At 46.1% G+C, this 141,818-nt stretch overlaps 4 protein-coding genes across 6 annotated transcripts; 2 read left to right on the forward strand and 2 right to left on the reverse strand.

Annotated features, from left to right (window-relative positions):
• Positions 1-50,927: 50,927 nt before the first annotated feature.
• On the forward strand, positions 50,928-60,922 carry med17 (mediator complex subunit 17). Its single transcript, XM_084064261.1, has 13 exons — positions 50,928-51,020; positions 52,140-52,402; positions 53,148-53,311; positions 53,898-54,117; positions 54,284-54,420; positions 54,595-54,676; positions 54,946-55,098; positions 55,609-55,739; positions 56,598-56,782; positions 57,076-57,213; positions 58,356-58,473; positions 59,628-59,787; positions 60,460-60,922. Exons 2-13 carry the CDS (start codon positions 52,159-52,161, stop codon positions 60,666-60,668), a joined length of 1,941 nt encoding a protein of 646 aa, XP_083920387.1. The 5' UTR covers positions 50,928-51,020; positions 52,140-52,158; the 3' UTR covers positions 60,669-60,922.
• On the reverse strand, positions 60,893-68,306 carry vstm5 (V-set and transmembrane domain containing 5). Its single transcript, XM_084064262.1, has 4 exons — positions 67,977-68,306; positions 64,543-64,869; positions 61,891-62,034; positions 60,893-61,224 (listed from the first exon to the last, which is right to left on the reverse strand). The coding sequence occupies exons 1-4, from the start codon at positions 68,059-68,061 to the stop codon at positions 61,193-61,195; spliced, it is 588 nt and encodes a 195-aa protein (XP_083920388.1). The 5' UTR covers positions 68,062-68,306; the 3' UTR covers positions 60,893-61,192.
• Positions 68,307-69,005: 699 nt separating this feature from the next.
• cep295 (centrosomal protein 295) lies at positions 69,006-105,748 on the forward strand. Of its 2 annotated transcripts, none has more exons than XM_084063819.1 (32): positions 69,006-69,385; positions 71,548-71,748; positions 72,548-72,672; positions 73,263-73,356; positions 74,464-74,577; positions 75,614-75,754; positions 76,688-76,871; positions 77,672-77,848; positions 78,600-78,860; positions 82,971-83,071; positions 83,254-83,451; positions 85,931-86,007; positions 86,220-86,434; positions 86,995-87,285; positions 88,153-88,485; positions 88,945-89,189; positions 89,790-89,949; positions 90,877-91,065; positions 91,555-91,794; positions 92,410-92,510; positions 94,411-94,534; positions 95,485-95,703; positions 97,456-97,619; positions 98,356-98,989; positions 99,862-100,029; positions 100,684-101,177; positions 101,668-101,829; positions 102,120-102,195; positions 102,556-102,879; positions 103,397-103,493; positions 103,591-103,690; positions 104,803-105,748. In XM_084063819.1, exons 1-32 carry the CDS (start codon positions 69,287-69,289, stop codon positions 104,842-104,844), a joined length of 6,150 nt encoding a protein of 2,049 aa, XP_083919945.1. In that variant the 5' UTR covers positions 69,006-69,286; the 3' UTR covers positions 104,845-105,748. The 2 variants fall into 2 exon arrangements, with proteins under 2 accessions (XP_083919945.1, XP_083919946.1); XM_084063820.1 differs by having other exon boundaries at positions 102,123-102,195.
• LOC311049904 (uncharacterized protein) lies at positions 105,137-108,926 on the reverse strand. 2 transcript variants are annotated; one of them, XM_084063825.1, is made up of 4 exons: positions 108,759-108,926; positions 107,403-107,699; positions 106,581-106,676; positions 105,137-105,864 (listed from the first exon to the last, which is right to left on the reverse strand). In XM_084063825.1, exons 1-4 carry the CDS (start codon positions 108,772-108,774, stop codon positions 105,851-105,853), a joined length of 423 nt encoding a protein of 140 aa, XP_083919951.1. In that variant the 5' UTR covers positions 108,775-108,926; the 3' UTR covers positions 105,137-105,850. The 2 variants fall into 2 exon arrangements, with proteins under 2 accessions (XP_083919951.1, XP_083919950.1); XM_084063824.1 differs by having other exon boundaries at positions 107,403-107,702.
• Between the last annotated feature and the right edge of the window lie 32,892 nt (positions 108,927-141,818).

Here is a 141,818-nt window from a genome sequence, read left to right on the forward strand (position 1 = left end):
ATATATATATATATATATATATATATATATATATATATAGTCTTTTTTATATATATATATATATATAATTGTCTTTTTTTCCTTTTGTTTTTACATGGGTTTATTCCCCTGCACTGCATTATCAAGGAAAAGAAAATATTGGCGTATGGGTCTTACCTAGCTCTGGTTCAGAGCGTTAGTGAGTTCCCTCTAATGCTCTGGAAGACCCCTCGCTCTGCGCATGTACAAGGAATTCCACTGCCCTGCCAGCGTTCAAGTGTAGTGAAAATAAACTATGTCAGCGAGACGGACATTATTTGTATTTACTCCACAGTGCCCTCTACAGATCTGGGGGATTTGAACTTACCATTAACCAAAATGTAGAGGGCACCGTGGAGTAAATACAAATAATGTCCGTCTCGCTGACATATTTTATTTTCTGCCCAAAAAGTGTATTTTACAGAGTAGGTGGGGTGCGTTTAGCACAAAACAGCCTTTGCTTCGGTGAGTAGCAAAATGGTTTAGTTTATTTTCACTACTCTTGAACGCTGGCAGGGCAGTGGAATTCCTTGTACATGCGCAGAGCGAGGGGTCTTCCAGAGCGTTAGAGAGAACTCACTAACGCTCTGAACCAGAGCTAGGGTCTTACCCATAGAGAAAAATAATAGAGAGGGCACCGGATATCCCCTCCCATCCACTTGCATTGAGTTGCTCACCCAGCACATGGGCTGAAATCACCCTTCAACACAAATTAAAGGAGTTGTTCACCAAATAAATTACTTATATTCTATCAATTACACACCCATGAAGCCTTGAATTCATGGAACATGTTTAGTTTTTGTCGTATTCCTACGGCAATAATTTGATGACCGGCTCAAATGCAGGTCAATTGAGTCTCCTACCAGAGACTCCGCCGGTCATCAAATTATTGGCTATGGAATGCGACAAAAACAAAAAAAAACTCCATGAATTTAAGTCTTCATTGGGTGTGTAATTGATAGAAAATATGTCATGTTTTGGGTGAACTACTCCTTTAAGAATTACAGTTAGGCAACAGCAGACTATAAAATGTAAGCTACACCACTATACGCTCATTCGGGGAACTATCCTAAACGATGAGGGCATTTCTAATCCCTGATAAGGGATTAATTGTCTATTAATGGCCTCTGCAATATTGGTCATTATTTTCTTAATGAAAGGTTGACTTTAGGCATTGCAGTACTGAGCTCTTACATACATACTGATTTCATTGGCCCGCCAGTGGAAAACAAACCTGTGGTCTGTGTTCAAAGGGTTGAATTATTATTATTTATTCAAATATTGTATCCAATAAGTACCATGTGTGAGTTAAATTGTATTCACATGAGAATGCACAAATGGAAAAGTCCTCATGTTTAATACAATGTTCTATTAGTTATTAAATTCATCAAGATTTTAGGGATGATTCAAACCGTTCCTTACAAATAAATCACTTGGTCCTATTGATTTAATTTAATCAAAGACGAAGGTTTGTTTTGGGAACATTTCAGATTTCACTATATTTCCAGCTTTAATGTTTAAGAATAACTATGCAAATAGGATCTTCTTCCCTTGTATTAACATAACAATTATTGACGTAACATTATAAACTGCATGCTAGATCAGGCAACATTTGCAGCAATGACCCAGAAATAATGTTCCCTGCTAGTCTTGACTGTACCCAATACAGTATTTATGATTATTAATTAGAGTTGTTTGAATACTGACAACAGCCATGAAAAGGAGCACTTAGGCAATCAAAAAAACAGTAACACAGGTTTTGTTTCAGTGCACTCAGAACTAATAAGCTAAATGTGTTGTCCAAAAATGAGGTTTTCCCGAGGCAAACAAAAAAGTGGGCTATAAGGTGAGGCAAGGACATTTCAACTAGCCTGTTAAACCTGAATGAAAATGAAATGTGAATTCCTCGACCGGGATGGTTTACCAGGCTACATTTCAACAACAAGGCAATTCAATGTGTTAAAACAACCATTAAGCCTTGAGATTAAAAAAGGACATTTTAATAAAGAAAGTTGAAATAAAATAGAAAAATATGAATACAACTACAATAAATTGTTAAGTAAAAGGCCATGGTAAACAGAAATGTAAAAGAACTGAGAGTTGTACCCCCAGCAGTATCTGGAGGTTTGTTCCAGATATCCACAGTGGATCCACAGTGGATAGTAACTAAGTAACTAAGTACATTTACTCAATTACTGTACTTTACAGTTTGAGGTATTTTTACTTAATTGGAGTATTTCCAGTTTTCAGTACTTTTACTTCTACTCCAGTACTCCACTAGCCTGACACTCAGCCTGAATTTTCATTTCGTTTCACTCCATTATTCAGTCTGAAAGCCCTCTCAATGCAGCCGATTGCTGAGATGGGGGCGTGGCCAACGTTTTTTTTTTCAAAGACTCTTTGGCGATTGGTTCATACTGGATTATCCCGATCCCGATTCGTCGTACAGATTTTCAACCGAGGCTGAGACCTCCTATGAGAGCGTCACCAGACCAGAATCGCCTGAACATATTTTTTTAATGGGCATGGCTAGCGATTCACGGGCTGGAGCCAGGCTAGTACTCCACTACAATTATTTGAAAACTTGAGTTACTAGTTACTTTGCAGATATAAATGATTATATTATAAAACATACATTAACCCCTTTAGCCCTATTTTATACATTGGCTATTTGAAAATAGCAGATCTACGAGCTCACAACGCGTCACGATGCGACGCATCGGGAACATTTTTTTTTCTGTTTTCGTCACTCGTCACTTTTCGTCACTACCGAAACGAAAAAAAAAATTCACAAAAAAATCACTACCAATCAGCTTTAAATTGCCTGAAACGTGCTCCTAACAGGTTTTTGGGGGAACAATTTTTTTTCTGTTTTCGTCACTCGTCACTTTTTGTCACTACCGAAACGGAAAAAGAAATTCACAAAAAAATCACTACCAATCAGCTTTAAATTGCCTGAAACGTGCTCCTAACAGGTTTTTGGGGGAACAATTTTTTTTCTGTTTTCGTCACTCGTCACTTTTCGTCACTACCGAAACGGAAAAAAAGAATTCACAAAAAAGTCAACACCAATCAGCTTTAAATAGCCTGAAACGTGCTCCTAACAGGTTTTTGGGGGAACAATTTTTTTTCTGTTTTCGTCACTCGTCACTTTTCGTCACTACCGAAACGGAAAAAAAAATTCACAAAAAAATCACTACCAATCAGCTTTAAATTGCCTGAAACGTGCTCCTAACAGGTTTTTGGGGGAACATTTTTTTTTCTGTTTTCGTCGCTCGTCACTTTTCGTCACTACCGAAACGGAAAAAGAAATTCACAAAAAAATCACTACCAATCAGCTTTAAATTGCCTGAAACGTGCTCCTAACAGGTTTTTGGGGGAACAATTTTTTTTCTGTTTTCGTCACTCGTCACTAGTCGTCACTACCGAAACGGAAAAAAAAAATCACAAAAAAATCACTACCAATCAGCTTTAAATTGCCTGAAACGTGCTCCTAACAGGTTTTTGGGGGAACAATTTTTTTTCTGTTTTCGTCACTCGTCACTTTTCGTCACTACCGAAACGGAAAAAGAAATTCACAAAAAAATCACTACCAATCAGCTTTAAATTGCCTGAAACGTGCTCCTAACAGGTTTTTGGGGGAACAATTTTTTTTCTGTTTTCGTCACTCGTCACTAGTCGTCACTACCGAAACGGAAAAAATAAATCACAAAAAAATCACTACCAATCAGCTTTAAATTGCCTGAAACGTGCTCCTAACAGGTTTTTGGGGGAACAATTTTTTTTCTGTTTTCGTCACTCGTCACTTTTCGTCACTACCGAAACGGAAAAAAAAAATCACAAAAAAATCACTACCAACCAGCTTTAAATTGCCTGAAACGTACCCCTAAAAGGTTTTTGGGGGAACAATTTTTTTTCTGTTTTCGTCACTCGTCACTTTTCGTCACTACCGAAACGGAAAAAAAAAATCACAAAAAAATCACTACCAATCACCTTTAAATTGCCTGAAACGTGCCCCTAAAAGGTTTTTGGGGGAACATTTTTTTTTCTGTTTTCGTCACTCGTCACTTTTCGTCACTACAGAAACGGAAAAAGAAATTCACAAAAAAATCACTACCAATCAGCTTTAAATTGCCTGAAACGTGCTCCTAACAGGTTTTTGGGGGAACAATTATTTTTCTGTTTTCGTCACTCGTCACTAGTCGTCACTACCGAAACGGAAAAAAAAAATCACAAAAAAATCACTACCAATCAGCTTTAAATTGCCTGAAACGTGCTCCTAACAGGTTTTTGGGGGAACAATTTTTTTTCTGTTTTCGTCACTCGTCACTTTTCGTCACTACCGAAACGGAAAAAGAAATTCACAAAAAAATCACTACCAATCAGCTTTAAATTGCCTGAAACGTGCTCCTAACAGGTTTTTGGGGGAACAATTTTTTTTCTGTTTTCGTCACTCGTCACTAGTCGTCACTACCGAAACGGAAAAAAAAAATCACAAAAAAATCACTACCAATCAGCTTTAAATTGCCTGAAACGTGCTCCTAACAGGTTTTTGGGGGAACAATTTTTTTTCTGTTTTCGTCACTCGTCACTTTTCGTCACTACCGAAACGGAAAAAAAAAATCACAAAAAAATCACTACCAACCAGCTTTAAATTGCCTGAAACGTGCCCCTAAAAGGTTTTTGGGGGAACAATTTTTTTTCTGTTTTCGTCACTCGTCACTTTTCGTCACTACCGAAACGGAAAAAAAAAATCACAAAAAAATCACTACCAATCAGCTTTAAATTGCCTGAAACGTGCCCCTAAAAGGTTTTTGGGGGAACAATTTTTTTTCTGTTTTCGTCACTCGTCACTTTTCGTCACTACCGAAACGGAAAAAAAGAATTCACAAAAAAGTCAACACCAATCAGCTTTAAATAGCCTGAAACGTGCTCCTAACAGGTTTTTGGGGGAACAATTTTTTTTCTGTTTTCGTCACTCGTCACTTTTCGTCACTACCGAAACGGAAAAAAAAATTCACAAAAAAATCACTACCAATCAGCTTTAAATTGCCTGAAACGTGCTCCTAACAGGTTTTTGGGGGAACAATTTTTTTTCTGTTTTCGTCGCTCGTTTCGTCACTACCGAAACGGAAAAAGAAATTCACAAAAAAATCACTACCAATCAGCTTTAAATTGCCTGAAACGTGCTCCTAACAGGTTTTTGGGGGAACATTTTTTTTTCTGTTTTCGTCACTCGTCACTAGTCGTCACTACCGAAACGGAAAAAGAAATTCACAAAAAAATCACTACCAATCAGCTTTAAATTGCCTGAAACGTGCTCCTAACAGGTTTTTGGGGGAACAATTTTTTTTCTGTTTTCGTCACTCGTCACTTTTCGTCACTACCGAAACGGGAAAAAAAATTCACAAAAAAATCACTACCAATCAGCTTTAAATTGCCTGAAACGTGCTCCTAACAGGTTTTTGGGGGAACATTTTTTTTTCTGTTTTCGTCACTCGTCACTTTTCGTCACTACCGAAACGGGAAAAAAAATTCACAAAAAAATCACTACCAATCAGCTTTAAATTGCCTGAAACGTGCTCCTAACAGGTTTTTGGGGGAACAATTATTTTTCTGTTTTCGTCACTCGTCACTAGTCGTCACTACCGAAACGGAAAAAAAAAATCACAAAAAAATCACTACCAATCAGCTTTAAATTGCCTGAAACGTGCTCCTAACAGGTTTTTGGGGGAACATTTTTTTTTCTGTTTTCGTCACTCGTCACTAGTCGTCACTACCGAAACGGAAAAAAAAAATCACAAAAGAATCACTACCAATCAGCTTTAAATTGCCTGAAACGTGCTCCTAACAGGTTTTTTGGGGAACATTTTTTTTTCTGTTTTCGTCACTCGTCACTTTTCGTCACTACCGAAACGGAAAAAAAAATCACAAAAAAATCACTACCAATCAGCTTTAAATTGCCTGAAACGTGCCCCTAAAAGGTTTTTGGGGGAACAATTTTTTTTCTGTTTTCGTCACTCGTCACTTTTCGTCACTACCGAAACGGAAAAAAAAAATCACAAAAAAATCACTACCAATCAGCTTTAAATTGCCTGAAACGTGCCCCTAAAAGGTTTTTGGGGGAACAATTTTTTTTCTGTTTTCGTCACTCGTCACTTTTCGTCACTACCGAAACGGAAAAAAAGAATTCACAAAAAAGTCAACACCAATCAGCTTTAAATAGCCTGAAACGTGCTCCTAACAGGTTTTTGGGGGAACAATTTTTTTTCTGTTTTCGTCACTCGTCACTTTTCGTCACTACCGAAACGGAAAAAAAAATTCACAAAAAAATCACTACCAATCAGCTTTAAATTGCCTGAAACGTGCTCCTAACAGGTTTTTGGGGGAACAATTTTTTTTCTGTTTTCGTCACTCGTCACTTTTCGTCACTACCGAAACGGGAAAAAAAATTCACAAAAAAATCACTACCAATCAGCTTTAAATTGCCTGAAACGTGCTCCTAACAGGTTTTTGGGGGAACATTTTTTTTTCTGTTTTCGTCACTCGTCACTTTTCGTCACTACCGAAACGGGAAAAAAAATTCACAAAAAAATCACTACCAATCAGCTTTAAATTGCCTGAAACGTGCTCCTAACAGGTTTTTGGGGGAACAATTATTTTTCTGTTTTCGTCACTCGTCACTAGTCGTCACTACCGAAACGGAAAAAAAAAATCACAAAAAAATCACTACCAATCAGCTTTAAATTGCCTGAAACGTGCTCCTAACAGGTTTTTGGGGGAACATTTTTTTTTCTGTTTTCGTCACTCGTCACTTTTCGTCACTACCGAAACGGGAAAAAAAATTCACAAAAAAATCACTACCAATCAGCTTTAAATTGCCTGAAACCTGCTCCTAACAGGTTTTTGGGGGAACAATTTTTTTTCTGTTTTCGTCACTCGTCACTAGTCGTCACTACCGAAACGGGAAAAAAAAATCACTACCAATCAGCTTTAAATTGCCTGAAACGTGCTCCTAACAGGTTTTTGGGGGAACAATTATTTTTCTGTTTTCGTCACTCGTCACTAGTCGTCACTACCGAAACGGAAAAAAAAAATCACAAAAAAATCACTACCAATCAGCTTTAAATTGCCTGAAACGTGCTCCTAACAGGTTTTTGGGGGAACAATTTTTTTTCTGTTTTCGTCACTCGTCACTTTTCGTCACTACCGAAACGGGAAAAAAAATTCACAAAAAAATCACTACCAATCAGCTTTAAATTGCCTGAAACGTGCTCCTAACAGGTTTTTGGGGGAACAATTTTTTTTCTGTTTTCGTCACTCGTCACTAGTCGTCACTAGTCGTCACTACCGAAACGGGGGAAAAAAATCACAAAAAAATCACTACCAATCAGCTTTAAATTGCCTGAAACGTGCTCCTAAAAGGTTTTTGGGGGAACAATTATTTTTCTGTTTTCGTCACTCGTCACTAGTCGTCACTACCGAAACGGAAAAAAAAAATCACAAAAAAATCACTACCAATCAGCTTTAAATTGCCTGAAACGTGCTCCTAACAGGTTTTTGGGGGAACATTTTTTTTTCTGTTTTCGTCACTCGTCACTAGTCGTCACTACCGAAACGGGAAAAAAAAATCACAAAAAAATCACTACCAATCAGCTTTAAATTGCCTGAAACGTGCTCCTAACAGGTTTTTGGGGGAACATTTTTTTTTCTGTTTTCGTCACTCGTCACTTTTCGTCACTACCGAAACGGAAAAAAAAAATCACAAAAAAGTCAACACCAATCAGCTTTAAATAGCCTGAAACGTGCTCCTAAAAGGTTTTTGGGGGAACAATTTTTTTTCTGTTTTCGTCACTCGTCACTTTTCGTCACTACCGAAACGGAAAAAGAAATTCACAAAAAAATCACTACCAATCAGCTTTAAATTGCCTGAAACGTGCTCCTAACAGGTTTTTGGGGGAACAATTTTTTTTCTGTTTTCGTCACTCGTCACTAGTCGTCACTACCGAAACGGAAAAAAAAAATCACAAAAAAATCACTACCAATCAGCTTTAAATTGCCTGAAACGTGCTCCTAACAGGTTTTTGGGGGAACAATTTTTTTTCTGTTTTCGTCACTCGTCACTTTTCGTCACTACCGAAACGGGAAAAAAAATTCACAAAAAAATCACTACCAATCAGCTTTAAATTGCCTGAAACGTGCTCCTAACAGGTTTTTGGGGGAACATTTTTTTTTCTGTTTTCGTCACTCGTCACTTTTCGTCACTACCGAAACGGGAAAAAAAATTCACAAAAAAATCACTACCAATCAGCTTTAAATTGCCTGAAACGTGCTCCTAACAGGTTTTTGGGGGAACAATTATTTTTCTGTTTTCGTCACTCGTCACTAGTCGTCACTACCGAAACGGAAAAAAAAAATCACAAAAAAATCACTACCAATCAGCTTTAAATTGCCTGAAACGTGCTCCTAACAGGTTTTTGGGGGAACAATTTTTTTTCTGTTTTCGTCACTCGTCACTTTTCGTCACTACCGAAACGGGAAAAAAAATTCACAAAAAAATCACTACCAATCAGCTTTAAATTGCCTGAAACCTGCTCCTAACAGGTTTTTGGGGGAACAATTTTTTTTCTGTTTTCGTCACTCGTCACTAGTCGTCACTAGTCGTCACTACCGAAACGGGGAAAAAAAATCACAAAAAAATCACTACCAATCAGCTTTAAATTGCCTGAAGCGTGCTCCTAAAAGGTTTTTGGGGGAACAATTATTTTTCTGTTTTCGTCACTCGTCACTAGTCGTCACTACCGAAACGGAAAAAAAAAATCACAAAAAAATCACTACCAATCAGCTTTAAATTGCCTGAAACGTGCTCCTAACAGGTTTTTGGGGGAACAATTTTTTTTCTGTTTTCGTCACTCGTCACTAGTCGTCACTACCGAAACGGGAAAAAAAAATCACAAAAAAATCACTACCAATCAGCTTTAAATTGCCTGAAACGTGCTCCTAACAGGTTTTTGGGGGAACATTTTTTTTTCTGTTTTCGTCACTCGTCACTTTTCGTCACTACCGAAACGGAAAAAAAGAATTCACAAAAAAGTCAACACCAATCAGCTTTAAATAGCCTGAAACGTGCTCCTAACAGGTTTTTGGGGGAACAATTTTTTTTCTGTTTTCGTCACTCATCACTTTTCGTCACTACCGAAACGGAAAAAAAAATTCACAAAAAAATCACTACCAATCAGCTTTAAATTGCCTGAAACGTGCTCCTAACAGGTTTTTGGGGGAACAATTATTTTTCTGTTTTCGTCACTCGTCACTAGTCGTCACTACCGAAACGGAAAAAAAAAATCACAAAAAAATCACTACCAATCAGCTTTAAATTGCCTGAAACGTGCTCCTAACAGGTTTTTGGGGGAACAATTTTGTTTCTGTTTTCGTCACTCGTCACTTTTCGTCACTACCGAAACGGGAAAAAAAAATCACAAAAAAATCACTACCAATCAGCTTTAAATTGCCTGAAACGTGCTCCTAACAGGTTTTTGGGGGAACAATTTTTTTTCTGTTTTCGTCACTCGTCACTAGTCGTCACTACCGAAACGGGGGAAAAAAATCACAAAAAAATCACTACCAATCAGCTTTAAATTGCCTGAAACGTGCTCCTAAAAGGTTTTTGGGGGAACAATTATTTTTCTGTTTTCGTCACTCGTCACTAGTCGTCACTACCGAAACGGAAAAAAAAAATCACAAAAAAATCACTACCAATCAGCTTTAAATTGCCTGAAACGTGCTCCTAACAGGTTTTTGGGGGAACAATTTTTTTTCTGTTTTCGTCACTCGTCACTTTTCGTCACTACCGAAACGGGAAAAAAAATTCACAAAAAAATCACTACCAATCAGCTTTAAATTGCCTGAAACGTGCTCCTAACAGGTTTTTTGGGGAACAATTTTTTTTCTGTTTTCGTCACTCGTCACTAGTCGTCACTAGTCGTCACTACCGAAACGGGAAAGAAAAATCACAAAAACATCACTACCAATCAGCTTTAAATTGCCTGAAACGTGCTCCTAAAAGGTTTTTGGGGGAACAATTTTTTATCTGTTTTCGTCACTCGTCACTACCGAAACGGAAAAAAAGAATTCACAAAAAAGTCACCACCAATCAGCTTTAAATAGCCTGAAACGTGCTCCTAACAGGTTTTTGGGGGAACATTTTTTTTTCTGTTTTCGTCACTCGTCACTTTTCGTCACTACCGAAACGGAAAAAAAAATGTTCCCCCAAAAACCTGTTAGGAGCACGTTTCAGGCAATTTAAAGCTGATTGGTAGTGATTTTTTTGTGATTTTTTTCCCCCGTTTCTGTAGTGACGAAAAGTGACGAGTGACGAAAATAGTCTGGAGCTCGTCAAAATGAACTGCTGATTGGCTGAAGGGGAAAAACGATCATTGGTTGAAGGGGTTGTCAGTCAACGGTATTACTCCCGCCCAACTCCAGCCCACAGCGATTATTGCAGAAAGGCGTTTCAGACCAGACTCCTTCCTGAAATCAAATGGAAATGAGATTTCCGGAGGGAGGGTTTACCAGGCTAAGTCGTCACTACCGAAACGGAAAAAAAAAATCACAAAAAAAATCACTACCAATCAGCTTTAAATTGCCTGAAACGTGCTCCTAACAGGTTTTTGGGGGAACATTTTTTTTTCTGTTTTCGTCACTCGTCACTAGTCGTCACTACCGAAACGGGGAAAAAAAGAATTCACAAAAAAATCACTACCAATCAGCTTTAAATTGCCTGAAACGTGCTCCTAAAAGGTTTTTGGGGGAACAATTATTTTTCTGTTTTCGTCACTCGTCACTGGTCGTCACTACCAAAACGGAAAAAAAAAATCACAAAAAAATCACTACCAATCAGCTTTAAATTGCCTGAAACGTGCTCCTAACAGGTTTTTGGGGGAACAATTTTTTTTCTGTTTTCGTCACTCGTCACTTTTCGTCACTACCGAAACGGGAAAAAAAATTCACAAAAAAATCACTACCAATCAGCTTTAAATTGCCTGAAACGTGCTCCTAACAGGTTTTTTGGGGAACAATTTTTTTTCTGTTTTCGTCACTCGTCACTAGTCGTCACTAGTCGTCACTACCGAAACGGGAAAGAAAAATCACAAAAAAATCACTACCAATCAGCTTTAAATTGCCTGAAACGTGCTCCTAAAAGGTTTTTGGGGGAACAATTTTTTATCTGTTTTCGTCACTCGTCACTTTTCGTCACTACCGAAACGGAAAAAAAAAATTCACAAAAAAGTCACCACCAATCAGCTTTAAATAGCCTGAAACGTGCTCCTAACAGGTTTTTGGGGGAACAATTTTTTTTCTGTTTTCGTCACTCGTCACTTTTCGTCACTACCGAAACGGAAAAAAAAATGTTCCCCCAAAAACCTGTTAGGAGCACGTTTCAGGCAATTTAAAGCTGATTGGTAGTGATTTTTTTGTGTTTTTTTTTCCCCGTTTCTGTAGTGACGAAAAGTGACGAGTGACGAAAATAGTCTGGAGCTCGTCAAAATGAACTGCTGATTGGCTGAAGGGGAAAAACGATCATTGGTTGAAGGGGTTGTCAGTCAACGGTATTACTCCCGCCCAACTCCAGCCCACAGCGATTATTGCAGAAAGGCGTTTCAGACCAGACTCCTTCCTGAAATCAAATGGAAATGAGATTTCCGGAGGGAGGGTTTACCAGGCTAAGTCGTCACTACCGAAACGGAAAAAAAAAATCACAAAAAAAATCACTACCAATCAGCTTTAAATTGCCTGAAACGTGCTCCTAACAGTTTTTTGGGGCAACATTTTTTTTTCTGTTTTGGTCACTCGTCACTTTTCGTCACTACCGAAACGGGGGAAAAAAAATCACAAGAAAATCACTACCAATCAGCTTTAAATTGCCTGAAACGTGCTCCTAACAGTTTTTTGGGGCAACATTTTTTTTTCTGTTTTGGTCACTCGTCACTTTTCGTCACTACCGAAACGGAAAAAAGAATTCACAAAAAAATCACTACCAATCAGCTTTAAATTGCCTGAAACGTGCTCCTAACAGGTTTTTGGGGGAACAATTTTTTTCTCTGTTTTCGTCACTCGTCACTTTTCGTCACTACCGAAACGGAAAAAAAAATTCACAAAAAAATCACTACCAATCAGCTTTAAATTGCCTGAAACGTGCTCCTAAAAGGTTTTTGGGGGAACAATTTGTTTTCTGTTATCGTCACTCGTCACTCGTCACACAGCGGAGCAGAGCGTCTCAGAGCGGAGCGGAGCAGAGCGGAGCATCTCAGAGCGGAGCGGAGCAGAGCGTCTCAGAGCGGAGCGGAGCAGAGCGTCTCAGAGCGGAGCGGAGCAGAGCGTCTCAGAGCGGAGCAGAGCGTCTCAGAGCGGAGCGGAGCAGAGCGTCTCAGAGCGGAGCGGAGCAGAGCGTCTCAGAGCGGAGCGTCTCAGAGCAGAGCGGAGCATCTCGGAGCGGAGCAGAGCGTCTCAGAGCGGAGCGGAACAGAGCGTCTCAGAGCAGAGCGTCTCAGAGCGGAGCGGAGCAGAGCGTCTCAGAGCAGAGCGGAGCATCTCAGAGCGGAGCAGAGCGTCTCGGAGCGGAGCGTCTCAGAGCAGAGCGTCTCAGAGCAGAGCGGAGCGGAGCGGAGCGGAGCAGAGCGGAGCGGAGCAGAGCGGAGCATCTCAGAGCGGAGCATCTCAGAGCGTCTCAGAGCGTCTCAGAGCGTCTCAGAGCAGAGCGTCTCAGAGCGGAGCATCTCAGAGCGGAGCGGAGCAGAGCGTCTCGGAGCGGAGCATCTCAGAGCGGAGCGTAGCTTCTCAGAGCAGAGCGTCTCAGAGCGGAGCATCTCAGAGCGGAGCATCTCGGAGCGGAGCGGAGCAGAGCGTCTCAGAGCGGATCGGAGCATCTCAGAGCGGAGCGTCTCAGAGCGGAGCGTCTCAGAGCAGAGCGGAGCGTCTCAGAGCAGAGCGTTTCAGAGCAGAGCGTCTCAGAGCGGAGCGTCTCAGAGCGGAGCGGACCAGAGCGTCTCAGAGCGGAGCGGAGCAGAGCGTCTCAGAGCAGAGCGTCTCAGAGCGGAGCGGACCAGAGCGTCTCGGAGCGGAGCAGAGCGGAGCGTCTCAGAGCGGAGCGGAGCAGAGCGTCTCAGAGCAGAGCGGAGCATCTCAGAGCGGAGCATCTCAGAGCGGAGCGGAGCAGAGCGTCTCAGAGCGGAGCATCTCAGAGCGTCTCAGAGCAGAGCGGAGCAGAGCGGAGCATCTCAGAGCGGAGCGGAGCAGAGCGTCTCAGAGCAGAGCGGAGCATCTCAGAGCGGAGTGGAGCAGAGCGTCTCAGAGCGGAGCGGAGCAGAGCGTCTCAGAGCAGAGCGTCTCAGAGCGGAGCGTCTCAGAGCGGAGCAGAGCGTCTCAGAGCGGAGCGTCTCGGAGCGGAGCGGAGCAGAGCGTCTCAGAGCAGAGCGGAGCATCTCGGAGCGGAGCAGAGCGTCTCAGAGCGGAGCGGAGCAGAGCGTCTCAGAGCAGAGCGGAGCGTCTGAGATCGGAGCGGAGCAGAGCGTCTCAGAGCAGAGCGGAGCATCTCAGAGCGGAGCGGAGCAGAGCGTCTCAGAGCGGAGCGGAGCAGAGCGTCTCAGAGCGGAGCGTCTCAGAGCAGAGCGTCTCAGAGCAGAGCGTCTCAGAGCGGAGCGGAGCAGAGCGTCTCAGAGCGGAGCGTCTCAGAGCGTCTCGGAGCGGAGCAGAGCGTCTCAGAGCAGAGCGGAGCATCTCAGAGCGGAGCATCTCAGAGCGGAGCGGAGCAGAGCGTCTCAGAGCGGAGCGTCTCAGAGTGGAGCGTCTCAGAGCGGAGCGTCTCAGAGCGGAGCGGAGCAGAGCGTCTCAGAGCGGAGCGGACCAGAGCGTCTCAGAGCGGAGCGGAGTAGAGCGTCTCAGAGCGGAGCGTCTCAGATTAGAGCGTCTCAGAGCAGAGCGGAGCAGAGCGTCTCAGAGCGGAGCGTCTCAGAGCGGAGCGGAGCAGAGCGTCTCAGAGCAGAGCGGAGCATCTCAGAGCGGAGCGGAGCAGAGCGTCTCAGAGCGGAGCGGAGCAGAGCGTCTCAGAGCAGAGCGGAGCATCTCAGAGCGGAGCGGAGCGTCTCGGAGCGGAGTGGAGCGTCTCAGAGCACAGCGGAGCGGAGCGTCTCAGAGCAGAGCGTCTCAGATCACAGCGGAGCGGAGCGTCTCAGAGCAGAGCGGAGCGTCTCAGAGCAGAGCGGAGCGGAGCGTCTCAGAGCGGAGCGTCTCAGAGCGGAGCGGAGCAGAGCGGAGCAGAGCGGAGCAGAGCGTCTCAGAGCAGAGCGTCTCAGAGCGGAGCGGACCAGAGCGGAGCGGACCAGAGCGTCTCAGAGCGGAGCGGAGCAGAGCGGAGCGTCTCAGAGCGGAGCGGAGCAGAGCGTCTCAGAGCAGAGCGGAGCATCTCGGAGCGGAGCAGAGCGGAGCGGAGCGGAGCGTCTCAGAGCAGAGCGGAGCGGAGGGTCTCAGAGCGGAGCGGAGCAGAGCGTCTCAGAGCGGAGCGGACCAGAGCGTCTCAGAGCGGAGCGGAGTAGAGCGTCTCAGAGCAGAGCGGAGCAGAGCGTCTCAGAGCAGAGCGTCTCAGAGCGGAGCATCTCAGAGCGGAGCGGAGCAGAGCAGAGCGTCTCAGAGCGGAGCGGAGGAGAGCGTCTCAGCGTCTCAGAGCGGAGCGTCTCAGAGCGTCTCAGAGCGGAGCGGAGCAGAGCGTCTCAGAGCGGAGCGTCTGAGATCGGAGCGGAGCAGAGCGTCTCAGAGCAGAGCGGAGCATCTCAGAGCGGAGCGGAGCAGAGCGTCTCAGAGCGTCTCAGAGCGGAGCAGAGCGTCTCAGAGCGGAGCGGAGCAGAGCGTCTCAGAGCGGAGCGTCTCAGAGCAGAGCGTCTCAGAGCGGAGCGTCTCAGAGCGGAGCGGAGCAGAGCGTCTCAGAGCGGAGCGTCTCAGAGCGGAGCGGAGCAGAGCGTCTCAGAGCGGAGCGTCTCAGAGCAGAGCGTCTCAGAGCGGAGCGTCTCAGAGCGGAGCGGAGCAGAGCGTCTCAGAGCGGAGCGTCTCAGAGCGGAGCGGAGCAGAGCGGAGCGGAGCAGAGCGTCTCAGAGCGGAGCATCTCAGAGCGGAGCGGAGCAGAGCGTCTCAGAGCAGAGCGTCTCAGAGCGGAGCGGAGCAGAGCGGAGCGGAGCAGAGCGGAGCGGAGCAGAGCGTCTCAGAGCGGAGCATCTCAGAGCGGAGCGGAGCAGAGCGTCTCAGAGCAGAGCGTCTCAGAGCGGAGCGTCTCAGAGCGGAGCGGAGCAGAGCGGAGCGGAGCAGAGCGTCTCAGAGCGGAGCATCTCAGAGCGGAGCGGAGCAGAGCGTCTCAGAGCGGAGCGTCTCAGAGCGGAGCGGAGCAGAGCGTCTCAGAGCGGAGCGGACCAGAGCGTCTCAGAGCGGAGCGGAGCAGAGCGGAGCGTCTCAGAGCGGAGCGGAGCAGAGCGTCTCAGAGCAGAGCGGAGCATCTCAGAGCGGAGCATCTCAGAGCGGAGCGGAGCAGAGCGTCTCAGAGCGGAGCGTCTCAGAGCGGAGCGGAGCAGAGCGTCTCAGAGCGGAGCGGACCAGAGCGTCTCAGAGCGGAGCGGAGTAGAGCGTCTCAGAGCGGAGCGTCTCAGAGCAGAGCGGAGCAGAGCGTCTCAGAGCAGAGCGTCTCAGAGCGGAGCATCTCAGAGCGGAGCGTCTCAGAGCGGAGCGGAGCAGAGCGTCTCAGAGCGTCTCAGAGCGTCTCAGAGCAGAGCGTCTCAGAGCGGAGCGGAGCAGAGCGTCTCAGGGCAGAGCGGAGCATCTCGGAGCGGAGCGTCTCGGAGCGGAGCGGAGCGTCTCAGAGCACAGCGGAGCGGAGCGTCTCAGAGCAGAGTGTCTCAGAGCGTCTCAGAGCGGAGCGGAGCATCTCAGAGCGGAGCGGAGCAGAGCGTCTCAGAGCAGAGCGGAGCAGAGCGTCTCAGAGCGGAGCAGAGCAGAGCGTCTCAGTGCGGAGCAGAGCGTTTCAGAGCGGAGCGGAGCAGAGCGTCTCAGAGCGGAGCGTCTCAGAGCGGAGCGGAGCAGAACGTCTCAGAGCAGAGCGGAGCAGAGCGTCTCAGAGCGGAGCGGAGCAGAGCGTCTCAGAGCGGAGCGGAATAGAGCGTCTCAGAGCGGAGCGGAGCAGAGCGTCTCAGAGCAGAGCGGAGCAGAGCGTCTCAGAGCAGAGCGGAGCAGAGCTTCTCGGAGCAGAGCGTCTCAGAGCGGAGCGGAGCAGAGCGTCTCAGAGCGGAGCGGAGCAGAGCGTCTCAGAGCAGAGCGGAGCAGAGCGTCTCAGAGCGGAGCGGAGCAGAGCGTCTCAGAGCGGAGCAGAGCGTCTCAGAGCAGAGCGGAGCATCTCGGAGCGGAGCGTCTCGGAGCGGAGTGGAGCGTCTCAGAGCACAGCGGAGCGGAGCGTCTCAGAGCAGAGCGTCTCAGAGCGTCTCAGAGCGGAGTGGAGCAGAGCGTCTCAGAGCGGAGCGGAGCAGAGCGTCTCAGAGCAGAGCGTCTCAGAGCGGAGCGTCTCAGAGCGGAGCAGAGCGTCTCAGAGCGGAGCATCTCAAAGCGGAGCGTCTCAGAGCGGAGCGGAGCAGAGCGTCTCAGAGCGGAGCGGAGCAGAGCGTCTCAGAGCAGAGCGGAGCGTCTCGGAGCGGAGCGGAGCAGAGCGTCTCAGAGCAGAGCGGAGCATCTCGGAGCGGAGCAGAGCGTCTCGGAGCGGAGCAGAGCGTCTCAGAGCAGAGCGGAGCAGAGCGTCTCAGAGCAGAGCGGAGCAGAGCGTCTCAGAGCGGAGCGGAGCAGAGCGTCTCAGAGCGGAGCGGAGCAGAGCGTCTCAGAGCAGAGCGGAGCAGAGCGTCTCAGAGCAGAGCGGAGCAGAGCGTCTCAGAGCAGAGCGGAGCATCTCAGAGCGGAGCGGAGCAGAGCGTCTCAGAGCGGAGCAGAGCGTCTCAGAGCGGAGCGGAGCAGAGCGTCTCAGAGCAGAGCGGAGCATTTCAGAGCGGAGTGGAGCAGAGCGTCTCAGAGCGGAGCGGAGCAGAGCGTCTCAGAGCAGAGCGTCTCAGAGCGGAGCGTCTCAGAGCGGAGCAGAGCGTCTCAGAGCGGAGCATCTCAGAGCGGAGCGGAGCAGAGCGTCTCAGAGCGGAGCGGAGCAGAGCGTCTCAGAGCGGAGCGGAGCAGAGCGTCTCAGAGCAGAGCGGAGCGTCTCGGAGCGGAGCGGAGCAGAGCGTCTCAGAGCAGAGCGGAGCATCTCGGAGCGGAGCAGAGCGTCTCAGAGCGGAGCAGAGCGTCTCAGAGCAGAGCGGAGCAGAGCGTCTCAGAGCAGAGCGGAGCAGAGCGTCTCAGAGCGGAGCGGAGCAGAGCGTCTCAGAGCGGAGCGGAGCAGAGCGTCTCAGAGCAGAGCGGAGCAGAGCGTCTCAGAGCAGAGCGGAGCAGAGCTTCTCAGAGCGGAGCGGAGCAGAGCGTCTCAGAGCGGAGCGGAGCAGAGCGTCTCAGAGCGGAGCGGAGCAGAGCGTCTCAGAGCAGAGCGGAGCAGAGCGTCTCAGAGCAGAGCGGAGCAGAGCGTCTCAGAGCAGAGCGGAGCATCTCAGAGCGGAGCGAAGCAGAGCGTCTCAGAGCGGAGCAGAGCGTCTCAGAGCGGAGCGGAGCAGAGCGTCTCAGAGCAGAGCGGAGCATCTCAGAGCGGAGTGGAGCAGAGCGTCTCAGAGCGGAGCGGAGCAGAGCGTCTCAGAGCGGAGCGGAGCAGAGCGTCTCAGAGCAGAGCGGAGCATCTCGGAGCGGAGCGTTTCGGAGCGGAGTGGAGCGTCTCAGAGCACAGCGGAGCGGAGCGTCTCAGAGCAGAGCGTCTCAGAGCGTCTCAGAGCGGAGTGGAGCAGAGCGTCTCAGAGCGGAGCGGAGCAGAGCGTCTCAGAGCGGAGCGGAGCAGAGCGTCTCAGAGCAGAGCGGAGCGTCTCGGAGCGGAGCAGAGCGGAGCATCTCGGAGCGGAGCGTCTCGGAGCGGAGTGGAGCGTCTCAGAGCACAGCGGAGCGGAGCGTCTCAGAGCAGAGCGTCTCAGAGCGTCTCAGAGCGGAGTGGAACAGAGCGTCTCAGAGCGGAGCGGAGCAGAGCGTCTCAGAGCAGAGCGTCTCAGAGCGGAGCGTCTCAGAGCGGAGCAGAGCGTCTCAGAGCGGAGCATCTCAGAGCGGAGCGTCTCAGAGCGGAGCGGAGCAGAGCGTCTCAGAGCGGAGCGGAGCAGAGCGTCTCAGAGCAGAGCGGAGCGTCTCGGAGCGGAGCGGAGCAGAGCGTCTCAGAGCAGAGCGGAGCATCTCGGAGCGGAGCAGAGCGTCTCAGAGCGGAGCGGAGCAGAGCGTCTCAGAGCAGAGCGGAGCAGAGCGTCTCAGAGCAGAGCGGAGCAGAGCGTCTCAGAGCGGAGCGGAGAAGAGCGTCTCAGAGCGGAGCGGAGCAGAGCGTCTCAGAGCAGAGCGTCTCAGAGCAGAGCGGAGCAGAGCGTCTCAGAGCAGAGCGGAGCATCTCAGAGCGGAGCGGAGCAGAGCGTCTCAGAGCGGAGCAGAGCGTCTCAGAGCGGAGCAGAGCGGAGCAGAGCGTCTCAGAGCGGAGCGGAGCAGAGCGTCTCAGAGCAGAGCGGAGCATCTCAGAGCGGAGTGGAGCAGAGCGTCTCAGAGCCGAGCGGAGCAGAGCGTCTCAGAGCAGAGCGTCTCAGAGCGGAGCGTCTCAGAGCGGAGCAGAGCGTCTCAGAGCGGAGCGGAGCAGAGCGTCTCAGAGCAGAGCGTCTCAGAGCGGAGCGGAGCAGAGCGTCTCAGAGCAGAGCGGAGCATCTCGGAGCGGAGCGTCTCAGAGCGGAGCGGAGCAGAGCGTCTCAGAGCAGAGCGTCTCAGAGCGGAGCGGAGCAGAGCGTCTCAGAGCAGAGCGGAGCATCTCGGAGCGGAGCGTCTCGGAGCGGAGCGTCTCAGAGCGGAGCGGAGCAGAGCGTCTCAGAGCAGAGCGGAGCGTCTCGGAGCGGAGCAGAGCGTCTCAGAGCAGAGCGGAGCATCTCAGAGCGGAGCGGAGCAGAGCGGAGCATCTCGGAGCGGAGCGGAGCGGAGCGTCTGAGATCGGAGCGGAGCAGAGCGTCTCAGAGCAGAGCGGAGCATCTCAGAGCGGAGCGGAGCAGAGCGTCTCAGAGCGTCTCAGAGCGGAGCGGAGCAGAGCGTCTCAGAGCGGAGCGTCTCAGAGCAGAGCGTCTCAGAGCGGAGCGTCTCAGAGCGGAGCGGAGCAGAGCGTCTCAGAGCGGAGCGTCTCAGAGCAGAGCGTCTCAGAGCAGAGCGGAGCAGAGCGTCTCAGAGCGGAGCAGAGCAGAGCGTCTCAGAGCGGAGCAGAGCGTTTCAGAGCGGAGCGGAGCAGAGCGTCTCAGAGCGGAGCGTCTCAGAGCGGAGCGGAGCAGAGCGTCTCAGAGCAGAGCGGAGCAGAGCGTCTCAGAGCAGAGCGTCTCAGAGCGGAGTGGAGCAGAGCGTCTCAGAGCGGAGCGGAGCAGAGCGTCTCAGAGCAGAGCGTCTCAGAGCGGAGCGTCTCAGAGCGGAGCAGAGCGTCTCAGAGCGGAGCATCTCAGAGCGGAGCGGAGCAGAGCGTCTCAGAGCGGAGCGGAGCAGAGCGTCTCAGAGCGGAGCGGAGCAGAGCGTCTCAGAGCAGAGCGGAGCGTCTCGGAGCGGAGCGGAGCAGAGCGTCTCAGAGCAGAGCGGAGCATCTCGGAGCGGAGCAGAGCGTCTCAGAGCGGAGCGGAGCAGAGCGTCTCAGAGCAGAGCGGAGCAGAGCAGAGCGTCTCAGAGCAGAGCGTCTCAGAGCGGAGCGGAGCAGAGCGTCTCAGAGCGGAGCGGAGCAGAGCGTCTCAGAGCAGAGCGGAGCAGAGCGTCTCAGAGCAGAGCGGAGCAGAGCTTCTCAGAGCGGAGCGGAGCAGAGCGTCTCGGAGCGGAGCAGAGCGTCTCAGAGCGGAGCGGAGCAGAGCGTCTCAGAGCAGAGCGGAGCAGAGCGTCTCAGAGCAGAGCGGAGCATCTCAGAGCGGAGCGGAGCAGAGCGTCTCAGAGCGGAGCAGAGCGTCTCAGAGCGGAGCAGAGCGTCTCAGAGCGGAGCGGAGCAGAGCGTCTCAGAGCAGAGCGGAGCATCTCAGAGCGGAGTGGAGCAGAGCGTCTCAGAGCGGAGCGGAGCAGAGCGTCTCAGAGCAGAGCGTCTCAGAGCGGAGCGTCTCAGAGCGGAGCAGAGCGTCTCAGAGCGGAGCGGAGCAGAGCGTCTCAGAGCGGAGCGGAGCAGAGCGTCTCAGAGCGGAGCGGAGCAGAGCGTCTCAGAGCAGAGCGGAGCGTCTCGGAGCGGAGCGGAGCAGAGCGTCTCAGAGCAGAGCGGAGCATCTCGGAGCGGAGCAGATCGTCTCAGAGCGGAGCGGAGCAGAGCGTCTCAGAGCAGAGCGGAGCGTCTGAGATCGGAGCGGAGCAGAGCGTCTCAGAGCAGAGCGGAGCATCTCAGAGCAGAGCGTCTCAGAGCGTCTCAGAGCGGAGCGGAGCAGAGCGTCTCAGAGCGGAGCGTCTCAGAGCAGAGCGTCTCAGAGCAGAGCGTCTCAGAGCGGAGCGGAGCAGAGCGTATCAGAGCGGAGCGTCTCAGAGCGTCTCAGAGCGTCTCAGAGCAGAGCGGAGCATCTCAGAGCGGAGCATCTCAGAGCGGAGCGGAGCAGAGCGTCTCAGAGCGGAGCGTCTCAGAGTGGAGCGTCTCAGAGCGGAGCGTCTCAGAGCGGAGCGGAGCAGAGCGGAGCAGAGCGTCTCAGAGCAGAGCGGAGCAGAGCTTCTCAGAGCGGAGCGGAGCAGAGCGTCTCAGAGCGGAGCAGAGCAGAGCGGAGCAGAGCGTCTCAGAGCAGAGCGTCTCAGAGCGGAGCGGAGCAGAGCGTCTCAGAGCAGAGCGTCTCAGAGCAGAGCGTCTCAGAGCGGAGCGGAGCAGAGCGTATCAGAGCGGAGCGTCTCAGAGCGTCTCAGAGCGGAGCGGAGCAGAGCGTCTCAGAGCAGAGCGGAGCATCTCAGAGCGGAGCATCTCAGAGCGGAGCGGAGCAGAGCGTCTCAGAGCGGAGCGTCTCAGAGTGGAGCGTCTCAGAGCGGAGCGTCTCAGAGCGGAGCGGAGCAGAGCGTCTCAGAGCGGAGCGGACCAGAGCGTCTCAGAGCGGAGCGGAGTAGAGCGTCTCAGAGCGGAGCGTCTCAGAGCAGAGCGTCTCAGAGCAGAGCGGAGCAGAGCGTCTCAGAGCGGATCGTCTCAGAGCGGAGCGGAGCAGAGCGTCTCAGAGCAGAGCGGAGCGTCTCAGAGCGGAGCGGAACAGAGCGTCTCAGAGCGGAGCGGAGCAGAGCGTCTCAGAGCAGAGCGGAGCATCTCGGAGCGGAGCGTCTCGGAGCGGAGTGGAGCGTCTCAGAGCACAGCGGAGCGGAGCGTCTCAGAGCAGAGCGTCTCAGAGCGGAGTGGAGCAGAGCGTCTCAGAGCGGAGCGGAGCAGAGCGTCTCAGAGCAGAGCGTCTCAGAGCGGAGCGTCTCAGAGCGGAGCAGAGCGTCTCAGAGCGGAGCGTCTCAGAGTGGAGCGTCTCAGAGCGGAGCGTCTCAGAGCGGAGCGGAGCAGAGCGTCTCAGAGCGGAGCGGACCAGAGCGTCTCAGAGCGGAGCGGAGTAGAGCGTCTCAGAGCGGAGCGTCTCAGAGCAGAGCGTCTCAGAGCAGAGCGGAGCAGAGCGTCTCAGAGCGGATCGTCTCAGAGCGGAGCGGAGCAGAGCGTCTCAGAGCAGAGCGGAGCGTCTCAGAGCGGAGCGGAACAGAGCGTCTCAGAGCGGAGCGGAGCAGAGCGTCTCAGAGCAGAGCGGAGCATCTCGGAGCGGAGCGTCTCGGAGCGGAGTGGAGCGTCTCAGAGCACAGCGGAGCGGAGCGTCTCAGAGCAGAGCGTCTCAGAGCGGAGTGGAGCAGAGCGTCTCAGAGCGGAGCGTCTCAGAGCAGAGCGTCTCAGAGCGGAGCGTCTCAGAGCGGAGCAGAGCGTCTCAGAGCGGAGCATCTCAGAGCGGAGCGTCTCAGAGCGGAGCGGAGCATCTCGGAGCGGAGCAGAGCGTCTCAGAGCGGAGCGGAGCAGAGCGTCTCAGAGCAGAGCGGAGCAGAGCGTCTCAGAGCAGAGCGGAGCAGAGCGTCTCAGAGCAGAGCGGAGCGGAGCAGAGCGTCTCAGAGCGGAGAGGAGCAGAGCGGAGCAGAGCGGAGCAGAGCGTCTCAGAGCAGAGCGGAGCAGAGCTTCTCAGAGCGGAGCGGAGCAGAGCGTCTCAGAGCGGAGCGGAGCAGAGCGTCTCAGAGCGGAGCGGAGCAGAGCGTCTCAGAGCAGAGCGGAGCAGAGCGTCTCAGAGCAGAGCGGAGCAGAGCGTCTCAGAGCGGAGCGGAGCAGAGCGTCTCAGAGCAGAGCGGAGCATCTCAGAGCGGAGCGGAGCAGAGCGTCTCAGAGCGTCTCAGAGCGTCTCAGAGCGGAGCGGAGCAGAGCGTCTCAGAGCAGAGCGGAGCATCTCAGAGCGGAGTGGAGCAGAGCGTCTCAGAGCGGAGCGGAGCAGAGCGTCTCAGAGCGGAGCGGAGCAGAGCGTCTCAGAGCAGAGCGGAGCATCTCAGAGCGGAGCATCTCAGAGCGGAGCGGAGCAGAGCGTCTCAGAGCGGAGCGTCTCAGAGTGTAGCGTCTCAGAGCGGAGCGTCTCAGAGCGGAGCGGAGCAGAGCGTCTCAGAGCGGAGCGGACCAGAGCGTCTCAGAGCGGAGCGTCTCAGAGCAGAGCGTCTCAGAGCAGAGCGGAGCAGAGCGTCTCAGAGCGGATTGTCTCAGAGCGGAGCGGAGCAGAGCGTCTCAGAGCAGAGCGGAGCATCTCAGAGCGGAGCGGAGCAGAGCGTCTCAGAGCGGAGCGGAGCAGAGCGTCTCAGAGCAGAGCGGAGCATCTCAGAGCGGAGCGGAGCGTCTCGGAGCGGAGTGGAGCGTCTCAGAGCAGAGCGGAGCAGAGCGTCTCAGAGCGGAGCGGAGCAGAGCGTCTCAGAGCGGAGCGGAGCAGAGCGTCTCAGAGCAGAGCGGAGCAGAGCGTCTCGGAGCGGAGCGGAGCAGAGCGTCTCAGAGCGGAGCGGAGCAGAGCGTCTCAGAGCGGAGCAGAGCAGAGCGTCTCAGAGCAGAGCGGAGCAGAGCGTCTCAGAGCAGAGCGGAGCAGAGCGTCTCAGAGCAGAGCGGAGCAGAGCGTCTCAGAGCGGAGCGGAGCAGAGCGTCTCAGAGCGGAGCAGAGCAGAGCGTCTCAGAGCAGAGCGGAGCAGAGCGTCTCAGAGCGTCTCAGAGCGTCTCAGAGCGGAGCGGAGCAGAGCGTCTCAGAGCAGAGCGGAGCATCTCAGAGCGGAGTGGAGCAGAGCGTCTCAGAGCGGAGCGGAGCAGAGCGTCTCAGAGCGGAGCAGAGCAGAGCGTCTCAGAGCAGAGCGGAGCAGAGCGTCTCGGAGCGGAGCAGAGCAGAGCGTCTCAGAGCAGAGCGGAGCAGAGCGTCTCAGAGCAGAGCGGAGCATCTCAGAGCGGAGCGGAGCAGAGCGTCTCAGAGCGTCTCAGAGCGTCTCAGAGCGGAGCGGAGCAGAGCGTCTCAGAGCAGAGCGGAGCTTCTCAGAGCGGAGTGGAGCAGAGCGTCTCAGAGCGGAGCGGAGCAGAGCGTCTCAGAGCAGAGCGGAGCATCTCAGAGCGGAGCATCTCAGAGCGGAGCGGAGCAGAGCGTCTCAGAGCGGAGCGTCTCAGAGTGGAGCGTCTCAGAGCGGAGCGTCTCAGAGCGGAGCGGAGCAGAGCGGAGCAGAGCGTCTCAGAGCGGAGCGGACCAGAGCGTCTCAGAGCGGAGCGGAGTAGATAGTCTCAGAGCGGAGCGTCTCAGAGCAGAGCGTCTCAGAGCAGAGCGGAGCAGAGCGTCTCAGAGCGGATTGTCTCGGAGCGGAGCAGAGCGTCTCAGAGCAGAGCGGAGCATCTCAGAGCGGAGTGGAGCAGAGCGTCTCAGAGCGGAGCGGAGCAGAGCGTCTCAGAGCAGAGCGTCTCAGAGCGGAGCGTCTCAGAGCGGAGCAGAGCGTCTCAGAGCGGAGCATCTCGGAGCGGAGCGGAGCGGAGCGGAGCAGAGCGTCTCAGAGCGGAGCGGAGCAGAGCGTCTCAGAGCGGAGCGGAGCAGAGCGTCTCAGAGCAGAGCGGAGCGTCCCAGAGCGGAGCGGAGCAGAGCGTCTCAGAGCAGAGCGGAGCATCTCGGAGCGGAGCAGAGCGTCTCAGAGCGGAGCGGAGCAGAGCGTCTCAGAGCAGAGCGGAGCAGAGCGTCTCAGAGCAGAGCGGAGCAGAGCGTCTCGGAGCGGAGCAGAGCGTCTCAGAGCGGAGCGGAGCAGAGCGTCTCAGAGCAGAGCGGAGCATCTCAGAGCGGAGCGGAGCAGAGCGTCTCAGAGCGGAGCGGAGCAGAGCGTCTCAGAGCAGAGCGGAGCATCTCAGAGCGGAGTGGAGCAGAGCGTCTCGGAGCGGAGCAGAGCGTCTCAGAGCAGAGCGTCTCAGAGCGGAGCGTCTCAGAGCGGAGCAGAGCGTCTCAGAGCGGAGCATCTCAGAGCGGAGCGGAGCAGAGCGTCTCAGAGCGGAGCGGAGCAGAGCGTCTCAGAGCGGAGCGGAGCAGAGCGTCTCAGAGCAGAGCGGAGCGTCTCGGAGCGGAGCGGAGCGGAGCAGAGCGTCTCAGAGCAGAGCGTCTCAGAGCGGAGCGTCTCAGAGCGGAGCAGAGCGTCTCAGAGCGGAGCATCTCAGAGCGGAGCGGAGCAGAGCGTCTCGGAGCGGAGCAGAGCGTCTCAGAGCAGAGCGGAGCGTCTCGGAGCGGAGCGGAGCAGAGCGTCTCAGAGCAGAGCGGAGCATCTCGGAGCGGAGCAGAGCGTCTCAGAGTGGAGCGGAGCAGAGCGTCTCAGAGCAGAGCGGAGCGTCTGAGATCGGAGCGGAGCAGAGCGTCTCAGAGCAGAGCGGAGCATCTCAGAGCGGAGCGGAGCAGAGCGTCTCAGAGCGGAGCGGAGCAGAGCGTCTCAGAGCGGAGCGTCTCAGAGCAGAGCGTCTCAGAGCAGAGCGTCTCAGAGCGGAGCGTCTCAGAGCAGAGCGTCTCAGAGCAGAGCGTCTCAGAGCAGAGCGTCTCAGAGCGGAGCGGAGCAGAGCGTATCAGAGCGGAGCGTCTCAGAGCGTCTCAGAGCGGAGCGTCTCAGAGCAGAGCGGAGCATCTGAGCAGAGCAGAGCGGAGAAGAGCGTCTCAGAGCAGAGCGGAGCAGAGCGTCTCAGAGCGGAGCGGAGCAGAGCGTCTCAGAGCAGAGCGGAGCAGAGCGTCTCAGAGCAGAGCGGAGCAGAGCTTCTCAGAGCGGAGCGGAGCAGAGCGTCTCAGAGCAGAGCGGAGCAGAGCGTCTCAGAGCAGAGCGGAGCAGAGCGTCTCAGAGCAGAGCGGAGCATCTCAGAGCGGAGCGGAGCAGAGCGTCTCAGAGCGTCTCAGAGCGTCTCAGAGCGGAGCGGAGCAGAGCGTCTCAGAGCAGAGCGGAGCATCTCAGAGCGGAGTGGAGCAGAGCGTCTCAGAGCGGAGCGGAGCAGAGCGTCTCAGAGCAGAGCGTCTCAGAGCGGAGCGTCTCAGAGCGGAGCAGAGCGTCTCAGAGCGGAGCATCTCAGAGCGGAGCGGAGCAGAGCGTCTCAGAGCGGAGCGGAGCAGAGCGTCTCAGAGCAGAGCGGAGCGTCTCGGAGCGGAGCGGAGCAGAGCGTCTCAGAGCAGAGCGGAGCATCTCGGAGCGGAGCAGAGCGTCTCGGAGCGGAGCAGAGCGTCTCAGAGCAGAGCGGAGCGTCTGAGATCGGAGCGGTGCAGAGCGTCTCAGAGCAGAGCGGAGCATCTCAGAGCGGAGCGGAGCAGAGCGTCTCAGAGCGTCTCAGAGCGGAGCGGAGCAGAGCGTCTCAGAGCGGAGCGTCTCAGAGCAGAGCGTCTCAGAGCAGAGCGTCTCAGAGCGGAGCGGAGCAGAGCGTATCAGAGCGGAGCGTCTCAGAGCGTCTCAGAGCGGAGCGGAGCAGAGCGTCTCAAAGCAGAGCGGAGCATCTCAGAGCGGAGCATCTCAGAGCGGAGCGGAGCAGAGCGTCTCAGAGCGGAGCGTCTCAGAGTGGAGCGTCTCAGAGCGGAGCGTCTCAGAGCGGAGCGGAGCAGAGCGTCTCAGAGCGGAGCGGACCAGAGCGTCTCAGAGCGGAGCGGAGTAGAGCGTCTCAGAGCGGAGCGTCTCAGAGCAGAGCGTCTCAGAGCAGAGCGGCTCAGAGCGGATCGTCTCAGAGCGGAGCGGAGCATAGCGTCTCAGAGCAGAGCGGAGCGGAGCAGAGCGTCTCAGAGCGGAGCGGAGCAGAGCGTCTCAGAGCAGAGCGGAGCATCTCAGAGCGGAGCGTCTCGGAGCGGAGTGGAGCGTCTCAGAGCACAGCGGAGCGGAGCGTCTCAGAGCAGAGCGTCTCAGAGCGTCTCAGAGCGGAGTGGAGCAGAGCGTCTCGGAGCGGAGCAGAGCGTCTCAGAGCAGAGCGTCTCAGAGCGGAGCGTCTCAGAGCGGAGCAGAGCGTCTCAGAGCGGAGCATCTCAGAGCGGAGCGGAGCAGAGCGTCTCAGAGCGGAGCGGAGCAGAGCGTCTCAGAGCGGAGCGGAGCAGAGCGTCTCAGAGCAGAGCGGAGCGTCTCGGAGCGGAGCAGAGCGTCTCAGAGCAGAGCGGAGCATCTCGGAGCGGAGCAGAGCGTCTCAGAGCGGTGCGGAGCAGAGCGTCTCAGAGCAGAGCGGAGCAGAGCGTCTCAGAGCAGAGCGGAGCAGAGCGTCTCAGAGCGGAGCGGAGCAGAGCGTCTCAGAGCGGAGCGGAGCTGAGCGTCTCAGAGCAGAGCGGAGCAGAGCGTCTCAGAGCAGAGCGGAGCAGAGCTTCTCAGAGCGGAGCGGAGCAGAGCGTCTCGGAGCGGAGCAGAGCGTCTCAGAGCGGAGCGGAGCAGAGCGTCTCAGAGCGGAGCGGAGCAGAGCGTCTCAGAGCAGAGCGTCTCAGAGCAGAGCGGAGCATCTCAGAGCGGAGCGGAGCAGAGCGTCTCAGAGCGGAGCAGAGCGTCTCAGAGCGGAGCAGAGCGTCTCAGAGCGGAGCAGAGCGTCTCAGAGCAGAGCGGAGCATCTCAGAGCGGAGTGGAGCAGAGCGTCTCAGAGCAGAGCGGCTCAGAGCGGATCGTCTCAGAGCGGAGCGGAGCATAGCGTCGCAGAGCGGAGCGGAGCAGAGCGGAGTGGAGCAGAGCGTCTCAGAGCAGAGCGGCTCAGAGCGGATCGTCTCAGAGCGGAGCGGAGCATAGCGTCTCAGAGCAGAGCGGAGCGGAGCAGAGCGTCTCAGAGCGGAGCGGAGCAGAGCGTCTCAGAGCAGAGCGGAGCATCTCAGAGCGGAGCGTCTCGGAGCGGAGTGGAGCGTCTCAGAGCACAGCGGAGCGGAGCGTCTCAGAGCAGAGCGTCTCAGAGCGTCTCAGAGCGGAGTGGAGCAGAGCGTCTCGGAGCGGAGCAGAGCGTCTCAGAGCAGAGCGTCTCAGAGCGGAGCGTCTCAGAGCGGAGCAGAGCGTCTCAGAGCGGAGCATCTCAGAGCGGAGCGGAGCAGAGCGTCTCAGAGCGGAGCGGAGCAGAGCGTCTCAGAGCGGAGCGGAGCAGAGCGTCTAAGAGCAGAGCGGAGCGTCTCGGAGCGGAGCAGAGCGTCTCAGAGCAGAGCGGAGCATCTCGGAGCGGAGCAGAGCGTCTCAGAGCGTCTCAGAGCGGAGCGGAGCAGAGCGTCTCAGAGCGGAGCGTCTCAGAGCAGAGCGTCTCAGAGCAGAGCGTCTCAGAGCGGAGCGGAGCAGAGCGTATCAGAGCGGAGCGTCTCAGAGCGTCTCAGAGCGTCTCAGAGCAGAGCGGAGCATCTCAGAGCGGAGCATCTCAGAGCGGAGCGGAGCAGAGCGTCTCAGAGCGGAGCGTCTCAGAGCGGAGCGGAGCAGAGCGGAGCAGAGCGTCTCAGAGCAGAGCGGAGCAGAGCTTCTCAGAGCGGAGCGGAGCAGAGCAGAGCGTCTCAGAGCAGAGCGTCTCAGAGCGGAGCGGAGCAGAGCGTCTCAGAGCGGAGCGGAGCAGAGCAGAGCGTCTCAGAGCAGAGCGTCTCAGAGCGGAGCGGAGCAGAGCGTCTCGGAGCAGAGCGTCTCAGAGCAGAGCGTCTCAGAGCGGAGCGGAGCAGAGCGTATCAGAGCGGAGCATCTCAGAGCGGAGCATCTCAGAGCGGAGCGGAGCAGAGCGTCTCAGAGCGGAGCGTCTCAGAGTGGAGCGTCTCAGAGCGGAGCGTCTCAGAGCGGAGCGGAGCAGAGCGTCTCAGAGCGGAGCGGACCAGAGCGTCTCAGAGCGGAGCGGAGTAGAGCGTCTCAGAGCGGAGCGTCTCAGAGCAGAGCGTCTCAGAGCAGAGCGGAGCAGAGCGTCTCAGAGCGGATCGTCTCAGAGCGGAGCGGAGCAGAGCGTCTCAGAGCAGAGCGGAGCATCTCAGAGCGGAGCGGAGCAGAGCGTCTCAGAGCGGAGCGGAGCAGAGCGTCTCAGAGCAGAGCGGAGCATCTCGGAGCGGAGCGTCTCGGAGCGGAGTGGAGCGTCTCAGAGCACAGCGGAGCGGAACGTCTCAGAGCAGAGCGTCTCAGAGCGTCTCAGAGCGGAGTGGAGCAGAGCGTCTCAGAGCGGAGTGGAGCAGAGCGTCTCAGAGCAGAGCGTCTCAGAGCGGAGCGTCTCAGAGCGGAGCAGAGCGTCTCAGAGCGGAGCATCTCAGAGCGGAGCGTCTCAGAGCGGAGCGGAGCAGAGCGTCTCAGAGCGGAGCGGAGCAGAGCGTCTCAGAGCAGAGCGGAGCGTCTCGGAGCGGAGCGGAGCAGAGCGTCTCAGAGCAGAGCGGAGCATCTCGGAGCGGAGCAGAGCGTCTCAGAGCGGAGCGGAGCAGAGCGTCTCAGAGCAGAGCGGAGCAGAGCGTCTCAGAGCAGAGCGGAGCAGAGCGTCTCAGAGCGGAGCGGAGCAGAGCGTCTCAGAGCGGAGCGGAGCAGAGCGTCTCAGAGCAGAGCGGAGCAGAGCGTCTCAGAGCAGAGCGGAGCAGAGCGTCTCAGAGCAGAGCGGAGCATCTCAGAGCGGAGTGGAGCAGAGCGTCTCAGAGCGGAGCAGAGCGTCTCAGAGCGGAGCGGAGCAGAGCGTCTCAGAGCAGAGCGGAGCATCTCAGAGCGGAGTGGAGCAGAGCGTCTCAGAGCGGAGCGGAGCAGAGCGTCTCAGAGCAGAGCGTCTCAGAGCGGAGCGTCTCAGAGCGGAGCAGAGCGTCTCAGAGCGGAGCGGAGCAGAGCGTCTCAGAGCAGAGCGTCTCAGAGCGGAGCGGAGCAGAGCGTCTCAGAGCAGAGCGGAGCATCTCGGAGCGGAGCGTCTCAGAGCGGAGCGGAGCAGAGCGTCTCAGAGCAGAGCGTCTCAGAGCGGAGCGGAGCAGAGCGTCTCAGAGCAGAGCGGAGCATCTCGGAGCGGAGCGTCTCGGAGCGGAGCGTCTCAGAGCGGAGCGGAGCAGAGCGTCTCAGAGCGGAGCGGACCAGAGCGTCTCAGAGCGGAGCGGAGTAGAGCGTCTCAGAGCGGAGCAGAGCAGAGCGGAGCAGAGCGTCTCAGAGCGGAGCGGAGGAGAGCGTCTCAGCGTCTCAGAGCGGAGCGTCTCAGAGCGTCTCAGAGCGGAGCGGAGCAGAGCGTCTCAGAGCGGAGCGGACCAGAGCGTCTCAGAGCGGAGCGGAGTAGAGCGTCTCAGAGCGGAGCGTCTCAGAGCAGAGCGTCTCAGAGCAGAGCGGAGCAGAGCGTCTCAGAGCAGAGCGTCTCAGAGCGGAGCGGAGCAGAGCGTCTCAGAGCGGAGCGGACCAGAGCGTCTCAGAGCGGAGCGGAGTAGAGCGTCTCAGAGCAGAGCGGAGCAGAGCAGAGCGGAGCAGAGCGTCTCAGAGCAGAGCGTCTCAGAGCGGAGCATCTCCGAGCGGAGCGGAGCAGAGCGTCTCAGAGCGGAGCGGAGGAGAGCGTCTCAGCGTCTCAGAGCGGAGCGTCTCAGAGCGTCTCAGAGCGGAGCGGAGCAGAGCGTCTCAGAGCAGAGCGGAGCATCTCAGAGCGGAGTGGAGCAGAGCGTCTCAGAGCGGAGCGGAGCAGAGCGTCTCAGAGCAGAGCGTCTCAGAGCGGAGCGGAGCAGAGCGTCTCAGAGCAGAGCGGAGCATCTCGGAGCGGAGCGTCTCGGAGCGGAGCGTCTCAGAGCGGAGCGGAGCAGAGCGTCTCAGAGCGGAGCGGACCAGAGCGTCTCAGAGCGGAGCGGAGTAGAGCGTCTCAGAGCAGAGCGGAGCAGAGCAGAGCGGAGCAGAGCGGAGCAGAGCGTCTCAGAGCAGAGCGTCTCAGAGCGGAGCATCTCAGAGCGGAGCAGAGCGTCTCAGAGCGGAGCGGACCAGAGCGTCTCAGAGCGGAGCGGAGTAGAGCGTCTCAGAGCGGAGCGTCTCAGAGCAGAGTGTCTCAGAGCAGAGCGGAGCAGAGCGTCTCAGAGCAGAGCGTCTCAGAGCGGAGCGGAGCAGAGCGTCTCAGAGCGGAGCGGACCAGAGCGTCTCAGAGCGGAGCGGAGTAGAGCGTCTCAGAGCAGAGCGGAGCAGAGCAGAGCGGAACAGAGCGTCTCAGAGCAGAGCGTCTCAGAGCGGAGCGGAGGAGAGCGTCTCAGCGTCTCAGAGCGGAGCGTCTCAGAGCGTCTCAGAGCGGAGCAGAGCGTCTCAGAGCAGAGCGGAGCATCTCAGAGCGGAGTGGAGCAGAGCGTCTCAGAGCAGAGCGTCTCAGAGCGGAGCAGAGCGTCTCAGAGCGGAGCATCTCAGAGCGGAGCGGAGCAGAGCGTCTCAGAGCGGAGCGGAGCAGAGCGTCTCAGAGCAGAGCGGAGCGTCTCGGAGCGGAGCGGAGCAGAGCGTCTCAGAGCAGAGCGGAGCATCTCAGAGCGGAGCGGAGCAGAGCGGAGCATCTCGGAGCGGAGCAGAGCGGAGCGTCTGAGATCGGAGCGGAGCAGAGCGTCTCAGAGCAGAGCGGAGCATCTCAGAGCGGAGCGGAGCAGAGCGTCTCAGAGCGTCTCAGAGCGGAGCGGAGCAGAGCGTCTCAGAGCGGAGCGTCTCAGAGCAGAGCGTCTCAGAGCGGAGCGTCTCAGAGCGGAGCGGAGCAGAGCGTCTCAGAGCGGAGCGTCTCAGAGCAGAGCGTCTCAGAGCGGAGCGTCTCAGAGCGGAGCGGAGCAGAGCGGAGCGGAGCAGAGCGTCTCAGAGCGGAGCGGAGCAGAGCGTCTCAGAGCGGAGCATCTCAGAGCGGAGTGGAGCAGAGCGTCTCAGAGCAGAGCGTCTCAGAGCGGAGCGGACCAGAGCGTCTCAGAGTGGAGCGGAGCAGAGCGGAGTGTCTCAGAGCGGAGCGGAGCAGAGCGTCTCAGAGCGGAGCATCTCAGAGCGGAGCATCTCAGAGCGGAGCGGAGCAGAGCGTCTCAGAGCGGAGCGTCTCAGAGCGGAGCGGAGCAGAGCGTCTCAGAGCGGAGCGGACCAGAGCGTCTCAGAGCGGAGCGGAGTAGAGCGTCTCAGAGCGGAGCGTCTCAGAGCAGAGCGGAGCAGAGCGTCTCAGTGCAGAGCGTCTCAGAGCGGAGCATCTCAGAGCGGAGCGTCTCAGAGCGGAGTGGAGCAGAGCGTCTCAGAGCAGAGCGTCTCAGAGCGGAGCGGAGCAGAGCGTCTCAGAGCAGAGCGGAGCATCTCGGAGCGGAGCGTCTCGGAGCGGAGCGGAGCGTCTCAGAGCACAGCGGAGCGGAGCGTCTCAGAGCAGAGTGTCTCAGAGCGTCTCGGAGCGGAGCAGAGCGGAGCATCTCAGAGCGGAGCGGAGCAGAGCGTCTCAGAGCAGAGCGTCTCAGAGCGGAGCAGAGCAGAGCGTCTCAGAGCGGAGCAGAGCGTTTCAGAGCGGAGCGGAGCAGAGCGTCTCAGAGCGGAGCGGAGCAGAGCGTCTCAGAGCGGAGCGTCTCAGAGCGGAGCGGAGCAGAGCGTCTCAGAGCAGAGCGGAGCAGAGCGTCTCGGAGCGGAGCAGAGCGTCTCGGAGCGGAGCGGAGCGTCTCAGAGCGGAGCGGAGCAGAGCGTCTCAGAGCAGAGCGGAGCAGAGCTTCTCAGAGCGGAGCGGAGCAGAGCGTCTCAGAGCGGAGCGGAGCAGAGCGTCTCAGAGCGGAGCGGAGCAGAGCGTCTCAGAGCAGAGCGGAGCAGAGCGTCTCAGAGCAGAGCGGAGCATCTCAGAGCGGAGCGGAGCAGAGCGTCTCAGAGCGGAAAAGAGCGTCTCAGAGCGGAGCGGAGCAGAGCGTCTCAGAGCAGAGCGGAGCATCTCAGAGCGGAGTGGAGCAGAGCGTCTCAGAGCGGAGCGGAGCAGAGCGTCTCAGAGCAGAGCGTCTCAGAGCGGAGCGTCTCAGAGCGGAGCAGAGCGTCTCAGAGCGGAGCATCTCAGAGCGGAGCGGAGCAGAGCGTCTCAGAGCGGAGCGGAGCAGAGCGTCTCAGAGCGGAGCGGAGCAGAGCGTCTCAGAGCAGAGCGGAGCGTCTCGGAGCGGAGCGGAGCAGAGCGTCTCAGAGCAGAGCGGAGCATCTCGGAGCGGAGCAGAGCGTCTCAGAGCGGAGCGGAGCAGAGCGTCTCAGAGCAGAGCGGAGCAGAGCGTCTCAGAGCAGAGCGGAGCAGAGCGTCTCAGAGCGGAGCGGAGCAGAGCGGAGCGGAGCAGAGCGTCTCAGAGCGGAGCGGAGCAGAGCGTCTCAGAGCAGAGCGGAGCATCTCAGAGCGGAGCGGAGCAGAGCGTCTCAGAGCGTCTCAGAGCGTCTCAGAGCGTCTCAGAGCGTCTCAGAGCGGAGCGGAGCAGAGCGTCTCAGAGCAGAGCGGAGTGGAGCAGAGCGTCTCGGAGCGGAGCAGAGCGTCTCAGAGCAGAGCGTCTCAGAGCGGAGCGTCTCAGAGCGGAGCAGAGCGTCTCAGAGCGGAGCATCTCAGAGCGGAGCGGAGCAGAGCGTCTCAGAGCGGAGCGGAGCAGAGCGTCTCAGAGCAGAGCGGAGCGTCTCGGAGCGGAGCGGAGCAGAGCGGAGCGTCTCGGAGCGGAGCGGAGCAGAGCGTCTCAGAGCAGAGCGGAGCATCTCGGAGCGGAGCAGAGCGTCTCAGAGCGGAGCGGAGCAGAGCGTCTCAGAGCAGAGCGGAGCGTCTGAGATCGGAGCGGAGCAGAGCGTCTCAGAGCAGAGCGGAGCATCTCAGAGCGGAGCGGAGCAGAGCTTCTCAGAGCGGAGCGGAGCAGAGCGTCTCAGAGCGGAGCGGAGCAGAGCGTCTCAGAGCGGAGCAGAGCGGAGCAGAGCAGAGCAGAGCGGAGCAGAGCGTCTCGGAGCGGAGCAGAGCAGAGCGTCTCAGAGCAGAGCGGAGCAGAGCGTCTCAGAGCAGAGCGGAGCATCTCAGAGCGGAGCGGAGCAGAGCGTCTCAGAGCGTCTCAGAGCGTCTCAGAGCGGAGCGGAGCAGAGCGTCTCAGAGCAGAGCGGAGCATCTCAGAGCGGAGTGGAGCAGAGCGTCTCAGAGCGGAGCAGAGCGTCTCAGAGCAGAGCGTCTCAGAGCGGAGCGTCTCAGAGCGGAGCAGAGCGTCTCAGAGCGGAGCATCTCAGAGCGGAGCGGAGCAGAGCGTCTCAGAGCGGAGCGGAGCAGAGCGTCTCAGAGCAGAGCGGAGCGTCTCGGAGCGGAGCGGAGCGTCTCGGAGCGGAGCAGAGCGTCTCGGAGCGGAGCAGAGCGTCTCAGAGCGGAGCGGACCAGAGCGTCTCAGAGCGGAGCGGAGTAGAGCGTCTCAGAGCGGAGCGTCTCAGAGCAGAGCGTCTCAGAGCAGAGCGGAGCAGAGCGTCTCAGAGCAGAGCGTCTCAGAGCGGAGCGGAGCAGAGCGTCTCAGAGCGGAGCGGACCAGAGCGTCTCAGAGCGGAGCGGAGCAGAGCGTCTCAGAGCAGAGCGTCTCAGAGCGGAGCGTCTCAGAGCGGAGCAGAGCGTCTCAGAGCGGAGCATCTCAGAGCGGAGCGGAGCAGAGCGTCTCAGAGCGGAGCGGAGCAGAGCGTCTCAGAGCGGAGCGGAACAGAGCGTCTCAGAGCAGAGCGGAGCGTCTCGGAGCGGAGCGGAGCAGAGCGTCTCAGAGCAGAGCGGAGCATCTCGGAGCGGAGCAGAGCGTCTCAGAGCGGAGCGGAGCAGAGCGTCTCAGAGCAGAGCGGAGCAGAGCGTCTCAGAGCAGAGCGGAGCAGAGCGTCTCAGAGCGGAGCGGAGCAGAGCGTCTCGGAGCAGAGCGGAGCAGAGCGGAGCAGAGCGGAGCAGAGCAGAGCGGAGCAGAGCTTCTCAGAGCGGAGCGGAGCAGAGCGTCTCAGAGCGGAGCGGAGCAGAGCGTCTCAGAGCGGAGCGGAGCAGAGCGTCTCAGAGCGGAGCGGAGCAGAGCGTCTCGGAGCGGAGCAGAGCAGAGCGTCTCAGAGCAGAGCGGAGCAGAGCGTCTCAGAGCAGAGCGGAGCATCTCAGAGCGGAGCAGAGCGTCTCAGAGCGTCTCAGAGCGTCTCAGAGCGGAGCGGAGCAGAGCGTCTCAGAGCAGAGCGGAGCATCTCAGAGCGGAGTGGAGCAGAGCGTCTCAGAGCGGAGCGGAGCAGAGCGTCTCAGAGCAGAGCGTCTCAGAGCGGAGCGTCTCAGAGCGGAGCAGAGCGTCTCAGAGCGGAGCATCTCAGAGCGGAGCGGAGCAGAGCGTCTCAGAGCGGAGCGGAGCAGAGCGTCTCAGAGCAGAGCGGAGCGTCTCGGAGCGGAGCGGAGCAGAGCGTCTCAGAGCAGAGCGGAGCATCTCGGAGCGGAGCAGAGCGTCTCGGAGCGGAGCTGAGCGTCTCAGAGCGGAGCGGACCAGAGCGTCTCAGAGCGGAGCAGAGTAGAGCGTCTCAGAGCGGAGCGTCTCAGAGCAGAGCGTCTCAGAGCAGAGCGGAGCAGAGCGTCTCAGAGCAGAGCGTCTCAGAGCGGAGCGGAGCAGAGCGTCTCAGAGCGGAGCGGACCAGAGCGTCTCAGAGCGGAGCGGAGTAGAGCGTCTCAGAGCAGAGCGGAGCGGAGCAGAGCGGAGCAGAGCGTCTCAGAGCAGAGCGTCTCAGAGCGGAGCATCTCCGAGCGGAGCGGAGCAGAGCGTCTCAGAGCGGAGCGGAGGAGAGCGTCTCAGCGTCTCAGAGCAGAGCGTCTCAGAGCGTCTCAGAGCGGAGCGGAGCAGAGCGTCTCAGAGCAGAGCGGAGCATCTCAGAGCGGAGTGGAGCAGAGCGTCTCAGAGCGGAGCGGAGCAGAGCGTCTCAGAGCAGAGCGTCTCAGAGCGGAGCGGAGCAGAGCGTCTCAGAGCAGAGCGGAGCATCTCGGAGCGGAGCGTCTCGGAGCGGAGCGTCTCAGAGCGGAGCGGAGCAGAGCGTCTCAGAGCGGAGCGGACCAGAGCGTCTCAGAGCGGAGCGGAGTAGAGCGTCTCAGAGCAGAGCGGAGCGGAGCAGAGCGGAGCATCTCGGAGCGGAGCAGAGCGGAGCGTCTGAGATCGGAGCGGAGCAGAGCGTCTCAGAGCAGAGCGGAGCATCTCGGAGCGGAGCAGAGCGTCTCAGAGCGTCTCAGAGCGGAGCGGAGCAGAGCGTCTCAGAGCGGAGCGTCTCAGAGCGGAGCGTCTCAGAGCGGAGCGGAGCAGAGCGTCTCAGAGCGGAGCGTCTCAGAGCAGAGCGTCTCAGAGCGGAGCGTCTCAGAGCGGAGCGGAGCAGAGCGTCTCAGAGCGGAGCGTCTCAGAGCGGAGCGGAGCAGAGCGTCTCAGAGCGGAGCATCTCAGAGCGGAGTGGAGCAGAGCGTCTCAGAGCAGAGCGTCTCAGAGCGGAGCGGACCAGAGCGTGTCAGAGTGGAGCGGAGCAGAGCGGAGCGTCTCAGAGCGGAGCGGAGCAGAGCGTCTCAGAGCGGAGCATCTCAGAGCGGAGCATCTCAGAGCGGAGCGGAGCAGAGCGTCTCAGAGCGGAGCGTCTCAGAGCGGAGCGGAGCAGAGCGTCTCAGAGCGGAGCGGACCAGAGCGTCTCAGAGCGGAGCGGAGTAGAGCGTCTCAGAGCGGAGCGTCTCAGAGCAGAGCGGAGCAGAGCGTCTCAGAGCAGAGCGTCTCAGAGCGGAGCATCTCAGAGCGGAGCGTCTCAGAGCGGAGCGGAGCAGAGCGTCTCAGAGCAGAGCGGAGCATCTCGGAGCGGAGCGTCTCGGAGCGGAGCGGAGCGTCTCAGAGCACAGCGGAGCGGAGCGTCTCAGAGCAGAGTGTCTCAGAGCGTCTCGGAGCGGAGCAGAGCGGAGCATCTCAGAGCGGAGCGGAGCAGAGCGTCTCAGAGCAGAGCGGAGCAGAGCGTCTCAGAGCGGAGCAGAGCAGAGCGTCTCAGAGCGGAGCAGAGCGTTTCAGAGCGGAGCGGAGCAGAGCGTCTCAGAGCGGAGCGTCTCAGAGCGGAGCGGAGCAGAGCGTCTCAGAGCAGAGCGGAGCAGAGCGTCTCAGAGCGGAGCGGAGCAGAGCGTCTCAGAGCGGAGCGGAGCAGAGCGTCTCAGAGCGGAGCGGAGCAGAGCGTCTCAGAGCAGAGCGGAGCAGAGCGTCTCAGAGCAGAGCGGAGCAGAGCTTCTCAGAGCGGAGCGTCTCAGAGCGGAGCGGAGCAGAGCGTCTCAGAGCGGAGCGGAGCGTCTCAGAGCGGAGCGGAGCAGAGCGTCTCAGAGCAGAGCGGAGCATCTCAGAGCGGAGTGGAGCAGAGCGTCTCAGAGCGGAGCGGAGCAGAGCGTCTCAGAGCAGAGCGTCTCAGAGCGGAGCGTCTCAGAGCGGAGCAGAGCGTCTCAGAGCGGAGCATCTCAGAGCGGAGCGGAGCAGAGCGTCTCAGAGCGGAGCGGAGCGGAGCAGAGCGTCTCAGAGCGGAGCGGAGCAGAGCGTCTCAGAGCAGAGCGGAGCGTCTCGGAGCGGAGCGGAGCAGAGCGTCTCAGAGCAGAGCGGAGCATCTCGGAGCGGAGCAGAGCGTCTCAGAGCGGAGCGGAGCAGAGCGTCTCAGAGCAGAGCGGAGCAGAGCGTCTCAGAGCAGAGCGGAGCAGAGCGTCTCAGAGCGGAGCGGAGCAGAGCGTCTCAGAGCGGAGCGGAGCAGAGCGGAGCAGAGCGTCTCAGAGCAGAGCGGAGCAGAGCTTCTCAGAGCGGAGCGGAGCAGAGCGTCTCAGAGCGGAGCGGAGCAGAGCGTCTCAGAGCGGAGCGGAGCAGAGCGTCTCAGAGCAGAGCGGAGCAGAGCGTCTCGGAGCGGAGCAGAGCAGAGCGTCTCAGAGCAGAGCGGAGCAGAGCGTCTCAGAGCAGAGCGGAGCATCTCAGAGCGGAGCGGAGCAGAGCGTCTCAGAGCGTCTCAGAGCGTCTCAGAGCGGAGCGGAGCAGAGCGTCTCAGAGCAGAGCGGAGCATCTCAGAGCGGAGTGGAGCAGAGCGTCTCAGAGCGGAGCGGAGCAGAGCGTCTCAGAGCAGAGCGGAGCGTCTCGGAGCGGAGCGGAGCAGAGCGTCTCAGAGCAGAGCGGAGCATCTCGGAGCGGAGCAGAGCGTCTCGGAGCGGAGCAGAGCGTCTCAGAGCAGAGCGGAGCGTCTGAGGTCTCAGAGCGGAGCGGAGCAGAGCGTCTCAGAGCAGAGCGGAGCGTCTCGGAGCGGAGCGGAGCAGAGCGTCTCAGAGCAGAGCGGAGCATCTCGGAGCGGAGCAGAGCGTCTCAGAGCGGAGCGGAGCAGAGCGTCTCAGAGCAGAGCGGAGCAGAGCGTCTCAGAGCAGAGCGGAGCAGAGCGTCTCAGAGCGGAGCGGAGCAGAGCGTCTCAGAGCGGAGCGGAGCAGAGCGGAGCAGAGCGGAGCAGAGCGTCTCAGAGCAGAGCGGAGCAGAGCGTCTCAGAGCAGAGCGGAGCATCTCAGAGCGGAGCGGAGCAGAGCGTCTCAGAGCGTCTCAGAGCGTCTCAGAGCGGAGCGGAGCAGAGCGTCTCAGAGCAGAGCGGAGCATCTCAGAGCGGAGTGGAGCAGAGCGTCTCAGAGCGGAGCGGAGCAGAGCGTCTCAGAGCAGAGCGTCTCAGAGCGGAGTGGAGCAGAGCGTCTCAGAGCGGAGCGGAGCAGAGCGTCTCAGAGCGGAGCGTCTCAGAGCGGAGCAGAGCGTCTCAGAGCGGAGCATCTCAGAGCGGAGCGGAGCAGAGCGTCTCAGAGCGGAGCGGAGCAGAGCGTCTCAGAGCAGAGCGGAGCGTCTCGGAGCGGAGCGGAGCAGAGCGTCTCAGAGCAGAGCGGAGCATCTCGGAGCGGAGCAGAGCGTCTCGGAGCGGAGCAGAGCGTCTCAGAGCAGAGCGGAGCGTCTGAGATCGGAGCGGAGCAGAGCGTCTCAGAGCAGAGCGGAGCATCTCGGAGCAGAGCGTCTCAGAGCGTCTCAGAGCGGAGCGGAGCAGAGCGTCTCAGAGCGGAGCGTCTCAGAGCAGAGCGTCTCAGAGCAGAGCGTCTCAGAGCGGAGCGGAGCAGAGCGTATCAGAGCGGAGCGTCTCAGAGCGTCTCAGAGCGGAGCGGAGCAGAGCGTCTCAGAGCAGAGCGGAGCATCTCAGAGCGGAGCATCTCAGAGCGGAGCGGAGCAGAGCGTCTCAGAGCGGAGCGTCTCAGAGTGGAGCGTCTCAGAGCGGAGCGTCTCGGAGCGGAGCAGAGCGTCTCAGAGCGGAGCGGACCAGAGCGTCTCAGAGCGGAGCGGAGTAGAGCGTCTCAGAGCGGAGCGTCTAAGAGCAGAGCGTCTCAGAGCAGAGCGGAGCAGAGCGTCTCAGAGCGGATTGTCTCAGAGCGGAGCGGAGCAGAGCGTCTCAGAGCAGAGCGGAGCATCTCAGAGCGGAGCGGAGCAGAGCGTCTCAGAGCGGAGCGGAGCAGAGCGTCTCAGAGCAGAGCGGAGCATCTCAGAGCGGAGCGGAGCGTCTCGGAGCGGAGTGGAGCGTCTCAGAGCACAGCGGAGCGGAGCGTCTCAGAGCAGAGCGTCTCAGAGCGTCTCAGAGCGGAGTGGAGCAGAGCGTCTCAGAGCGGAGCGGAGCAGAGCGTCTCAGAGCAGAGCGTCTCAGAGCGGAGCGTCTCAGAGCGGAGCAGAGCGTCTCAGAGCGGAGCATCTCAGAGCGGAGCGGAGCAGAGCGTCTCAGAGCGGAGCGGAGCAGAGCGTCTCGGAGCGGAGCAGAGCGTCTCAGAGCAGAGCGGAGCGTCTCGGAGCGGAGCGGAGCAGAGCGTCTCAGAGCAGAGCGGAGCATCTCGGAGCGGAGCAGAGCGTCTCAGAGCGGAGCGGAGCAGAGCGTCTCAGAGCAGAGCGGAGCAGAGCGTCTCAGAGCGGAGCATCTCAGAGCGGAGCGGAGCAGAGCGTCTCAGAGCGGAGCGGAGCAGAGCGTCTCAGAGCAGAGCGGAGCGTCTCGGAGCGGAGCGGAGCAGAGCGTCTCAGAGCAGAGCGGAGCATCTCGGAGCGGAGCAGAGCGTCTCAGAGCGGATCGGAGCAGAGCGTCTCAGAGCAGAGCGGAGCAGAGCGTCTCAGAGCAGAGCGGAGCAGAGCGGAGCAGAGCGTCTCAGAGCGGAGCGGAGCAGAGCGTCTCGGAGCGGAGCAGAGCGTCTCAGAGCAGAGCGGAGCATCTCAGAGCGGAGCGGAGCAGAGCGTCTCAAAGCGTCTCAGAGCGTCTCAGAGCGGAGCGGAGCAGAGCGTCTCAGAGCAGAGCGGAGCATCTCAGAGCGGAGTGGAGCAGAGCGTCTCGGAGCGGAGCAGAGCGTCTCAGAGCAGAGCGTCTCAGAGCGGAGCGTCTCAGAGCGGAGCAGAGCGTCTCAGAGCGGAGCATCTCAGAGCGGAGCGGAGCAGAGCGTCTCAGAGCGGAGCGGAGCAGAGCGTCTCAGAGCAGAGCAGAGCGGAGCGTCTCGGAGCGGAGCGGAGCAGAGCGTCTCAGAGCAGAGCGGAGCATCTCGGAGCGGAGCAGAGCGTCTCAGAGCGGAGCGGAGCAGAGCGTCTCAGAGCAGAGCGGAGCGTCTGAGATCGGAGCGGAGCAGAGCGTCTCAGAGCAGAGCGGAGCATCTCAGAGCGGAGCGGAGCAGAGCGGAGCAGAGCGTCTCAGAGCGTCTCAGAGCGGAGCGGAGCAGAGCGTCTCAGAGCGGAGCGTCTCAGAGCAGAGCGTCTCAGAGCAGAGCGTCTCAGAGCGGAGCGGAGCAGAGCGTCTCAGAGCAGAGCGTCTCAGAGCAGAGCGTCTCAGAGCGGAGCGGAGCAGAGCGTATCAGAGCGGAGCGTCTCAGAGCGTCTCAGAGCGTCTCAGAGCGGAGCGGAGCAGAGTGTCTCAGAGCAGAGCGGAGCATCTCAGAGCGGAGCATCTCAGAGCGGAGCGGAGCAGAGCGTCTCAGAGCGGAGCGTCTCAGAGTGGAGCGTCTCAGAGCGGAGCGTCTCAGAGCGGAGCGGAGCAGAGCGTCTCAGAGCGGAGCGGACCAGAGCGTCTCAGAGCGGAGCGGAGTAGAGCGTCTCAGAGCGGAGCGTCTCAGAGCAGAGCGTCTCAGAGCAGAGCGGAGCAGAGCGTCTCAGAGCGGATCGTCTCAGAGCGGAGCGGAGCAGAGCGTCTCAGAGCAGAGCGGAGCATCTCAGAGCGGAGCGGAGCAGAGCGTCTCAGAGCGGAGCGGAGCAGAGCGTCTCAGAGCAGAGCGGAGCATCTCGGAGCGGAGCGTCTCGGAGCGGAGTGAAGCGTCTCAGAGCACAGCGGAGCGGAGCGTCTCAGAGCAGAGCGTCTCAGAGCGTCTCAGAGCGGAGTGGAGCAGAGCGTCTCAGAGCGGAGCGGAGCAGAGCGTCTCAGAGCAGAGCGTCTCAGAGCGGAGCGTCTCAGAGCGGAGCAGAGCGTCTCAGAGCGGAGCATCTCAGAGCGGAGCGTCTCAGAGCGGAGCGGAGCAGAGCGTCTCGGAGCGGAGCAGAGCGGAGCGTCTCAGAGCAGAGCGTCTCAGAGCAGAGCGGAGCATTTCAGAGCGGAGCGGAGCAGAGCGTCTCAGAGCGGAGCAGAGCGTCTCAGAGCGGAGCAGAGCGTCTCAGAGCGGAGCGGAGCAGAGCGTCTCAGAGCAGAGCGGAGCATCTCAGAGCGGAGTGGAGCAGAGCGTCTCAGAGCGGAGCGGAGCAGAGCGTCTCAGAGCAGAGCGTCTCAGAGCGGAGCGTCTCAGAGCGGAGCAGAGCGTCTCAGAGCGGAGCATCTCAGAGCGGAGCGGAGCAGAGCGTCTCAGAGCGGAGCGGAGCAGAGCGTCTCAGAGCGGAGCGGAGCAGAGCGTCTCAGAGCAGAGCGGAGCGTCTCGGAGCGGAGCGGAGCAGAGCGTCTCAGAGCAGAGCGGAGCATCTCGGAGCGGAGCAGAGCGTCTCAGAGCGGAGCGGAGCAGAGCGTCTCAGAGCAGAGCGGAGCGTCTGAGATCGGAGCGGAGCAGAGCGTCTCAGAGCAGAGCGGAGCATCTCGGAGCGGAGCAGAGCGTCTCAGAGCGTCTCAGAGCGGAGCGGAGCAGAGCGTCTCAGAGCGGAGCGTCTCAGAGCAGAGCGTCTCAGAGCAGAGCGTCTCAGAGCGGAGCGGAGCAGAGCGTATCAGAGCGGAGCGTCTCAGAGCGTCTCAGAGCGGAGCGGAGCAGAGCGTCTCAGAGCAGAGCGGAGCATCTCAGAGCGGAGCATCTCAGAGCGGAGCGGAGCAGAGCGTCTCAGAGCGGAGCGTCTCAGAGTGGAGCGTCTCAGAGCGGAGCGTCTCAGAGCGGAGCGGAGCAGAGCGTCTCAGAGCGGAGCGGACCAGAGCGTCTCAGAGCGGAGCGGAGTAGAGCGTCTCAGAGCGGAGCGTCTCAGAGCAGAGCGTCTCAGAGCAGAGCGGAGCAGAGCGTCTCAGAGCGGATCGTCTCAGAGCGGAGCGGAGCAGAGCGTCTCAGAGCAGAGCGGAGCATCTCAGAGCGGAGCGGAGCAGAGCGTCTCAGAGCGGAGCGGAGCAGAGCGTCTCAGAGCAGAGCGGAGCATCTCAGAGCGGAGCGGAGCGTCTCGGAGCGGAGTGGAGCGTCTCAGAGCACAGCGGAGCGGAGCGTCTCAGAGCAGAGCGTCTCAGAGCGTCTCAGAGCAGAGCGTCTCAGAGCGTCTCAGAGCGGAGCGGAGCATCTCAGAGCGGAGCGTCTCAGAGCAGAGCGGAGCAGAGCGTCTCAGAGCGGAGCGGAGCAGAGCAGAGCGTCTCAGAGCGGAGCAGAGCGTTTCAGAGCGGAGCGGAGCAGAGCGGAGCGTCTCAGAGCGGAGCGGAGCAGAGCGTCTCAGAGCAGAGCGTCTCAGAGCAGAGCGTCTCAGAGCAGAGCGTCTCATAGCAGAGCGGAGCAGAGCAGAGCGGAGCAGAGCAGAGCAGAGCGGAGCAGAGCGTCTCAGAGCAGAGCGTCTCAGAGCAGAGCGTCTCAGAGCAGAGCGGAGCGGAGCGTCTCAGAGCGGAGCGGAGCAGAGCGTCTCAGAGCGGAGCTTCTCAGAGCGGAGCGGAGCAGAACGTGTCAGAGCGGAGCGGAGCAGAGCGTCTCAGAGCAGAGCGGAGCAGAGCGTCTCAGAGCAGAGCGGAACATCTCAGAGCGGAGCGGAGCAGAGCGGAGCAGAGCGTCTCAGAGCGGAGCAGAGCGTCTCAGAGCAGAGCGTCTCAGAGCAGAGCGGAGCAGAGCGTCTCAGAGCGGAGCGTCTCAGAGCGGAGCATCTCAGAGCGGAGCGGAGCAGAGCGTCTCAGAGCAGAGCGGAGCGTCTCAGAGCGGAGCGGAGCAGAGCGGAGCGGAGCAGAGCGGAGCAGAGCGTCTCAGAGCGGAGCGTCTCAGAGCGGAGCGTCTCAGAGCGGAGCGTCTCAGAAAGGAGCGGAGCAGAGCGTCTCAGAGCAGAGCGGAGCATCTCAGAGCGGAGCGTCTCGGAGCGGAGCGTCTCAGAGCAGAGCGTCTCAGAGCACAGCGGAGCGGAGCGTCTCAGAGCAGAGCGTCTCAGAGCGGAGCGTCTCAGAGCAGAGCGGAGCGTCTCAGAGCAGAGCGGAGCGTCTCAGAGCAGAGCGGAGCGGAGCGTCTCAGAGCGGAGCGTCTCAGAGCGGAGCGGAGCAGAGCGTCTCAGAGCGGAGCGTCTCAGAGCGGAGCGTCTCAGAGCGGAGCGGAGCAGAGCGTCTCAGAGCAGAGCGTCTCAGAGCGGAGCGGACCAGAGCGTCTCAGAGCGGAGCGGAGCAGAGCGGAGCGTCTCAGAGCGGAGCGGAGCAGAGCGTCTCAGAGCGGAGCGGAGCAGAGCGTCTCAGAGCAGAGCGGAGCATCTCGGAGCGGAGCGGAGCGGAGCGGAGCGTCTCAGAGCGGAGCGTCTCAGAGCGGAGCGGAGCAGAGCGTCTCAGAGCGGAGCAGACCAGAGCGTCTCAGAGCGGAGCGGAGTAGAGCGTCTCAGAGCAGAGCGGAGCAGAGCAGAGCGGAGCAGAGCGTCTCAGAGCAGAGCGTCTCAGAGCGGAGCATCTCAGAGCGGAGCGGAGCAGAGCGTCTCAGAGCGGAGCGTCTCGGAGCGGAGCGTCTCAGAGCGGAGCGTCTCAGAGCGTCTCAGAGCAGAGCGGAGCATCTCAGAGCGGAGCTTAGCAGAGCGTCTCGGAGCGGAGCGGAGCATCTCGTCTCAGAGCAGAGCGGAGCATCTCGGAGCGGAGCGTCTCGGAGCGGAGCGGAGCGTCTCAGAGCAGAGCGTCTCAGAGCACAGCGGAGCGGAGCGTCTCAGAGCAGAGCGTCTCAGAGCGTCTCGGAGCGGAGCAGAGCGGAGCATCTCAGAGCGGAGCGGAGCAGAGCGTCTCAGAGCAGAGCGGAGCAGAGCGTCTCGGAGCGGAGCAGAGCAGAGCGTCTCAGAGCGGAGCAGAGCGTTTCAGAGCGGAGCGGAGCAGAGCGTCTCAGAGCGGAGCGTCTCGGAGCGGAGCAGAGCGTCTCAGAGCAGAGCGTCTCAGAGCGTAGCGGAGCAGAGCATCTCAGAGTGGAGCGGAGCAGAGCGTCTCAGAGCGTCTCAGAGCGGAGCGGAGCAGAGCAGAGCGTCTCAGAGCGGAGCAGAGCGTTTCAGAGCGGAGCGGAGCAGAGCGTCTCAGAGCGGAGCGTCTCGGAGCGGAGCAGAGCGTCTCAGAGCAGAGCGTCTCAGAGCGGAGCGGAGCAGAGCGTCTCAGAGCGGAGGAGAGCGTCTCAGCGTCTCAGAGCGGAGCGTCTCAGAGCGGAGCGTCTCAGAGCGGAGCGGAGCAGAGCGTCTCAGAGCAGAGCGTCTCAGAGCGGAGCAGAAGAGAGCGTCTCAGAGCGGAGCGGAGCAGAGCGTCTCAGAGCAGAGCGTCTCAGAGCAGAGCGTCTCAGAGCAGAGCGGAGCATCTCAGAGCGGAGCGGAGCAGAGCGTTTCGGAGCGGAGCAGAGCGTCTCAGAGCAGAGCGGAGCATCTCAGAGCGGAGCGGAGCAGAGCGTCTCGGAGCGGAGCGTCTGAGATCGGAGCGGAGCAGAGCGTCTCAGAGCAGAGCGGAGCATCTCAGAGCGGAGCGGAGCAGAGCAGAGCGTCTCAGAGCGGAGCGGAGCAGAGTGTCTCAGAGCAAATCAGAGCGTCTCAAAGCGGAGCGGAGCAGAGCGTCTCGGAGCGGAGCGGAGCGGAGCAGAGCGTCTCAGAGCGGAGCGTCTCAGAGCAGAGCGTCTCAGAGCGGAGCGGAGCAGAGCGTCTCAGAGCGGAGCGGAGCAGAGCGTCTCAGAGCGGAGCGTCCCAGAGCGGAGCGTCTCAGAGCGGAGCGGAGCAGAGCGTCTCAGAGCGGAGCGGAGCAGAGCGTCTCAGAGCAGAGCGGAGCATCTCGGAGCGGAGCAGAGCGTCTCAGAGCAGAGCGTCTCAGAGCAGAGCGGAGCATCTCGGAGCGGAGCAGAGCGTCTCGGAGCGGAGCAGAGCGTCTCAGAGCAGAGCGGAGCATCTCGGAGCGGAGCCTCTCAGAGCGGAGCGGAGCGTCTCAGAGCAGAGCGTCTCAGAGCGGAGCGGAGCAGAGCGTCTCGGAGCGGAGCAGAGCGGAGCATCTCAGAGCGGAGCGGAGCAGAGCGTCTCAGAGCAGAGCGTTTCAGAGCGGAGCGGAGCAGAGCGGAGCGTCTCAGAGCGGAGCGGAGCAGAGCGTCTCGGAGCAGAGCGTCTCAGCGCCTCAGAGCGGAGCGGAGCAGAGCGTCTCAGAGCGGAGCGTCTCAGAGCAGAGCGTCTCAGAGCAGAGCGGAGCGTCTCAGAGCGGAGCGTCTCAGAGCGGAGCGTCTCAGAGCGAGCGGAGCGTCTCGGAGCGGAGCGTCTCAGAGCAGAGCGTCTCAGAGCGGAGCGGAGCAGAGCGTCTCAGAGCGGAGCGGAGCATCTCAGAGCGGAGCGGAGCAGAGCGTCTCAGAGCAGAGCGTTTCAGAGCGGAGCGGAGCAGAGCGGAGCGTCTCAGAGCGGAGCGGAGCGTCTCAGCGTCTCAGAGCGGAACGGAGCAGAGCGTCTCAGAGCGGAGCGTCTCAGAGCAGAGCGTCTCAGAGCAGAGCGGAGCGTCTCAGAGCGGAGCATCTCAGAGCAGAGCGTCTCAGAGCAGAGAAGAGCGGAGCGTCTCGGAGCGGAGCGGAGCAGAGCGTCTCAGAGCGGAGCGTCTCAGAGCAGAGCGTCTCAGAGCAGAGCGTCTCAGAGCGGAGCGTCTCAGAGCAGATCGTCTCAGAGCAGAGCGGAGCAGAGCGTCTCAGAGCAGAGCGGAGCATCTCAGAGCAGAGCATCTCAGAGCGGAGCGGAGCAGAGCGTCTCGGAGCGGAGCAGAGCGTCTCAGAGCAGAGCGTCTCAGAGCGGAGCGTCTCAGAGCGGAGCGGAGCAGAGCGTCTCAGAGCGGAGCGTCTCAGAGCGGAGCGGAGCAGAGCGTCTCAGAGCAGAGCGTCTCAGAGCGGAGCGGAGCAGAGCGTCTCAGAGTGGAGCATCTCAGAGCGGAGCGGAGCAGAGCGTCTCGGAGCGGAGCAGAGCGGAGCATCTCAGAGCGGAGCGGAGCAGAGCGTCTCAGAGCAGAGCGGAGCGTCTCAGAGCGGAGCGGAGCAGAGCGTCTCAGAGCGGAGCGTCTCAGAGCGGAGCGGAGCAGAGCGTCTCAGAGCGGAGCATCTCAGAGTGGAGCGGAGCAGAGCGTCTCAGAGCGGAGCGTCTCAGAGCGGAGCGTCTCAGAGCGGAGCGGAGCAGAGCGTCTCAGAGCGGAGCGGAGCAGAGCGTCTCAGAGCGGAGCGTCTCGGAGCGGAGCGACTCAGAGCAGAGCGTCTCAGAGCACAGCGGAGCGGAGCGTCTCAGAGCAGAGCGTCTCAGAGCGGAGCGGAGCAGAGCGTCTCAGAGCGGAGCGGAGCAGAACAGAGCGTCTCAGAGCGGAGCGTCTCAGAGCGGAGCAGAGCGTCTCAGAGCAGAGCGTCTCAGAGCAGAGCGTCTCAGAGCGGAGCGTCTCAGCGTCTCAGAGCGGAGCGGAGCAGAGCGTCTCAGAGCGGAGCGTCTCAGAGCAGAGCGTCTCAGGGCAGAGCGTCTCAGGGCAGAGCGGAGCAGAGCGTCTCAGAGCAGAGCGGAGCGTCTCAGAGCAGAGCGTCTCAGAGCGGAGCGTCTCAGAGCAGAGCGTCTCAGGGCAGAGCGGAGCAGAGCGTCTCAGGGCAGAGCGGAGCAGAGCGTCTCAGAGCAGAGCGGAGCGTCTCAAAGCAGAGCGGAGCGTCTCAGAGCGGAGCGGAGCAGAGCGTCTCAGAGCGGAGCGTCTCAGAGCGGAGCGTCTCAGAGCGTCTCAGAGCGGAGCGGAGCAGAGCGTCTCAGAGCAGAGCGGAGCATCTCAGAGCGGAGCGGAGCAGAGCGGAGCAGAGCGTCTCAGAGCGGAGCGTCTCAGAGCAGAGCGTCTCAGAGCGGAGCGGAGCAGAGCGTCTCAGAGCAGAGCGGAGCATCTCAGAGCGGAGCGGAGCGTCTCAGAGCAGAGCGGAGCGTCTCAGAGCAGAGCGTCTCAGAGCAGAGCGTCTCAGAGCGGAGCGGAGCAGAGCGTCTCGGAGCGGAGCATCTCAGAGCGTCTCAGAGCGGAGCAGAGCGTCTCAGAGCAGAGCGTCTCAGAGCAGAGCGGAGCAGAGCGTCTCAGAGCGGAGCAGAGCAGAGCGTCTCAGAGCAGAGCGTTTCAGAGCGGAGCGGAGCAGAGCGTCTCAGAGCGGAGCGTCTCAGAGCGGAGCGGAGGTTAAATTGAGTCAAAATATGTTCATTACTAAAAGAGACGTGCCGAACTTTCTCACATAGTTCAGCCCATTCCTCTAAATCGAAGTGATAGTCTAGGTCCGTTTCCCATTTGTTATTTACAATTAGCTCCTCTTTTTCCAGGAGGAGATTAACCCTGGTATATATATGTGATACTAACCCTTTAATGGTGTTCTTGTGCTAATTAAGTTATCTAAAGGTAGTGTTGGAATGGATTGAAGGTTTCCCCCTTGTTCTGTTGAAATGTATTGTCTGACTTGTATACATTGAAAAAAATGTCTATTATCAAGATCATATTTAGTTTTAAGGTCGTCAAAATAGTTCAGAACCCCATCCTTGTACAGGTCTCCAAATGTTTTGATACCCTTCCTGAACCATATTTGAGTAATTCCATCTCTTAAAGCATTCGGCAACAAAGGATTAGCATGAAAGGGGGTGCGATCATAAATTGGTTGAATGTTTCCGGTCTTTTTACGCACTTCTAACCATAGTTTGTAGGTATGTTTTATGAAGGGGTTCCCTGTTAGTGACTGTAACTGTTTGAAAGAGGGTACATATGGGACTGAGGCGAGAGGTATAGAGTCTAGATCGTGTTGTTCTATCTATAGCCAGGAGGGAGGCTGTTGCAGGTCTGCCTGCCACCCATCTCTTTGTTGAGAGAGAGATGGGTGTATTAGCCTGACACTCAGCCTGAATTTTCATTTCGTTTCACTCCATTATTCAGTCTGAAAGCCCTCTCAATGCAGCCGATTTCTGAGATGGGGGCGTGGCCAAAGTTTTTTTTTCAAAGACTCTTTGGCGATTGGTTCATACTGGATTATCCCGATCCCGATTCGTCGTACAGATTTTCAACCGAGAAACACCCGCCTTCGACAGCGACACCAGACCCTGAATGCGAGGCAAACGATTCAGGGGGTGGAGCCAGGCTATGGCTGTATAGGAGTAAAAGTAATTAGTTCTGTTTTCCTCAGTCATTTCTGAGTTTTTATAGGTAGTATTGCAATATTGATACTTTTACTTAAGTAGAAGATGAGTACTTTTTCCACCACTGGGCGTGGTCAACCAGGCAGGTTCAAAGCTCGGCTGTCACTTGAGCCCATAGGTGCATGCACGTGCACACATAGACATCAAAGGGGGCTTGAGCCCCTGCCCTTTTGTCTGTCGGTAAAAAGTGCCCTTGTCTCCTCTGACTGTAAACTGTAGAAACCCCTGCGCCCGTTGGCCTCGCACCTGCAGTAAAGCTTACTTAATTGAGCCCCGTGCCGTGCAGTGCTCGCGCAGAATTATAGTTGATTTACAAGCTCACAACGCGTCGCAACGCCGGGCATTGTGAGCTTGTGGATCGGCTATTTTTTGGGTGCGCGATACCGCCCGGCAAACGAAGTCTATTATACACAATCGAAACCTAAATGAGTGCACAACTGAACGCAGTGAATGCACGCAGAACACGGACCAATAGACCCCTTAACAGACGACGTCATACTGGCTGCGTGCAGCCAGTATGCGCGCAACGAAACCCATTATATCAGGTCTCGTTAGGACGCGTCTCACTAGCCAACACACACAAGAGGGGGTTGGGGTGTGCTGAAACCAGTGCACCCCGAAACAGGTTGGGAATTGATTGCGTGAAACAATCACCTGTGCGTCCAGGCTCAATGTTAGTAAACAAATAATTGGTCTATTGTTTGAGACAGATTAGGTATGTATGAACCAAAAAAATATATATATAGCTGTTAATTTGAAATTACTTGTCAAGCAGGAGCCTATATATATCTCTCTCTCCCTCCCTCTCTCTCTCTCGCTCTCTCTCTCTGTCAGCAGCAGTGGTGGGAAAAGTACTCAATTTCTTTACTTAAGTAAAAGTACTCATTATACAGAAGAATAAGTGGCGTCGTTAGGCGGGGGCTTCGGTGGCTATAGCCACCAATGTTTTATCCAAAGCCACCAATAAAAACATTTTTTTATTTTTTTAATTATATATCTATAACCCTAACCTAACCCTAAAACCGAAATAAAGTAACAAAAAACGGGTAAAAAAGTACCCGAATCCGACGAATATCCGCAAAATTTCGCGCGCGCTTCGCGCGCGCAGGGGGGACACATGCACGCGCGCTGCATCCGTGCATGTGCCCTTTTGAAATTCCAGCCCCTGCCTCTCCAAATCTCTCTGCACGTCTCTGCATAGGTGGGCCCATGGGTGGCCTTGTTTGGTGTCTTGGTGCCTTCCTCACGGAGAAGGCAGCCCAGGTGCTCATCCAGGCTCTTGTCATCTCCCGCCTGGACTACTGCAAGTTCTCCCTCCTTGCTGGTGCTCCGGCATCTGCCATCAGACCTCTGGAGCTTGTTCAGAAAGCTGCGGCTCGTCTGGTGTTCAACCGCCCCAAGTTCTCCCACACAACTATCCTTCTCCGTTCTCTACACTGGCTCCCCGTAGCGGCTCACATTCAGTTTAAAACCCTGGTGCTAGCCTATAGGGCAGTGAAAGGAACAGCTCCTTCTACCTCAGGGCTATGGTCGATGCTTACACCCCTGCCCGACCACTTCGGTCTGCCACCTTCGGGGCGACTGATTGCCTCGTCACTCAAGGGTCTTTCTGGCCGATCCACACGGTCACAACTTTTTTCTGTTCTGGCCCCACTGTGGTGGAATGAACTTCCCACTGATGTCAGGACAGCAGAGTCACTGCCCATATTTCGCCGCAGGCTGAAAACCCACCTCTTCAGGAAACACTACCCTTCCTCTTTGCCTGGCCTACTTGTTGTTAACTAGTTGTACGAACGCTTGTTTTAATGTTGTATTGTTTTATTGGATCTTGTTTAGTCGATACACTTATTTGTTTTAGCTCGTGCTCATTTGATTTAGCTATTTTGTCTCATCTGTTTAAGGAAATAGGTAGCTGATATATTGCACTTTTACCTTAGCGCTAGGTATACTCTTGGTTGCTTGTTTTTGCAGAACATTCACTTAAGACTTCTGGTGATGAGTAGTTTTCGTTCCCTGCCTATGTTGAATGCACTTATTGCAAGTCGCTTTTGATAAAAGCGTCTGCTAAATGACTGTAATGTAATGTAAACGTGTGTGTGTGTGTGTGTGTGTGTGTGTGTGTGTGTGTGTGTGTGTGTGTGTGTGTGTGTGTGTGTGTGTGTGTGTGCGCGCGCGCGCGTGTCAATGTGGGGGTCCTTGATGCGAAAAAGGTTAAAACCACTGCTTTATGGCAACACCGCTAGATGGCGCTGCGGTGCCAATGCTGCCGCCTATCGCCATGTTGGAGTGAACCTTATTTTTAACTCTATGGAGTGAACGCACCAGTGTCTTTCACTCCAACATGGCGATAGGCGGAGCTCTGGCCCAGCGTTGCCAGGTCTGTTTATTATAAGTGACCTTTTGGGGCTTGTTTTTTCTGTGTAAAGTCGCTTGTAACTATTGGTAGTTCGCGGCGCGTTGTGAGCTTGTAGATCAGCTATTCTAAATAGCTGTAGCCTAGTCGTCGCTTCTTTTGGGCTTGTTTTCATAGACACGGTTGCTTATTTCTCTCGCAAAACCTGGCAATACAGCACAGATTAAGCCAGAGAACGTTTCTTGGCTTCTACACTCTTTGACCGTGGTGTTTTGGACTAGGCATACTATCCTTACTACAGTGATCTTTTTTACCACTCGGGTGGATCTAGGATTATACAATCCTAGTGTTGGATCTACTGCAGAAAGGTGAGCTTTAGTGAGCGTATATACTAATATAATAGCGTTATGTGAACCATGGCTATCACTGGACCAGTCTGGATGGAGCTGCTAACGTTAGCTAGATGCTAGTCTGGGGATCTTTGTATCATTAGATTTTCAATTGGAATTTACTTTTTTTTAAAAAGAAGCATTTTTCTGATTTTGATTTTTGTTCTAAAACGAAAATCAGAAAAATACTTATAAAAAAATGGTAAATTCCAACCCTATAGTAGCCCTATAGTAGCCATAACTATCTTGCTAGCAATTTACTGATACTATTAGTAGTAATACCAACGTTATTTCAATTTACTACAGATCTAACGGTAGATAAAAGTGGGAGAAAAGTCATTTAGCAAGCATCTTTGAACACTGTATTAACTAGCTTGTAAAATAGTACAGTGGTGCAATTATACAATGATGCTAAAAGGATAACACAAGCTTAAAGGGCTTGTTTCCATTGTGGTCCTATGTATGCAATTCATCAAGACATTCAATAACATACAGGAGATCATCAACATGGGGAGGGGGGTCATTTCTGTTGTCAAGCTTAGAAAACTTGTCCAAGTCCAGTTGCAAATTGCAGACAGGTGTTCTCTTATGGTGGTTTTGAACAGTGGTGGAAAGAGTACTCACATTTGTTACTTAAATAAAAGTATCAATACTGCAATGTAGAAGTACTCTGTTACAAGTAAAAGTCTAGAATTCCAAATTTACTTGAGTAAAAGTACAAGAGTATTGGTATCAAATGTACTTATATCAAAAATAAAAGTACAAAAATGTTTGAAAATAGCCTAGGTATAAAATAGAGCTGAAGTGGTTAATGTATGTGTTATAATGTAATAATGTATATCTGCAAAGTAACTTAGTAACTAAAGTTTTCAAATAAGTGTAGTGGATATTATATTTGCCTCTGAGATGTAATGGAGTAGAAGTAAAAGTATGGACAATTGGAAATACTCTAGTAAAGTAAGAAATACCTAACAATTGTCTTAATCAAGTACAGTACTTGATTACATGTACTTAGTTACTTTACACCACTGTCTAGGACCTGGACCACTTCGTTTGGCCGTTTCAGTTCAGGTGTGATTATTTATTGTTTTATTCCAGTATCATCATCATCGTCATCATGTCGGGCGGTCCACCATCAGCGGTGCGAGTCAGCATCGAGTCTTCCTGTGAGAAGCAGGTTCAGGAGGTGTCTCTGGACGGGACAGAGACCTATGTCCCTCCTCTCTCCATGTCCCAGAACCTGGCCAAGTTGGCCCAGAGGATCGACTTCGGCCAGGGTTCAGACTCGGACGAAGAAAGGACAGAGGGAGAGCCCCGGGGGGACCGGGAGTGGGGGAAACAGGAGCCAGAGGAGGAAGAAGGTGTGTGTTTAGGTATCGGGGTTGAAGATATCCCCGTTTGGAACCTCTCCCTCCGCTATACAGCTCCGACTTGAGGTCCCACTGTAGCGGGTACCGGCAGAGGTAGAGTCCGTCCAAACGTACTGTGGATCACCTTTTTCACCACATCGGATCCAAAAAGTAAAGGTAGTCCCAGACACCTACAGATGTTTGAGGCTTTTACGGAAAGTAAACTTTTAGGACAGGGTTAAAAAAAAAATGTTTAAATTGCTTATTTAGTCATCCTGTGGCCATGTTTCTCATTCAACCCGGAAGAACCCCCTACGGCAGGTGCCAGTACTTCTCCCGATTCGGCTACAATGGGAAAACATGACACAGGCTGACTAAATAAGCCATTTAAACGTTTTTTTCAGCCCCGTCCTAAAAAGTTTACTTTCCGTAAAAGCCTCAAACATCTGTGGGTGTCGGGGACTACCTTTACTTTTTGGATACGATGTGGCGAAAAAGATGATCTTCACACCATTTGGACGGACTCGCTATATAGCTCACCTCGAAGCTATATAGCGGAAGGAGAGGTTCCAATTGGCGCTAGGCTGAAGTTGATGTGATGAAAATGTGCGTTTGAGGCTCCACTGACTCATCAGATACATTATACTTGTTTCACAATGGAGAGTATGACAAACCTCTTACTCTCTGTGTCTTAGAATCCACTTTAAGAGCAACATTTACAACAGATACTTTAAAGAAAAGTGCTATCTATCTATAGGCACCGTGAAGTTCCAACCGTCCCTTTGGCCATGGGACTCTGTGCGCAACAACCTCCGCAGCTCCCTGACGGAGATGTGTGTCCTCTACGACGTGCTCAACGTGGTGAAGGAGAAGAAATACATGGCCTTAGACCCTGTCTCTGCTGATCCTACCGCTGGAAAGGTAAAAGGCATGTGTGGAAAAATAATGCACATCCCCATAAGCACACATATATGGGTCTTTTAACCCATTTAGACCGGGAAAGGATCTGTGTCATTTTTTTTATTTCTTTGGCTATTCAAAAATAGCAGATATACAAGCTCATAGTGCCGTGCTATGAGCTTGTAGATTGGCAATTTTTTTTGAAAGATTGTGAAAATGTGTACAAATCTTTGAATATATATATATATATATATATATATATATATATATATATATATATATATATATATATCTTTAAAGCGAACATTTGTAACTCATATCTTTGCTTCTCGGGGGTCCCTGGAACAACATATTTTGAGATGGAGGTCTGCATTTTGGGGGCCAATTTTTGGGGGGTCCTTGACATGAAAAAGGTTTGAGACAACATAGGATTTAAAAGACATTTGTAGAATCAAAGCAAAGATTTGAGCTAGAAATATTTGCTTTAAAAAACATATATATTCAAAGATTTGCACAAATGTTCACGATTTTCCCCCAAAAATAAGATTGTGTAAATGGAGTGTATGAACTAAAGTTTCTAAAGATGACTCGTCCTCCTCCCTTATAGACGCCTCAGGTGTTCCAGTTGATCAGTAAGAAGAAGTCTCTGGGTACGGCCGCTCAGATGCTGCTGAAAGGAGCGGAGAAGCTCAACAAGTCTGTGGCCGAGAACCTGGAGAACCGGCGGCAGAGGGACTTCAACTCAGAGCTGCTCAGACTCCGCTCACAGTGGAAGCTCCGCAAAGTAGGAGACAAGATCCTGGGAGACCTCAGTTACAGGAGTGCAGGTGTGTGTGTGTGTGTGTGTGTGTGTGTGTGTGTGTGTGTGTGTGTGCGTGTGCGTGAGAGAGAGAGACTACCGTTATCGATTAAGGATATTTTTGCATTAACAATTTCACAAGGTTATACAAGATGTACAACATGTCAGTTGGTCTGATTTTCCTCTCTGTGCAGGTTCCCTGTTTCCTCACCAAGGTACCTTCGAAGTGATCAAGAACACAGACATTGATCTGGACAAGAAGATTCCAGAGGACTACTGCCCTCTGAATGTCCAGATCCCCAGCGACCTGGAGGGCTCTGCTTACATTAAGGTCAGGGAGATTAATGGCATGAATTAAAGAGAAAAAAGATCACTAAAGTGAACAAATAAAATGCAAATTTATACTTCATTTTATTTATGTATTTAAGCATTGTGATTTATATTTAACATTGTGAGCTTGTAGTTCTAATGTATAGTGTTTCTTAAATGTATTGCATGCCCCCAGGTGTCTATCCAGAAGCAAGCATCAGACATAGGTGATCTGGGAACAGTGAACCTCTTCAGGAGACAGCCCAAAACCAAAGCAGGTCGGATTCAACACTCAGGGCTTGATTTGTAGCCCTTTTTTGATTGATTGAATACTTTATTAATAAGACCGGGAACGCATCTGTGTCATTTTAAGATTTATTTTGCTATTCAAAAATAGCAGGTCTACATAGATGACACAGTATATGCGTTCTTGGATTGAATGGGTTAATCTATCTCTCTTGTCCACATCTCTTCTCTCTCTTGGACCTTCATCCATGACCTAACCCTCTCACCCTCCTCGTCCATCCTTCCTCTCTCTCCTGCCCAGGGACCCAGCTGTGGCACGTGAAGCTGGAGGCGGCGCAGAATGTTCTGCTGTGTAAAGAGATCTTTGCTCAGCTGTCCAGAGAGGCCGTCCAGATCAAGTCCCAGATTCCACACATTGTCGTCAAGAACCAGATCATCTCCCAGCCGTTCCCGGGTAAGAGTGGCTCTAGTTTGTAGGCATGTTGTAACGATTCACTCAACTCACGATACGATTCGAATCACGATACTAGGTTCGCAATAAGATTTTTCACGATCTTTTTTTAAACACAAAATAAATTTCCAGACAAAACGAAAAAGTGTTTTTTAGATTATTTCTCTTACAAAAATACAGTATTGTTTTTTTTTTTTTTACAATACTGTGTTTTCTCTTATCCTCTTTTCAATACTTAAGCAAATGACTGAAAACTCCTTTTATCAATTCTCTTACAAAGATCCTGTATTTTCTTTTTTTTTTTGGTCATGCGCCCTCTGCTGTTTGCATTGCGATACATTTTTTATTCCTATCCTAAATCGATTTTAATCGATTTAGGATAAATCGTTGCATGCCTACTAGTTTGTAGCACAGTAATAGAAGGACAGTATTTCTCCTTCATTGGAGTTTTGTCTGGCATCAAATGATAATAATGAGACCATGTATTTTTCCACCCCTGTTTCCACCCTTCAGGTCTGCAGCTGTCCATCTCCCTGTGCCACTCTACGGGAGAAAAGAAGAACCAGCGTGCGTCTCCAGAGAAACCCAAACCAGACGACCACCTCTACGTTCTAGAACACAACCTGCATCAGCTGATGAGAGAGGTCAGATACATCCTGGAAGTCTGTGTAACATTACTAGACCAGATGCTGTCAGCTTCAGCTTTTTGGTAGTATTTACAAATAATTCTTAAAGGCATAGTTCAACCCAAAAAATAATAATGTTTCTATCGATTCGTCACCCCATGAAGTCTTGAATTCATGGATATGTTTTAGTTTTTTGTCGCATTCCTAAGCCAATAATTTGATGACCAGCGGACCGGTAGGTAGCAGTTCCGGTAGGAGATACAAAGGAGACTATTTGTGTCTCCTACCAGAACCGCTGCCGGTCATCGAATTATTGGCTTAGGAATGAGACAAAAAACTAAAAAATATCCATGAATTCAAGTCTCCATGGGATGTTATCCCTTGAATGTTTTTCTTACACTTTTTGGAGCTGCAAGATGCATAGTATTTACACAGCATCAGGGCAATTTCAGCAGTGTCAGTTGCTGGTCATAAATATGAAATATACTGTATATTGTCCAATATGGAAAATGCCACCCATTTGGTACCTATACCTAAGACGGGCCATGCAGATATTGTATGTAAAGGGCTCCATCTCTGCTCCTGTTGCTCCTGCATGTTATAAACACACGTTTTCCATAAATCCATCCATCCATTCCTTAACCCATTAAGAATATGTGTCAATGTAGATTTCTTTGGCTATTCAAAAATAGCTGATCTACAAGCTCATAGCGCGGCACAGAGGTGCCACGCTATGAGCTTGTAGATCTGCTATTTTAGAAAAATTGTAAAACATTTTTTTAAAGTTTTTTTTCAAAAAACTGTTAGGGTTTAGAAAACCTTTTTAAGAATGGCCTCAGGTCTTGATGGATTAACTTGCTTTTTGCTTGGACACAGTTCCATAAGCAGCAGCTGAGCTCCGTGGTGATGCCTCACCCTGCCAGCTCCCCCTTTGGACACAAGCGCCTGCGTCTGGCCGGCCCCATGGCCTACGACAAGACGGAGATCTCCAACCTGCAGCAGAGCGAGGGCCTCCTGGAGAAGATCATCAAGCAAGCCAAGCACATCTTCCTACGCAGCAGGTAAGCCCCTCGGTCCATGTGTTTGTGTCACTAGGCCTGTCGCGATTATCACATAATCGTCATAATAGTTTCCATGTTGAAACATGTTCACACATTTTCAAATATAAAAAAAGAGCAGCAATAGCTGATCTACAAGCTTACAACACTTTGTGACGGGGGTGTGTGTGTGTGTGTGTGTGTGTGTGTGTGTGTGTGTGTGTGTGTGTGTGTGTGTGTGTGTGTGTGTGTGTGTGTGTGTGTGTGTGTGTGTGTGTGTGTGTGTGTGTGTGTGTGTGTGTGTGTGTGTGCACCAGGACGGCGCGCACCATTGACAGCCTGGCCAGCCGTATCGAGGACCCCCAGATCCAGGCCCACTGGTCTAACATCAATGACGTGTATGAGTCTAGTGTCAAGGTCCTCATCACCTCACAGGGCTACGAGCAGATCTGCAAGTGAGTAAGAGTACAGGAGGGGTACCGATTTAATTTAAAGGGATAATTCACCCCCAAAATGACTTTTTTTCTATGGATTGGTGGAGTCACCACATGAAGATTTGAATTCATGGATATGTTTTTGTTTTTGTCACATTCCAAGGCCAATAATATGATGACCGGCAGCGGTTCCGGTAGGAGACACAAAGAGTCTCCTTTGTGTCTCCTACCGGAGCCGCTGCCTACCGGTCCGCTGGTCATCAAATGATCTGATATACAGGAGGAGGGTCTGGGGGCAGCAAGAATGTAAACTTCAGTTCATATTGCCTTTTTCATGTGATGCTCTAAGTGAAGTCTTATGTGTGACTATAGTGTCCTGAGGTGATAATGACCACTGTCTGTTGGAGTTTTTAAGTGATACATTACACATTAACCACTTAACAATAGAGTGATTATTTCATTCGGCAACCACACACGCGCATAATTACGCTCGCACGTGGGCGTGCATGTGCCGTGCGTGTGGGAAGGAATGATTATAGTATGCCCTCCGAAAAAACCTAGAACACACCACTGGATGCTAGGGTTCAAGTGGTTAATGTAAAAAAATAAATACATCCAATCACACAAAGATTTGGCGGCCCCCCTGTAGTAACTTTGAGGACCCCTTAGGGCAGTGGTTCTCAAACTTTTTCGTGCCAAGGACCCCCAAATAGACACTTATTAGACCGCGGACCCCCATTTGAAAAGCCAGGGACCCCTATAATAGAAGATTTTTACGGCTCTCTAGCAGTGATTTCAACCATTTTAATTTCAAGGACCCCCAGTTTTACATGCATTAGGCTACGGAACCCCATTTAATGGCATGTATGTCTCTGGGACCCCAATTTATATTGTAAAATCAATGTTAATGTAACTCTGAGAGTGTACAAATGGAACCAAATGGACCCGTTAGGGTCCATTTGGTTCCATTTGTACACTCTCAGAGTTACAGACCCATAAGGGTCCATTTGGTCCCTGTCTATCATTTAGCTGGGGATCCCCTGGAACCCCCTCAAGTACCCCTGGGGGACCCCACTTTGAGAACCAATGCCTTAGGGCTCCCAGACCCCTTATTGAAGACCCCTGGTTCAGGGTTAAGGTGAACCGACTGAGTATGTGTTCAGGTCCATTCAGCTGCAGCTGAACATCGGCGTGGAGCAGATCAGGGTGGTGCACCGGGACGGCCGCGTCATCACCCTGTCTCACCAGGAGCAGGAGCTGCAGGACTTCCTCCTCTCACAGGTACTGCATACGTTGACATCAGGCTCATTCTACAAATGCCTTCTAAATCAGTAGATCTCAAACGTTTGTCAAACACTTTCAGCGTTTTATTAAAATGTTCAGAAATAACAGATGTACAAGCTCACTTTGTGCCGCGCTGTGAGCTTGTACATCTACTTTTTGAATAGCCAACTCTAAAATCTAAAATGACACAGATGCTATCCCCGGTCTTAACTCATTGAGTGCCAGAATTCATTAATTAATGAATGGGTTTAACCCTATATACCTCTTTTTTCTGCCTCTATATAAAATCTTTTCGGCTAAAATAGTTGATCTACAAGTTTGTGATGTGTCGCGTGCTTATATATCAGCTATTTTGGCAGAATGTTTACCCCAGAATAGGGACACTAGGGGCCATGTGGCTTAAATACTGGTGGTCTGGCATGGTGCAACCCATTGACTATGACTCCTGGTTTACTTGACATTACCGGCGACCAATTTTCAAAGTTTTTTGATTTTCGAGTAAGCCCTTGGATTCCATTGGTTTCAGTAGGGCATGAAAATCTAATTGCGGAGACTTGAAACTTGTCTGAGATAGGTAATCCCAACACAGTGAACTTTATGGCGCCTTTGATAAGTCTAGCTGAAAATGGTCCCTGGGCTAAAGACTGAACTAAATGAAAACGTCCATTACTTCTTAAGCATGCAATGATGTTTAGCCAACATTGACTTTTTTATTTTTCAGGTATGTTCTATAACATGACTATGGAGAAAATGTGATCAAGCGCTAAATGTAAAGTGAAATGCTTGAAACAGGAAAATGGTCTATATTTATGTATGATATATGACCGAAGCTGTGAATAGACTATGTTACGAATGTATCGATGATGTTATGGTCCTTTTAACATGCATTACTGTTACACATATCACCTCTTCTCATACACTGGCATGCCTTAGTTTCCTTGTTTTTTCTCCGCAACTCACTTGTATGGCACGCTATCGGCCTGATCTTGTACTACTTACTGTTGGGTCCCTCGTAATGTAGTTGACCAAGAAATTGAAGCCTGTTCCGTTGTTTGCTCTTGTTTGAAGTTGATCAGTGCATCAGCTAAATGACGCAAGTGTATATGTTCATCTCTAATCTGTGTGTGTGTGTGTGTGTGGTGTTACTGCAGATGTCCCAGCACCAGGTGCATGCGGTCCAGCAGCTGGCCAAGGTGATGGGCTGGCATGTCCTGAGCTTCAGCAACCATGTAGGGCTGGGACCCGTGGAGAGCATTGGGAACGCGTCCGCCATCACCGTAGCCTCCGCCAATGGAGAATACGCTATCTCAGGTAAATGATGATGATTCGATGTTTGAGGAGAGTTTACACAATAATAAAAATATATTTTTTTGTAGCTATCCTGAGTCACTACTAAAGACATTTTGCCACAGGTTAATTTGAAATTACACAACACTTTCTCAAGGCCAGTCCAGACCAATGCAACAACTTGCAACTAGTTGTAACCATTATCCCCAATGGCAGTTGTTAGGAGTTGCATTGGTGTGGACTGACCTGAGGTTCCGATTCTACAAATGTCTTTTAAATCCTAACAGTTTTCTGAATTTGTTGCTATATCAGTGGTGCTCACACTTTTTCATGTCAAGGACACCAAAATGATATGTTTTTGGCCGTGGACCCCCATCTCAAAATATTTGGGGACCCCGAGAAGCAAAGATTTGAGTTACAAATGTTGTTTACAAATGAGATTATTCAAAAATAGCAGATCTACAAGCGCATAGCGCGGTACTCGTTGCCGCGCTACGAGCTTGTAGATCTGCTATTTTTGAATAGCCAAAGTATAAAATGTGGATAAAGTGGTTGCACTGCGTTCCCGGTTTTAATGGGTTAAAACTGTTTTGTGGCAAGGAGTTGCGACTGGTGGTTGCATTGGTGCGGGCTGGCCTGTACTAAACAGAAGTGTGTGTGTGTGTCTTGCTCTTTTACGTCTGCTCTCGTCCACAGTGCGTAACGGTCCGGAGAGCGGGTGCAAGGTTCTCGTCCAGTTTCCTCGCAACCAGAGCAAAGAGCTGCCCAAGAGCGACGTCATCCAGGACGGCAAGTGGAGCCACCTCCGAGGGCCCTACAAGGAGGTCCACTGGAGCAAGATGGAGGGCCGCAACTTTGTTTACAAGATGGAGCTTCTCATGGCAGCACTTACTCCATGTCCTTAAACCACTTTGAACCCCAAGTGTCCCTATTCGGGGGGCGGGCGAACATTTGGGCGAAAATAGCAGATCTGCAAGCTTCTACGGCGAGCTTGTAGAGATATACTGTACATATGACGACTAGTTATTACCAGCTGTATTGTTTTGTTTTTTTATGTGTATCTTATTTCAGCTTGGATGGTGGTTTAATAGAGGAAGATGGTGGCAAAAAAAATACAAACGACCTCATATTGCCTTGAAAATAAATATGTAATTTTTTACTCAGCGTCATGATTGATTCTATCCTGTACATTCAATGCAGTGGCATCAGCAGTGGTGTGCATTCATTCAGTAGATCCACAGTGAAGTGTAAACATGCAGTGTAAAGGCAACTTCACAGAAGATTGCCCAGAGTTGACAGTCCTTCAATTTTCTCAAGACGTGCTGCTTATTGTGTCATTATGTAAAAACAATCATTCCATATGGTAGACGGTGGCAGGTTGGTAGAACAAGTCTTTGAGCGGTTGTACGCAGGTGCAGTCTGCTGTCCGTCAACGAAGCTGCAGCTCAGTTTCATCGTTTTCTGCAGATGAGAGACGATTACATTATGTCACTATGTTTAAACTGGCCTATTCACTGGAAAGCATTTCAGGAAACGTATTACTATTAGTAGTAGATAGACACATACTTATACAATACTGATACTCATAGTATTTGCACCCTACACAGTATATCGCAAACACCAAATTATAACTAAGCTGAACAAGACATTAGAGGGTCACTCAGTTCTGCTTATCTTTAATAATGTACAGCAGTGGTTCTCACACCTTTTCATGTCAAGGACCCCTAAAATGATGATGTTTTTCTGCCTGCAGACCCCCTGTCTCAAAAAAAAAATTGTTACAGGATTTTTCAAAAATAGCAGATATAGGCGTGGGCCGCGGTGTGGCGGTCCAGGCACCCAAAGGCTGCAATGGCAGTCTGAGTGTGTCATTCGAGTCCCGATCCCGACGACCTTTGCTGCGTTTCACTCCCCATTTCCTGTCAGTCTACTGTCCTATCATTAAAGGCATAAAAGCCCCAAAAAAGAAAACTTTAAAAAATAGCAAATATACAAGCTCAAGCCCAAAGTATAAAATATGGTTAAATGATTGTGACGCCTTATTAACTAGTTTTGCTGGGCACCCCCTGGTACCCCCTTCCCCCCCCCAGGACCCCTGGGGGTCCCCACTTTGAGATCTTACATTACCTTGCATGTGTTGCCTGTGTCTCCATGCTTTGATCCTCCTGTAGGCCTTGTTTAGGAGCCACATGGTGAGCATGAGGATGGCTGCCATACCAGCCATCACCACAGCAGACACAGACAGGTACTGGAGGTCCTCATAGAGAACCTCTGCGGGGAACAGACAGGAATAATATAGACGAATATTTGACAGTAAATTTACACATTAAAGAGATAGTTCACCCAACAAAAATATTGTTTTTCCTATCGATTAGTCACCCCATGGAGACTTGAATTCATGGATATTTTTTTGTTTTTGTTGCATTCCTAAGCCAATAATTTGATGACCAGTGGACAAAGCGTCGCATCGCGACGTGTTGTGAACTTGTAGATCGACTATTTTCAAACATTTTAGTACTTTTACTTTTGATACTTTAAGTATATTTTGATGCCAATACTTTTGTACTTTTACTCAAGTAACATTTTGAACACAGGCCTTTTACTTGTAACAGAGTATTTTTTATTGTGGTATTGCTATCTTGTAAGCAATCTTATAATACTTTATACATTGAATGCTATATTGAATACATTGAAATCTACATATTGTTCCAACATAATATTATTATAGTTAGGAGTGCAAATGTCAGAGCTACAGTAACACACAGATAATGCTGTTGGAACTTTGATCATTTGAGCAGAAAAAGCCATAAGAAAATTAAAAAATAATAATAATAATAAAAAGGAAATGATTAAAAACTATTGGACATGAGCAGGTATTTGCTTTTTTGGTTCTCAAGATGCATATTTTGTAAGATGTTCCCACCAAAATGAGGCATACATGGCCATTTCAAGATGTTTTGTCCCACATTTTTACCTGTAGCATATTTGTCAAACTTGCTTGTAATACGTAGCATATAAATATACATAAAACATGAACAACAAATTAACCCATTAAGACCGGGAACGCATCTGTGTGTCATTTTTTGATTTCTTTGGCTTTTCAAAAATAGCAGATCTACAAGCTCATAGCGCGGCACTATGAGCTTGTAGATCTGCTATTTTTTAACAATAGTGAAAAAAAATATTTTTTTAAAGTCCAATCTTTGCTTCTGGGGGGTTTTACAAATGTCTTCTAAATCGTATATATTTTTTTAATTTATTTTGCTATAATATCAGTGGTACTTTTTTCATGTCAAGGACCAACAAAATTATATCAAAATATGTTGTTCCAGGGACCCCCAAAAGCAAATATTTTAGTTACAAAATAATGTATATATGATTTGCACACATTTTCACGATTTTCTTTAAAAAATAGCAGTCATACAAGCTCATAGTATGATACAACTATGAGCTTGTATATCTGCTATTTTTGAATAGCCAAAGAAATCTAAAAAATAACACACATTTTAGGGGCAAGGCCACTTGGCCTTTGGTGTAAAACAAGATTTTAGTCCATTGAAAGAATTAATTGAATTTAAGGGTTAAGGATGATTTTAAATTTAATATGTAGACTATATGCAGTGAAATACATACATTATCGTAGTTACAATCTGATCCATGCTCAGCCCTGCACCAATCAATGTTACTGGATTGGTTTAAAGATGGAGACTCAGGGGAGTTAAGAATTCAGAATCTCAAGAAAAGACACTGCTGTCTACATGACAAGAAAGAGACACTGCTGTCTACATGACAAGAAAGAGACGCTGCTGTCTACATGACAAGAAAGAGACACTGGTGTCTTCATGACAAGAAAGAGACACTGGTGTCTACATGACAAGAAAGAGACGCTGCTGTCTACATGACAAGAAAGAGACACTGGTGTCTTCATGACAAGAAAGAGACACTGGTGTCTACATGACAAGAAAGAGACGCTGCTGTCTACATGACAAGAAAGAGACACTGGTGTCTTCATGACAAGAAAGAGACACTGGTGTCTACATGACAAGAAAGAGACACTGGTGTCTACATGACAAGAAAGAGACACTGGTGTCTACATGACAAGAAAGAGACGCTGCTGTCTACATGACAAGAAAGAGACACTGGTGTCTACATGACAAGAAAGAGACACTGGTGTCTACATGACAAGAAAGAGACACTGGTGTCTACATGACAAGAAAGAGACACTGGTGTCTACATGACAAGAAAGAGACACTGGTGTCTACATATTGACAAGAAAGAGACACTGGTGTCTACATATTGACAAGAAAGAGACACTGGTGTCTACATGACAAGAAAGAGACACTGGTGTCTACATGACAAGAAAGAGACACTGGTGTCTACATGACAAGAAAGAGACACTGGTTTCTACATATTGACAAGAAAGAGACACTGGTGTCTCCATGACAAGAAAGAGACACTGGTGTCTACATATTGACAAGAAAGAGACACTGGTGTCTACATATTGACAAGAAAGAGACACTGGTGTCTACATATTGACAAGAAAGAGACACTGGTGTCTACATATTGACAAGAAAGACACACTGGTGTCTACATATTGACAAGAAAGAGACAGAGGAGAAAGAGGTACAGTCAGCTGGGGCATTAAGGCATGCCATTTTTTTGAGGGGCACAAAGCCAAACTGAGGGGCAACGACGGCCATGGCCTTCGTGGCCTCCCTGATATTCCTGTCCTGGTTCCCGGTCTTAATGGGTGAAATGAGCACATTGAGACATAATTACCGTTCACTTTGAGGACGAACCCAGCATCCTTGCTGCTGCCTGCTGTCTCTGTGACGGTCAGCACGTAGAAGCCGGCGTCCTGCAGCCTCAGGTCTGACAGAGCCATGGACCCATTGATGTAAGTGTGTACTCTGTCCGTATAGTCCATGGTTATGTTGGTGTACACCCCGGGCATCCAGGTCCCGATGCCCCGGCTCACCACCCCGGACATAAAGGTCCACCGCATGGTGGGGATCCCACGGCACGTCACTTCCACCGAGAAAAACACGTCCTCCTGTATGGACCTGGAGAGGCTCCTCTGTGGGGCGTGGATGGAGATGGCTCCAGCTGGAGGTGGAGGACATGAGGGGAGGAGGGGGGGGGGGGGGGTGTAGGTTAATGGATCTATGACCAGTGGTGGAAGAAGTACTCACATTTTGCACTTAAGTAAAAGTACCAATACCACAATGTAGAAATACTCTGTTACAAGTAGAAGTCCAGTATCCAAAATTGACTTGAGTAAAAGTACAAAAGTATTCGCATTAAAATATACTTAAGTACTGAAAGTAAAAGTACTAATTTTGCAGAATGTCCCATTTCGCAAGTTTCCAAATGTATAAAAATGCTTTCAAAATAGCAGATCTACAAGCTCACAACAAAAAAGCGACGCGTTGTGAACTTGTAGATCAGCTTAATAGCCTAAGTACTGTATGCATAGGTCTGAAGTGGTTGATGTTTTGTAATAATAATCAAAATCTGCAAAGTAACTAGATACTTTTATCTACTTTTAGATACTAATACTTTTACTTCTACTCCATTACATCTCAGAGGCAAATATTGTACTTTTACTCCACTACAATTATTTGACAGCTTTTGTTACTAGTTACTTTGTAGATTTTGATTATTATTACAAAGAATACATTAACCACTTCAGCCATATCAGCCATTTGAAAATAGCCGATCTACAAGCTCACAATGCGTCGCGATACGACACATTGTGAGCTTGTAGATCTGCTATTTAATTTATTTATTTTTTACATTTTATACATTTGAAAACTTGTGAAATGGGACATTCTTCATGATCAGTACTTTCTACTTTTGGTACTTTAATACATTTTGATACTAATACTTTTGTACTTTTACACAAGTAAATTTTGAATTCCGGACTTTTACTTGTAACAGAGTATTTCTACATTGATACTTACACTTAAGTAAAAAAAAAAATAGTATTTTTCCACCACTGGTATTGTAGTAAACAACTTGGACACACATGTCACACAGTGTTTAACACACCCTGCAGGGGTATGTCAATACAGATCAGTGTAAATGTGTACTGTCATGTGTGCTTGTACAAAATAAACTATTCTGATTTCAAAACATTTTCACAGTTTTCAGGGATTTCGCTATGGAAATAAGTATCTTTTGTGTATTAAAAATCCAATTTCATAAATGTAATAAAAACCTTTAAGAAATAGCTGATAATAGCTTCACTACTTTTGGAAATAGGGCTTAAGTGGTTAATTCATAATGTATTTGTTTTTAAAGTTTGTGTCCTTGAGCTGAAATGTTTGGGAACCACTGTTCTATATAGAACAGGTTTATCCTGACATAGTGGTTTGATGTGTTGTCTTTTTTGTCCAATAATAATAATAGTTGGTCATAGGCGGAGTAGGAACCTGCCCAACATGCAGACAAGGTTTCCAAGTTGAGCAAGGCTTGTGGTTTTGAGCATGTGTTTTCAGTTGCTTTTTCATTTCATTCAACACCTTGCTCAAGAGTTAAGCAACACATTATTCCATTTCAACTGGAGGTGTGTTTATTTGATGAGACAAGTGGCTAAAAGAATCCACCTGAGAATACCAACACGAACAGTAAAAAGGTCAGGAAACGGTAACTTGGTCTCTTGGTGTAACAGACAGTGTAAAGATTAACCATCCTGCTTTGTGTGTTAATCTTTTTCAGCCTGCATTGCCGTCAGAATCTCCCCCCTGAGAAAATGTTGAGGTTGCATAATTCTATCAGCGGTATGTACTACTGTATGTTTGTAGACCTACGCCTGAAACATTCTCTATTTGACTTTTCAATGAAAGGCTCTGGTACTCCTCCATGTTGCAAAAAGTACTCTAATGTTTTACTTGAGTAAAAGTATCAATGCTGCAATGTAGAAATACTACTGTTACAATTAAAAGTCCAGAATTCAAAATTTACTTGAGTAAAAGTACAAGAGTATTGGTGTGAAAATGTAGCCTACTTAAAGTACCAAAAGTAAAAGGTACTCATTATGCAGAATGTCCCATTTCACAAGTTTTCAAATGTAAAATATGTATACAAATCTTTTGGAAATACAAAAACAAGATTGTAGATCTGCTATTTTCAAATGGCCCAGGGCTGAAGTGGTAAATGTATGTTTTGTAATAATAATACAAATCCACAAATAACTGGTAACTAAAGTTGTCAAATAATTGTAGTGGAGTAAAAGTCTAATATTTGCCTCTGAGATGGAGTGGATTAGAAGTAAAGGCCTACTGCAAATTTGAAATACTCCAGTAAAGTAAAAAAATACCTAAAAATTACACTTAAGTACAGTACTTGAGTATATGTACTTTACACCACTGGCACACCTCCCCATGGGCATTCACTGAGCAAACATAGGCAAGGCCTAAAGCTCACAACACCAGTCATATAAACCAATACATATATGTTGTATAATAGGCCTACAATAAACTCTGAAAGCTCAAAATATTGTGTCATATACACTGACAATAGCAGATCTACAAGCTCAAAACAATATAGTATAAATTGAGGCTTAAATGGTTTCTTTCTTTCATCTGAAGATAACTACTGTAGGATATAGACAATATAGTTAGAGAAATGCATCTTCAACCGTGACCTGTGGGCAGTGGTGTAAAGTAACTAAGTACATGTACTCAACTTAAGTACAGTTGTGAGGTATTTTTTACTTTACTTGAGTATTTTCAATTTTCTGTACTTTTACTCCACTACATCTCAGAGGCAAATATTGTGCTTTTACTCCACTACAATTATTTGACAACATTAGTTACTAGTTACTTTGTAGATTTCGATTATTATTACAAAACATACATTATATCCACTTCAGCCCTATATATATGTCAGCCTTTTGAAAATAGCAGATCTACACGCTCACAATGCGTCACGATGTGATGCATTGTGAGCTTGTAGATCTGCTATTTTCAAATGATTTGTATATTTGAAAATGTAAAATGGGACACTCTGCTTAATGAGTACTTCCTACTTTTGTCACTTTAAGTACATTTTCATACCAACACTTTTGTACTTTTTACTCAAGTACATTTAGAATTCCAGGCTTTTCCTTGTAACAGAGTAATTCTACATTGCAGTATTGATACTTTTACTTTATAAGTAAAACATGCCAGTACTTTTTTCCCATCACTACCTGTGGGATACATACGTACCTCGATGGCACACGGTCACACATAATGTGATGCTGAGAAACAACAGGGTGACATCCGGCGTACACAGGACCTTGAGAAGCCACATCAGAGTCCCAGACCCATCGGCCAATACACTGTTACAGGGTTAACTCCATACAGTCCTGAAACGTTCCATTCCATTAGTCCTTCTTCCTGCCAAAAAAGCTTCTTTCCCTTCCTCCCCAGTTCCCAATTCTTATTCCTTCTTGTCCTATGTTTTCCTACCGCATGTTAGTCCCAGTGTGTGTATGAGTATGAATGTGTGAAATGTAATGCCACTCCTTCTGTTGAGGAATCTGTGTGTGTTTGTCATAGAAACCCCTGGATGAGATATTATTCCCCTCCCTCTGGCCTTCATAGCTTAACGCTGGTTGGGCTGACACACACACACACACACGTGCGTGCACGCACACACACCTGTCAGACAGGTTCAGCAGGAGATTATACAGAGCAAACACACACTCACTCAGTGGTGTAAAGTAACTAAGTAGGCTACATTTACTCAAGTACTGTACTTATTAAGTACAATTTTGAGATATTTTTTACTTTACTGGAGTATTTCCAATGGTCTATACTTTTACTTCTACTCCACCACATCTCAGAGGCAATTATTGTACTTTTATTTGAACACTTTAGTTACTAGTTACTTTGCAGATATAAATGATTACATTAGCTCAGGGACTCCCATTTGAAAAGATATGCCAGGGCAGGGACTCAACCATTTAGATTTCATCATTATCAGTGTTCATTTAACTCTGAGTCTGAGTCTGAGAGTGTCCAAATGGAACCAAATGGACCCGTTGGTTCCATTTGTACACTCTCAGAGTTACAGACATATAAGGGTCAAAGGCTGTAGTGGTTAATATGTGTGTTTATTACAGTACTTGAGTAAATGTACCTAATTACTTTACACCACTCGCGGTCAGGCAGGCGGGTTGTTTAAATTATCGGATGTGACGAATCATGTCCCGTGATGTGAGTCATGTGACCAAATAAACCGTCAATGTTGGCATGGTAGCGAGTCTAGTGACAAACCAACCAAACGCCGATCAATCCGTTTTATCTCCTATTTGCACCGCATATGGTCTTTTTAAACTCGCGTTTTCTATTTTACGACAATATTAAGAATGCATGTGTGTGTCGTTGATGTGTGTGTGTGAAATGAAATGACTGCACCACATGCTGTCCCGACGGGAACAAAGCTAAGCAGCTAAACTGCACTGCAGATGTAGAGGTCTTTATTGTTTACCTTATGAACCCCAGAGGTCTGTGAGATCTAGAATGTGTTGACCATGAAGAGGAAGGCGGTCAGACTGAGACTCAGTCCCAACGAGGAGGCTCAGGTCATACGAGAGGAACATGACAGGAGGAGAAAACTACGAATACAACAGGTAATGTTATATATTAGCCCTGAAACATGACTTTCATATCATGACAGTCATGGCGAAACTTGTTCCTGGTTTTGGAAATTTCTCCATTTACAACCAGTACATCTACATAAACGTTCAGATTTCAAATATAAAGTGCGTACCACCCGGCCACGGATGGAGCAATTCACTTCGGGTGGGTGTAAGTACCCATATCTTCAATTTTGTTCAATAAAAAGCATTTTAATCCGATCGCCTGCCATTTTCTCGTAGACTTGTAATGTGTCAGAGTGCAATACACTTCCCAACCGATAGGGTCGCGTAGTTGAAAGCAGAAGCACGTTTTGAGAAAATGGCCACTGAACGGATTAAAATGCTTTTTATTGAACACTACGGAAGATACGGGTACTTAGACCCAGGCACTTTAACTTGTTACATCCGTGGCCGTGGGGTCAGCACTATATTTGGAGAATATCCAAAACCAGGAACAAGTTGCGCCATGACTCTTGTGACCCTAATGGAAGCCAATGGGTTTCCATTGGGGTCCTTTGCACTCAATTCATAGACATTAAATGACAGACAGATATACACTACTATGCAGAACATCATAAAAACAGTTTATAAATAAGAAAAACCAAAACATATGTACAGTAAACAGTCCCAGCGTCCTACTTGTATAGATCAGAACCATTTCACAATCAGATTGATCCTCATGTTTCATGTCCTTATCTGTCCAGTCTTCTTTTAACGCCAATTTTTCTGACCTGTCCAGTCACTGGTCAGTCTGATGCTGCAAGATTGTTTCATCAATCATGTTGCAGTGATCTTTATATAGCTCAAGGTAGACTAGCGCGAGGCGTTGTGACTGAGCTTGTAGTTCTGCTATTTTTGTCTAATGTTCCCCTCAGAATAGGGATGCTAGGGTTCAATTGGTTAATTAATGTAAAATAAGTTCCTATCACACAAAGATTTGGCGGTAGTTACTCTGAGGACCTCCTGTTGAAGACCCTTGCTCTTAAGTGTATGTTGTTACTTGTTATTAAGTGTAATCTTTACCCCTGTCCTGTTTGGCTATAAAGCACTGGTTCTCTTACATTTTAATGAAGAGGACACCCACATTGATATTAATTTGGCCCCATTTGAAAATATTTTGTGCCAGATAAATCAAAATGTTTTGAAAATAACTAATCTGCAAGCTCACATGTGAGTTATTTTTCAATAATGTGTTTAGACTGTTCCTCACTTTGCTGAGGATCTGGCCTTGGATCAAGACTATCATAGTCTAATGTATTTTTTCTTTTATTAGATAGTATACAGTAGTCTGACAGGAATTGGGGAGAGAGAGAGATGGGGAGTGACACGCAGCAAAGGTCGTCGGGATCGGGATTCGAACTCGCGACACGCTGTCAGGCTGCATCAGCAGCCTAGGTGCCCGGACCGCTACTCTAGCTGTCCGGGCCCATAGATATATTTTTTATCAATTTTGACATTTTGCATGTCTATGATCCCAAAGTAAAAAGTCAAACCCAATAAAATACATCTATGACAGTCGTGATCCAAGGCTACTCAAGGACCACTGGACAGTCCCCTGGACCTAGTGTTGATTTTGACAGCAATTTTGATTCAGTTTTAGTCTTTTGAATCAAATTCCATTTAGTTTTAGTCATATTTTTGTCATCTGAAACTTTTTACTGTTAGTCTACTTTTAGTTGGCTAAATATCATAAGATTATAGTAGACTAAATCTACAGTTGATTTAGTCGACTATAATGTATTTTGATGATGCCTTTATGGCGTCGTAATGGCTGATTTTACACTTGGTTGCATGCTGAAAATAGCAGATCTGCTATTTTCAGAGTGCAACACCCGAGTGCAACCAAACATAAAATGACTCTTCTCCACTAGTCCCTCATTTTAGTCTAGTTTTTATTTATTGACGAAATTGTCAATATTTTCAGTCTTAGTTTTAGTCATCATAGCTTAGTTTTTATTTAGTTTTCGTCAGTGAAAAAAGGTAGTCGAAGAAACCTTTTTTTCGTCAATAGTTTTAGTCGACGAGATCAACACTGCCTGGACCCCACTTTGACAACCAGTGCTCAACCATTTCTCATGATGTTTGTTTAATAATGAGTTTGACAACCCAGTGGATTTCCCTTGTTGTGCTGATGTTGGATCATGTCCACGCAGGTGCGTGAGCAGCAGCGGAACATCGCGCTGCACATCCGCAGCGAGGTGCAGCGGAGACGGGAGAGAGAGCTGCAGAACCTGGAGGATCAGCTGAGGAGCGACTGGGACCGTCAGAAGAGAGAGAGGATAGAGACCCTGCAGAGGTTATACCAGCAGAGCCTGGAGCAGCTTGGCCAGGGCCACAGGAGTGCAAAGGAAAATGTAAACGACTTGATGATTGAGACACACAGGCATATCGTACGAGTCCTGGTAGTACACACAGCTCCAAATCCTCAGTGTTCATTTAATTAACCTTGGATTAAAGTTCTCAGTCACCACAACCGATTTCAGTCATACTCAAGTACTGTACTTAACACATTCCTTTCCTTTTTTTTTTACTATGTATTTTGGGCGAAACATGCTATTTTCAACTGGGTATAACAAGAGAACGGGAGGTCACAATGCCATTCCCCCCCCCCCCCCCACGTAAGCACAGTGATTCCCACTGTAGTTGGCAACCATCAGGGGATCGATCATACTGGAGATAAATATTCTGTGGTTCTTGAAAAAATTGTCAGAATGCTTAAAAAATACATTAACCACTTTAGCCTTATTTTATACATAGGCTATTTGAAAATAGCAGATCTGCAACCAATGCGATGCGTTGTGAGCTTGTAGATCTGCTATTTTCCAACATTTTACTACTTTTACTTTTGGTACTATTATACTATTAAGTATATTTTGATGTCAATACTTTTGTACTTATGTACTTTTATTTATTTTGCTATTTTGCTTTATTCCATGTTTAACACTAGTAACCAAACAGACCAGAAAAGTTCCATTTATGTTTTGTTGCTCTTAGAGATACGAATGGATAAAGTAACATATGTTACTGTATAATCATCAGTAAAAACCCCGCTGCATGCAGCATTATGCCATCATAAAATTAAAAAAAAAACATTTATGATTTATTTATGATTAGATCCCTCAACTATGCATTTTTTTGTTCTTTTTGAGCCAGGAACCTGACTGGGCAGCGATAGCTCAGAGAGAAGAGGAGAATCAAGCCAAAGCAGAAGAGCGTTACAGAGAGGCCCTGCAAGAGCTCAAAGCACAGAGACTGAAAGACTATGAGGAGCAAACCCGGTGAGCATTACAGTCTAGAAGAGACTTATTTCACCCATCAAGACCGGGAACACATCTGTGTGTCATTTTAGATTTTTAGCTATAACCATTCTTTTATACTTTAGGCTATTCAAAAATAGCAGATCTACAGATTGCAGCGCTATGAGCTTGTAGATCTGTTATTTTTTGAAAAATCTTGGAACATTTGTGCAAATCTTTGAATACATGTATTTTTGAGTTATATTTGAGTTATTTTTAACTCAAATCTTTGCTTCTGGGGGGTCCCAGGAACAACATATTTTGATGGGCTTCGGCGGCCAAACACATAATTTGGGGGGTCCTTGACATGAAAAAGTTTGAGAACCACTGATATTAAGACTTTAGAAGACACTTGTAAAGATTTGCAGTTCCACACATTTTCACGTTTTTTTCAAAAATAGCAGATCTACAAGCTCGTAGCGCGTCACAAGCTTGTAGATTTGCTATTTTTTGAAGAGCCAAATAAATCAAAAAATGACACCGATGTGTTCCCGGTCTTAACGGGTTAATGTCCGCCTGCATTTCAGCAATAATAAGAATAATGTTGGTCTCTGCTCTCCCCCTTTTTATAGTTTCATCTCAGCAAGGAAGAAGGCGCTGCAGGCAGAAAAGGAGAGGGCAACAAGAGTGGCCAGCCTCCCACCACCTCCACTGCGCCCCATTGAGGTGATATGCCAGGCTCCCATAGGCAAAACTGGGTTTAGAATGACATAGTAGCCTACTGTTAACCCATGAAGACCGGGAACGCATCTGTGTGTCATTTTTTAGATTTCTTAAAAAAAAGAAATCGTGAACATTTGTGCAAATCTTTGAATTTAAATATTTTTTAAAGCAAATATTTGTAACTCAAATCTTTGCTTCTGGGGGATTCTACAAAATGTCCTCCTAACATTTTTCTGAAAAACGTATGTTTCTATATCAGTCGTGCTCCAACTCTTTCATGTCAAGGAACCCCAGAATTATATGTATGTTGCCGCGGACCCCCATCTCAAAATGTTTTGGTCCAGGGACCCCTAGAAGCAAATATTTGAGTTAAAGATGTTTGATTTAAAAAGATTTGCCAAAAAACATGATTTAAAAAAGAAATTATGTTCTACGAGTCACAGAAAAAAAACGTTTAGAACCCAAGATATCATGATCTGAAGATTTGCTGCTCCATTCACTTCTTGGTTAACTTAACTTAAAAAGGCTGTATCTCGGCTCCTGTGTACCTTTTTTTTACTATGTATCTTTGGCCCAGACATGTTATTTTCAAAGGCAGACAATTAATGTCAACGAGGTCGTGATGACCTCGTTGACATTTGTGAAACCCTCTGTGATTAGCAACCATCAGGGGATCGATCATACTGGAGATAAATATTCTGTGACTACTTGAAAAGGTAAGAAAATCGAAAAATCGCTGGCAGTGGGTGTACGCTGAGCTACTCCCTTCAAATAGAGGATATGCGCATGCTTAAAGTGAATGGCACATCGTGTGGCAAAGCGAGTGGCAAAGCAACATGCAAAGTGAGTTTAACATTGTTTAATGTTGTTCAGATATGACTTTTCTGTTTGGATGCATGGACTGTCAAGGCCAGAAAGTATTTTTTTGACACTCAGTAGGCATTCCTGCATAACTTCCGGGTTTGATGATGATGTCACACGCATATCCTCTATTCCATTCTCAGAAGCATAGGGCTAGTCCATCTATATGCTGAAAAGGTAGCTTGTCAGGGGATGTTTGTTTGTTTGTTTATTTGGTATTATTACAATGACTCTTTGTTGTTCAAACAGAATATAGACCCCAAGAAACAGCATGTAGTGAAGAAATCAGATGTGAACTCCTTCTCTGCAACGTACTACCACATGCCTGAGACCGCAGTGGATAGGGAAGATGAGGCAACACAGGTATGTCTTTCAGTAATAATCCTGGAGCTGGCCTCACAGTTGAAATGTCTGTTGCAAAGCACTGTATATCCACTATGCAAGAACTGCATCGCTTCAATGTATCTATATACATTATATATTGATATGAATCTAATGATATGAATTATATTTCAACCAAATAGTGACCTGTGAAATGGAGGAAATGTAAACTGAAGTGGGTGATATGGTATAGGATTATTCAGACCTTTCCAATGAATGGTTACAGGGTTGCAGAATGCAAATGTGTAGTACTACAGTGAATTGTCTGTGTAGGTGGGAAGTATGGCTTCATTTATGAGCTTTGACATAAAGAAAAGCAGTCTGATAAATGTAAGCCTTGCCTAGGACAACTTGTCCCATCATCTGTGTTGTGGAGTTTTATTTAACAACTAGGACATGACTAGAGAATAGTGAATAATAATAAGAGTGCAGCTTGTATCATAGTTGAACAGCTGCCTATTTCTAAGGGTTGTTGTAGAATGAATCATAGGACAAGGACACACATTATATCTATTATCTTATCGATCATTCTATCGATTTCTTTTTCAATGAATTAAATAATTGAGATTTAAATATATACATATATGTTTTAGCCCATGGAATTTTCTATTCTACTCCACTACATCTCAGAGGCAAATATTGTACTTTTACTCCATTGCAATAATTTGAAAACTGTAGTTACTAGTTACTTTGCAGATATAATAGATATAATTATATTATTAACATACATGAGCTTGTAGATCTGCTATTTTCAAACATTTTAGTACTTTTACTTTTGGTACTTTAAGTACATTTTGATGCCAATACTTTTGTACTTTAATTCTGGGCTTTTACTTGTAACAGAGTGCTTCTATATTGCAGTATTGGTACTTTTACTTATGTAAAGAATGTAAGTACTTTTTCCACCACTGCTTTTCATCAGAGTAGCATATTAAGTGTTTGAAAAGTGATCCAGAGGTAGAAAGACATCCCTAATATGGTCTCCGCTTCTATGTGAAAATGGTTGATGATTCTCCAGCCCAACGCCCATGAGATGGCTGAACAGGAGGCACAGAGGCTGCAGGAGTTTGGGAGGGAGGCTGAGAGGGAGAGAGAGGAGCAGCTGGAGAAGGCTCGTGTGAGAGGAAAGCACGCCCTGAGGAGAGAGCGCCTCACACAGGTAGGTAGTGGTACCATCACAAACACAGTGCTGCTGCTGCACAGTTCTCCCAGCACAACATAACATAATACTGTACCATTTAGCAGTGCTGGAAAGTAACTAAGTACAGTTACTCAAGTACTGTACTTAAGTACAATTTGAGGTATTTTTTGCTTTACTGGAGTATTTCCAATTTTCAATACTTTTACTTACTACTCCACTACACCTCAGAGGCAAATATTGTACTTTTACTCCACTACAATTATTTGAAAACTTTAGTTAGTTACTTTGCAGATATTAATTATTACATTACTGAACATTCCCTGTTACACTACAAAAGTTCCTTTTACAGAAGCGTGTGGGTCTTGCCTGTCTTGTCATCTTATTTTTCTTGTTCTTTTTATTTCATAAAAATCCAGTATTATCTTGCGCATGAATTAAAGTTCTCAGTCGCCACGACTGATTTCAGTCTTTTGGATTCCATAGAAGCCAGCATGTCTTCTATGGAAGCATTGTGCGCAGCGAAAATAGCCGATCTACAAGCGAGCTTGTTTCGGTTCATATTTTCAAAGATTGGAGCATTTGAAGTTGTCAAACTAGCGAAATGTTTAGAAGAATTTTCCATAAAACCCTAATGGTCTCGGATATGTCATAAACGCAAAGGTTAAAGCCTCAATCTGTGATTCCTTCACCTGGTTGGCAGTATGTAGAACAGTAGCACTAAAATATAATCAAGATTAATTTTACATATTGTGTTAATTGTTTAGGAAACGGCGCTAGTTTGGGGAGGGCTCCTTTAACACTGTTTCACAAATCACATAAGACTTGGCCATACACATTCTTTCAGTCGTGAGATTTTATTTTGCTTTAATCCATGCTTGTGTATATTGCATTGTCGTTGCTTGCACATTCTTTCTTATGTAAATGCTTGAAAACGCCCTTTTCTTTCTCTAGGACCGTGAGCGCTTCCTCACCGAGCTGGAACACATGCAGCAGACAGACCTGCTGAGGAGAAGACGCCAGGTGTCTCAGATGCCTGCTCAGATCTTCCAGCCTCTGTACAAGAGACAGGAGTTTGTGGAGGACTGCCAGAGGGAGATGGAGTTCGCCTTTGAAGACATGTACACAGGAGAGAGGAGTAAGGATAACATGTTACCCGGAACTTTGGGTTTACGACTTGTTAGTGTCATTACCTTTAGGTATTTCTTACCATTTTATAGTCTGTTGACAATTGAAATTAATGCATAATAACAGATGTATAATACAATATTGTGGTCTGTTCACCTACAAACTAACAAGTCTACAACGCCCGGATGGGTATTTATACGCGGGGTACTGGGGTTTACCCAAGAGTTCTCAACGGGCCTGAAAATTAAGGCCCGGCCCTAACTGGCAATTACCATAATTGTAAAACATTAAAAACCAGACAAGTTGTCATTATGTGCTTAATGTCCTAAAAGTTACGCATCCAACAAGCTCTGAACTGAGCAGATTGGACCTTCCGTTCCAGAGATAATGGCCAAAACATATTGAAAACGGCCACTTTCGCCGATTTTCGATCGCTGATTTTCGATTGAGTTTTGGCCATTGTCGCCCATTTTTCTTTAATAACGTGGGCTAGGAAGGTTGGACAGCGACAAACTAGATACCTGAGTAAAGTTCACATTGAGTTGCAGCCAACACATCCACTGCCATTTCCGTCGGCGTTACCGTTAGGCTGCAAGGGGCAGTTGAAATGTCTTTTATTTTCTTTTTTCTCCATGGAACCCGAGGCTTGGCCCGGCCCAACTAATTAGCATACCTTTTTAGGCCCGGCCCGGCCCGAAAACATTGGGTTGGGTAGGGTCGGGTTCGGGCAGAATTTGAGAACTCTAGTTTACCCTGCTTTTGTGGTATTATATTGAGCCTCACCTTTCCATGTTGTCTGTATCCACCCAGGGGTGAAAGGTGACCTGGTGCTCCAGTTGGTGCCAGAGCCTCTACCGGCCCCGTCCACAGACAGCCAGGATGACCTGGACCTGACCCTGGACGATGGCACCACCCCAGGGGAAGCAGAAGAGACAGGCCCTGATCAAGCTCAGATGGGACGCATGGAGACAGAAACATCTGTGCTAGGTAAAGAGTTTGGCTTTTCCCCCCATAGCAAGTTAAGGAAGTGGTACACATGGTAGCTTTAGGATCCATACTGACATATCAGCATTGTTGTTTAACCCATTATAACGTGGAAACGCACTTTAACCATTATTCTACTTTGGCTATTTGTTTTTGAAAAATTGTGGGCAAATCTTTAAATACATATTTTTCAAAGCGAACATTTTAACTCAAATCTTTGGGGAAAACGTATTTTGCTATATATCAGTGGTTCTCAAACTTTTTCATGTCAAGGACCCCCAAAATTATGTATTTAGCCAGGGACCCCCATCTCAAAATGTTTTGTTCCAGGGACCCCCAGAAGCAAAGATTTGAGTTAACTGTGTGTGTGTGTGTGTGTGTGTGTGTGTGTGTGTGTGTGTGTGTGTGTATTCAAGATTTGCACACATTTATACGATTTCTTTCCTCAAAAATAGCAGATATACAAGCTTATTGCCGCGCTATAAGCTTGCATATCTGCTATTTTTGAATAGCCAAAGAAATCTAAAATGACACAGTATGCGTGTATGGCATGTGAACAACATGTTGCAGGAAAAGTGCTTGACCTTTTGTCTATGGGTTTTGGCTATTTTGTCCAATAAAATATATGGTATATGTCCTGAGATTACTGACATATCGACAATAATGTGTAATATACTCTGTAGGTTAATGATAGAACAGTAGGATGGAAAGTAATCAATCCTGAGAGAGTTCAATGTTGACCGTCTTGTTTTAGTGGAGCCTTCCCAGCCAGCGAGGCCTGCTCCCAGACGGGCATTGCAGAGGCTCCTGAACCGCATCAGGACCCAAAGGGACCACCAGTGGAGCAGCGAGGGAAGCCTGGTCCCCACTGGCCCCCAGCCACCAACCACCACTGATGACCAGGTACCTGAACGGGACTCCACCATCGACACAGGCTCTTTGTCCAGTGAGGAGAGAGTGCGACCGCACACTAGTGCCAGCCACAAGCTCCCTCAGCCTTCCCACTCACCACCAGGTACATCTGCTAGGATCACATCTTTTTGTTAACCCATTAAGACCGGGAATGCATCTGTGTCACTTTAGATTTCTTTGGCTATTCAAAAATAGCAGATCTACAAGCTCATACCTGAGAGCTGCTATTTAAAAAAAAAAAAAAAAAGTGAAAAATTAAGCAAATCTTTGAAAATATAAATATATTTACATTCTAACTCAAATCTTTGCTTCTGGGGCTCCCTGGAACAAAATATTTTGAGATGGGGGGGGGGGGGGGGGGGCAAATACATATCATTTTGGGTGGTCCTTGACATGAAAAAAGTTTATGAACCACTGATTATAGCAGGGTTCCCCAATAGGCGGCCCGCGGGCCATTTGCGGCCCGCGAGAGGGTGCGGCCCGCGACGACTCCTGTAAAAAAAATAAAAAAAATAATAATATCTGCATTACTGTTCAAGCAGACTAACAAACACATCTGTAAGTCAATTGTTGATTCGGGAATTATTTTGACTAGAAGTTCGGCCGGCTGCGCCGGCCTCACATCTAGCGCCCACGCCCACGTAGCGTCCACGCCCACGTAGCGCCCACGCCCACGTAGAGACCACTTGGCAGCGCCGATCACTGGCGTAGCGTCATGAGGGCTAGTGGGGCCATGGCCCGGTCAGTGAAGATTTGCCAGGAAAATGAATTCTGCTCCGACAACAATAGTCACAGCCGCCGGCCGCCAGTGACGTTACTGAAGTGATACATTGGCTGGCCCATTCACACCTTTTACAAAGCTAAAGCTGCCTACTCCTGCCTATCAATGGTCCAAGTGTGACCTGTAAAGTAGCCTATCGTAGTCTGTAGGAGACATAAGCATGTCCTAAGAGGAGTCCAAAAGAGAATGGATCCTGGGAGTCATGAATTAAATTACAGAGGTGAGTAAATAACTACATGTGCTCAAGTACTGCACTTTACTGGATATCTATCTATCTATCTATCTATCTATCTATCTATCTATCTATCTATCTATCTATCTATCTATCTATCTGTCTATCTCTCTATCTCTATCTGTATCTCTATCTATCTCTCTCTATATATATATATACATATCTAAATGGCGAAATGGCTGGGGGGAAATGGGCAATATATTGTTATTTAATATTGTTATTTTATTATGAGTATTAATAAGTTATGATGATTAATTATATCATATGATTATAATATTTGATTAAGATATATGATCTTATAATAATCATGGGGCATGTATAATCATTATCTAATAATCAAATAATAATACAATGAGTCATCATACATCTTTTCGGTGGCGGGTGTTATACGGAAATGTGTGACCCTGTACAATCTGGTCAAAATGGCGGCCGTTTGTGTGTTGTTGCGCGCGTACACACACACACACACACACACACACACACACACACACACACACACAAGGAATGGAGATGGCGGCTGTTTTTGTGTGTTTGCACAACAGTGCATGTGGACACACGAATGGTGAGTTGGATGCGTCTTTTAATAATCAGAAGACGCACAGTACTGCGCACACACACACACACACACACACACACACACACACACACACACACACACACACACGCGCGTTGAAGTAATTTGCGTGTGCGCGCGCACACACACACACACACCTACAAACGGAGACGGCGTGTATTGAAATGGGGGCAGAGGTTCTGAATTGGCATCCAGGGAGTGTGTGCACAGTTTCGCTGCGAGCAAGCCAACGATGCGGGAGATTAGCTATCCACAGACGGACGGACAGGGGGTAAAACATACTCTGGCGCCATGGCTTTCGGCCTGGCGGAGACAATGAAAAAGCTAAGGTGAAGGAAAAGACCATTACTGCAACAAAAGTAGTCAACAAACTATACTATAAAACATTGGGCACATTGTCAAATAATATAAGAAAGAGGCAAACATGTTGAAAATAGCCGATCTGCAAGCTCACAACGCCTCTCAACGTGAGGGTTGTGAGCTTGTAGATCTGCTATTTTCACAATATTGACTTGTGGAACGGAGTCAAACAAAATGGGGGGGTCCCCAGTTCAAATATGATGTAGGGGGGGGGGGGGGGGGGGCGGGGGATAGCCACTGTCCTAATCGGACCGAAATTATCTGAAATTACAACATAATGCAGCCTAAACGTGCGTTGCACGGGGCGGTCCTGCCATTACGTTACATACCACAACATACATCATCTACAATGGACTAACGGAGCAGCAATAATAACATTCACCACACGAATATTGGTGACAAAGTGATTGCACAGCCGCTGCAGGTATGACAACCACGTTAGCGTTAGCTACATGGCAACTATCACAGCGCCCTGTCCGTCGTCGCTGCGACTGACTGATGGCTACAGCCATAGATATATGTAAACACTACAGCAAGCTCTCTGCGATGCCATTGTCTGGAAACTGCTCTTAGCGTGACAGGACCAATGAGAGTGAGCGCTTTCGTTGTTGCTAAGATACGGTGCATGGCACACGGCGTCTCTACCCCATAGCTTGTAGATCTCTCACACATGATTGGCGTAGGCTGCGTTGCCAGGTCTGACTTTGTGTCTAAGCAATGGTCGGCTTATTTTTGCGCGCCTTTGGGCTCGTTCGCATAGTGCGCACGGCAGCGCTTGTTTAGCGTACGTCAGCGCGACGTGGCAACGGACGTGGCAACGTGAAAGGGTGGTCACTTGTGGATTTGCAAGGCAACAACACGTAGACGCGCAAGGCGTTGTTAGCTTGTAGATCTGTTGTGTCGTTCTTTGTGCTGTGTGGGGGAGGTGCGCTGTTGGGGCTCGGCAACGAAGGTGCATGATGATTGGCTGGTGAAAAGAAACACCCGGACGTGAATTTTGAGTTGGCGAAGTGATTTGCATAAGTATTGGAGCATAATGCGTTTGATATTAATTGTACATCCTGCAAGTACAGTGATGGGATGCGAAGCAGCTGGTTTGACAGGCAGAATATTGAGGAATTTTGGGGGAAAATGTGGAGTTAGTTGGGCCATGTGTCTGCTTGGCCATTGAGCCCATACACTCGTGTACACTCCATGACTGTGGCCGTCAATTATGGTAGCAAGATTTTCAGTATGTACAACTGGCTGCTGTTAATCTGTATTACTTTTCAAGCAGACTTATTTCGTTTCCAGAATGCATTTTTTCCTTTTGTGACAATCAACACAGGATTTAAGAATCCCAGGCCTAAAATAACACAGTGTCAAATTAGCTCGATTAGAGAAAAAAACGAATAAAAAACTTGGTCGGCTTGGTACCCGAGACATAATTTGGCCCTTGGGGAAAAGTAATTGGGGAACCCTAGATTATAGCAACATATGTTTTTTTTTTTCTCAAAAAAACTGTTAGGATTTAGAATACATTTGTAGAATCGCCCAGAAGCAAAGATTTTAGTTAAAAATGAAATGTTCGCTTTAAAAAACATGTACCGCTACATTCAAAGATTTGCTAAAAAATCCACAATTTTGCTCTAAAAGAAAATAGCAGATCTACAAGCTTGTGTAGATCTGCTATTTATGAATAGCCCAAGTATAAGATAATGTTTTAAGTGGTTAAAATCTAAAATGACAGATGCTTTCCTGGTCTTAACACTTCGCCTGCCAGAGTTATTTCAGATTTTTTTGCTGTTGTCTGCCAAAGATTTTTCATTGAAATTTAAAAAGTACTCAGGAGCTGAGATACATCATTTTTAAGTTTTAGGTTAACAAGGAAGTGGATGGGAGTCTCTTCCTTCGAAAAATCATATCTCCTTGGTCTTTGGGTCAAATTGAAAAAAAATATATATATATATATTTTTTTTTCTATTTTTTTTTCAAATTTCAATTTTTTTAATGGAACGCATTTATGCGATCTTGGCGGCCAAGTGCGCTAATTAATAGATCGCATTTATGTGTGATTGGCAGAAAATGAGTTAATGGGTTAACTTAATATATTTAAGACTTTATTATTATTATTTATTTCATCTTCCTTTTATTCTTCTGTTTATTTGTTCCTGATGGTCAAGCACTTTGTAACTGTGCTTTGAGTGCCAAGTTTGTAGTTGTATTTGCTTGATTGCTTTGGTGACAGACTGTGAATCATTATGTTTTTGTTTTTTAATCTAACCAGCACTGGAGACTACAGAGGAGACTGTCGTGGCGGGAACGTTGCTTCTTCCTGACATGCTAGCTAACAAGATGCAGGAATTTGAATTGGAGCGACGGAAAAGGGTTTGTGCCTGTTCAGACTCCAGTCACAGGATCGCACCGATTGGTGTCTGTTGATGTACTGGCTAACATTGCTGCCAGTATCTCCCTTTATGATTGTCAACATTACAGACTCATTCATTTTTACCACCACCAATCTAAGATAATGTTGAGATAAATTGGAAGCATGCTGTTTTGTCCTCCAGGAAGAGGAGCTAGAGAGGGAGAAGCAGCAGCAGATAGCCTTACTCCAGGAGCTAGAGGAGCAGAAGGCCAGGCTGGAGCAGGAACTGCTAAAAGCCCAGCTGGAGAGAGAGACGCTGAAGGCTGCCGTAACACAGGACCTACCTGTCTGCCAAGCACAGGACCTACCTGTCTACCAAGAGTACAGAGCAGATGCTGAGGTAGACTCACACATCTCAAAACGCATCCTTTGTAATAGCCCAGGCGTTTCGGGCCAGAATCGTGCACTTTACGATACAAGCATGAAATTTGGCACACAGTTAGAGCATGCCATAAGGAACATTTTTGGCTATAGGGCCATCGCAGATTTGTCCTGTGGTAACCATGGCAGCCATTTTCCAAAATGGCCTCCATCTGCTGTTATTTTACCAATAACTCCGGTGCTAGACCACCTAGGATGTTGATTCTGGTGACTAATCCTACATTCTCAAGTATGAGGAATACAGTGGTACTATTTAGAATTGTGCTGTGGTAACCATGGCAGCCATCTTTCAAAATGGCCACCACCTGCTGTCATTTTACCAATAACTCAGGTGCTAGACCACCTAGGATCTTGATTCTGGTGACTAAACCTTACATTCTCAAGGATGAGGAATACAGGGGTACTATTCACAACATGCTAGTAACTACCTAACTAACTACAGTACATGAGGAGGCTGATACTCGCGTCATATTACACCTAGAAGATGCTGTGAAGGAAGGGTATAGCAAGGTGACAATACGCACAGTAGACACGGATGTGCTGGTCCTGGCAGTAACGTCAGCCCAACGCCTCCACTTGACTGAGCTGTGGGTTGCTTTTGGAACAGGGAAAAGTTTCCGTAACTTAGCAGCTCATGAGATGGCAAGGGCATTAGGCCCAGATCGATGCTTAGCCTTACCCATGTTCCATGCCTTTACTGGATGTGACACAGTGTCATCTTTTGGAGGCAGAGGCAAGAAGATGGCATGGAAGACCTGGAAAACCTATGGTGACGTCACACGTGCCTTCAGTTCCTTAGCTGCCATCCCACAGAAAATACATGACTGGATGGAGCCTCTGGAGCGATTTGTGGTATTGCTCTATGACCGCACTAGCGGCCAGGCATCAGTGAACGGGCACGGAAGCAGCTATTCACCCAGATGGGCAGAACAATTGATGGACTCCCCCCAACACGAGCTGCACTGACTCAACATACAAAGAGGGCAGCCTACCAAGCTGGCCACTGTTGGGGACAGGCGATGGTTGCAGCCCCTGAACTCCCAACCCCAGGTGAATGGGGGCGGAAGAGGAAGGAGACGGGTGAATACAAATAATTTAATCCACTTCTTTACACTTGTAAACCTGTGATCTGACAATAAAGCTGATTCTAATTTTGACAGGAGGATGGGAAGTGCACTGGAAAACACAGAAGCGAGCCTGGCCTTTCGGGAACTCCTCCGCTGTGGTTGCAAAAAGGGATGCAGTGGACAATGCAGATGTGTTAAGGCAGCACTTCAGTGTACTGCCCTTTGCTACTGTGGTGGACTGTGCAACTAACATTGTGTAGATTATCTGGCTTTATTGAATAGACCCCTTAACAGACAACGTCACACTGATAAGAACCAGTCTGCACGGAACCAGTATGCGCGCAATGAAACCCATTCTATCAGGTCTCGCTAGGACGCGCCTCACTAGCCAACACACAAGAAGGGGTTGGGGTGCGCTGAAATCAGCGCACCCCAAAACAACAGGTTGAGAATTGATTGCAATCACCTGTGCGTCCAGTCTCAATGTTGGTAAACAAATAATTGGTCTATATGCCATTAGGTTATGACTCATGAGTACTCTGCCTTTGTTGTGTCTTATAGTCCATTGAAAATAATTATGCAATACTACTACTAATAAAAGAAACAGTGAAGTACTGCATTCTTGACTCTCACGTGTCAGTTTGAAAACATGTACTGTATAGGCCTACTACACCATTACATATTTTGATGGGTTTACTATTATTTAATTAACTGAATGCCAGATATATGTAGTTAGGTAGTAGCATGTTGTAAATAGTACCGCTGTATTCCTCATCCTTGAAAATGTAGGATTAGTCACCAGAATCAAGATCCTAGTTGGTAGCACCTGAGTTATTGGTAAAATGACAGCAGGTGGTGGCCATTTTGAAAGATGGCTGCCATGGTTACCACAGCACAATTCTAAATAGTACCACTGTATTCCTCATACTTGAAAATGTAGGATTAGTCACCAGAATCAGGATCCTAGGTGGTCTAGCACCGGAGTTATTGGTAAAATAACAGCAGATGGAGGCCATTTTGGAAAATGGTTGCCATGGTTACCACAGGACAAATCTGCGATGGCCCTATAGCCAAAAATGTTCCTTATGGCATGCTCTAACTGTGTGCCAAATTTCATGCTTGTATCGTAAAGTGCACGATTCCATCAAAATATGGCCCGAAACGCCTGGGCTATAACCTTTTCTTTGGAAAAGTCTAAGGAGACCTTTGTAAAAATGTGTTACTATCGGATTCGGTATCTAGTGACCATGTAAGTCAGACAAAATGTTATTTGGGCACTAAATGTGTCAAATCAGTATAGTACACTAAATTGTCAGTAAATATTAGCAAGTGTAACTTGATTATAATTTTGTTTCTCTTATTGTTCTGTAGTCTATGCCTACAGCAGGTGAACACGACCACACCACCAGGATCAAAGAATACCAGCAGCGACTTCTGGAGCAGAATAAGTGTGTTTTCAATCTACTGGCTAGTGTTCTCATCAGTGGAGTTTTTGCCAGCAAAATAATGTATAGAAAGTAAACGAGCTGACTGAGTAAGAAAAGCTTATTGGACAAAGTGGCTGGTATAGAAAAAGTAATCACATCTATCAAAAGTAGATAGTCTATAGTTTGTATCTACTTTTTCTGACTGTTTGTTTGAATGTGTGTCCTGAGTTCAGAGTTCACAAACGCTCTCTGGAAGTGGCTCGCCAGCGGCTGCAAGAATACCAGAGAAGTCTTCAGATTCGTAACATGGCTGCCAGATCAGCCCTAGCTGTACCTCCAGGCCCTGTTCACCCTTCATCCCACAGCGCTGACAAAACTGTACCTCCAGTATCCCATCTGCAACCTCTTTGTGGCTCCTCAATGCTACCCTTCATCGCTGAAGCAAATGGTAAGACTAGGCCTGTCTCAATTATTACATAATCGTCTAATCGCAATTATTTGAGATAATCGCAATTATTTTTGCATAATCGTCATAATAGTTTCCACGTTGAAAGATTTTCACACATTTTCAAATTTAAAAAAAGCAGAAATAGCTGATCTACAAGCTTACAATGCTTTGTGACACGTTGTAAGCTTGTAGATCAGCTATTTTACATGTATAAAAATGATCAGATATGTCAATAATTTCTTTGTATATTTCAGTTATTTGTCATATCTGCCCTGTGCAATTTGTTATTATGAAGCCTAAAAGGCTTCATATGTTCCAATGTCCAATGCCAAACACACAATTAAATCGTTAATCACAATTACTTGAGTAACCCATTAAGACCTGGAACGCAAAAAAAATATTTTTCAGATTTTTTTATTTTTTAGAAATGTTTTGATTTTTTTTTTAGAGATTTAGAAAACATTTTTAAGAATAGCCTCAGGTCTTAGGTAAAACCCAGGTCCCGGTGGAAATCTCTACCAGAGAGTCAACCGCTGTGGCATTGCCTCCCCCACTCTCAGGTCCTGGTTGGAATTCAGGACCCGGTGAAGTCGTTGACTCCTCCAGATCCCGACCAGTTCTACTGGAATCTGCAGCAGTGAGTCTCGGGAACCTAAGAAGAGCCTCGGACGCCGTTTGGCCTTCCGTCGACACGAGGGAGAGAGTCACAGAACGTCTCCCTGAGCAACTGAGAGCCTCTTCGGTCACCTCTACGGCCTCCCCAGACTACAGGCCATTCACCACCATCCATCCATCAGCTTGCAGTGTCCCTCTCCCACCTACCCTCCCTTCTGTGCAAGACGTTCACCAAGGTATTACACGTCCACCAACACAGGCCTTCTTCCCCCAGCCCATGTCAACGGTGGCCAGGAATAGACCTGTCACAATTATTACATAATCGTCTACTCGCAATTATTTGAGATAATTGCAATTATTTTGCGTAATCGTTTCCATGTTGAAAATGTTTCATATATTATTTTTTTTTGCAGAAATAGCAGATCTACAAGCTTACAAGGCGTCACTTTGTGATGCGTTACGTTGTAGATCAGCTATTTCCACTATTTTTAATAGTTTAAAATGATTAATTATGGCCTCGGCCGCGTCGTGGCGGTCCAGGCACCCTAGGCTGCAATGCCAGCCTGACAGCGTGTTGCGGGTTCGAATCCCGATCCCGACGACCTTTGCTGTATGTCACCTCCCATCTCTCTCCCCATTTCCTGTCAGTCTATTGTCCTATCATTAAAGGCATAAAAGCCCCAAAACAAATCTTTAAAAACATTTTTTTTATTCATTGTCAGTAAACTGGCCTTGATTATGAAGCCTAAAAGGCAAACAGAAATTGAAGTTTTTATTCATAATTATATGTTCCAATGTTCAATGCTAAAAACACAATTAAGTTGTTAATCGCAATTATTTGTTTGACAATTAATGGTCAACTTAACCCATTAATACCTGGAACGCATCTGTGTCACTTTAGGTTTCTTTGGCTATTCAAAAATAGCAGATATACAAGCTCATAGTGCGGCACCGAGTGCCGCACTATGAACTTGTAGATCTGCTATTTTTGAAAAATCTTGAAAATATTTTTTTAATATATTTTTCAGAAAAACTGTTAGGATTTAGAAAATGTTTAGAAGCGGCCTCAGGTCTTAATGGGTTAAATGTTGTAATGGTGACAGCCCTAGTCAGGGAGCGTGATCTGGAGAGGCAGCGGCAGGAGTTACGGGAGGCTCACGGTCGTGTGCTGGCACAGAGGGAGGCCATGGCACAGAGGGAGGCCATGGCACAGAGGGAGGCCATGGCACAGAGGGAGGCCATGGCACAGAGGGAGGCCATGGCACAGAAGGAGGCCATGGCCCAGCAGCAGAGGGAACTGGAACTTCGTCCTGAGCGACTAAGACCGTCTCCAGTCACCACAGACTACCCAGACCACAGTCCACTCACTATCCATCCAGCTGCCCGCGGTATCCCTCTCCCACCTACCCTCCCTCCTGTCCAAGACATTAACCAAGGTATTAATACCTGTCAACCGACACAGGCTTCATTAGTGGTGTAAAGTAACTGTGTAAAGTACATTTACTTAAGTACAGTACTTAAAGTACAATGTTGAGATATTTGTACTTTACTTTCCAATTTCCAATACTTTTACTTCTACTGCACTACATCTCAGATCCAAATATTGTACTTTTACTCATTTATTTGCTACATTTATGTGAACACTTTAGTTACTAGTTACGCGATGCGACACATTGTGATCTTGTGGATCTGCTATTTTCAAAGGATTTTCATACATTTGAAAACTTTGTGAAATGGGACATTCTGCCTATTGAGTCCTTTCTTTTTTTACTCAAGTACATTTTGAATTACGGACTTATACTTGTAACGGAGCGTACTTCTACATTGCAGTATCGATACTTTTACTCTTAAAGTAAAACATTGGAGTACTTTTTTTTCCACCACTGGGCTTTCAGGGAAGCCTGGGCTTTGTGTGCAAAGCTTTCCCCAGCCAACGTCACTGGTGTCCAGGGAGCGTGATGATCTGGAGAGACAGAGGCGGGAGCTGCAGGAGGCTCACAGTCTGGTGCTACGGCAGAGGGAGAGCGTCGCACAGCAGCAGAGGGAGCGGGAGGAGGCCAGACTGCGGCAGGAGGAGGAAAGGGAGCAGATGAGGAGGCAGAGGGAGGCACTGCAGACTCTACTCAGCAGTGATGCACAGGTGACTGACTGGGACAAATGTCTGGCTGTTTTTCATCCACATTTGTTAACCCATTCAAGCCGGGAACGCGTCTGTGTCATTTTAGGTTTCTTTGGGCTATTCAAAAATAGCAGGATCTACAAGCTCATAGCGCGGCACAGAGTGCCGCGCTATGAGCTTGTAGATCTGCTATTTTTGGGAAGAATCATGGAAATTTGTGCAAATCTTTGAATATATATTTTTTAAAGTGAACATTTTTAACTCAAAGCATTGCTTCTGGGGGATTCTACACGGTGCTACACGGTGCCGTGCTATGAGCTTGTATATCTGCTATTTTTTTAATTTAATTTTTTAAAGTATAAAATATGGATAAAGGGGTTACAATTATTGTGACTCTTTATTAACTAATTTTGCTGGGGACCCCTTGGTATCCCCCCCAAAAGACCCCTGGGGGTCCCCGGACCCCAGTTTAAGAACCAATGATATAAGTAGTGTCTGATGTCACAAGGACACATTTATGTTCTTCTATTCAAAGGTGATTTAACTCTGTTTTCGGGTCTAGTTTCATTTGAAGCATATTGGTAAAATGGCCTTTTTCCCCCCACTACTTAATCCCCATAGCCTGCTCCTCCAGAGGCTGTGGACCCGGTATCAGAAGACATTGGTGCCATGCGTCTCAGACTCCTTTCCTCCCTGCTCAAAGCAATGGAGGAGGCTAGTGGAGGCTCTTTGTCACATCTACAAGAAGACAGCACTGACCACAGGCAGCCACCCACCACTGGTAAGCAGTGGAGTACATTTACTCAAGTACACTTTTGAGACGTTTTTTACTTTACTGGAGTATTTCCCATTTTCAGTATTTGCGTTGCATCACGACGCATAGTGAGCTTGTAGATCTGCTATTATCAAAAGATTTTTTATATATTTTGAACTTTTGAAATGGGACATTCTCTACAATGAGTACTTTTACTTTTGGTACTTTTGATAACAATAATTTTGTACTTTTATTTAACACATCGGGTGCCAGCATTTTTTCATAACAACTTACCGTGGGTGCCAGCATTCTCCCCATTGACTGCGCTTTGCTGTTTAAAGCTTCCGCGTGCGTTACAAGCAAATCCACACAAAAAAAAGCATCGATTCATGTTGTGCCATGAGCCTGGCTACAGCCTGGAACCATAACATTTCCCTCACCAGTTACAACGGGGGGGGGATCGCGCATCGCGCATGACCGGTTTTCCCCACAGGAAACAGATTCGGAGATATAGGCGTTTCAAAGTAGGAAATAGACAGGAAGCGGATGGGGAAAAAAAATTGTTTCCGTTGAGCGATCTGGCACTTCCTTCGCAGGATTACAATGGGTGCTCCCAGAGCTGCTCTAGCCCCGCCCGCGCGGAGAAAAACGAAAAAAACAAAAAGACTAAACTCACGGTTCAGACCGTGTTCGGCACCGAAGCGCCACTATGTAAACACACGGTTCAGACCGTGTTCGGCACCCGATGTGTTAAGTACATTTTTTATTCCAGTCTTTTACTTGTAACAGAGTGCGAGTACCTTTTTTCACCACTGGTGGTAAGCGATTAAATGTCTTTTTTTCCCCTGCTGGTTTCCCTTAAATTCTCATACCAACAAACTGAATTGTTTGATTGAGATTTGTTACTGGAATTTCAAATATTGCATCATTTGATTGATATCGCATTTTCCTTAGCTCCCACCACCGCCCTGGCCGATACAGCTGCCCCACCACCACCACAACCACCACCACAGCTCCTTCCTCGGCCAACCAAACCCCCAGTGGCCCGGGTCAGGCTGGGCGGCACCATGGAGGTCACATCACAGCATGAGCTCAGTGCCATCCAGGAAGTGGAGACTCCAGTGGATGCCAGTGCAGTCACTGGTGAGCCCAGAGATAGAGTAGCCTCACTGTTGTCGTGTTTCTTTTGTTTTTCTGCTCAAGCAACTGTTGAGACGAGTTGCTGCATTAACCCATTTAGACCGGGGAAGAATCTGTCATTTTTACACTCCTTTGGCTATTACAAAATATCAGATCTACAAGCTCATAGCGTGGCACGGAGTGAAGCGCTACAAGCTTGTAGATCTGCTATTTTTTGAAGAATCGTGTAAGTTTGTGCACATCTTTGAATATCTGTATTTTTAAAGCGATTTAGAAAAAAGACTCAGATCTTTGCTTCTGGGGGTCCCTGGAACAACATATTTTGAGATGGGAGGTCTGCGGCCAAATCTTTTTGGGGGTCCTTGACATTAAAAAGTTTGAGAACCACTGATATAGCAACATACGTTTGCATGGGTTTTTCTATAGTGAACTTATCGTCCCATTGAAAGGTACTATATGTCTTTAATGGTTCCATTCTGTGTTTGTCCACAGGTCCGGAGGAGGACAGTGTACATGTGACAGCATATACTGTAGACACATACCCAGAGGAAGAACCAGAGACCTCAGTGGTTTCTCTCTGGTCTCTCCACACTTCCTCTGTTTGCAGCAGCAGAGGGGACCAGTCTGCTGGGAGAGGGACTGACTCTGGGTCAGCCTCCGGGTCAGGAAGTTCCATCAAGATCTCCTGGCGAGAGAGACTGCTGATGGAGGCAGGGATCTCCCCAGAATCTGGTATATAGTTAATGCTAAAAGCTGACTTGTCCCAATAGGTTAACATGATCTATGTAAGGGTGTGGAAAAAAGAAAGAACGGTACATGTCTTCAGTCAGATAATGTACTACCATCTCTGGATGATGAGGTAAGGATTGTTAGATGGATGTTAGTGGGGACATGGAAAGTGGGAACACAAGTGGCTCTTAAAGGGATAGTTAACCCAAAAAAATGACTTATTTTCTATCAATTAACCCCACGAAGCCTTGAATTGTTGGAGATGTTTTTGTTTTGGTCACATTCCTAAGCCAATAATTGATGACCAGCGGAAAGATGTTAATGTCTACCGGAACCGCCGCCGGTCATCAAATTATTGGCTTAGGAATGCGCCAAAAACAAAAAAAAAACACCATGAATTCGAGTCTCCATGGGGTGTGTAATCGATAGAAAAAATGACATTTTGGGGGTGAACTATCCCTTTAAATGTATTTGCTGTGAAACAATGCATCAATGTATCTGCACTAGTGTCGCCACTGCAAATGTATTTACAGTAGACGTGTTGTACTTTCCAAATGAACGTGACTCAGATCATGTTCAGGGATGTTGCCACTCACTCCTAAAACATTTGCCTTTCAGAATCACTCCCTCCAAACGTCTCTCAGTCCTCCTCTGGCTCAGGCAGAGGAGGTGCTTCTTATAAGGGTCCTGCTATCGACCAGTGCAAATCCCCCATAGAGGTTAGTACAGCGACTAAAATAACACTGACACCTTTTTATCTGTGTGCAGCATGTTCTGCACTGCCTTTTCCTTCCTTGTTCGGCCCTCTTCAAAGGCTTCTGCTAGAGAGCTGAATGGTTACAAGCCAAGGAGAAATAAATAGAGGTGTGGATTGGCCCTTGAAGAATATATTCAAAGATTTGCAAAAAGTTTCAAGATTTTTCAAAGATGGCAGATCTACAAGCTCATAGGGCAGCTGAATAGCCAAAGTATAAAATAATGGTTAAAGTGGTTAAAAATCTAAAATGACCGATGCTTTCCCGATCTTAATGGGTAAATGCAGCCTGGTGTGAGTAAGCTGACACCTGAGGTCTTATTGAAACTGAGATCTATGTTTTTTTTGTTATAGATCCCAGTTATTATATAGGTAGTATAAACGATGAATGTCATGTGCTTTCATTGTGTAGTAGTGGCACGTAGCCTTGCACATATTGGGCGGCAGTGGCCGGTAGTGCGGCCGGATGGGAACCGTGAGCTTCCCAGTTCGATCCCGGGCTCCCCCAGAGTTAAGGTCATTAGACACCGGCGATTTTGCGAATATATACGCAAAATTCGGACTCGTTCCGAATAAATAAAAGACGCTTTTTCCTTCGCTTTTTCGCTCCATGGAAGCTTGCATTGACTTTATACGTTTTTTTAAAAAAAACGTATTATTTGCATGAAAAAATCGCTCCCGGTGTGTAAGGAGCTTTAGTGTCGAAGTGTCCTTGAGCAAGACGCTGAGCCCCTAATTGCTCCCGATGGGCAGGTTGGTACCCTGCATGGTTTCCTCTGCCATCGGTGTATGAATGTGTGTGTGAATGGGTGAATGTAATGCACAATCTTATGTAAAGCGCTTTGGATAAAAGCTCTATATAAATGCACCATTTACCATTTACATATTGTAGTTCATGTATCGTCCCCCTTCTGAGGTTCACCACTGTGTGGATCAATGATGAAAATTAGCCAAATCTGAGGACCACCTGACACTGGTCCAACCGTGATTATGCTTGAGGAGCATTTTGTGTGTTTACATGCATGTTTGTGCGGTGCGCCTGTGTTGGTGTGTGCCTGTGTAGAAAGTTTGCCGTTGTCTGTGTGTTATCTTCTCTGGAGGGTGTGTGTGTGTAAGTATGCTGAGCAATGATGTCAACATATATACCTGAAGTGTATTTAAGATATACACTCGTGAGGGTTTCTACACTTGAACTGAGCTCAGTCTGTGTGTTTTTGTACATGTAGTAAACTTTGTGAACTTCTTAATGAATTTTAATAGCAGTACTGTACATACTTTTTTTTTTTTTAAAGTTAGCCCTTTAAGACTGGGAACGCATCTGTGTCATTTTAGATTTCTTTGGCTATTCAAAAATAGCATGAGCTTGCCTTGTAGATCTGCTATTTTAGAAAAATCGTGAAAATGTGTGCATATCTTTGAATATATATATTTTTAAAGCAAACAATTGTAACTCAAATCTTTGCTTCTGGGGGTCCCTGGAACAAAATATTTTGAGATCCGCGACATGAAAACATTTGAGAACCACTGATATAGAAACACATGTTTTTTACAAAAAACTGTTAGGATTTAGAAGATATTTTGTAGAATCGGCCTCAGGTCTTAATGGGCTAAGATACTTTAGAAACAAAACTAGAGCAAACAAATAGAAGTATTTTAAACAATAAAAAAATGCCACACATGACTCAATATGGTTTATAAAGCAGGTTAACAGGGGCATAAACAGAATACATAGTATAGGATATTAGTAAGATATTAGTTAGATATTAGTAAATATTAGTAAATACAATTGCATGTCTTGTCTATACTAAACCTTAGAATGACACCAGAACCATTATCCCCCCCTTACTAAACCTGTGTGTCTTCAGTCTACTTATAGACCACCTGACCCGGACTTCTCCACCACCATCTCCACTGGCAGCTACGTCACCTCTGACCCTGAACAAGGCAGCTACGTCACCTCTGACCCTGAACAAAGCTCTGCCCAATCAGGTGAGAGGGAAGAACTAAACCATCAATCTGTGGTAATGTCAGCTTGTTTGTCTTGCTCCACTTACTGCATAGCCCAAAATGCAGTACAGTACATTTACTCAAGTACTGTACTTGCAATTTTGTGCAAGTGCAATTCTGAGGTATTTGTACTTTACTTGAGTATTTCCAAATCTCAGAGGCAAATATTGGACGTTTACTCCACTACTATCATTTGAAAACTTTAGTTACTACTTACTTTTTTGTTGTTACTTTGTATTATCACAAAACATACAGTAACCACTTCAGTCCTCTATACATGTCGGGCCATTTGAAAATAGCCGATCTACAAGCTCACAATGCGTCACATCAAAAGATTTTTTAGAAATTTGATATAATTGAAAACTTGTGAAATGGGACATTCTGCATAATGAGTACTTTCTACTTTTGGTACTTTAAGTTCATTTTGATACCAATACTTTTGCATTTTTACTCAAGTAAATTTTGAATTCCGAACTTTTACTTGTAACGGAGTACTTCTACATTGCAGTATTGATACTTTTACTTAACTCATTCACTGCCAGAATTATTTCTGGCTGTGTTTGAACACTGCCATATTTTTCATTGAAAAAAAAAAGTACTCAGGAGCCGAGATACAGAATTTTTAAGTTTTAAGTTAACAAGGAAGTGGATGGGAGTCTATATCTTCGAAAAATCATATCTCCTTGGTCTTTGGGTCAAAAAAAAAAAAAAAAATCTAAAAAAAAAAAAATATATATATATATATTTTTAATTTTTTAATTTTTTTAAAAAGTCGTTTTAGTCGTTCTTGGCAGGCATGGCTTATGGACAGAAGTCGTTTTAGTCGTTCTAGGCAGTATATGAGTTAATAAAAAAATGTAGTGTAACATAGAGGACTTTTCTACCACTGTCCAAAATGTATGTTCACGTCTTGCCTTCCATCTCCCATACAGATGCCTCCCAGCAGCATCTAGCCAGGCCTGGTGCAGAAAGAGGAGCGGGTGCAGACTCACTAGACTTCACCCCTACGTCCAGAGAAAGCTTCTCCTCTCATGAGGAATCGGCATTAGGAACTCCTCGTCCTCCAGCCACAGACTCCCTGTTCCATGACAGCAGCATCCATCGCATCATAGATAAATACACCAGGGAGCTGGACTTCTCCTTCAGCACAGGTGGGAAATGGGAATGCTTGATTGCCATTTTACTAGAGCCCGACCGATGCCAGATGTCTGCTTAGGTCTGTCACCATTACACATTTAAGTTGACGATTAATTGTCAGTCAAATAATTGCGATTAACAATTTAATTGTGTGTTTGGCCATTGAACATTGGAACCTTTTAGGCTTCGTAATAAAAAAATCACACCTGTGTGAAGGTAGCGGCGCCTTTAAAGTTAAATTGAGGATCTAACTTTAAAAAACTTACCTAGAAGGAGACTTTAGCCAAATGAATAATAAAATGAAATTACTAAATATTTCTAGATATTACTCATTGTTTATTTAGTCATTGTTTATATAGACATCTAATTCTATATTCATGACATCATAGTGATGTCTTGAATAGTCCCCTTGCCTGACAAATCAGAACCTTGACGGGCCTGACCAATCACAACCTTGACGGGCCTGACCAATCAGAACCTTGACGGGCCTGACCAATCAGAACCTTGACGGGCCTGACCAATCAGAACGTTGACGGACCTGACCAATCAGAACCTCGACGGGCCTGACCAATCAGAACCTTGACGGACCTGACCAATCAGAACCTTGACGGGCCTGACCAATCAGAACGTTGACGGACCTGACCAATCAGAACCTTGGCGGGCCTGACCAATCAGAACGTTGACAGACCTGACCAATCAGAACGTTGACGGAAAAGCCAGGTATAGAGCAGGACCGAGGACCAAAGTATATGGAACCACAAATACTGAAATAGCAGCCAATGTTTCAATAACCCCTATTGCCGAACTTAGAGTCTCTATGACCTGGAAAATTCAAGGAGTCGTCGTAGAAAGCTCAGATGTCAGGAAATATGTAAATATTTCGGGAACAGGCAAGATATTTAATTTTTAAATAATGTAATAAAAATTAATATTGAAACACATATCTATGACAAAATGTATCAAAGGCGCCGCTACCTTCACACAGGTGTGATTTTTTTTTTAACTAATAATATTTCAAATGTATATAGTGCTCTTCTAAGTACCCAAAGATGCTTTATTAGGGGGTATATAGGGTTAGGGTGTATACTGTATAGGGTGTAAGTGGTTAACATGTTTGAAAAATACAACAGATGGGTGTGTGTGTGTGGGGGGGGGGGGGCTCAGCTTTTGTCAGATGTAAAAGTGGGGGCTCCAAGGAAAAACGGGTTAGAAACCACTGCTTTATAACACAACGATCAATGGATAAAAGCATATTTCCCCAAATGTTTGTGTATTCCTTGAACCGTAATGCAGTGGTTCTCAAAGTGGGGTCCAGGGACCACCAGGGGTCCTTGAGGGAGTTCCAGGGGGTCCCCAGCTAAATGATAGATTGGCTAGTTAGGAACCAAATGGACCCTTATGGGTCTGTAACTCAGAGATGGAACCAAATGGACCCATCAGGGTCCATTTGGTTCCATTTGTACACTCTCTGAGTTACATTAACATTGATTTCACAATATAATTTGGGGTCCCAGAGATATAAATGGGGGTCCGTAGCCTAATGCATGTCAAACTGGGGGTCCTTGAAATTAAAATGGTTGAGAATCATTGCTAGAGCCATAACAAATCTTCTCTTATGGGGGTCCATGGCATATCTTTTCAAATGGGGGTCCGCGGGCTAATAAGTGCCAATTTGGGGGGCATTGACATTAAAGATCTTTTCTTTTCTTTGATATCAATTCTTTGTCTCACAGCTTTACAAGTGTCCCTCTTGCTTCCCTCTCCAGTGTCCTCTCCAGACAGAGGTGACTCCTATGTGGAGGAGACCGGCTCCTCGGTGGTCCAGCAGTCCTGGACTGGGGTCCCAGACGGGCGACGCAACGAGGAGAGACCCGTGGACTCCCAGTCTGTCACCTCAGAAACTCCTTCAGTTGCGCAGAGACATGTCTTGGTGTGTGTTTATTTCCCCTCATGAGTCCACATCGCTCACAGCCTATTTAGGCCACATTTAGACGACAACGGTCTCTAGAGGAAACGGCAAAGTGCCGCTGCGTTCGGACTTTTTATTCTACGTTTAGACTGAGGCGCAACAGTGATTGAAAACGCTGTGCATGTGTGCATGCCAGGTGGCGAGGTGGTGGTGTGACGTGCTGCCAGATAGACCAGTCACGCATGCGTATAGAACAACTTCCGTTCTATCTATCACCTGTTTGTTTGGTTGCTTGTTTGTCCGCTTATTATAACATTATATTATAACATCTTCACATCAAATTAATATGTATTTGTCCATAGACCCCCCTACCTCTTTTTATTCTCTCAAGATTTTTCTTTTTCTTTTTTTCAAATAGCCGTAGCCTATAGTCGCTTCTTTAAGGCTTGTTTTCATAGACCTGGTTGCTTATTTCTGTCGCAGAATCTGGCAACGCTGGTCAACACCGTATTGCATGTTTACACCTAGACGCGAGGCAGAGTATTTTTAAAACATTTCCACTCTGGAAGGGGGTTTCACTTTATTATCGTTTTCAACCCCCGATAACGCTGTTTCGTCGGCACATCCGATATTTTATTTTGCCGTTTTCTCTAGAGACCGTTGTCGTCTCAAACGGGGCCTCCTGTCATATTGTTGTATGGAATATTTATCTAATGTAGCAGATGATGATAGCATGTCCCTTTTCCCTGTCTTCCAGGAATGGGACAACACAGTCAATCAGATCTTAGAGCGCTTCTCAGGCCATGATGCCTCTTCTTTACTGGCCGGGAACCAAGAGCAGGACACTTCTTTCAGGCCTCTCATTGGCCAGCTTGCAGATCAGTCGTCCTGCCTATCTTTCATGCCACTCATTGGTCAGCTGGCAGATCAATCATCCTGCCTAGTCTCAGACCAGAGGGACTCCACCATGGAGCAGCTTACTGGCCAACCGTCGGCTCTCTCGTCCATGATTGGTCTTCCTCCACATCAACCGTCAGCTCACTCGTCAATGATTGGTCCACCCCCGGGTCAACCGTCGGCTCATTCAACCATGATTGGTCCGTCCCCAGGTCAACCGACGGCTCATTCGTCCATGATTGGTCCACCGCCAGGTCAATCGGTCTCTGTAAGCACGGACCACGGTGGGTGGGACTCAGCTTTGAGTCGTATATTTGGCCGACTCTCCCACCATGGGCCGAGTGGAGCACAGCGAGTCTATGCTGGCCAGCCGATTGGTCAGATGGAGTTGGGGCATCAGTCGTCCCTGTGGTTGGATGAAGGCCAGGAGAGCCTCATGAGACCACTGGTAGGGGAGCTGGATGAGTCTGCTGTCCAGAGGAGTGGAAGTTCAGGTAAAGGAGGGGTGGTATATTTATGGCTGTATACTAGGGGTGTAACGATACATTACAGCGATGCGATACATGGTTGACAATAGATACATGCACGATATTGGTTCATTCATGGCGATACGATACGATTCAATGATTTCAAATCGATACAGTACGGTAACTATTTAGCAAATAAATTAAATCTGTGTGAAACATGTTGATAGTGGAGTTTTTTTTTGCGGAAACATTTATTATTATTATGATATAAATACGTAAACACTGATTCTCTGGCAAATTCTCTGACAAACCCGCACCTTGACATGAACACAGAGATTACACACATTTATCGATAGACCAAGTGTAGCGATATGTAATGGAAAAGTAATTAAACCCCTCTTTCTCTTTTTTCTTCTTAAAATTGCTAAATACAACGCACGAAAACTTAGTATTGATACAATCGATTATTTGCATTGCAAAACGATACGATGCGATACAAAGTCAAACGACACGATATGTTGCTGTTTACATATCGATCTACTTCCATTGTTGAAATTAAAACTGATATTTCGATGCAGTTACTGTATCGTTACACCCCTACTGTATACACATTTCCTTTCCTTATAGCTTACGTGGGTGAAATTAACAGCAGCCCTTGAAAATGTCGTTTTGCTTTACCAGTCACTCTGGCAGGTGATCTGAAGTTCCCATTCTATAAAGGTTTCAAGTAAAATTGGTAGAATTATTTTATTTATCATTGATTGTGACATGGGAAAAACACGGAACACACAGTGCCTGACGGTGGTCGTTGCTCATGTGAGACCTAATGTTTGTCTTTGTGAGAGTTGATATGAGATTATATTTTAAGTTTCTGAAACAAACTCATTTTGTGCGTATAGGTGAGAGAACCAGCGTGGATCTGGCAGCCTCTGTCACTGTGACATCTGCCCCAGTTGTAGGTCCTGAAGCTCTGTCTCTCAGTTCCCCTGTCTCTGGGCTGGATACACAGGACCACAGCTTGCAAGCTACTACCCGTGCTCCAGAACTGGACCCAGAAAGGAGTGAAGGCAAGTCACTAATAGGACACTTTGACACTCATGTTGTTCAGCTGACCTTAAATTGTACCGAATTTATTTAATTCAGGTCAACATTCAATAGATCTTTATTCAGTAATGACCCATGGTTTGATAGCCTAGTATTCTTTAAGACCATTTTAATGTATAATTCATGCTATGTTTCAAAAAGGGAAACGCACAGCAAAATGAAGCGGCATATTTCTGGAAACTGGTATCTGTAACAAAGAAACATCTCACAGTTACCTATACAACACTATTAACACACAATTAACTACCGCGCTGAGCTTGTAGATCTGCTATTTATGTTTTTATCGTGAAAGATTTGTGCAAATCTTTGAATATATATTTTTTTAAAGCGAAGATTTGTAAAATATGTTCTTCTCCAGGGACCCCCCCCCCCCTAGAAGCAAATATTTGAGTTACAAATGTTCGCTTTGAAAAATATATATATTCAAAAATTTGCACACATTTTCATGATTTTCTTTAAAAAATCTGTAGATCTGCTATTATTTTTGTAGCTCAAAGAAATCTAAAAATGACAGAGATTCGTTCCTGGATTGAATGGGTTAATAAGATACAAGATATTTATCACTGTTAGGTGGATCCATATTAACATTATTTTCCCTCCATCTCCCTCCATCTCAGACTCTTTCCACCCTCTCCTGGCTGAGGTCACTCACAACGAGACGGCAGACCCTTCCATGACGACGTTTAACCTTCCTGAACAGGAAACGCCCACTACTTCGCCCGAAGGAAGTGAACAGTCGGCCATCGAGGTGTGCAATCGCTTGACGTATTCAACCGAGGAAGACGAGACGGGACCAATCGCCGAACCTTCTGTCATGTCTGACGACCCCTCCCCGGACCGCCTCAGAGGAGCAGAAGAACCCTCTTCTCTCTCCCAAACTAGCCCTAACACAGCCCTCCTCCAGGAATCCTTCGATCAGCTCAACATATCCCCGTGTCATCTTCACAAATCTGTAGACTTTGTTGTTGTCTCTCCCGTTGACCAGGAGGGGGAGCTAGCAGCCCCTCTCAGACTGTCAAGTCCTCCGACCCCAAAAGCATCGCTGCTTCTAGAGAGAGAGCCGAATGTTCCGAAAGAATACAACCATGAAAACATCTGGGAGCAAATAGTGGTAAGTGTTAGATTTACAGTATAGTTCATGAGAAAGTGGAATAAAAAGAAAAGAAAATATTCCGCTCTGTGTCATTTATTTATGTTTTTTTTTCTCAGTTGGGAGTGTGTTGTTTTAACCCATTAATACCGGGAACGCATCTGTGTCATTTTTTGATTTTAGCTATAGCCATTATTTTATATTTTGGCTATTCAAAAATAGCAGATATACAAGCTCATAGCGCGGCACCTAGTGCTGCGGTATGAGCCTGTACATCGTCTATTTTTGAAAAATCATGAACATTTCTGCAAATCTTTGAATATATACAGTATATATTTTTAAAGCGAACATTTGTAACTCAAATCTTTGCTTCTGGGGGGTCCCTGGAACAGTATATTTTGAGATGGGGGGTCCGCGGCCAAATACATATAATTTTGGGTAGTCCTTGACATGAAAAAGTTAGATAACCACTGGACTGGGGCTAAAGAATATTTTCCCCTCTGCCAATCAGGGCCGTGTCGGTGACGATGAGAAGGGGATCCTGGAAGAATCTCAGTTAACATTGGTGAGCCTGACAGACACCACACTGCAGGACCAAGACACAACCGCCACTGAGGAGGAAGAGCTCAGAGAAGAGGAAAGGATGGAATTACAGAAAGGCCAAATGGAAGAGGTCCAGCAACTATTGTTTGAAATGAAACCTTTCCCCTGCTGTAGACTGACTACATTTTAGTTGTCCTAAAAGTAGATGTTACAATAATCAAAGAGTATATTCTATATCTGGAACAAAATGGACATTGTTTAGTATTTCCAAAATGCAGCTTTCACCCTAGATAGGTTATACTTAGATATTGTTCCTTTAGATAATCTTATTTTCTATTCCTCTATTTGGTACGATTTTGGAATGCCACTTTGTCCCTCTCACACTACTCTCTCCCACTACAACACTGGTATTCTTTTTAGGAGGAGGTGGAACCAAAAATGTTACAAGAGGAGAGTGCCGTTTCCTTTGAGGAGAAGAGTACCCAACCGCAAGCAGGTGAAATTCATAAAGCATAGTCGACTATATTTGATTACATTAGCATTTTTCCTGTCTCTTAAACTCACATCAGTTACAGAATTTAGTTTTAAGTGACAGATATTTAGAGCTTGTTGTTGGGGTCAGTTCGTTTGGATTCCTTCCCAGTTTTAACAATGTGTACCCTCTGTTTCTGACACAATTGTCTTGTATTCTCGTCCTGACTAAAACAAATCTAAGTCTGTGTTGAGGAGATTTAACAAACAGAAAGACTCACCTTGGTTAACTTCAAAAGGTGAATTATTGATGTAATGCAAAGACATAAGTAAAAGTGACTGATTGGGTCCTCACCACTTGGTTTGTCTCTTGATTTAATTACAGAGATGCTCCTGGAGTTTCAGTGGGATGCCACTTCGGGCTCACCAGAGTCCTTTCAACAGAAACGTAAGGCTCTGCTTCAGCGATCTACCAGAAGGGTGGAAGAAATAAAGGCTAAAAGAGACCGAACCAAGGCCCAACCTGAAGAACAGCCTAAAGCCAGGGACCTTCTGTCCTTGCCGTGCAGAGCCAGGTCTCAGTCAGAACCTCAGAATTCCACCAATGTGAAGTCCGTCCCAGGACAGGCCGAGTACGGGACCACTGACACGTCTTCCCCTGTCACTTTAGCCGATTGTGTACACAAGAAGCTAGAACTTTCTATTCCAGGTAAGAACAAAGTTTTACTAATGTGGCCATTGGAGGTCATTTAGACCAAATCTGCAATATGAAAGATTGCATATGGATCTAGGGCAGGAGTCTTCAATGTTTGACAAGGCCAAGGACCCCTTAGCTGAGAGAGAGATGAAGCAGGGACCCCCCACTACATACTGTATTGTATAAAATTGTGCTGCAGATTAAAGAAATCATAGATTTCTGACACAGTTTCATGGACTTTGACAGCACTATCATTGGTGTATATTGTCCATAAATCTCAGTTAACCCATTAAGACCAGGAACGCATCTGTGTCACTTTAGATTTCTTTGGCTATTCAAAAATAGCAGATCGGTGCCGCACTATGAGCTTGTACTGTATTGAGCTTGTACTTTGAATATATACGTATATACACTTTTCTTCTTTTTTTTTCAAAGATTTGCACAAACATTCTACAAAGACAGATCCAACGGTCCATGTTAAATCTAACTTGGGTCCCATCTCTCTCTCTCTCTCTCTCTCTCTGTTCAGTGAGTGATGTGAGGCTGAAGAAGGTGGGTGAGGTGAGGATCTGTACGCCTGAGCAGAGGAAACTTGACGTTTCAGAGATGCACCAGAGAACACAGAGGTACTGACTGACTGCTGAGGTACCTTTTTGTACCCTTGCTGGATGACGCATTATGATGAACTCCTATTCCCCTGTATGGTTTTCCATCTTTCTCCAGGTTGTATGACCGGCTGGAGGAGGTGAAACGCCAGAAGGAGTTCAAGAGCAGAGAGGAGGCCTGTGCCAAAAACCGACTGAAGGCCAAGGAGTTCCACAAGGTACAACTCTTGGTTTATGAGAATTGAACAGAGGTTTTGGATCGGGGCAAAGGTTGGGTAAGTGATTTTCTTTGGTTAAAATAAGTGTTAAATAACTATATATTCTGATAGTACTTATTGCTATAGAATGTTTGTTCAGTAACAGGAGTCGCCATGTCTGTCCAGCTCTTTATTAAGCAGAATATACATTTTCATTTGATCCAATCAGAATAGAGAACTCAGTCAGGATACAGATTAAACAAGTGAAATTGGAAGTAGTGACACAAGGAAATCAGCAGACAAAATTGGAACTGGAACACTATTAAAAATGAAGCTGATAAATGGGTACTCTCCTGATTAGCTGACATTTTGTCACCTACAATGTACAATGTACCTGAAAATGTATTTTCAGTTTATTAAAGAGCTTAGCTGGAGAGACATGGAGACCCCTGGTACTGAACAAACACTCTATAGCAATGATTACTATCAGAATATAGTGCTTTAACCTTCTAACAAAAAACCTTTTGTTTTGACCAAAAATATCACTTACAATACCTTTAAATCTATGTTGAACTTTGGTATAATGTTGAGTTGTGTACTGCAGCTACCTGGGCACGATGTCAATCCAAATATTGTCTATCATCATGAGAATTTACCCTTCATGTAAAATGGCTGCTGTGAAAAGGGTCAATGCTACCAATAACCATTAACGTTATCCAGTGGTGGAAAAAGTACTCACATTTTGTACTGAAATAAAAGTCCAGATTTCAAAATGTACTTGAGTAAAAGTACAAAAGTATTGGCATCAAAAGTAAAAGTACTATATAGGACTGAAGTGGTTAACGTATGTTTTGTAAAAATAATCCAAATCTCTAATAATCTCCAAATCTTACTCTAATCTAAGTAATTTAAGTTTTCAAATAATTGTAGTGGAGTTAAAGTATAATATTTGCCTCTGAGATGTAGTGGAGTAGAAGTAAAAGTATTGGAAACAGCTAGCTCAAAATTGTACTTAAGTACAGTACTTAGTTACTTTCCACCACTGACGTTACCACCATATAACTAGAGGTCTGTAAATGTTAACATTTTGTCATCGAACACATTTTTAAGGATATCACTATCTATCTCCACAGAAAACCTTACAGAAACTCAGAGCTAAGAAGACTCTGCAATGACGGATATAATTGTTCTGTATTTGACCTTTTTTTTAAGAAACATATTGTACATGTATTTTTATTATTTTTATATTTATTTTTGGAGAAAATGTTTTTATTGCAGATACTGTTTGATACATTCCACATTGTTACGCACAAACGGCTGTGTCTAAGTTGTCTAAATTTATTTTAAGTTAATTCATAATTGTTTTTGTAATAAATTGTGTTTAAGTGAATTCTCTGGAGCAGCAAACATGACATGGTTCATAAAGTCCCACATTGGTGAAGTTAATGAGCATACTGTATTGAGACGCACTTTTACACATAATTTAATTAAAACGTTTGATACAGTCAAATATACAAAGCGTGAGATGTTTGCTTACTGAAAAGTCCATTCCACTGCTCTGGGTTTAGTGATTCTGGCACACTTTAGGATAAGAAAAGTCAGTTGGATAAGCTTTTAAAAAAAAATCAATGTAAGTGGGTGTAAACTGTATAATAGGTTTTTTGGAAGGAGTTTTAGTAATGTTCTACTCCAGTAAGAATCTGCTCACTCATCCGTTACATTTTTATGTTTTAAAATGATGGTGTATTTTTAGGTTATGGTGTTAAAGGGATATTTCACTTTCAAACATGTTTGGAGTCATTTTAACGTCTACCCCAGACAGTTTTTAAGTTGCTTGATTCAGTATTTAAAGATATTTGATATTCATTTGATCAGACACGCCCCCTTCTTATACAAACCCATTGTAACTTTAAACTCCATTTTAACCATGTTAGATTCATTGAAAACACATATCCTTGGTTCTGGTGACTGATATTGCTCTTCTAATGCGTGAGGGGGCCGTGTTTTTCCCAAATACTTTTTTCAGTTTTTATCATTTTATTTGAAAATGAAAACAAATGAAAAAAGTAATTGGAAAAACATACGGCCCCTCACGCATTAGAAGGTCAACATCAAGTAGTGATGGAAACAGTAAAAATTGCTGTCAAGCCAATGGGACTTCATTGTGATTCGACCTCCTCATCAGGGCTGGCTGTCTGGAAGAGATGAAAGACAGAGAAAGAGGGTTAGAAGTAAGTCAGATGAGAGAAATGTAATTCACCCAAAAAATTACTTATTTTCTATGAATTACTCACCCCATGAAGACCTTGAGTTCATGGAGATTTATTTGTTTTTGTCACATTCCTGAGCCAATAATTTGATGACCGGCGGAGACTCAAAAGAGTCAAATTATTGGCTTAGGAATGTGACAAAAACAAAAATCTCCATGAATTCGAGGCTTCATGGAGTGTGTAATTCATAGAAAATAAGTAATTTTTGGGGTGAATTACTCCTTTTTAAGCTGAAAGGTTTTCATCAAACATTTAATAACTTCATTTACAGCTATGTGGGGAAAATGATTTCACTATTTTTCTTAGTCTCTCCCTTTGCATTTGAATCACCATGGCCATCCTACTGATTTAGACACATTCCCTAATCCTTGCATTATCAATGGAGAATGTTCATAAAATAAACCTTTCCATTAACCCTAACGTCATAAAAGTAAAACACATACCCATAACATGCTTCACAGGACACAATGCATATGTACGGATCAACTTGTTGGGTCACATTGTTGACGTTCCAGTTTCTTTATTCAATTCTGTGCAGTAATTGCTTGTGTGACATTACATGTAGCCGCTTGAGCAGTAACTTAGGAAGCATGATATACTGCATATTATGTGTGTAACTTTAAATGAGTATATAAACTTACCACGAAACTTCATACCCAACATCAATGAAACGGCAAGTGCAAGGAAAATACCAACGATAATGTGGCTAGTACGTATCCCTCCTGTGGCTGTATCTCCTTAAGAGAGGAAAAACATGAAGGCTTTGTTACTGGGTTTAATTTGCTTTATATTCAAGAATCTCACAGTGGGGGGGGTAAGTACATTTACTCAAGTACTGTACTTCAGTACAATTTTGAGGTATTTGTACTTTACTTAAGTGTTTCCAATTTCCCTTCTACTCCACTACATCTCGGATCCAAATATTGTACTTTTACTCCACTACATTTATTTGAAAACTTTAGTTACTCGGTACTTGTAGATTTTGATTATCATTACAAAACATACATTAACCACGTCAGCTGGTTAATGTACATTTCGGCCATTTGAAAATAACCGATCTACAAGCTCACAATGCATCGCAATGCGACACATTGTGAGCTTGTACTGTAGATCGGTTATTTTCAAAAGCTTTTTATACATTTGAAAACTTGAAGTGGGACATTCTGTAAAATGAGTACTTTCTACTTTTGGTACTTTAAGTACATTTTGATGCCAATACTTTTGTACTTCTACTCAAGTACATTTTCACCACTGGTAATGATCAGTTTGAAACAGTTTGATTAGGAAAACACATGCTGGCTGTGTAATCTTCCATAGGTAACATCACTGATACACTTGGGTCGATAAATGCTTAATTTGAATGATTAGGATCATTAACACTAACCATTCAAATTAACTCTAGAGATATAAGAACAACACACACCCATCATATTTATCCTACATGGGACACAATGCATACTTACTACTTGTCACTTCAACCTTGTGAGTTCTGCTCTGCAGTCGGCCGTTCACCTCCACAGAATATATTCCACTGTCTTCTTTGGTCATGTTTTTGATGACCAACCGGCCAGTTGTTTTATTCAACTCTGTGCGCTCTTTATATGGCCCGTAGTAGTCAACATCAGGACCAAAGCCCTCATCCCATTCTGTCACCTTGTTGGGGCCAATTTTCCACAGGATGCCAGTGATGCGTTCAGTGCTAGGATCTGGATGCAATTCGAGGTCTTCTTCCAGGTGTATGGTATGTATGTAGTTCACATCTTCTGTGTGGAGAAAATATACATTAAAGCAGCGAGTCGGTAAAGTTATATATCAGACAGTGGTGGAAAAAGTACTCAAATTGTTTACTTAAGTAAAAGTATCAATACTGCTAAATGTAAATACTCTGTTACAAGTAAAGTTCCGGAATTAAAAATGTACTTGAGTAAAAGTACAAACGTATAGACCCCTTAACAGACGACGTCACACTGATAAGAACCAGTATGCGCGCAACCAGTATGCGCGCAATGAAACCCATTCTATCAGGTCTCGCTAGGACGCGCCTCACTAGCCAACACACAAGAGGGGGTTGGGGTGTGCTGAAACCAGTGCACCCCAAAACAACAGGTTGGGAATTGATTGCGTGAAATAATCACCTGTGCGTCCAGTCTCAATGTTAGTAAACAAATAATTGGTCTATTGGCATCAAATTGTAAAGTACCAAAAGTAAAAGTACTCATTATGCAGAATGTCCCCATTTCAAGTTTTCAAATGTATACAAATCTTTTGAAAATAGCAGATCTACAAGCTCACAATGTGTGCATTGTGAGCTATTTTCAAATGGCCAATATAGGGCGCAAGTGGTTAATGTATGTTTTGTAATCATAATCAAAATCTACAAAGTAACTATAGTTGAACGTCTACATAAACGTTCAGATTTTAAATATAAAGTGCTAACCCCACGACTATGTAACACGTTAAAGCGCCCGGGTCTAAATACCCGTATCTTACGTATTGTTCAATAATTAGCATTTTAATCTGATCGGTGGCCATTTAAAAAATATATTTTCATATGCTTTCAACTACACGCCCCTATCGGTTGTGAGGTGTATTGCACTCTGATATTATAACTATGAGAAACTGGCCGCCAATCGGATTAAAATGCTTTGTATTGAACAATACAGAAGATACGGGTACTGACCCGAGCTTTTCAACTTGTTACATCCATGGCCTTGGGGTCAGCACTTTATATTTCTTGACGTTTATGTAGATGTTAAGGGTTGTAAGTGCATGGAGACATTTCCAAAACATTTATGTAGCCTGTTCATGTCGTCACCTACCTGAACCTGATGCCATGCTGGTACCAGTCAGATGAACAAATTAATGCAAGTCAAGAGATAAATATAGGATAATAATAATAATAACGGACAGTCAGCCTGCCGTCCCAGCCTGTAAACAATTGTCACAAATAGCGGTTAAGTTAATGGCGGTTTAGTAGTAGTAGTAGTAGTAGCTCCCCCTTTTCCGGGGTTGAAAGTGAAAGTTGCAACATCATGGGTAAAAGTGAACGAACGATTTAAAGGGCAAGACCACTTTGGTAGAGGTTTGGGTTGTGTAGTTACCTTGCCATGATTCAACTCCAAAGGTGGGCAAGAAATAAAAAAAAAATTGCTCCATTGATTAGAAATTGATAATTCAAAATATGCTCCTCATTGACTTACATTGTACGGTAAAACTGCTCTCAAAGTCACTATTTTAGCACAAAAACGAACGCAAACAAAGTTGATTCAGACAATATAGAACATCACCAAACCCAGTACTATTTTTTTTTTTAAATAAAAATGTCAACTTCCTGTTGATTTTGCCATTTTTAATAAGTAGAAAACCCGGACTGGATCGGCGGATCCGGATCCAGATCTTCAAATAGTAAAATCAACAGGACTTTATAAGTATACATTTGAGGTATTTTAATTTACTGGAGTATTTCCAATGTTCAGTACTTTTACTTGTACTCCCCAAGTTGACACAACTAACCTCACGTCACCAGACTTTCCACCTTGTAGGAAAGCCCATGTTTGTTTTGTATCAAATTTAGCTCTAATATAATTCATAGCTCTAATGGGAGCTCTCTGTAATACTATTATTAATTTCTAATAAATGGAACCATTTAAACAAAAAAAATCTTGTCCACCTTTTGGAGTTACATCATGCCAAGGTAACTACACAACCCAAACCTCTACCAAAGTGGTCTTGCCCTTAAGTAAAGAATCTGAGTAGCCTACTTCTTCCACCACTAGATACTTCTCCACATACCATAGGTATAGACTGACTTGAGACCAGTGACAGTGAGTGTGAGTCTCTATAGGTCTCTATTTGAAAGTGTAGAGTAGACTGTACCGTACTCTGCAGTTTGCATGGCTCTATGCTGCCATCTAGTGGGGAAAATGAGAACATTTCATCTGTCTTGCATGCAAAATATCCCATTTTTTATTTGATTTTTTTTTGGTTTTCAAAACTGACAAAATCTTTCAACTATTGACCACTTTTCTGTTTGTAAATATTATGACGTTTTTCAGTCGGCACGGCATAAGTGGAGGCAAAACATTATTGATGAACACGGTAGACACTAGCCTTGAGAGGCTGTGATATTACATTTAATGTATTCCAGATACACAGCCATAGCTCACTCCTATGCCCGCCTGGGAAGCAGACTTGTAGCGCTGCTTGTGTACTCACCCAATAATTAATTGCCGCGAACTTGGAGTCAGATATTGTCCTCTAGTTTCATTATCCATTTGCCTTGGAAATGTAGTGGAGTAGAAGTATAAAGTTCTGAAAAAATTGACACACTCAAGTAAAGTAAAAGTATCTCAAAATTGTAGTAAAGTACTTTATTACGTTTCACCACTGCAACGAACCTGACAAGCCACTGTATCGTTATGGTTCTTCAGTGTAGTTTAGTTTAGTTGGTAAAATACAGATACAATTTTATTGAAATACAGTGTTTTTCTTGATGAAACACCGAGCAGGATTTCTCAACCTTTTGGCCTAAGGAAATACTCCAGGGACACAAAACATGCCTGTCTTTACACACTCAATACAGTTCATCCAGTTTATACTACTAGACCTCAGAAAAGCATCAGTTATTCTCAAACAGCATTTGGCATTATGACAGTCTTAGAGTGTTTATAGACTTTACAGACAAAAAAGTCATCAGACTCATTAGTAAACTAAATGTTGGACCCAGTCGCCACAAGCCACACAATCTTCTCAACATTCTAACACTAAAATGGCTTTTTTCAGAGAGACTAATCTGGTGGAAATCTACTGTTGTTGGCCTTTCTCTGTCTCAGCAACACACTCTCACGAGATCCATTAACAGTAAACATAGAACGTTTGTGAGATCAGCTGTCACATGGCGCCCCTAACCCTAGACCACCATGTTGGGGACGTAACATTTAGCCACTTTTTAAAACTTTTCATCATTTTTTCATAAACCCCACATACAAACTTGACCACTTTTCACAATAGCGTGTCGCTATGTGACACCCTTGTAAAATGAAGTAGAGCATTAATTTACATAAACAAAATAAACATACAACGTTGAAATAAGGAGATACAAGGTTTATGCCCAGCAACGATGCGAGTAGATGTGACATCTACAGAAAGTTCACGTGCTTGAGCTCATTGCTATCAACTGGCATTGAATGGATGATGATCAAAGATTGAGTTTTCAAATAAATGAAAGCTGGTTTGGCTGACATGCAGCAGGGAGATCTCAACCTGAGGTGGCTGATACCAAGGTTGTGCTGACACACCAAGGCGGTGATATTTCCTTCTGAGCACAGCATGTATTGAATACTTTTGAATGGGAGCGTGACGAGGCGCTGAGCATCTATTTTGCACGTCCGCCATTTTTATCTGGTCGCTGACAGTTGAAAAACGCTCAACTTTGGGTGTTGGGATGAGCGTTTAAGACAAGGAATTTGTGTTTTCAGCCAAAAATAATAATAATACATGAATTAATTAATTAAAGCTGCAAGCAGTGATGACCGGGCCATTGCACCTCTGTCCACGTTAGGGGCAGAGCTATATAACTCATGAAGGACAAGGATTTTCAACCGAGTCCAGTGCATTGAGAACATGAGCTCAAGTGTCCCCCGCCTTCCCCTTCCCCCAGCAAAACAAGGCATATCCAGTTAGAAAAAAAGGAGAATACTGTGTATCCTCATTGAGACCTGGACGCACCAAAGTTAAAGCTATAGTTATTAACTACATCTTATTTAACAGGTTAGATGGTCCTCCTTCTTCCTCAGTGCCTGGTGATGCTCCTTCCTTCTGTTTGGCTTGCCAGCGGCAGCAGCAGGAGTGAATAATCATCAATATCCACAGGATCACACTAAGAAACCCACAGGTCTGCGCAGAGATAACACAGAACAAAACGACATTTCATTCAATCCTCCTCAAGGAATAAGGAGTTACAATATCCCTTACCTCCTTTCCAAGAAAGCAGTTGAAATTTTTGACAGTTCAATATAATTCTTTCTACAGTGTAGCCTATGTTGAATACACATTAAAATCCTTAATGTTAATCAACTCTGATGATTGTACAAATGTAACCAAATGTACCAGTTCCAACAATATTTTACAATTATTTTAGCAATTACCAATTTTGTGGGGTGCAACAAAAAGTAGCGAGTAGTGCAAATACTGTTGGCAAGGAGTAATAACTAAAGTAATGATATTACTTTTGAAAAGAGTAAGAAGTAATATACATATTTTTTTGTGACAAGCCAAACACTGTTCGATTATACAACCATATAGGCATAATTCAGTGGGTGCGTTGTCTGGTCGTATTCTGGTTCTATCATGTTGTAAAATCGGTGCGTTTCGAGAACAGAAAGAGGGTGTGTTATTTAAATGGCGGTCGGTTTCAACCATCACATTTATCAAAGCTCCGACCAAATGTACGCTAGGATTGGCTGTGTAGGATCCTTTGATAAATCTCACTTGGACGTTGGCGTAAGGGAAAATATAAGGCAAAAACAAAGGCGTTTTTTTACACTCCATTGATAAATGAGGGCCATTTGGCCTCCATTTGGATAGAAAGTGACCCAGGTGAGACACTGGATTCTTGTCTTTAATGTACCAGCAGAAATTCTCTATGGCAGTGGTTCTCAAAGTGGGGTCCGGGGGTAAATAAAGGTAAATTAAAAACAACAAAAAACGTGCTCAGCCAAGCTCAGTGCACAAAAAAAAACACATACCGGTACGTCCTATTTGACATATAAATGTGTCAGCCCAATCCAACTGTCATTTAAGTTAAATATTTCAAAACATTAGAAAACATGTACAGTATACACTATGTGACAAAAATATGCGTAGGTACTTCCTTGGCCTACTGGCAGCATGCACAAGAAACCTGCTGATTAGTCCAGCCGGTTTTGCGTTCCAAATGGTATCTTAGTTTGGGGTCATCTTCGTTTTTCCAGTCCTCATGTAGTCTTGATTAATGCTGCATCATCCACACTCTCAGAATAAGACAAAATCTGTGCATAGCCTTTTTTGGGTGACTTTTGAGAGCTTTTGAATCTCAGTCTCAGGACCACCACAGATGTAGCACCTTAAGCCACAAGCTACAGAATCCTCTTCCATGTTGTTGCCTACTAAAGGACAAGTGTCATGATTGTTTAACTAATGGTTGTTCAATGTAAGCAATAGGCTAGAGAAAATTGATATTCTAAATTCACAGTAATCAAAAGTTTTGCCAGCAGAGGAAAATAAATGCCAAAAAGTAGATAAAGTACCATACCTTAAAATTGTCCAGAAATATTTTCCAGGATGCAACACCCCCGCTCCTTCCCCACATGCAGACAGTGTATCCCACTGAGCATGTGCACAGTAGGTGTACGCTCTTATCAAGTGTTTAGCAATATTTTATTTTTTATTTTTCAGAATAGAATCAATTCAACAACACCCCAATCCCCTACCGTTGATTATACACTGTGCTTTACACCTTAACAATAACCAATATACCAATATTAGATGGCCAGGCATTTTTACTCAAAAATAATGGTTGGAATGGATTCAGCACCCCTGAAAACCCCTAGTTAGACACCTCACAAGTTAATTTTAGACTTTTATTTTCATATTTTTCACCCAAGCTCTCTGGGCTCTTTAACTTTGATTGGCTCTCTAGGATTTTCCACAAGGATTTGGGTTTGCATTAATTGAGAGGTGATTCTAGACACCTATAAGAACACATTGGTGAAGAAAGCTATTGGTAGTACATTTTTTCACAGATGGTCCAAACATCTTGCCAAAATTCCATAACTATGGGCAATATATCAAGGATTTTGGATATCGTAAAGTGTCGTCTTTTCCTGATTTTAAAAGTATTTTCTGATCTTACCTGACTATCCTATTATTTTCTTCTTCGCACTTAGTGATTATACATATAGGCATTACTGATCTATCTCATTGTGTAAATATGTTGTGAAAGCACCAATAGTTATTCCCACGTATCGCTAGAGGTATTTGGTCAAAGATAGTGATATTTGTCTTTGTCCATTTGGGCAAAGTTTCCTAGGGCGTTGTGGGCATCACTTCCTGTCGATTTGATCCAATCAAATCCATGAGAAGGATTTGTGTTTAAAACTTTAAAATAATGATCTGTTATCTATGGAGTTTGAACACAGGACCTTTGGACATGTAGAGACTAGAGAGCATCTAAACACAGTGAGCTATTATTGTGCTTGCTGTGTGTCTAAAGCCAAATAGATTAATCACACACACAAAAAAGCCTATAGAAGCTTGTTTCCATAGTGCTGTCTCCATATTCAAGCATCTAAACAAAAAACAAAAACAAAAATAAAAAAATTAACTGCATATCTTGATATATTTAGTTTGTTGTTAGTTAAGCCATTAAGACCGGGAACGCATGTGTGTCATTTTTAGATGTCTTTGGCTATTCAAAAATAGAAGATCTACAAGCTCATAGCATAGCTATGAGCTTGTAGATCTGCTATTTTGAAAAATCATGACCATCTTTGAATATACATTTTTTAAAGCAAACATTTGTAAAATATGTTGTTCCAGGGGCCAAATAAATCTAAAAATGACACAGATGTGTTCCCGGTCTTAATGGGTCAGGGTGGCTCACGGTGATGTAGGACACTGTCTCCAGAGCTGGCGAAAACTTCTGGGAACTCAGATTACTGTCTACATAATCCAAAGCTTGTGGGTTCGAATCCTCCTCCTGCATCTTTACTCTGAAGCATGTGTTGAACACTGACATCCAGGAACCACACTTAAATGTGTCGAGGTGCCGTTAAGGCAGTGGATAGTTGGTGGACACCTCAGGCTCTGTGGGCTTTGGCACAGAAAGCCACATGGCGACCAGGGCCACAGGTTCAATTCCCATATCTGCAAGCAAGGCCACAAGTTCAAGTCCAGCCTAGCACCGGCACCGAAGCCAATACTCATGGATGTACTCAGTACAGTGGGGGCGTTGTTTCCACACAGTAAAAGTGGGTGTTATGGCAAAATAAATAACACCCGCTTGAACTTTTATAAAAAACAGTGACTTGTCATCATGGACAGACTGGAAAACTGCTGTTTGGACGCCATCTAGTGTCCATCATCAGACACTACATGTGTATGGAGATTATTATGGATCTATAAATCAGTTCTCAAACTTCTTCATGTCAAGGACCCCCACATTAATGTATGCATTTGGCCACGGACCCCCATCTGAGAATATGTTGTGCCAGGGACCCCAGAAGAGAAGATTTATGTTAAGAAATTCAACATTATTCAAACTTTTCCAAACATTTTCGAGATTTTTCAAAACATTTAAAAAATTGCAGATCTACAAGCTCACAGCAAGCCACGAATTGACGCTGTGAGCTTGTAGATCTGCTATTTTTGAAAAGCCAAAGTATAAAATGTGGAGCTTTCTGACTACACAGGTGTAGATGGTTTAGTGTTGATGATGACTGATAGCAGTCTGGGGATCAACATCCGGTCAGAAAACGGAAACGGAAATGGTGCGTCTATGTCTTGTTCAGCGTACCGGATCCAGTAGGCGGGGCTTTGGACCGGATGTTAATATTAAATTGGACGCAGGCGCACGACGCCTGCTTGATTCGAAAAGTTTGGTGTGAACTGTGCCACTGTGTAGAAGGTAACTAATGTTTGATTTATATCAACATGACACGTTTTTATCCACTAATATTTAACACAATTATTATTTAAGCATTCGAGGTGTTGTAGGACTGTGAATTATTATGACACCAAACATGGACAAATAGGCCTATAAGAAATATTGTGTTTTATAACCGAGGGAGAAAATGCATCAAACTAGTCATTTTTATCGAGTCTTGACTTTTACTTCATAGATATAATATGCAAATGTCTAAATCGATTAATTCATCTATTATAGTCTTGATTCAAGGATATAGCATCAAACATACATATTTGTTCCAAATGATCACAACTAAATTGTCACCTAAAGTTTAAACGTTAAACCACACTCACTGTGAGGTTTGTAGATCTAACCCCGCCATATATACATTAATGTGCGTTTATAATCTATTTTAGCCTTGGAAGACGGTCAGGGATTTTATTGATGGTGATCGAGTCTGATGTTTGTTAGTAGTTTTTAACGGCTCATAAATCCCCATAAATGAACCCAATCCAACACATAAAGTGTTTAAACAAAGACACGGATGTAACTCGTCCATACGGGTCTGTTGTGTTCCGTAATATTACGTAAGGTTGAATAAAGACGCGTTTCAATCCCGTATGTCGGAACGCAGTTCTATTTCCACATTTACATGGAGTGTAATACCTGCGTTCACCTGCTGCAACAGCCACACTTTACCAAATATTTGGTGGTTCTGTGTTTAAGGCTCGTGCGTCTACATTTATGTATGCATTGTAAATATAAAGTAATTATCTGAAAGCCACAGATGTTATCCTTACACACGGGCTGTTAGTGTTCAGTTAATATTCAGTATAGTTTAATAAAGAAGTGTTTTAATCCCGTATGTGGATGAACGTCATTGTATTTCCTGGATTACATGGGGGGTAATACCGGCGTTCACCTGCTGCAACAGCTACAGTGATGTTCAGACAGACCAGATTGAAACATTTATTAATTGAATAATACGGAATATTACTGAACATAAAGGGTCCGTATGGTGGGATAACATCTGTGCCTTTGAGATAAACACTTTATATTTAGAATTGATACATTTATGGAGATGTTTGAGACTTTAACATGGAACTAACTACAAACACCATTTTGGAGAGTTCAAGAATGTCATAGATGAGATCATAATAATAATAATGTTTTATTTGTGCAGCACTTTTCACATTTCATACTTGTCATAAAATATCTAGAACAAAACAAATGTAAAAGCCTAAGGATAGGATAGATAACGGAGCTAAGTTGTAACATAACACTCAGGCAGGAGAATAAGTAATCTAAACTAAATATCGATAAGAAGAAATCTGAGTCTTGATCCAATGCTAAAATGAAACTATAATATAGTCTTTATCGGCAGGAAACCTCAGAATGTTCAAAACTGTTACTTTTCAGGATTCAAAAATGGCAAAAGTAGCAGATCTACAAGCTCAAACCGTGTTTTGTGCGTTTCAAGCTTGTAGATCTGCTACTGTGGATGCTTTTATGCGACGCTGTAGTATGATAAAGTAGGACGAGAGGTTGAACCACTTTAACCATTATCTTATGCTTTGGGCCATTCAAAAAATAGATCTACAAGCTTGTAGATCTGCTATTTAAAAAAAAATCCTGAAAATGTTTGCACATTTTTCAAAATATGTTTTAAAGATTTACATTTTTAACTCTAATATTTGCTTCTGGGGGGATTCTACAAATGTCTTCTAAATCATAACAGTTTTTTGAAAAGAACTTATGTTGCTATAATCAAACTTTTTCATGTCAAGGACAAGGACCACCCAAAATGATATGTATTTGGCCGCGGACCCCATCTCAAAATGTTGTTCCAGGGACCCCCCAGAAGCACAGATTTTAATAAAATAAATATGCACATTTTCACGATTTTTCAAAAAATAGCAGATCTACAAGCTCATAGCGCGGCACTCGGTGCCTCGCTATGAGCTTGTAGATCTGCTATTTTTGAATAGCCAAAGTGTAAGATAATGGTTAAAGTGGTTACACTGATGCGTTCCCGGTCTTAAAGGGTTAACACTATAGCATACATGGGCAACTGGCGGCCCGGGGGCCACATGCGGCCCTCACCTTCACTTAGTGCGGCCGCAGGTTAATAGTGATATATTATTGATTTCAGCTGTTCCAATTCCAAACATGCAATCATGACCCGCTTTAATTACTTCAGTCTGATATTATTAGTTTAATGACTGTCCAATGTATTTGTATTTAAGTTCATAAAGTTAACTTAAGTATAACTAAATGTATTTGAAATTAAATAAAAAAATATACGTTTCAGGATTCCAATTAAAAAATACCAAAAAATAATTAAGGATTCCGAAATAGCAAAAATAGCAGATCTACAAGCTCTGAGCTTGTAGATCAGCTATTTTTTTTTCTGTGCAACAGTAACAGTATGCAATGTGTCCCTCTGGAGTGAGTGTGGAAATATAGTGGCCCTCTTGTCTACATCATCAAAGTTGCATCACCCCTGCACTATAGCCTACTTAAAAACTTGATTTTTTTTTGTTTTTATTATTATAAAATATATTAAATGTAATGTTGGTGTATATCTGTGTCTTGCAGGTTAATCATGTGGTGACCTTCTGCAGAGTGGACTAAATCTACTTCATACAGTGAGTTGAAAACGCTGAGTCATGGCTTCTAGCTATATGACTCAGCGTTTGACTCGCTGTATGAATGCTTCAGGGAAGGTTCAAAGGATGGATGGAGTCATCAGGAGATAGCTGGTAATAGAGTGTCTGTAACTCAGGACAAGGGGCAGGAAGATGGAACCTCGACAACGCAGCAACGAGCCCTGAGAGCTGAAACGTATAACGGTGCCAACGAACGCTCTCCGTTGGAGATACAAGGCGTACGGTGCTCGGGACGTGGTGCCATACAACCTACGCGGCTCTATTAATACCAGCTATCTTCAACCGAGCGGCGGGAGACCCCACACGGTACGTACCTGGATCACACCTGGCCAGCAGTGGTGGAAAGTAACTAGGTGCATTTACTTGAGCACTGTATAAAGTACAATTTCAAGGGATTTGTACTTTACTTGAGTATTTCAATACTTTTACTTTTACTCCACTACATCTCGGATCCAAATATTGTACTTTTTACTCAACTACATTTATTTGAAAACTATTTTTTCTAGTTACTAGTTACTTTGTAGATTTGGATTATAATTACAAAAAAATGTATTAACCACTTCAGCCCTATATACATTTCGGCCGATAGCCGATCTACAAGCTCACAATGCGTTGCGATGCAACGCATTGTGAGCTTGTAGATCTGCTATTTTCAAAAGATTTTAATATATTTTGAAAACTTGTGAAACGGGATATACATAATGAGTACTTTTTATTTTTGGTACTTTAAGTACATTTTGATACCAGTACCTTTGTACTTTTACTCAAGTGAATTTTGAATTCCGGACTTTTACTTGTAACAGAGTATTTCTACATGGCAGTAGTGATACTTTTACTTAAGTAAAAACAAATCAGTATTTTTTCCACCACTGCTGGCCATTATAAACCAGGGCTGTGTCACCATTACAAAATGTAAGTTGACGATTCATTGTCACATAAATGATTGCGATCAAAGATTTAACTGTGTTAGTCGTTGATCATTGGAACATTATGAATACAAATGTAATTTATTTTTGGCTTTTAGGGCTTTGTAAATAAAAGTTGCACAAGGCAGATATGACAAATAATATACATTATTTAATTACAAAAAAATACATTCATAGTGGGATTAGCAGAGTGGAAATAGCCAATCTACAAGCTCCAAACGTGTCGCATCGCAACACGTTTTGAGCTGGTAGATCTGCTATTTCCAGAAAAATGTTTGAAAATATTTGAACATTTTTAACATGGTAATGATTATGACGATTATGCAAAACATAATTGCAAATTCAAATAATTGCAATTAGGCTATTATGTAATAATTGTGACAGGTCTACTATAAACCCTAGAGTTTATACTCATGGTAACTGATGACTGGTATCAGACCACACTATGAGAGCCACTGGTCTAGCGGCTGAGAGCTGAACCAAGATGCCTGTGGTTTTATTTTCAAGCCGAATCCCAACCCTCAACATTCTGCCTCCACCAGTGTTATGGAGAAATTGGTGACCTGACAAAAGATGTGTCCATCTTGTGGACTTCACATGTCAAACATCCAAAGTCAATCGCTGTTAGTTTATGAACGGAGTTGCTCTGTTCATAAACAAACAAACGGTTGTTATTTACATTTGGACATGGTGATGTTTTTGTGAAGTCCACGAGATGGTCGCATGTTTTCTGAAGGTCACCAATTTCACCGTAACACAACACCATGCTGGAGGTAGGAGGCACAAACTGGAGTTTTGGAATCAGCGGACATATTCGAAATAAATTGGGCCTCTTCCTCACTTCCCTTCACAGGTGTTACCAATGGTGCTAATGAAGGCTCTGTTCCAAACGGACCCTTACGGGGTGTGTAACTCTTGAGTGTACAGATGTAAACAAATCACAGGTCCATTTGGTTCCATTTGTACACTCAGAGTTATGGGTGTCCTTTGAGAACCACTGTGCTACACTAAATAGAACAGAGCCTTCATTAGTATCATGGGTAACACATGTGAAGGAAGTAAGGAAGAGGCCCAATCCTTGGCCAAATGCACATTCATTTGGGGGTCCTTGATATGAAACTTTTGAGAGCCACCGTCTTTAGTCGTTTCTTGAACTTGATGAAATGATAAGCATTGTAGACTTTACTTGGTGTTTGATACAGGAACAGACGGCACCTCTTTGCTAAATTGGCAATGTTTCTCCCAAAATGTAAAACAAATGACGAATTTGCTAAATGTTCTTAAAGCAGGGGCCTTCACCAGGGGTTACTACAGGGGGTCCGCCAAATCTTTTTTACATTAACCACTTGAACCCTAGCATCCCTTTGCTGAGGAGAACTTAAGCCAAGAAATAGCAGATCTACAAGCTCACTACGCCTCGCGCTGCAAGGCGTAGTGAGCTTGTAGATCGGCTATTTTTAGCAAAGAGTTATAGGTGTAGAGGGAAAAAAGAGCAGCAAAAGTTTATCTCACACAATTTCATACAATATAGAGGGGGTCCCTGCTTCATCTCTCTCTCAGCTAGGGGGTCCTTGGCCTGAAAACGTTGAAGACCCCTGTCTTAAAGGGATAGTTTAAAATACTTTTTCCTATGGATTAGTCACCTCATGGAGACTTGAATTCATGGATATGTTTTAGTTTTTGTCTCATTCCTAAACCAATAATTTGATGACCGGCAGCGGTTTCCGGTAGGAGACACAAAGAGTCTCCTTTGTGTCTCCTACCGGAACCGCTGCCTACCGGTCCATAATTCAAGGCTCCATGGGGTGACTAATCGATAGAAAAGAAGTACGTTTTTGGGTGAACTATCCCTTTTTAAGTAATGTAAAGGATACATGATGTGAACATGTACGGGTGTGTACATCATTATCAGACCTAAAACTTATTGTTTTATGCCCACAGTGGCTGTAGGCCAGTCAAGCATCTTCAAATCATGTACTTAAAGGAGTAGTTCACCCAAAAAAATACTTATTTTCTATAAATTGCACACCCCATGAAGCCTTGAATTCATGATTTTGTTTTAGTTTGTCTCATTACTAAGCCAATAATTTGATGACCGGGTGTATTTCCGGTAGGAGACACAAATAATTGACTTTGTGTCTCCTACCGGATACATTAGACGGTAGGAGACGGGAATATAATTATTGGCATAGGAATGCGACAAAAACAAATGAATTCAAGGCTTCATGGCGTGTGCAATTGATAGAAAATAAGTCATTTTGTGAGTGAACTACTCCTTTAAGTTACTTAATTACTTACTTTGAGGAATAGAAATGGCCAATTACACATTGAAGTGCCCACTTTTCCCGGGTGCCCACTCTTCTGGTTACAAAAATGTTGATTTATTTTCAAACATGTTCAATGTTCATGTACAATACAATTAAATCCTTAATCGCAATTATTTGTGACAATTACTCAAGTAAAATGCCATAATGGTGGCACAGCCCTGTCAGTGACCAGCTTATGGCTCTACAGACCATCTTGGCTTCCAAAATGTCACCCTGTAAGGCCTGCTCAACTCAACGTTTTTGTTTTCTTTTTTGTGTCTTTACAGAACACGAAGAAGACGTCCGTAAGTGAAGATGGCAGGAAGGTAGGAACCTTTTGATTGCAGCTGCTGCTTGTTAAGGGGGCTACATGCTACATGCTACCATACCATGTATGTGGTCATTTGCGTCGTCTATCGTTTCACGTCATTTGCATCGCGTCATTTGTGGGTAAAGCTTCATCACGTCGGTCCACATCACATAGGACCATGTGCCTTTCTGTGATGTGGATTAATGTGATTTTATTTATTGTTTCACGTCATTTGCGCCCAAAACTTTGATCACATCGGTCCACATCACATATGACCATATGTGGTCGTAACTTCTCCTCTTTTTCTCTATTCTTTGCTTTAATAAAGCAATAACAAGATTATTTGTTTTTATTTACTTTTGTGTCTGAGTTATTTGATCGATTTTTTATTTTTGTCTATCTTTCTTTTCACAAACACATTTCTTTCTTCTTGCCTGTCTATTGCACTAGTTCTTCACTAGTGGTTTGTGTGTACAAATGTATGTGATGTGGAGCTATGTGATTTATGTCTGGTATCATTATGGTAGCATGTAGCCCCATTAACACTGTGTTAACAGTCATCTATGCTGTAGGTCTGTGCAAACTAAAAGAGAAAGCAAATGATGTGCGTGGTGTCATTTGCTTCTTTCTTAGTGTTTTTTTAATTTCATCTGCTGTTTGAGTCGTGGCTGCTGTTCAAGGTAAGTGATAGTAGTGACACGGTCTGTCATTGGTTGTCGGGCAGAAACCATATATATATATATATATATATATACATATATATATATATATCTTTTTTTTTTGTCGTAAAGACATTTCTTTACTTGGTCATACCGTGTGACAGTGTCACATACTAAAGCAGTACAAACAGCCGATCTACAAGCTCACAACGCAAAGATCATGATAATTATATTGGATCCATTGGAACACAGGTTATTTTGTGTCCATTTTAAAAAGTAACAATTTTGGACACACACGGTTTCTGCCTGACCTCCATACTTTAACTTCCCCTCTTTTCTCTTCATTATTTGCTTGAATAAAGTTATAACTTTTTTTCCTTCTAGTGTGTCTTTGAGTTTTTTTACAAATGGAACCAAATGGACCCGTCACTGGTCCATTTGGTTCTATTTGTAGTACTGACAGTATACGTATCCAGGCTGTTTATGTAATGACAGGGTACAGTATATGTAGGCCTACGCTAAGCTGTATAATATAGTGACAGGGTACAGTATATGTATACTAGGTTGTATAATATAGTGACAGGGTATAGTATATGTGGCTCTTGGTCACATAGCAAACTCACATAGTTAAACCTATTTGTGCTTTATCTATTTTTGATAAAGTTAAAAATATAGCTTTTTTTTGCCCTGTCATAGTATCAACTAAACATTTTTTTAGCTTTAACTGTACAATTTGCACTATCAGCGCCGCTTGCGTTGCGTCATTTAACGGGTGGCGGGCCAGCGGTTTGCGTCGTTTGCGTTCAATGCCCGTCATTCGTGAAGAATATGTAAGGGACTGGACCAGTTTTTTTTATTATTGGGTCACGGCCAGCGTTTGTGTGATTTATGTCTGGTAGCATTTCGCGTCATTTGCGTTTTGATTTGATTTGCGTCGCGTCTCAGGATTTCACGTCATATCCGTGCAGGTAAGTCTTCATCACGTCAGCCCACATCACATAAGTCCATGGTGTAGTGTAGTGTAGTATGTGATGTGGATTGATGTGATGTATGTGTTGTCATTTCACAACACATGAGGGTAAAAATTACATTTGATTTCACGTCGCTTCCGTCATATGCAGGTAAGTCTTCATCACGTCAGCCCACATCACATATGACCGTACACGGGGGCCGTATGTGATGTGCATTGATGTGATGTATGTCTTGTGTTGTGTCATTTCACAACATATGCGGGTAAAACATCATCACGTTAGTCCACGTCACATATGAACATATGTGGAGGTATGTGATGCATGTCGTCCTTTACGTCATGTGTCGTTTCGCGTAATTTTATTGCCGTTGTACCGTTTCAGGCTATTTGCGAGTAAAGCTTCATCACGTCAATCCACATCACATAATAATAATAATAATAATAATAATAATAATAATAATAATAACATCACATTACTGGTCGTAGGGTTAGGGTTATATGTGATGTGGATTTATGTGATTTTGTGATTATTTCACGACATTTGCGGATAGCTCGTCATTCACATCGGTCGGCAATTTTTTCTTTTAGGCGAGGTACACGCCGTTGTTTACAGTAGGTCAGAACAGGGAGAGATGTAGGGCCATCATTCATATCATATGCATTTAATGACTTTGGTTATTCCTGTTGCTTGTGTTGTATGTTGTGTATTAATGTCATTCATAGTGTTGTATGTTGTGTACTAATGTCATTCATAGTGTTGTGTACTAATGTCATTCATGCTGTATTGCTGACAAATATTGGCACAATTGATTTTGCGTTGCGTCATTTGCGGTAAAGCTTAATCACGCCAATCCACATCACATATGACCAGTATGTGATGTGAAGGTGTTTGACGGATGTCGGCATGTGCATCACGTATAGTTACTCGTTATTTGTGCCGTCATTTGCGAGTAAAGCTTCATCACGTCAATCCACATCACATAATAATAATAATAATATAATAATATAATATAAACGATACATACAACCATATGACCAGTATGTGATGTGGACTTCATTTCACATTGTTTGCGTACAATGCTCGTCATTTGGCCGGAGAATAATGAAGAAAATGGACTGAGACTGATGCAGAGAACATGAAACAAAGAATGCTGCTGCCATTGCGTCATATGCGCCTCGTATGATTTATGTCAATCGTTCACAAATGATGTAAATTATACGAGTCTCTCTATCTATCCCTCTCTCTGTCTCTTTATCCCTCATCTCTCTATCTCTCCCCCTGCTAAGTATGTTGGTGAATGTAATGCACATTACAAAGTGCTTTGGTTAAAAGTACTATAGATAAATGCACCATTTAAATTGTAAACTTTGAATTGAACTCATAGGCATCAGCTAGCAGCCACTGTGACACTGTGTAAGAGGCAGTTCAGTCACTGTAGACTGTATTACTTCTGGAAAATAAAATAAACATTAGTCACAACTGTGTGATTGCATTCTAAACATTACAGTCATAACTGATGTCATTCAAAATGTGTAAGCTCTATATTTAACAGCTACCAGGCATTGTGCCACTGCAGAGGTTCCCAAACCTTTTAGCTCAGGACCCAAACTAGTGAAGATAATAGATTTGCAAGCTCACAACGAGCATGCAAATCTATTTTCACAACCTCTTTTTTTGTTTGTTTTGTTTCTAATTTATTGCTTAGATTTGTTGTTTTCACGAAATAGCACATGTTCTATTTTGCTTGCTTCTTATATGTGCTTTTAATTCATTTTAATTTTACTATTTGGCCCCAAAAAAAATAGTCACTGTTTGAATCTGGATCTGAAATTATCAATAAACAAGCAATGGCAAAAACACACTGGAATGTAAACATTTCAGTGTAAAGATTTTCATAACGTTTTAGCTCGAGACCCAAAAGAGAAATGTGATGTCTCCCTGGGACCTAGTGAGAATAGCAGATCTACAAGCTCGGCTTGTAGATCTTCTATTTTCATTACTCTTATTTTAATATTTTAAATGGAATTTCTTTGATTTTTCTTTTTAAATGTATCGGGTTCTTTTGAAACATAAGAACGTTTTACTACTCTAAATATTGTATTTTATTCATGTAAAACAAATGTAGGATACTAAAAGGAAAGAGGAATATTTACTGACTGATCTCAAAAACAAATGAAAACTGGCAGAAATAAAGACTCACTCCATAAAAACCTTAAGGAAAACTCCTTAGACAGAGACTAAGAACATATATTTTTATTTTATTTTTTCTATGTTCATCAAGTTCTCCAAGTGCTCAAAGTGAAAAGTGCAGCAACAAACATTTAGGTCGTAGGACCATCGTCAGTGCAATTAAAGCTTCATCACGTCAGTCCACATCACATAATGACCGTAATGTAGTGTAGTGTAGTGTAGTATGTGATGTGGATTTCTGTGTTGTCATTTGCGGGTAAAGCTTCATTATTCACGGCGGTCAGTAGGCGAGGCACGGACGATGGTCCTTTGACCCAAAAGTTTGCTGCTGCACTTTTCACTTAGCTCTTGGAGCGCTTTATGAGCATGAACAAATAAAATGCAAATATATTTTCTTAATCTCTGTCTAAGGAGTTTTCCTTAAAGTTTGTGTGGAGTGAAAACATGGCTACCTATTTATGGCCTGATCATGAATTTTCCATGGCCAGTCATTTGGGATCAATAAAAGTAGGACAAAAGTCTGTTATTCTAGTCTGGACTTGTCCTTTAACATGGCAACCTTGTTAAGTGGATAAACTAAATTGGTAAATGGATGAACTGTGACGGAATAGATGAGGGAGGTCAGCAAGAGTTTTTTTTTGTGCAAATATTAATTTGAATATCTGTTAGTTTATTGTATCTTATCTGTATTTTGTTTTAGTTTTTCTCCTTTTTTATTGTTGTAATGTTAATTTTTGACATGTATTTTGGGTTATTGTTTTCCTGTTTTCTTCTTGGTCGTCATGACTTCATAGGCTTGTCAAAATTACATAATAGCATTAGTCTTGATGGATAATATCATTGGAAATTATGTAATATTTGCACAAAAAATATTTCAGTTGTAATGTATGTTTTGTTTTAACTTCCATTTACTGTATTTGAATGTGATGGTATTCTATGTATGTGTTTACCTTGTTTATTGTGAGTCACTCTGGACAAAGAGTATAGATGAATATCTACATTGAAAATTGTGAAGTGACTTTACTGTTGAAATGTAAATGAGTGAATGTTACCATGTGATTTGTAAATAACAACATAAAAACAAAGGCTCTGGTGTGGTTCTCCTGGTTTACCGGGATGGGGTTCAATTCCCTGCAGTGCCCTACTCATAGTGTTGTATTTACCATTTTATATGGTCTGTTTTATTTATGTTCATAGTGTTGTATTTACCCTTTATGGTTTTATTCTTTATGTTCATTGTGTTGTATTTACCCTTACATGGTTTGTTTTATTCTTTATGTTCATTGTGTAGGGTTGGGATCCTTCATTATCATTATAATTGTTGATGACCAAATGGACCATTACAGGTCTGTAACTCTTTAGTGGAGGCCAAAATTGTTCCCCCAAAAACCTGTTAGGAGTACGTTTCAGGCAATTTAAAGTTGATTGGTAGTACTTTGTAGTGACTTTTTTTTGGTCCCTAACATTCATCGAGCTCTGGACTTAGTCATTTTTTTTTCCCGTTTCGGTAGTGACACCATTGTGTCACTACCGAAACGAAAGTTAAATCCGAAAAAATCACTAAGTGTGGAGGCCAAAATTGTTCCCCCAAAAACCTGTTAGGAGTACGTTTCAGGCAATTTAAAGTTGATTGGTAGTACTTTGTAGTGACTTTTTTTTTGGTCCCTAACATTCATCGAGCTCTGGACTTAGTAAATTTTGTTTTCGTTTCGGTAGTGACACCATTGTGTCACTACCGAAACGAAGTTAAATCCGGAAAAATCACGAAGTGTGGAGGCCAAAATTGTTCCCCCAAAAACCTGTTAGGAGTACGTTTCAGGCAATTTAAAGTTGATTGGTAGTACTTTGTAGTGACTTTTTTTTTGGTCCCCAACATTCATCGAGCTCTGAACTTAGCAATTTTTTTTTCGTTTCGGTAGTGACACCATTGTGTCACTACCGAAACGAAGTTAAATCCGAAAAAATCACTAAGTGTGGAGGCCAAAATTGTTCCCCCAAAAACCTGTTAGGAGTACGGTTCAGGGAATTTAAAGTTGATTGGTAGTACTTTGTAGTGACTTTTTTTGGTCCCTAACATTCATCGAGCTCTGGACTTAGTATTTTTTTTTTCACCATTGTGTCACTACCGAAACGAAAGTTGGTCACTACCGAAACGAAAGTTAAATCCGAAAAAATCACTAAGTGTGGAGGCCAAAATCGTCCCCCCAAAAACCTGTTAGGGGTACGTTTCAGGCAATTTAGAGTTGATTGGTAGTACTTTGTAGTGACTTTTTTTTGGTCCCTAACATTCATCGAGCTCTGGACTTAGTAAATTTATTTTTTCACCATTTACCGAAACGAAAGTTAGTCACTACCGAAACGAAAGTTAAATCCGAAAAAATCCCGAAGTGTGGAGGCCAAAATTGCTCCCCCAAAAACCTGTTAGGAGTACGTTTCAGGCAATTTAAAGTTGATTGGTAGTACTTTGTAGTGACTTTTTTTTTGGTCCCTAACATTCATCGAGCTCTGGACTTAGTAATTTTTTTTTGCGTTTCGGTAGTGACACCATTGTGTCACTACCGAAACAAAGTTAAATCCGAAAAAATCACGAAGTGTTGAGGCCAAAATTGGGTAGCACTTTACAATAATGACCCGTTATAAAGCATTTATAAACGTTTATAAGTAGTTTGTAGACTATTAACAAATCATTAACAACCTGTTTATTGACATTTGTAAATGATTACTAAAACCTTTATAACTACGGTTACAAATCAGCTATAAAGGTATTAGTAACTATTCATGAATAAGCCATGTATAATACATCTGTAAATGATTATTAAATCATTTGTAACTGATGTTACATAATATATACAAGCTATTGGTAGCTTGTTCATGTTTAACATATGCTTTGTTAAACATTCCTAAAGTATCTATAAATCCTTAGTACATGTTATTATGTGCCCTATAGTAAAGTGAAGACAGTTCATCATTTACAACTGTCTGTTAATGTGTTTGTTCATGTTTAACATGCTTTGTAAAACATTCCTAAAATATCTATAAATCCTTTGTACATGTTATTATGTGCCCTACAGTAAAGTGAAGACAGTTCATCATTTATGACTGTCTGTTAATGTGGACTTTCTCCTTACCTGTTGCAAACTACCTGGCTTTCATGAATGCAGACACCAAACAATTACTAGAATTATCATTCATGTTAAGCAAATGATGCGTAAGACATTCGTAAAGAGTATGTAAACCATTTGCAGACGTTATCATGAGCCTAGTTGCTTCTTTTGGGCTTGTTTTCATAGACCTGTCCGCTTGTTTATTTTGCAAAATCTGGCAACACACTGATTACCTGCATTACACCTGCAGTAGCCTACTAGGGAGGAAGTGAACAGTGATGCAGTTGCAGACTGGACAGAAATATGTCTAATTCATGTTTTATGTGTTTTAACTGTCTTGCTGCAGGTGATCGAGGTAACATAAAATGGCTAATCTTACACACATGAAGTAGCATTATGACTAGGGGGTATTTTGATGGTGGCTGTTTGTATCCACAATGTTTGTTTTGATGTGTAGGCTAGTAATGTCCTCCATGCTTAGCAGTTTAGCTTAGCAGCTAAAGCTAACTTGCACTGGGAGGTGGTGACTGCAGAGGCTCCAAGCTGCTACTCTGTGATTCTGTTGTGATTAATTTCTTTGTTTAAATGTCAGTGTGTGTGCTGTGGCCAAGAGTTGCTACATTTTATATCTTAATAAATTGTTGTATACTTGTATACTATATAACGTTACTTTTGCCACTTTTTGATGTCACATGTTTTACTAATCACTGTTAAACATGAAATAATAATGCATAGTCTTCACTTTACAACAAGGCCCATGATAACGTTAGCAAATGGTCAACACACTCTTTACGAATGTCTTACGAATCATATATTAAACATGAAAGATAATTCTAGTAATTGTTTGGCATCTGCATTCATGAAAGCCAGGTAGTTTGCAACAGGTAAGGAGAAAGTCACATTAACAGACAGTTGTAAATGATGAACTGTCTTCACTTTACTATAGGGCACATAATAACATGTACTAAGGATTTATAGATATTTTACTCTACTCAGAGTCATAAGTTTACAAAATGTACTAAAGTACAGTGAACGTCTGTGCGGTTTGTCTTCATCACTGAAAATAACGTACATGTAAACTGATATAAAACTGCTGTCATGTGCAGTTGGAACCATTTCACTCCTAATAATACCTATTTGATTTGACATCCTGACTTGCTGCTGTAGCTGAGGCTTGAACCTGTTACCTGCGGCTCACTAATCAGTGACTCTATCCATTCACCTACAGCTGTTTCCTTGGAATCTGTGGTTCTGAAACGTTTTGTTGTCAACCCCCCAAATTGACATGTATTTGGGCAGTGGACCCCAATGTGAAAAGATGTAGTGTCAGGGCCCCCCATGAAAAAGATTTATATTTATGCTGTAACACATTTTTTTAAAGTTATTTGTCTTGTTTGTTGTTCAAGTCAAAGCACCAGGAAGGCTGTACTTGTCAGCCATCTGTTAGCTCAATGGGTTGAGACGCAGTATTCATGATCCAGAGGCCATGAGTTCAAATCCCATTGATGTCTTTCCTATGATTCTTTCCTTTGCAGACTGGCTTCCAGAAGATCAACTGAAAACTACCAGGAAGGCTATATTTGTCATCCAACTGTTAGCTCAATGGGTTGAGACGCAGTATACATGATCCAGAGGCCATGAGTTCAAATCCCATTGATGTCTTTCCTATGATTCTTTCCTTTGCAGACTGGCTTCCAGAAGATCAACTGAAAACTACCAGGAAGGCTGTACTTGTCAGCCATCTGTTAGCTCAATGGGTTGAGACGCAGTATTCATGATCCAGAGGCCATGAGTTCAAATCCCATTGATGTCTTTCCTATGATTCTTTCCTTGAGTGGGTTCGATTCCCACTCCGAGTCATGTGTCCCCGGTAACTTGGGGCAACGGATAAATTGACTGAAATCCTTTGTGATGCTTCCCTTTGCAGAATAACTTCTAGAAAAACAAGTTAAAACCACCAGGAAACCTGTAACTCTCAGCCAACAGCATAGCTCAACTGGTAGAGCGTCTGTCCAATGACTTGACTTGACTTGACTTGAGTGGGTTCGATTCCCACTCGAGTCAAGTGTCCCCGGTAACTTGGGGCAACGGATACATTGACTGATATCCTTAGTGATGCTTCCCTTTGCAGACTAACTTCTAGAAAAACAAGTTAAAACCACCAGGTAACCTGTAACTCTCAGCCTACAGCGTAGCTCAACTGGTAGAGCGTCTGTCCAATAACATGACTTGACTTGACTTGAGTGGGTTAGATTCCCACTCGAGTCAAGTGTCCCCGGTATCTTGGGGCAACGGATAAATTGACTGATATCCTTAGTGATGCTTCCCTTTGCAGACTAACTTCTAGAAAACAAGTTAAAACCACCAGGAAACCTGTAACTCTCTGCCAACAGCATAGCTCGACTGGTAGAGCGTCTGTCCAATAACATGACTTGACTTGACTTGAGTGGGTTCGATTCCCACTAACGTCAAGTCCCCGGTAAATTGGGGCAGCGGATAAATTTAATTTTTTGATTTTTTTGAACCAGCACACTCCTACAAGTTATTCTACGGATATCAGTCAATTTATCCGTTGCCCCAAGTTACCGGGGACACTTGACCTGAGTGGGAATCGAACCCACTCAAGTCAAGTCAAGTCAAGTCATTGGACAGACGCTCTACCAGTTGAGCTATGCTGTTGGCTGAGAGTTACAGGTTTCCTGGTGGTTTTAACTTGTTTTTCTAGAAGTTATTCTGCAAAGGGAAGCATCATGAAGGATTTCAGTCAATTTATCCGTTGCCCCAAGTTACCGGGGACACATGACTCGGAGTGGGAATCGAACCCACTCAAGGAAAGAATCATAGGAAAGACATCAATGGGATTTGAACTCATGGCCTCTGGATCATGAATACTGCGTCTCAACCCATTGAGCTAACAGATGGCTGACAGGTACAGCCTTCCTGGTAGTTTTCAGTTGATCTTCTGGAAGCCAGTCTGCAAAGGAAAGAATCATAGGAAAGACATCAATGGGATTTGAACTCATGGCCTTTGGATCATGAATACTGCGTCTCAACCCATTGAGCTAACAGATGGCTGACAAGTACAGCCTTCCTGGTGCTTTGACTTGAACAACAAACAAGACAAATAACTTTAAAAAAAATGTGTTACAGCATAAATATAAATCTTTTTCATGGGGGGCCCTGACACTACATCTTTTCACATTGGGGTCCACTGCCCAAATACATGTCAATTTGGGGGGTTGACAACAAAACGTTTCAGAACCACAGATTCCAAGGAAACAGCTGTAGGTGAATGGATAGAGTCACTGACTAGTGAGCCGCAGGTAACAGGTTCAAGCCTCAGCTACAGCAGCAAGTCAGGATGTCAAATCAAATAGGTATTATTAGGAGTGAAATGGTTTCTACTGCACATGACAGCAGTTTTATATCAGTTTACATGTACGTTATTTTCAGTGATGAAGACAAACCGCACAGACGTTCACTGTACTTTAGTACATTTTGTAAACTTATGACTCTGAGTAGAGTAAAATATCTATAAATCCTTAGTACATGTTATTATGTGCCCTATAGTAAAGTGAAGACAGTTCATCATTTACAACTGTCTGTTAATGTGACTTTCTCCTTACCTGTTGCAAACTACCTGGCTTTCATGAATGCAGATGCCAAACAATTACTAGAATTATCTTTCATGTTTAATATATGATTCGTAAGACATTCGTAAAGAGTGTGTTGACCATTTGCTAACGTTATCATGGGCCTTGTTGTAAAGTGAAGACTATGCATTATTATTTCATGTTTAACAGTGATTAGTAAAACATGTGACATCAAAAAGTGGCAAAAGTAACGTTATATAGTATACAAGTATACAACAATGTATTAAGATATAAAATGTAGCAACTCTTGGCCACAGCACACACACTGACATTTAAACAAAGAAATTAATCACAACAGAATCACAGAGTAGCAGCTTGGAGCCTCTGCAGTCACCACCTCCCAGTGCAAGTTAGCTTTAGCTGCTAAGCTAAACTGCTAAGCATGGAGGACATTACTAGCCTACACATCAAAACAAACATTGTGGATACAAACAGCCACCATCAAAATACCCCCTAGTCATAATGCTACTTCATGTGTGTAAGATTAGCCATTTTATGTTACCTCGATCACCTGCAGCAAGACAGTTAAAACACATAAAACATGAATTAGACATATTTCTGTCCAGTCTGCAACTGCATCACTGTTCACTTCCTCCCTAGTAGGCTACTGCAGGTGTAATGCAGGTAATCAGTGTGTTGCCAGATTTTGCAAAATAAACAAGCGGACAGGTCTATGAAAACAAGCCCAAAAGAAGCAACTAGGCTCATGATAACGTCTGCAAATGGTTTACATACTCTTTACGAATGTCTTACGCATCATTTGCTTAACATGAATGATAATTCTAGTAATTGTTTGGTGTCTGCATTCATGAAAGCCAGGTAGTTTGCAACAGGTAAGGAGAAAGTCCACATTAACAGACAGTCATAAATGATGAACTGTCTTCACTTTACTGTAGGGCACATAATAACATGTACAAAGGATTTATAGATATTTTAGGAATGTTTTACAAAGCATGTTAAACATGAACAAACACATTAACAGACAGTTGTAAATGATGAACTGTCTTCACTTTACTATAGGGCACATAATAACATGTACTAAGGATTTATAGATACTTTAGGAATGTTTAACAAAGCATATGTTAAACATGAACAAGCTACCAATAGCTTGTATATATTATGTAACATCAGTTACAAATGATTTAATAATCATTTACAGATGTATTATACATTGCTTATTCATGAATAGTTACTAATACCTTTATAGATGATTTGTAACCGTAGTTATAAAGGTTTTAGTAATCATTTACAAATGTCAATAAACAGGTTGTTAATGATTTGTTAATAGTCTACAAACTACTTATAAACATTTATAAATGCTTTATAACGGGTCATTATTGTAAAGTGCTACCCAATTTTGGCCTCAACACTTAGTGATTTTTTCGGATTTAACTTTGTTTCGGTAGTGACACAATGGTGTCACTACCGAAACGCAAAAAAAAATTACTAAGTCCAGAGCTCGATGAATGTTAGGGACCAAAAAAAAAGTCACTACAAAGTACTACCAATCAACTTTAAATTGCCTGAAACGTACTCCTAACAGGTTTTTGGGGGAGCAATTTTGGCCTCCACACTTAGGGATTTTTTCGGATTTAACTTTCGTTTCGGTAGTGACTAACTTTCGTTTCGGTAAATGGTGAAAAAATAAATTTACTAAGTCCAGAGCTCGATGAATGTTAGGGACCAAAAAAAGTCACTACAAAGTACTACCAATCAACTTTAAATTCCCTGAACCGTACTCCTAACAGGTTTTTGGGGGAACAATTTTGGCCTCCACACTTCGTGATTTTTCCGGATTTAACTTCGTTTCGGTAGTGACACAATGGTGTCACTACCGAAACGAAAACAAAATTTACTAAGTCCAGAGCTCGATGAATGTTAGGGACCAAAAAAAAAGTCACTACAAAGTACTACCAATCAACTTTAAATTGCCTGAAACGTACTCCTAACAGGTTTTTGGGGGAACAATTTTGGCCTCCACACTTAGTGATTTTTTCGGATTTAACTTTCGTTCCGGTAGTGACACAATGGTGTCACTACCGAAACGGAAAAAAAAAATGACTAAGTCCAGAGCTCGATGAATGTTAGGGACCAAAAAAAAGTCACTACAAAGTACTACCAATCAACTTTAAATTGCCTGAAACGTACTCCTAACAGGTTTTTGGGGGAACAATTTTGGCCTCCACTAAAGAGTTACAGACCTGTAATGGTCCATTTGGTCATCAACAATTATAATGATAATGAAGGATCCCAACCCTACACAATGAACATAAAGAATAAAACAAACCATGTAAGGGTATATACAACACAATGAACATAAAGAATAAAACCATAAAGGGTAAATACAACACTATGAACATAAATAAAACAGACCATATAAAATGGTAAATACAACACTATGAGTAGGGCACTGCAGGGAATTGAACCCCATCCCGGTAAACCAGGAGAACCACACCAGAGCCTTTGTTTTTATGTTGTTATTTACAAATCACATGGTAACATTCACTCATTTACATTTCAACAGTAAAGTCACTTCACAATTTTCAATGTAGATATTCATCTATACTCTTTGTCCAGAGTGACTCACAATAAACAAGGTAAACACATACATAGAATACCATCACATTCAAATACAGTAAATGGAAGTTAAAACAAAACATACATTACAACTGAAATATTTTTTGTGCAAATATTACATAATTTCCAATGATATTATCCATCAAGACTAATGCTATTATGTAATTTTGACAAGCCTATGAAGTCATGACGACGAAGAAGAAAACAGGAAAACAATAACCCAAAATACATGTCAAAAATTAACATTACAACAATAAAAAAGGAGAAAAACTAAAACAAAATACAGATAAGATACAATAAACTAACAGATATTCAAATTAATATTTGCACAAAAAAAAAACTCTTGCTGACCTCCCTCATCTATCCCGTCACAGTTCATCCATTTACGAATTTAGTTTATCCACTTAACAAGGCTGCCATGTTAAAGGACAAGTCCGGACTAGAATAACAGCCTTTTTTCCTACTTTTATTGATCCCAAATGTCTGGCCATGGAAAATTCATGAACAGGCCATAAATAGGTAGCCATGTTTTCACTCCACACAAACTTTAAGGAAAACTCCTTAGACAGAGATTAAGAAAATATATTTGCATTTTATTTGTTCATGCTCATAAAGTGCTCCAAGAGCTAAGTGAAAAGTGCAGCAGCAAACTTTTGGGTCAAAGGACCATCGTCAGTGCCTCGCCTACTGACCGCCGTGAATAATGAAGCTTTACCCGCAAATGACAACACATAAATCCACATCACATACAGCGCCTATGGTCATATGTGATGTGGACTGACGTGATGAAGACTTACCTGCACATGACTGAAGTGACGTGAAATGATAAGACGAGACGCAAATCAAATTACGCAAAATGAAACGAGACATAAATCCACATCACATACTACACTACACTACACCAGACATACACTATGGTCATATGTGATGTGGACTGACGTAATGAAACTTTAACCGCAAATGATTAGATCTGATGATATAGCACTGACGATGGTCCTATGACCTAAATGTTTGCTGCTGCACTTTTCACTTTGATCCCTTGGAGCACTTTATGATCATGAAACGAATAAAATAAAAATAGCTTTTCTTTGTCTCCGTCTAAGGAGTTTGTGGAGGGAGTCTTTTTTTCTGCCAGTTTTGCTTTGTTTTTGAGACCAGCTACAGTCAGTAAATATTCCTCTTTTTCCTTTTAGTTTCCTACAATAAAAAAAGAGAAAGAAATGTACAGAAATAAAACAATATTTTTCAAAGGAACCTCATATATTTAAGGAAACATGGAACAAAATGGACCCTTGTCCACTGTTTCCCAAGTTATGGGTCGGGACTCAATAATGGGTCGTGGACACATTTTCTTGGGTCATGAGTAAATAACCCCCCCCCCCCCCAACCTGTTAATTAAGTATTCAATCAAAGCTTCCAGCAGGTTATTGGCCTGTGGATTACGGTTCATTGAACATTGTAATGTATTAAATACATTTGAAATGACATTGGTTTGTTCTGAATGGATTAGATATGACATATTGGAATATTGTTGATGTCCAAAAAACATTATAAAAAGTGAAAATAGCCGATCTACAAGATCAATGTCACAAAAATAAAGAAAAACATTCAAAATAATGTCATTTAAGAAAATGCTAAATAAGAAATTCCATAAAGAAAAGAAAATAATGAAAATCTACAAGAGTGAAGATCTACAAGCTCAAACTAATTTCATAAAGTCAATTAAAAAAAGAAAAGCAATTCCATAAAGTAGGGGAATCATTTGTTTAACATACAACTTACATTTAGTTGAAATTTAAACCAGTGGTTCTCCTCCTAAATATTTGGCAAAAACATTAAGATTTAATATAAATAAGTTATACTAAATAAATAATTTATACTAAACTATACTACATCTTTAAAGCATGCTCTGAAAAGGCCCACCCATCTGTCCACTTAACACGGCTGCCATGTTAAGTGGTCAGATCCAGAATAAGGTTGAGAACCACTGATTTACACATTTCAAAGATCTACAACTACAGCAGAAATGAACATTTAATTAAAGATCTACAACTACGGCAGATGAAAACCTAACCCTATGGATTAAGTACATGAGCAACATGTAATTAAGTTTCACAATTAAGATTGACATTTTTAGAGGAACTTTATTTTATTTAACACTTTTTTAAAGCTCTGTGGACATTGTTTTACTTTGTTTTAATAAAAACCTGATAATGCTTTTAATCGGGTAAATGACATATAGATCATATTTGTTATCAAAAAACAAAAATGTCCAAAAAACTTACAAGTGTGAAATAAAATCTCGACTCCTCCAACCAATTTTATATTTTTTAAAAATTTTATAATGTAATCATTTACAGACCATAAATGGGTAGCTATGTTAACATCTTTAAAAAAAAAAAAAAAACGATTGAACAAAAGACTCACTCCACAAAAACCTTATGAAAAACACCTTAGACAGAGACTAAAAAAATATATTAGTGTTTTATTTGTTCATGCTCATAAAGAGCTCCAAGTGCTAAAAGTGAAAAGTGCAGCAGCAAACGTTTGGGTCAAAGGACCATCGTCAGTGCCTCGCCTATTGACCGGCATGAATAATGAAGCTTTACCCACAAATGACAACACAGAAATCCACATCACATACTACACTACACTACATTACGGTCATTATGTGATGTGGACTGACGTGATGAAGCTTTAATTGCACTGACGATGGTCCTACGACCTAAATGTTTGTTGCTGCACTTTTCACTTTGAGCACTTGGAGCACTTGATGAACATAGAAAAAATAAAATAAAAATATATGTTCTTAGTCTCTGTCTAAGGAGTTTTCCTTAAGGTTTTTATGGAGTGAGTCTTTATTTCTGCCAGTTTTCATTTGTTTTTGAGATCAGTCAGTAAATATTCCTCTTTCCTTTTAGTATCCTACATTTGTTTTACATGAATAAAATAAAATATTTAGAGTAGTAAAACGTTCTTATGTTTCAAAAGAACCCGATACATTTAAAAAGAAAAATCAAAGAAATTCCATTTAAAATATTAAAATAAGAGTAATGAAAATAGAAGATCTACAAGCCGAGCTTGTAGATCTGCTATTCTCACTAGGTCCCAGGGAGACATCACATTTCTCTTTTGGGTCTCGAGCTAAAACGTTATGAAAATCTTTACACTGAAATGTTTACATTCCAGTGTGTTTTTGCCATTGCTTGTTTATTGATAATTTCAGATCCAGATTCAAACAGTGACTATTTTTTTTGGGGCCAAATAGTAAAATTAAAATGAATTAAAAGCACATATAAGAAGCAAGCAAAATAGAACATGTGCTATTTCGTGAAAACAACAAATCTAAGCAATAAATTAGAAACAAAACAAACAAAAAAAGAGGTTGTGAAAATAGATTTGCATGCTCGTTGTGAGCTTGCAAATCTATTATCTTCACTAGTTTGGGTCCTGAGCTAAAAGGTTTGGGAACCTCTGCAGTGGCACAATGCCTGGTAGCTGTTAAATATAGAGCTTACACATTTTGAATGACATCAGTTATGACTGTAATGTTTAGAATGCAATCACACAGTTGTGACTAATGTTTATTTTATTTTCCAGAAGTAATACAGTCTACAGTGACTGAACTGCCTCTTACACAGTGTCACAGTGGCTGCTAGCTGATGCCTATGAGTTCAATTCAAAGTTTACAATTTAAATGGTGCATTTATCTATAGTACCTTTAACCAAAGCACTTTGTAATGTGCATTACATTCACCAACATACTTAGCAGGGGGAGAGATAGAGAGATGAGGGATAAAGAGACAGAGAGAGGGATAGATAGACTCGTATAATTTACATCATTTGTAAACGATTGACATAAATCATACGAGGCGCATATGACGCAATGGCAGCAGCATTCTTTGTTTCATGTTCTCTGCATCAGTCTCAGTCCAGCATCAGTCCATTTTCTTCATTATTCTCCGGCCAAATGACGAGCATTGTACGCAAACAACGTGAAATGAAGTCCACATCACATACTGGTCATATGGTTGTATGTATCGTTTATATTATATTATTATATTATTATTATTATTATGTGATGTGGATTGACGTGATGAAGCTTTACTCGCAAATGACGGCACAAATAACGAGTAACTATACGTGATGCACATGCCGACATCCGTCAAACACCTTCACATCACATACTGGTCATATGTGATGTGGATTGGCGTGATTAAGCTTTACCGCAAATGACGCAACGCAAAATCAATTGTGCCAATATTTGTCAGCAATACAGCAACAGCATGAATGACATTAGTACACAACACTATGAATGACATTAGTACACAACATACAACACTATGAATGACATTAATACACAACATACAACACAAGCAACAGGAATAACCAAAGTCATTAAATGCATATGATATGAATGATGGCCCTACATCTCTCCCTGTTCTGACCTACTGTAAACAACGGCGTGTACCTCGCCTAAAAGAAAAAATTGCCGACCGATGTGAATGACGAGCTATCCGCAAATGTCGTGAAATAATCACAAAATCACATAAATCCACATCACATATAACCCTAACCCTACGACCAGTAATGTGATGTTATTATTATTATTATTATTATTATTATTATTATTATTATGTGATGTGGATTGACGTGATGAAGCTTTACTCGCAAATAGCCTGAAACGGTACAACGGCAATAAAATTACGCGAAACGACACACGACGTAAAGGACGACATGCATCACATACCTCCACATATGTTCATATGTGACGTGGACTAACGTGATGATGTTTTACCCACATATGTTGTGAAATGACACAACACAAGACATAAATCACATCAATGCACATCACATACGGCCCCCGTGTACGGTCATATGTGATGTGGGCTGACGTGATGAAGACTTACCTGCATATGACGGAAGCGACGTGAAATCAAATGTAATTTTTACCCTCATGTGTTGTGAAATGACAACACATACATCACATCAATCCACATCACATACTACACTACACTACACCATGGACTTATGTGATGTGGGCTGACGTGATGAAGACTTACCTGCACGGATATGACGTGAAATCCTGAGACGCGACGCAAATCAAATCAAAACGCAAATGACGCGAAATGCTACCAGACATAAATCACACAAACGCTGGCCGTGACCCAATAATAAAAAAAACTGGTCCAGTCCCTTACATATTCTTCACGAATGACGGGCATTGAACGCAAACGACGCAAACCGCTGGCCCGCCACCCGTTAAATGACGCAACGCAAGCGGCGCTGATAGTGCAAATTGTACAGTTAAAGCTAAAAAAATGTTTAGTTGATACTATGACAGGGCAAAAAAAGCTATATTTTTAACTTTATCAAAAATAGATAAAGCACAAATAGGTTTAACTATGTGAGTTTGCTATGTGACCAAGAGCCACATATACTATACCCTGTCACTATATTATACAACCTAGTATACATATACTGTACCCTGTCACTATATTATACAGCTTAGCGTAGGCCTACATATACTGTACCCTGTCATTACATAAACAGCCTGGATACGTATACTGTCAGTACTACAAATAGAACCAAATGGACCAGTGACGGGTCCATTTGGTTCCATTTGTAAAAAACTCAAAGACACACTAGAAGGAAAAAAAGTTATAACTTTATTCAAGCAAATAATGAAGAGAAAAGAGGGGAAGTTAAAGTATGGAGGTCAGGCAGAAACCGTGTGTGTCCAAAATTGTTACTTTTTAAAATGGACACAAAATAACCTGTGTTCCAATGGATCCAATATAATTATCATGATCTTTGCGTTGTGAGCTTGTAGATCGGCTGTTTGTACTGCTTTAGTATGTGACACTGTCACACGGTATGACCAAGTAAAGAAATGTCTTTACGACAAAAAAAAAAGATATATATATATGTATATATATATATATATATGGTTTCTGCCCGACAACCAATGACAGACCGTGTCACTACTATCACTTACCTTGAACAGCAGCCACGACTCAAACAGCAGATGAAATTAAAAAAACACTAAGAAAGAAGCAAATGACACCACGCACATCATTTGCTTTCTCTTTTAGTTTGCACAGACCTACAGCATAGATGACTGTTAACACAGTGTTAATGGGGCTACATGCTACCATAATGATACCAGACATAAATCACATAGCTCCACATCACATACATTTGTACACACAAACCACTAGTGAAGAACTAGTGCAATAGACAGGCAAGAAGAAAGAAATGTGTTTGTGAAAAGAAAGATAGACAAAAATAAAAAATCGATCAAATAACTCAGACACAAAAGTAAATAAAAACAAATAATCTTGTTATTGCTTTATTAAAGCAAAGAATAGAGAAAAAGAGGAGAAGTTACGACCACATATGGTCATATGTGATGTGGACCGATGTGATCAAAGTTTTGGGCGCAAATGACGTGAAACAATAAATAAAATCACATTAATCCACATCACAGAAAGGCACATGGTCCTATGTGATGTGGACCGACGTGATGAAGCTTTACCCACAAATGACGCGATGCAAATGACGTGAAACGATAGACGACGCAAATGACCACATACATGGTATGGTAGCATGTAGCATGTAGCCCCCTTAACAAGCAGCAGCTGCAATCAAAAGGTTCCTACCTTCCTGCCATCTTCACTTACGGACGTCTTCTTCGTGTTCTGTAAAGACACAAAAAAGAAAACAAAAACGTTGAGTTGAGCAGGCCTTACAGGGTGACATTTTGGAAGCCAAGATGGTCTGTAGAGCCATAAGCTGGTCACTGACAGGGCTGTGCCACCATTATGGCATTTTACTTGAGTAATTGTCA

The sequence above is a fragment of the Gymnoscopelus microlampas genome (assembly GCF_963454915.1).
Source record: "Gymnoscopelus microlampas genome assembly, chromosome: 8".
NCBI classification, from domain to species: Eukaryota; Metazoa; Chordata; class Actinopteri; order Myctophiformes; family Myctophidae; genus Gymnoscopelus; species Gymnoscopelus microlampas.

What these genes read in the sequence shown, in the direction of transcription:
- med17 (XM_084064261.1), top strand. Translation starts at nt 52,159, where the DNA reads ATGTCGGGCGGTCCACCATCAGCGGTGCGAGTCAGCATCGAGTCTTCC. An exon ending in GGCTACGAGCAGATCTGCAA is followed by an intron (nt 57,214 to 58,355) that starts GTGAGTAAGAGT and finishes GTATGTGTTCAG; the next exon opens with GTCCATTCAGCTGCAGCTGA. An exon ending in AGGACTTCCTCCTCTCACAG is followed by an intron (nt 58,474 to 59,627) that starts GTACTGCATACG and finishes GTGTTACTGCAG; the next exon opens with ATGTCCCAGCACCAGGTGCA.
- vstm5 (XM_084064262.1), bottom strand. Translation starts at nt 68,061, where the DNA reads ATGTGGCTTCTCAAGGTCCTGTGTACGCCGGATGTCACCCTGTTGTTT. An exon ending in GTTCGTCCTCAAAGTGAACG is followed by an intron (nt 62,035 to 64,542) that starts GTAATTATGTCT and finishes TGTTCCCCGCAG; the next exon opens with AGGTTCTCTATGAGGACCTC. An exon ending in ACACAGGCAACACATGCAAG is followed by an intron (nt 61,225 to 61,890) that starts GTAATGTAAGAT and finishes TCTCATCTGCAG; the next exon opens with AAAACGATGAAACTGAGCTG.
- cep295 (XM_084063819.1), top strand. Translation starts at nt 69,287, where the DNA reads ATGAAGAGGAAGGCGGTCAGACTGAGACTCAGTCCCAACGAGGAGGCT. An exon ending in GAAAACTACGAATACAACAG is followed by an intron (nt 69,386 to 71,547) that starts GTAATGTTATAT and finishes ATGTCCACGCAG; the next exon opens with GTGCGTGAGCAGCAGCGGAA. An exon ending in AATTGGAGCGACGGAAAAGG is followed by an intron (nt 83,072 to 83,253) that starts GTTTGTGCCTGT and finishes TTTGTCCTCCAG; the next exon opens with GAAGAGGAGCTAGAGAGGGA.
- LOC311049904 (XM_084063824.1), bottom strand. An exon ending in CAAGGTTGAAGTGACAAGTA is followed by an intron (nt 106,677 to 107,402) that starts GTAAGTATGCAT and finishes TCCTCTCTTAAG; the next exon opens with GAGATACAGCCACAGGAGGG.